This window comes from Malus sylvestris, chromosome 2 (assembly GCF_916048215.2).
Source record: "Malus sylvestris chromosome 2, drMalSylv7.2, whole genome shotgun sequence".
In the NCBI taxonomy this organism is placed as follows: Eukaryota; Viridiplantae; Streptophyta; class Magnoliopsida; order Rosales; family Rosaceae; genus Malus; species Malus sylvestris.
In genome coordinates, this window is record NC_062261.1 from 26,522,460 (window position 1) to 26,638,288 (window position 115,829).

A 115,829-nucleotide genomic window follows, 5' to 3' on the forward strand; every position below is an offset into this window, starting at 1 on the left:
GGAATTATGTTAATCTCATGAACCATTTAGGCCAAATATATGCATATATATAACAACTCATAAGACAAAGATAGCTACATACACATGTACATACATGATCAAAACTCTATTTCTTTAAAACAAGAAAAAAAACACAAAAAAACAAATAAATGCTCAAAGCACAAAAAATTAATGTATGGGACAACAGTAACTAATTGAGCACTGTACTAGTACCATTTAAACAAAAACTCAACATTTTTATTGGATGGTTTCATTCGCAAACTTAAAAATACACAATCACAAACAAAGATGCCAAAGAATCTACGAGTTACTACAGGTTACCTGCTTGAGCTGACCACGACGTTTGGATAATACAACAATCTGATCATTGAGAGTCTTCCAAGCACCCGCTTTAAAGCAGAGTTCAAGAATGTCAGTGGCTGCCTTCTTGGTTCCCGCTACATCACCAGCAAGCCTCATTTGCTTCTCTACATTCAGCAACTTCTCTATTTGGGTATCCAAATCGCCTCCTCCTCCCTGAAATTCAATAAATTCCACATAAAACATAACAATTCAGGGTCAACAAAGATAACTGTTAACAGATTAGAGTTTTAGATCTGGGAAGAAAAAATGGCTTACCATTGTAAAGTTCGAGTAGAAATGAAACCCCTAGCAATGTCCTCGTACGATGAAAGCTACCTGAAATACTACACGACGATAAGATCATGACTAATGAAGCAAACACATTACATAATCATATTAGTTTTACTGTTTTAGTTCAACATATTAAAGGGGCACAGAAAAAAACCAAAATCTGAGCCACACAACCCTCCCCCCCTTCATCCCTTTCGTTTCCAAGGATATCCCTCACACACTGGTCAGTCCGTCCCTCCTCTAGTCCAAACATATCCCCTAAGGAACTGAATTAATCTAATCTAAATTCCTTAAAAAAAATAAAAAATAAAATAAAATAAAACCCCCCCAAAAAAAAATCCTAGAAACTCATAGCCCCAAATTCAAAAGCAAACATAAAATTAAGCTAAAAACAAGCCCAGATCCATTAGAAATACAATCACAAGTAAAACCCATTACAAAAATCAACTGAAGTACCAAAACAATCACTTCAAATATAAACAATCACAGGCCTGAAACCCTAAATCTTAGTTTTCATGGGAAGATAACAAAAGAGCATCTGACTGAAGGAATCAGAGGTCACAAAATCATATTAATAAGTACAAAATTAAACACCTGAATCGTTAGCAAACAAACCCAATCTCTAATTCACGAATCTAAATTCGAAAAAAGCCCCAAATTGAAAGCCAAGCAGATTTCTCAATGTATGATATATGATACAGCAAACAGAGAACCCTAAAAGAGATAAACTTAAGCATACCTTGCGAATACTTGAGATTTTAGAGAGAGATGGAGAAACAGGCGGAGGAGAGAGAGAGAGAGCGTTCGGAGAGTGAATGATATAAGAAAGAATTTGAGAGGCCGATTTTTTTCGTCTTTTACTTGAAAATGTTGGATTGATTGAGGGATAAGTAAAAGGAATTTGGGTCGTGTATGAACCTATCTGTATAATACAATACAAGGTATTTGATCTTGGCCCTTGAAAATCATCCTATGGCCATGTAAAATTTATTTGTTTAAATACGCCAATAAGTGGTATACTATTAGCCATAGGATAGTTCTGAACGGCTAGGATTAACTTTCTGACAGTGCCTGGATTGTTCTCAACTAGTGGTGTTGGGCTCCAACTTACAAGCTCAATCATGTCTCAAATGCCGATTATTGTGGAAGGGTTACAAGTCTAGCTTAAATTCATATAAAATACGAAATGAAGAGTGTGCAAATTATGATCATATCACGCCAATAAAACAATAGTCTATTAGACATCAAGTTCATGCAAATCATGCATATTTATCATGTCAAGCTGTATTATAGTATTAATACATTAATTCGAGTCACGCTAAGCATGTGACACGCTTAAATGAGCTCAAGTCATGTAACGGGTCTTGTCGAGTGGTTCGTTCTGTGGATGGTTACAAAGTTTACTAGACTTACGTAAAATTAAACTTGTGGAAGATTTTTGAGCCGCTTGGGAGCACCAAAAGTTCCCCCTTGATTTTGGCTTCACGTGGGAAGGCTTAAGAGAAAACAAATTTATCCTTACCCCTTCCCTTGCAAACTAACTAGGATACTTAGGAAATAACTAAAACTCAAAGTCGAGCTAACAAAATCACATGTTTACCTAGAGTCACGTGCCCATTTTATTGTGCAAAAAAGAAAAATATTTCCTTTCCAAGCTCACATATGTTTCCAAAACCCAAAGTCAAGCTAACCAAATCACATGCTAACCTAAAGTCATGCACCCCTTTTATTGTGCAGAAAAATAAAATATTTCATTTCCACGCTCACATAGGAAAAAGATGAAAGAAAGCATGGAGGAGCGCTACCAAAGATAGAGTCGTGTTGTGGGACTTAGTCTAAGAAAGGTGTTGTGGACATGGTCCACGAAATGTGTTATGAGACTTGGTCTAGGAAATAAGAGACTCTGGGCAGTGTGCTCAAACAAGCTTCACGGTACTCCTAGCCTCTACAGCGTTATACCTAAAAGAAACCTGTAGCTACAGCAATGGAAAGGTGAATGGAAGACTTAGCTGATTTGGAACAGGAGAAGAAACCAAGAGATTTCCCAACTGTGGATGCAAATTTCTTCCTCCTTGATCTTGGACAATTTTGCACCTACAAAACAATTAACATCTTAGGTTAAGGCCAAGAGCCTCACGCGCCCACGATGAATGGGGGGGCTTTGGCCGAAGAACCTCCGATGCCAAAGTTAGAATTTAGAGAGAAAGAATGTTTAGAGAATTTTGGGATTTTTGCCAAAGTGTTGGAATGAATATTTGGTGAAAATATGAGCCTATTTATAGGGCTAGGTTGGTTTAGGTTTTTTTTTGGTTTAATTAGCCAATTAATTGGCTAATTAAACATAAAAGGAAATGCTTTTGTGGTTATGGAATTTATTGGCTACTTAAACATAAAAGGAAATGGTGAAAAAGGTAGAAAAGGTGATGGATGAGGTTTTGAAATGGGAATAGCCGGCCCTTTTGTGGGAGTTAGGGTAAAGTGAAAGGTCTAAATGCTAATTAACCCATTAATTAGCTATTTATCATTATTTTAGAAGGAATGTTTTAGGAATTATGGATTAAGTATAATATTTAGCTAATTGATTAGCTAAATAATGAAATAGGAAATATATGAATAAATTAGGTTTTAAGTTGATACCTATTTTGGCCACTTCTGATTTGGTTGAGGGATAACTGCCCGCTACTTGCGCGTAGGAATCCCGGTATGCCCCAAGGGTAGTTTTGTCTTCTTTTGTCAAAAATCCACATGTCGCCTTGTGAATATTTTTGGCTCCACAAATGCCCTCACACCTGTTGGGCTGCTCGCAGAAAAGGGCAGCAGGTGTAGAGATCTTCTTGCTTTAGGAAACTTATGACTGCTTCCTATTTTGATGTAGATTCTCTTTAATAGGAAATTAGATCCTTCTAGGAAAGGGAAATAAATTTCTCTCAAAGCCTATTTAAGTCCACCTTAAGTGGGTTATTAAATCAACTTTGGAGAGCGATTTATTCTACCCTACAAGAGAGAGATAGCTTAGAGGATATTTGTTCCCCCTCCTCTAGCAATTTTCTACATCTTGCCCGTGCAAAGGACCGTCTTTGGTTGCTTTCTTTGCCTTTTTTGTGCCGCACTGAGGTAAGAAAAAATTAATTTTCCTTGTCTTCTTCTTGGATGGTGCTACCTCGGGGCAGCCGTCGGGGTGGTGCGGCACGTCGGCTGGCATAGGCCAGGAGTCGGCTCGGCATGGGCCGAGGAGGTATTGTGGTAGGGACCACTGCTTTAAGCTGCGCGACTTGGCTAGAACCAAGGGCAACTTGTATGGTTGGGGCCACGGGCAATGTGGCGCAGTGCTAGGCGAGTCACATGACTCATGTCTTTTTGGGCTTTTGGACATGACGCGAGCTAGGTAGGTGATTAAGAGAAATGAAGAGGTTGCGGGCCTCATGAGCTGCTGGAATGTTGGGTTGAACTCCCCTGCTGGGTACCACGAATGGCGTTGGCTACTTTAACTTTCTTTGTCAGGAGAAACGTGGGCTGCTCCCAAAATAAGAGGTGAATAGGATAAAGGCAGATGCATTGGCTCGTCCAATCACCGTTGTGGATCCTGCTGCAAGTGAAGGTGGAAAAAATGGATCTTCCCTGCCTGCTCAAGAGATGTCGACTGAGAAAAAACCAAAGACTTTTTTCGCTGCTTATGCAAAGGATGAAAAGTTGATTGCTGCTTATAATCAAGTGATCCACTTCAAGAGAATCGTCGATAGGCTTGAACCCCAAGTGTTGGAACTTCAAGGTGTACTGAAGATCAATGAAAGTTTGAAGAAAGAAGTGGATGAGCTGCAGCGCGTCCATGTTGGTATTGGTGAAGTAGTTGGAGAAGTTGGTGCCCAGGCTGGAGCAGTCGGGGGTGATGCCGCTGCTAAAAGCTTCGCGGCTGCTGAAGGTGTGGCGACCGAATAGTCGTGGGATGTCCAAGCTGCTAAAATGTAGTCATCTAGGTAGCCTTTAAGATTTTCTTTGTTTTTCCTTGTAGCTCTTGTTTTGCTTGAACTCCTTCGGCCTTTGCTAGTTGTTTATAAACATGTTTTCCTTAGCTTTTCTTCATTTTTGCTTCTTTTGTTCATGCCGTAACCTTTAGACTTGATAGACCAGTGGCAAGCATGCTACTTTTTTTTTTTTTTATAAGCAGACAAGCTCGCGTAGCCTATGCAGCCATAGGTTGTTCCGCGCTTGGCAGAGGTGAAGCTTATTGACTACGTAGCATGTCGGCAGTGGATAAAACTTCGTATATGCGTGCTAGCTTGTTTAACCTTTCACAAGAATGTGCGGTTGTAAAAGTCTAGAACGGCTTTACTGCTCGAAGGGTAAGCCGTAGGCAGTCTTCCGGAATCCATAAGCTACCTTAGTGCATTTAGTAGCAACTTTAGGATTCCAGGGCAGCCGTCCATCGGATGTACTGCGTAATGTGCCCTCTCCGTCTCTAGGGCCCGGTTCCCCACGGATTAGGCCAAGAGACCCAAAATCCTTCAGTTAGCTAAGCCTTGAAAAAGACCATTGTGGCTACTTCTAGGAATCCCGGCGCAAGCCATCGTGCATCTAGTTATACTAGGGCAGCCCGGCTCATCCACGTCTGGATATTCGGAGTGTAGAGTTTATCCTCCCGTTCTTGGAGAGCTGACCCATATGGGTGTCGGGGAATTGGTTTACCCTTTCGCGTTGGAGAGCAATTAGTTTACCCTCTCGCACTGGAGAGCATGGTTGGTCCATCGGGGGGCGCAATTCCTGCGGTAAGTCCCTAAGAAGGGCGCGGTTTTCTTTTGAAGTGTAAGAGTGATCAGTTGTTATAAGCATGCAGCCAAGCCAAGTCGTGATTACTTCTGAATTCCTCATTGAAAAACGAGTTAAACGAACGAGAACTTAGATGTAAGGTAAGAACTGCATAACAACTGGATAATCCTCGGCTGGTGAGGTAATGCCCGTCGAGCTGCTTGAGTCTTCGGGCTTTGATGTAGCGAGAGGTCACACATGGTACTTCCTCAGATTGTAGGCGTTCCACTGTTTTTCGATCTTTTTGTCATTTTATGGTGGCGAGGGTGTAATTGTTCTTGCCACCTACTCTGCTAATCTTGTACGGACTTTCCCATATGGGATCCATATTTTTTGAGCCTTTTCTGCTGACAGTGATGAAGGTTTTTCTTATAACCAGTTCTCCAAGCTGGAACTGCCGGATCTTGGCCCTTTTGTTGTAGCTGAAGAAGAGCTGATGCTGGTAGGCTGCGATGCGAGTGATAGTCTGTGCGCGCCTCTCTTCTTCCATATCTAAGTTTGTGGCCATCTCTTTTCGGTTGCTCGTCTTTTGGTTGTGCGATATGCCCTTAGACATCCTTGGAGTTTGTCTGGCCATTTTCTTTTCTTATTGGTGAAGTAGTCGGTTACCACGATCATCATGCATTTGCCCCTGGTAGTCTGGCTGGTGATTAGTTAAGATTCAGAATGAATGGAAAGCTTTTTCACCACCAAGTCTTTTGTCATTCGAAGGCCTGCTAGTGGGGCTTCGTACTCTGCTTCGTTGTTAGATGCTTTGAAGCTTAGAGTGATCGCCTACTTGAGCATTGAAACGTCTGGGGTGGCAAGAACCACGGCTGCTCACGAACCTTCGTAGTTGGATGCGCCGTCGACATGCAAACGCCAGAAATCTCCATTGAGGGAGCAAGTGTGGCTAAAGTGTACTCGGCTGCCTTTGGGGCGTCGTTGGGCCGAGTTATTGCGTTCGTCAGAAAACTTTGCATCTGTCAGGGTCTACGCCTTTATCGTCGCCGGTTTGGATTCGGCAGAATAGTGCGTCATGATGATGATTGCTTGCGTTTGAAGGTAAAACTTAAGCTTTTGGGTTACAACAATTATCGCCAAAGTTAGCTTTTGAATTTTTCATAACATCGAGGAGAGCTTATGAACTGTAGAATACAGGTAGTCGGGCCCCCATCTCTTCTCGCATGATGGTAGAGCTTATTGCTACTTTAGATACCGTCAAACATGTGAATGAGTCGTCCGCTACTTCTAGGGAGGTGATGTCGGGTACTTCTTCAAGTCCTTGAATGTGCAGTGGCGAGCCTTATCCCAAAGTGCGTGCTTCTCTGCCAAAGTAAAAGAGTCTGCCAGAGTTAGATCTTCTTTCATGATCAATTTTTCGAATAGCGGGTGGTCTGCTGGAAGTCCTTTTTGGAAGGCTGCTCTAGCTATCAAGTCGTTGCATCCGACTATTTTTGCCTTCTCTACTTTGAACCTCCTCACATAGTCGCGAAGCGACTCCTTTGGGTTCTTCTTGACGTCGAACAAATGGTCAGACTTCTTTTTGATCGAACGATAAGATGAATATTCTTTGGTGAAAACCAAAGAAAGTTCGTAAAAATTTCGGATAGATTGTGGCGGCAGGGTGTAGAACCAATCTTGCGCCTCGCCTTGTAGAGTGGTGGCGAATATCTTGCACATGAGATCATCGTTGTTTCGATAAAGGATCATTGCGGTTCGGTAGCGCTTTAAGTGTCTCTCCGGGTCTTCATCCCCTTTGAAAGATGTGAAATGTGGTATGCTGAACTCGCGTTGAGGCTTTGCCTGCTCGATCTTATCCGTGAAGGGCGACCTGCTTATGTTGGTCATGTTCTGTCGTAGTGCCTCGTCGGTGACCTCGTTGCATTGGAAATCATGCAATCGCTTGGTCAATAATCTCTCTACTTCTTCCTGAATTTGCCTTTGTTGGGGTAGCGGAGCTCTCGGTTGCCCCCAGCCATGACTTGCTGGTCTAGGCTGCTCTTCCATGTGTTTGGCTCGTCTATGTCGCGGATGCAGTGCATGGTGTGCGTTCCTCGCAGGCGAGCGAGTTCTTCGCAGGGTGCTGGTTGAACTTGAACTGGATTGAGTGACTGCTTCTCTCCGTCCATCGTGCTGCATACTCTGATGTAAGGTGGATGATGCTCCTTGTGGGCTTAGCCACGAATGGACACTTTGCCCGGAAGGTTGCTCATGTTGACTATCGGAGTATGACCCCAAACGTGAATGTATGTTCATCTGTGGCCCTAATCGAGAGTGCATGCTCATCCGCGCGCTAAGACGGGAATGTACACTGCCTAAACGTTTGGCTCGTGGCTGGTCGAGTGGCTGCTTGCCGGGACGCTGCTGGAAAGGTCTGTCTGCCCTTGTCCTACTTCGGGATACCTCGTCCGGGGCACGTTGGATCTCGATGCGTTGCAAAAGTTGATTCACCAAGGTTGTCTGTTGTGCAAGGGCGCTCGTCAACTCTATGACTTGTCGAGACAAGTGTTGTTCGCCATTTGGATTGGAAGAGCTTGAAAGGAATGCGCCTCCTTGGGCAGTGGAATGGTGGTAGACTCCGGATGCGAGATTTGAGTTGGGAAATGTCAAATCCGCAAAAAAATGTGGTGAGAATGCCCCCGGCTCGATGCTAGGTCCAGATGGTTGAGATAGTCTTGGGCCGACTTGGGCTGCTTGGAAAGCCACGAGAGCAGGCTGGGCCATGAGAGTGGGCTGCTCGACTGGAGCTGGCTGGGCCACGGGAATGGGTTGCTCGACTGGAGTTGGCTGGACCACGGGAGTGGGCTGCTCGTCGGGAGCATGCTGGGTCACGAGAGCAGGTTGCTTCGGAGGAGCAAGTTGGGCCACGGGAGTGGGCTACTTGACAGAAGCAGGCTAGACCACGGGAGTGGGCTGCTCGTCGAGAGCAGGCTGGGTCACGAGAGCAGGTTGGGCCGCGATAGCAGGTTGCTTGGCGGGAGCAGGCTGGGCCACGGGAGTGGGCTGCTCATCGGGAGCAGGCTGGGTCACGAGAGCAGGTTGCTTGGCGGGAACAGGTTGGGCTGTGAGAGCTGGTTGCTTGGCGGGAGCAGGCTGCTTAGAATGTAATGCTAGCGAATGCGATGCTTGGGCCCGGGCCCGTGCAAACTTGGATGGCACGACTTGGGCCGTGGCCTTGGTGTCGTGAGCCTTGGATGGCACGGCTCGAGCCATGGTGAAGGCACCATGGACCTCGCCACGGGTGGCTACCGAGGTAGTCATCGTGGTGATTCCCATGATGGAAACTCGTGGTGGTGGTGCTGCTCCACTTATTGTCGCATTTAGCCTCACGGATCTCCGCAATCCCATTTCTTAAACATTAGAATTTTCACTTATGGAATTTTCTAAATTTCTAGCCATTATATTTTGCTTATACGTTTTATCAAAGAACCTTTGTAAGTAAAAAATTCTAATAATAAGAACGTATGAAAAATATTCAAATGGACTAGAAAATAAAGAAAAAACCTTTTTGTGCGAGAGTCTTCTACGAGTATGGATTTCAACTCTCAATGAAAACACCAATTTGTGGATGCAAATTTCTTCCTCCTTGATCTTGGACAATTTTGCACCTACAAAACAATTAACACCTTAGGTTAAGGCCAAGAGCCTCACGCGCCCACGATGAATGGGGGGGCTTTGGCCGAAGAACCTCCGATGCCAAAGTTAGAATTTAGAGAGAAAGAATGTTTAGAGAATTTTGGGATTTTTGCCAAAGTGTTGGAATGAATATTTGGTGAAAATATGAGCCTATTTATAGGGCTAGGTTGGTTTAGGTTTTTTTTTGGTTTAATTAGCCAATTAATTGGCTAATTAAACATAAAAGGAAATGCTTTTGTGGTTATGGAATTTATTGGCTACTTAAACATAAAAGGAAATGGTGAAAAAGGTAGAAAAGGTGATGGATGAGGTTTTGAAATGGGAATAGCCGGCCCTTTTGTGGGAGTTAGGGTAAAGTGAAAGGTCTAAATGCTAATTAACCCATTAATTAGCTATTTATCATTATTTTAGAAGGAATGTTTTAGGAATTATGGAATAAGTATAATATTTAGCTAATTGATTAGCTAAATAATGAAATAGGAAATATATGAATAAATTAGGTTTTAAGTTGATACCTATTTTGGCCACTTCTGATTTGGTTGAGGGATAACTGCCCGCTACTTGCGCGTAGGAATCCCGGTATGCCCCAAGGGTAGTTTTGTCTTCTTTTGTCAAAAATCCACATGTCGCCTTGTGAATATTTTTGGCTCCACACCAGCTATGCAAGGAATCAATATGCTCTAAAGACACAACTATGCAGAGGGAAGAAGAATGACAAGGGCAAGAAATCATTAAGCATAGCAAGCTTTGTCTAAGTGTAGAAAACCCTAGTTCTTTAGGGAAAAGCTTTCCTTTCATCCTAAGCCTTCCAATAAGCTTCCTTAGCTCATGCAAAACCACCAAACCATTAGAAACCTTAGATTAGCTACTTCAGAACTATACATCCAAGAATAATCTCTCTTTCATGCCAAATTAGTGGTTTTTAGCTTTCACACCGTACATCATTCGTGCAAGTTTAACTTATAAGATTATTCATTTGTTCCTAGTGTTTGTTAGTTTAAAAATACTCCTCAAAGCCGCCGAAAGTAGTGAGGGAAACACTTAATTAGCGCCCAAGGTAACATTTCGACATCATTGAAGAAAACACTTCACCAGCAAGGGAAACACTTCGTTAGCGAGGGAAACACTTCTTCAGCACCGAGGGAAACACTTCGTCTACTAGGGAATCATTCGACTGTCAAGAAAAACATTCACAATCATCGAAGGAACTTCAATTACCACAAGAAGCATCTCATCAGCACTAGAAGTAATTCATCAGTGTTAGAAGCACTGAACATATCACCAGACCAAACACCCAAGAGCTGCTCAAAAGAACAACAAAGCATTCCCTAGGACTTAGTTTTTCTTCGGGATGCTTTAGGCCTAATCCTCGCTAGATCAGAAACGGAGGACGTGAAGGTTTCGGCTAGCCTCCTTACAACATAAGCCCATCATAGCATTTGACACAAACCCCCTCCTCGCCCTCCCCCCAACAACCAGTAGACAGAGTTTTTCTCTTTTATGCATTGCATCCTGAATTCAATCACTGCCCCTTCTACAATTTAGACTAAATAAAAGTCACACACAATGTGCATGTTAAATATATGACAATCTAAAAAAGAAATTGGAATTAAATTAAAAAAAGGAAAAATATAGGAAGTGAGAGAGAGAAAATGGAGGAGTACTATAGTTACATGTGGGTGAGGAAAAAGAAAAACAAACAAAAAGATGTTTGTGCAAACTTACTTTAATGCCTATGGTTTTTTTCTTTTCTAATATTTCTTTTCAATTATGTATAATAGTAATTTCATTTGTTTTTGTTTGACAAACATAGTTATATATATATATATATATATATATATATATATATATATATATATATATATATATATATATCCCAAAGGCTTACACAAATAGCTCGAGTCCTAGCAACTCCGGAAATATCATTTAGAAGCAAACAAATGATTAAAGGATGAGGGTCACCTAACATAACATAGCTCAGGTCTAAAGAAAAACTTAACTTTGGCAAACCATCAGCCACCATATTCCTTTCCCTATAAATATGACTTAAATCAGATTGATCAAATTGAGAAATAAAGTGATTACAACCATATAACAAAGAGGCCAAGGGATGCAACTCATGCCTAGTACATTTTCCGAGTGACACTAAAACATCAAAGTCAGATTCCACAAGTATTCTTCTAGCAACCTTATCCAAAACCATTTTCAAACCTAAAATGAGACCCCACAACTTAGCTTCAAGGACTTTTCCTACTCCCAGATTATCTAAAAAACCCCCGATCCAAAAGCCTTTATGATCTCTAAGTACTCCCAAACCAATAGTATGGTTTTTCCCTTGGCAAGAACCATCAATATTCAATTTCAACCATTCCTCATTTGAAGAAACCAAGCCAACTTTTCAAGAATTCTGAAGGGCTTAGAATAACTAACCTTATTAGCAGCGGTCCACTCCCAAGCATACTTTAAAATAGCATTCATAAGGTTAAAGGGAGTTTAATAGGATGGATTGAAGACAATATAGTTTCTCAACTTCCAAATATGCCAGCATGCAAACCAAAAAAGATTATACCATTCCAACCCTCGGTGACTAAGAGTTTACAATGTATGTTAGCAACAATCCATCCTTCTAGGTCTAAATTGAAAGTAGACAGAATATTACTAGGAACCTTCAACAAATTTCAAAGTTCCAAACAATTTTAGCTTTAGAGCACTCCCTTTAAAGGTGAATTAAATTTTCAACAAGACCACCACATATAGGATAACTAGTATCTAAAGTCATATTCCTCTTAAATCTTTGTTGGTTGGTTAGAATATTGTTGTCAATGCAAATTTCCGCCGTCTCTTGCTTTGATGAAAATGCACTTGCAAAACAATCAACACCTTTGATAAAAAAATACCTAAGCCTCACGTGCCCATGAGGTGGGGAGGTTGGGCCAATGGATCTCTGATGCCTAATTTAGTTTCTTTGAAAATAGTGTGTTTAGGGCATTTACTGGTAGCAAAAGCTTACCAAAATTCGGTAGAGATGAAGGTGGCCGGTCATGGTGGGTTATGGAGAGAATATTTTCAAGATATTAAATCAGAAATAATATCTTGATATAATGGTGCAAATATCCCTAATTAATTTAAATAATGATTACTTACTTAAATGAAGTCAATCTTTAATTGAGAATGTATTAAATATAGGATTTGATAAATTAGTCCTTATCTTTAATGTTTTGACTTTTTCTTGCCATGGACAGGTGAGCTGTTGGCAGTCATATTCAACTGCATGAACCTTTAGGGGTCCTGAGCTGCGCGTGGGAGTATCTAAGAAGCATACCTATTTAATAAGAGCAATCTTGTCTTTCTTACTCCACAATTATCACGAGTGACCAACCAAGCAAAGACCTTTAATTTTGGTGGTATGTGCAGCTTCCAAACTAGAAGCCAAGGAGAATTAGGAAAATTCTTAGAAGGAAAGAACAAATTATAAGTAGATTTATATTAATATGTAGTTTAGATAAATTTGATGTAGATATTAATTATTTAAAATAAAAAATACAAGTAAAAGAGGAAAATGTTTTGTAGATTACAACTCTATGCAGCCTTTTTGGTATACATTAAGACATGTTGATCGAACAAGTGAAATAAATATGGCCACTCGAGGTAGGAGATAGAATATTATGAAAAAATTTATACATTCCAATCCTCCTTAAAATGGAAAGGATTACAAGGGAGAAGTTTCTTTCATGTTTAATCACTTTCTCAGAGGGGTGTGGGCAATTTAGATTTTAGAGAGTTTTAATCGACCTTTTTTTAATTGACATATTTTAAACACTTTAAAGTCTAGATGGATTTTGGCATATTTATATGGATTTTTATTATAGATTTCTACTAGAAAACTGTATGTGCACTGCTACGGGTTTTGAAACCGTAATGTAGTGCATGAAACATTTTGACAGAAAGTCACATAAATTGTTGATGATGGGACGTCTTAACAAATCATATGTAAATGGTAGCAGTCCTAAAATAATTTTTATGGTGCATTGAAGACACCATAGAAAATGGAACCATCAGGAAAATTGCACCATTCCAAAACATATATCGTGAAGTACATAAAAAAATTGACAAAAATCTCAATCCAAAGGAAGGGGAAATTCTTGTGTAAAACAACTCTAGAAAAATACCAACTCAGAATCAATTCAAGTATATTAGCAGCGCATTTGCACTTAATATAAGAAACTAATTGAAAGCAAACTTGCAGTTCTTTTAATTTATTTTGTACAAATGAGCAAACTTTGAATCAAATGACATTTTAAATCCCAACATATGATAACCAAAACAATAGCAAGCAATTCAGGTGTTCTATAAAAATTAAGACCAAAATTAATCAATAATTCCAAAAACAATAGCAAGCAATTTCAGATGTTCTAATTAAACCTTACCATATTGCCTGATCTTGAATATTTTAAGCATTCTGAGATTTACATTTAATAATATGACTTTTTCAAATCTTTGTTTTATGGTTTCAACGTTTGTACATTCAGATAGTTTTCGTTGTGATTTTTTAATTTCAAATGAGCCTTGTAAATATGGTTTTCAAAACCTTGACGTATTAATAAATACATGCAACTCATCATTGAGAAGATATGCAATTGAAGTGAAAATCCCTAGTTCCTAAAGTTTTACAAAGCCATGATGGATGAGGATGAAGAAGATGAAGTCGAAGAGGATGATGAGATATGTTTTAAAAATGAGGACGACGAAGAGGTTGGCATGTTCTATGTCTGAGCTTATGGGGCGTGAAAAGAAATCAGAGGGGGGAGTGTTGGATTTTTTATGGCATTTGGTGCTTATACCACCTACCTTTAAATCCATCATAACCCCTCACTCATTAAAATCCTAGCAAATCTTTAACATTTTCACTACGCCTAGATTTGTGTGGACTTTTCTAAAAATCTTAGTTGACTATTCTTGGATCTGGATGTATTCTTAAATCTTCTTAAATCCTAAATTGACTACATCATGATTTCAAAGTGTTTAAAAATTCTAGTTGACTAGACCTAATTTTAAAGTCTATTAAAATCCTATCATATATTAATTTGACTACACCCCCCTAAGTATCTTAAATGAGAAATCATTCTCCTCTACCTCATTCAATAACTTGAAGTTAAATGGTTATATGTTCCAATCAAATCCCTTATACCAAACGAGTAGAATTTGTTTATAATCACTTTGTGTTTTGAGGATTTGATTGTAACATATAACCATTTCCAATCAAATTCTAAAAAGCCTATTTTGTAAAACACAATTTGCAATGCCCACTAATTATTGGTTCATTGAACATCAGCCAAGATTTATTATTATATCGTCATTATTTCATCATTATGTCGTCATTAGCTCTAACTAGTTGTCATAATACTCAAAACAATTTAGAAAATTGATCATTGTGTTGTATTATATCCTCATTATCTCATCCTTAAGGCATTAAATTGATCATTATGTTGTCATGATTAACTCTAACTTCTCATAATATCCGAAAAGTTTCAAAAAAAAAATCACCCAGATTCCACAACCTCGTCCCACAATAAAAATTGCAACTTTCTAAAATTGGTGTAGGGCTTTAATAGTAGAAGTTGAGCTTGAATTCAATCATTTAAGACCATGATCCGCATACCTCATGCTCCTTGCAGAAATTGCAATGATCAAATTGATTGATTCATCACCTTTCTCTCTCTCAAATCGAATATTTTCGATGGGTTTTTCAACCCGGTTGCACCATCACCATCTTTCTAATGGGTTGATAATGATGGGGATGAAGAGGAGGTGGAAATGTAGCTGAGGAAGTGAAGTCTAGAATTTTATGTTTGGCTTTTATTGTCAAATATTGTAATTGTACCACATGCACAATCTTGCTTTAGGCTATACTCTGATTATGGGTTGTTATGCTGGGAACAAACGTTTAAGGTTGTGGCACATCTCACTTCAAAATGTTTGTTCATACATGTGCATTTCATGTCTTCATTCCTATTTCATCCTAGCTAGCTCAGTTGTCTTGTTAGTTTTACGCGCGGATTTCTAGCAAGTTGGGCATGCAATTTAAGACCTGCCCACATAGGATGATTAACACCTTTTTCTGAATGTTTGTTCCTCATCCTTGATCTTTTCATATTGTTTTATAGCCCGATACGTGTCTATGTTGGATGAAAAACAAACTAATGCTTTTGGGATTAAGATCCCTAGCTAGTTTGTTTTGTTTTTGGGGGTTTTCAGATGTATTTTCCTAGAGAGAGGGGAAAAAGATTTATGGCTTCACCTTCCTCTTTGTTCTTCATTTTAGAACATCCTAGTTGCAAAACCATTTTCATGCATCAAACACCCAATCATTGTAGAATAGGGTTGCATTGTCTTCATGATTTTGCATTAAATTTGTAGTCAAGTTATTCAAGGTTGGAGCTGCCTCCTTGTGAGACCGAAGGGATCCTCATCTCTCGCAAAGTAAGGTTGCACAAGTAAAGCTGCTCTATAGACTAGGTTTAGGAATTGAGCTTTGCGTGGTACTTTGTAGGAACCTTATTTGTACTAGTGGATTGGACTCAGTGGAGAGTCCCCGATTTTTTAACCCATATGTGGTTTTTCCAACCAAAAACTTCTTGTGTTGAAAGTCCTTTATTACTTGTCACATATCTATTTGGACCCAAAATTACATAATCGGCCCGAACGATCGAGGCTGTTGAGTGAACGAAGTTCTAAGCCGTTAGGTTACTGAGTGAGGATAATTTAATTGTTAAGGGATAATATTGTGATTTTTATCATAATAATTATCTCTTAATAAAATATTGAATTATCTAGAGCACAGCTAGGTGATAAAGTCGTGGTGATTTGTTATGATGCTGTGTGAATTAATACTGCTGCAATCTCGTGGATAGATATCATAACTATCATGAATGGACTTAGAGTATGGCAGACTATCTTCCATGCATTTATACAAACACAATGGGGATAAAGATGGGATCGTATCATCATTGGAATTTGATCAAAGTTAGCTGGTTTAGATAAAGATGATCTGATGACCATCGTTGGTTGTGTTGGAAATGTGCCCTAAAGCCAATCATGTGATGATACTTTACGGACATTTCACATGTTAAACTAATCTAGTTTTACATATAAAGGGCAAAGATTATTGTTTGAGCCGTCTCATATAAATGTTATATGCTTAAACGATAAAGTCCAAGGAACATGTGACATGGAATATGAGAACCCTTCGTTGATCGCGTTCAGTGAACTCATTCTCTATTGAGCACCTACCGTACTTGTCTTGATGTCACACACACCAATGACTCGAGACTAATCACTCTCCCTGAGAGAAGACATAGTACGTACTGATCTTAACGGACTGTCAACGCCCAATTGGCAATCCTATGATCAGGAACGTTTAGGATGTGTCTACGAAAGAATGGTCTCATGAATCTAACTTCATTAGATTACATTCTCCCAATCACATATTCCTTGGACTTTATCGTTTAAGCATATAACATTTATATGAGACGGCTCAAACAATAATCTTTGCCCTTTATATGTAAAACTAGATTAGTTTAACATGTGAAATGTCCGTAAAGTATCATCACATGATTGGCTTTAGGGCACATTTCCAACAATCTCCCACTTGCACTAGAGCCAATCAGCTTAGTCATCTTGATGATACCTCTTCTGTAGTCATTTCATAAATGGCTGAATAGTAGGCCTAGACAGTGGATATCTATATGTGTTATCCACAGAAGCAACCTTGAGAATAACGACGTCACCATTATACATGATTCTCAATCATGTGGTTCAGTCTCTCATTTGTGTTCGGATCTTGATGAGACCTTGATTCCTAGGCTTGAGCTATCGCCCCATTAGTGTCATACACTTTCTGGTTGGAACCGAATAGAGAGTTCATAAATGAACTTTCCCATCCAAACAACATTGTTGTAAACTTCTATATGGCAATATATTTTGCATTCATAATGGAACACACTAAAGTCATTACTTTTAATGTTTCCATCCAAATATCTCTTTAGTCATAATAAAGAGATATTCGTTTATCTCTTCATTCATAATGAAGAAACATCCAATGATGGATTAGATTCATAATCTAATACATTTACGCTTCCATTACGTTACTTTGATTCTTCCTCGATCTTTGAGGAATTTATCCTTTAGTATTTCTTAAATACTTAAGGACTCACTTGACAGTTGCCATGGTTCTGATCCTGGGCTTGCACTGATATCGTCTTGTACCGTTCTAGGTACAACTCATATCAATGTTTTTCATACAATATGAAATACATAAATCACCTTTATGCGTATGCATAAAGGATTCTTATTTACACATTATTTCTTTGGGAGTCAAAGGGTACGTTCCCTTTGAGAAGAGCTACCTCCTAGTCTCACTAGAGTTGTTCTTCTGATTAAAGTTTATCATCATATGAGAAACTTCCTAGCATCTTTTGTCTATTATTAGGGATTTATATAATCAAATTATATCCTAAAATCTATCAATATAGATTTCCATCCCATGTATATAGACTATGTCTCCCATATACATTCTATCTTCATATAATGTTTAAAGTCATAACTTTAACGAAGAAGTATTCTTTTCATTTCCAAAATTAATATATCATATATACATTCATATATATCACATATACATTTATATATATATATATACAAATTTAGGAATATGATTAACTCCCACTAATCTTTTGTAAACCTAGTAAACAAAAGATTCATTTACATCTTTATGAGAAATCAAACGATTTGACCTTTCTCTCATAAGACGCTTATAGCTCCCACTAGCTTGCTAAGATCCATGATGGATGGATCTCTACAACTTACATGTCTTGTGATTCATAGTTTTAGACATATATTATCAAGACTATCTTAATAATGGTTTCGGAAACCCATATTATGTCCAAACATTGAATCACCATTTAGTTGTAGCTAGCAATCTTCGAATTAATTGAAACTAAGACTACGTCAAAAATGGTTCCTTCAAAGTCAACCATTCTCTTTGATTGTAGTCACCTTAAGCTACCAATTAGCTTATGAAGGTTTCATTATTTCGGGTCAAATGGTACTTTACCATTTCCTTGAGTATATATCGTATATGCACTCAATGTAGTCATAAGGATTTTCATTCTTATTTCTTTCGAATTAAGAGGTGCAACTCTATGACATAGTCATAAAGTTCAAACCATTCAACTGAGACGGTTTATAAATCCTTCTCGACTACCTTGGAGCTTTTGGTATAGGAACTAGGTTGTTATATTTGTTGATTATTATCTTGTCTCTCAAAGAACCATTCTTTGAGTTCTATCCCTCGTTCATTTGCTCTTAGGCAAATCACATTGTAGGATTACAATGAACTACCCAACAAAACAACATTTGTTAGTTGGTTTATAGAAGCGATATCCAAAAGTTAATTTAAGGATATCCCACCAGACTGTTATCAAACAAATATTGTTTATTAGCACACAACCCCAAATCTTAACATGTTTTAAGATTTGTCTTTCTTTCCAACTACATCTTATGGAGTCATGAAAATATTGGAAGATCTTCTCATTAACAATCATATTGTTTTAGAAGTATATATCCTATATATGGGTAATAGATAACATCTAACGAACTAAATCTTATTCGAGTTCGTTCTTCTCCTAATGGAGAAATACATTATCTTATGATGCTATTTTCCTTGATATCTTTCAAGGAAACTATTCTAAAGTGTTACCTTTCCTTGGATCAAATCCAAGGAGGTAAATACTTTAGATGTCTTACTCATCAACTTACATTTCTTGAATTCTTTGAAACATTTTGCAAAGTATTCGGACTTGTGTTTATTTAAAATAAACTATAGTCCAACCGAGGGTGATCTTCGGTGAATGTCATCCAACATGAGTAGTATTATGTTTGTGGACAAGTGCCACTAACATCTAAGTGAATTAACCTCAACAACTTTGTGATTCTTTCTTCTTTCCAAAAGAATAAAGATTCAAACATTTCGCCTCTATACAATTTTAACAAGAAGGTATTGGATCCGGATCTAACAATCCAAAGCATCCATTTATTACCAACTCGTAATTTATGTTTTTAGAGGAATCACAACTTAGTTGGGATTAGTCACTACCTTGCAACCTTTTGGGTTTTAAGCATCGTTGTATTCTAAACAGTTAACACTACCATATCATCTCTACTATAGAGACAATCAATTAGATTACTATAATCCAATCATTGATTAATAAAGAACAATGTTTTGTCAAACAAAACATTCATCCATCTCTACTATAGTGACGGAATTAAATTCCTTAAAATTGGAATGAAAAGACAATCTTTGGTTTTTCCAATTTCTTTGGTAGTTCATATGAGGAAGTAAGTACCATCTGCTTTCGCAGAAATCTATATTTTATTCACTTTCCGAATGTGAAGTACTTTCTCTTCTCTCATTAATCTTCTACTTCTTATTAGCCACACTTTTACAACGATTGTAAAACATAGTTACTAATACGGAATCAAACATTCAAGTAGAAGAACCAACTGTTTTGAACTATTCAAGAACAATTTACAACACCTTCGAAAGGTGTGTTCTTGACACTTGCAAGACATTTCTTGCAAATACCCCTTCCAATGTCCATCCTTTCATAAAGAAAGTTTGTTCCCTTGGAGTTATTTCACTTTCTTCATTTGACTTCTCCTTTGACTACCATAGTCAAGGTCCCTAAACTCCCACTATCTCTCTTGAAACTTATTTCAATTGTGTTATACACATCAAACATTTTGGAGAGCATGTTTTTATTGTACACTACATAGTTTACAATAAACTTAGTGAACGATTAGGATAGGGACACAAAGGTGAAGTCCTTGCCTAGTTCCCATCTCTAGAAGTGTTCTAACACTTCAACACTCAATGATTCAAAATCATCATAAGTCCATGTTGATGCACTATTTTTGTCAACCAACCATTATGTTCTAAACATAATTACAAACTTTCAAGAGTTGTTCAAAGCAACTCTCATTTCTTCATACAACAATTTGTAAGTGAAGAATCATGGCACATTAAGTGTCCATGCCTTTGTGCTTTCTTCTTAAGTTCTTTGTTCATTTAACAAAGAAACAAGCACTAAGTGTTTGCATTGACTAAGGGTTGTTCAAAACAACTCATTATTTCTTCATACAACGATTTGTAAGTGAAGAACTAATAACACTAAAAGTGTCCTTTTCTTTATGCTAATCTTCGTAAGTTCCTTTGTTCATATAACGAAGGAATAAGCATTGGTTGTTTGTGTTGTTCTCTTCATGATAGACTTTTCTAACATGTTCTTCCAATGATACATTATCATTAGGAAGATTGTGAGGATGAGACTACTTAGGTACATATACAATCCATTTAAGACATTCTTTGGGATTGTGGTACCAAGTCCGGAAACTAAAACATTCGGTTTTATTTGTCAAGTGTTGGATAGCGTTTGCAAATATATTGGTAAACAAATACATAACGAATATAAATTGATTGATTTTAAGCCATTTGATCCGGGTCTTTAAATCAAATAGCACCACCCACTATTTTTGGCAAATTCCATATCCCTCATTGGAATTCGAGAGTTTTGGATGAAACTCTTAGTAGGTTATGGGAGGCTCACTATTACCAAGCCCACCTCACAATGATATGATATCGGCTAGCATTAATAATAATGAGAGAGTACGCTTACTCATTTGCAACTAATGCAAGTACCCATCTTATTTGGCCTCTAGAGAATGTAACCTCACAATGATATGATATTGGTTCCATTGCACTTAGTTAAGTTATTCCCACCATGCTTAGTTCATGAAGGGGTTCAAGAATAGCCTCACAATGATATGATATTGGCCATCCTCGTTGCCTACACTCACCTCATCATATGTGTATGGATTCCTCCTGAGTATAAGCATGCACTTTGTACTCCCCCATGATAGGGTGAAGCCGGTGTACAAGTCATAAACGATTGGATCCCACCACGGTGGAAGGCCTACGAAAGAGTGTTCTAAGCACTCTCACGCTTATCAACTTAATATTGGTTTGGTTGAGGGTTTTAGGTCTCATCACATATAAATATTCATTTTAATCTCTATTAAAACAATTTTGGTCCTATTACAACTATTGGTCCATCTCATTGTTTTAGTTGTACATAATACTCCCACTATGCTTTTAAAACGGTTTTTAAAGCAAGAGTATATGATACTACTAACATAAACTTTGCATTCATTTGACGGACTATATATAGTTGCCTTAGGGCCTAAGGATGATTATGAACCTTTGTTTAGATTCAACACGAGCCTTGTGTTGAATCTCGGTCTAGGGATGGTGATTAATTTTAGTTACGCGTTTAATCACATTAAGGCGTGTTGTCTTAGGGGCGTTGGACCCAACTACTTCATTTTCATGCATATCATATAAAGCAAGAAAGAAGTACTTCAAAGTAAAGGTGAGCTTATGCTCATTACAACATTTGCATTTAACAAATTACTTTAAAGTAAAGAAGAGCTTAAGCCCTTTTACAACATTTGATCAAATCAAATTACAACCAAAATCTAATCTACACATTCCCATGGTTCAAACAAATTTGAAACGCCTTTCACATAGCTCAATTATATTAGGCTTAGGTTCATAATCACCCTTTAATTAATTAACACTTTAACTAATTAAATGAATGCAACATTTTCATTTGGTTTTTGTATCCATAAGATTGATTTAAATGGAGCTAAACAAAATGAAAATCCAATTCTCATTTAAAGAGACAAAACAATTTTGTTCTCATCCTATTTGGCCCAAAAGTTTACGTTTTTACGTTTAGGTCCAAAAACGCTAAAGGACAAATTGTTTTGTTCCTTTAATGAAGTTTTTGCATTATTAAAAGTTTGGGTTCTAGTTGTATTTACATGAAGTAGTGACTTTTGTGTATTGTACAAAGTGACCCCAAAAGTTTTTGTTATTGCAATATGGCCCAAAAGTTAAGGTTAATTGCATAATGGCATGTGATTGGGAGAATGTAATCTAATGAAGTTAGATTCATGAGACCATTCTTTCGTAGACACATCCTAAACGTTCCTGATCATAGGATTGCCAATTGGGCGTTGACAGTCCGTTAAGATCAGTACGTACTATGTCTTCTCTCAGGGAGAGTGATTAGTCTCGAGTCATTGGTGTGTGTGACATCAAGACAAGTACGGTAGGTGCTCAATAGAGAATGAGTTCACTGAACGCGATCAACGAAGGGTTCTCATATTCCATGTCACATGAGAACTCATGGTTGGGATAATGCAAAGTAGTCCTTTGACCTGAGGCATCATAGTTGTCTTGTGGTTAAGTCCTTGATCTTTGATTATGTCAAAGTCACTCCATCAGGAGGGTGTCCACGGCATCGTTGGGGTCAAGCCACTTATCTATGGAGACAAGTGAATGCGCAACAAGGGATCTCTAACCTTCAAACTGTTTGAGGGAGAATACTCTCTGATATGATTTGAATCTCTGGCCAGAGTATGAATGAGATTAGGGAATGCGTTCCGAATCACATTCAAGGTAATCATATAAGCACAAGACACACATTGGATAGTAGACATGAGCAAATAAACTATCAAACCAAACAATGTGGTCAAGAGTATTAGATTAGAGAAAGACCGTATTGCATTTGTAATCCCGAACTGAATAGGTTCTCTAACCTCTTCTGATTAGCTTGGGTAACCATGATATGCTGCTAGGTGTCACTCATGGTTTGTGGAAGCCCTAAACGTGTGTAATCACTAAAGGGAGAATTGAAAATAGTTTCAATTCACAATCGATGTAAAATGGTTTTAATCGCCCACTACCTCGCTAAAAGGAACCTAATGGATCGCACACCATAAGAGGTGGAGATTGTAGATTAAACGGAAATGAGTAAGAATGATTAAATGGTTTAATCATTTATTTATGGCAAGGATTAATTAATATGTTAATTAATCAAACGAATAAGTTCGTTAAAGACTTCGGGATAGTTTTGGACCTTAAGGCCCAATGGGCTTCGAACGTCAAGCCCATTAACTTAAGTTGTATGACAATTTAATGAATAAAGATTCATTAAGGCCCAAAGGCCCAAAATTCCCTAAATGGCCGGCCATGTATGTGATGAATTAGGGTTTTGGTTGTTTAGGTCACTTAAAGAAGTGACTATATAAATGACTTTATAACCAAAATTCATTAAGGGTTTATTTTTGGGGAAAATTGGTGAGAATTGTCTCTCCATTTTTCTCTCTAAAGAGGCCAACACCTTGGAGGGTACATCTAGCAATCCTACTACTCCAAGGTCACTCATTTCTTCTACAATCTAACCTTGGTGAAGAGACTTAGAGGTTCTCAATTTTGGGAACTTGGAGAACCTATTCTTCCATCCAAATCCATGGATCTAAGAAGCAAGGAATGAAGGCCCTATCTCTTTGGGTGATTAGCCTTTGCTTATGCAAAGAGGAATCTACAAAGGTATTAATTTCAACTCACTTTGTTTTGAGTTGATTCTTGGTTCACCAATCTACTAGGCTTTGAATTTCATGGGTAATGTTTTGTATTTGAGTGCATGTAAGCATGATTCCGCCTTTAATTGTTAATTGCATGCTATATGATGTTGCTCAAATGAACATGTTTTCACAAAATAATTCCTTCAGGTTGGTCAACGAGGTGGAGGAGATTGGGTTACTCATCCAATACGAGGTAACTTACTTGGATAATTAGCCAATAAATGTGATGATTATTTTATGAATCCATGCATATGGAAATATGGGATAAAAGATGGCATATGCCATTTTATCCAGTTGTGATTTCACCTGATGGCGCGGCAATTGAGATTAGGATAAAGGATGGTTATGATTTATCATCAAAGATGGTTGGATGTTCACGGCTTGGATTTTACAACACGTCTAAGAGTTTTGATTCTATAAATATCGAGTGGCAGATGACTAAGAGGGGCCCCCTTCAACTCAACACACAAACTGCACTGCACCAACTCTCGCTCTACGCGAAACCTCTCAAATACTTTGAGTTTTTTTATTTTCTTTTCCGCCAACACATCTTCAGTTTGGATAAACAACACTGTGAAGGCAACTGGCGAACATCTTCAATTTGGATAAACAGCATTGTTGCCGTAGAATTAGCTGACTGCGAAGCACCTTCAGTTTGGATAAACAGTACTGCGACGAGGCTGATTGGTTATCTATCCAAGTCTTGGTCGAGAAGGATTTTCAAATCCTTATTGGCAGAGGTCATCTCATTAGCCTTCTCGACGAAGTGAGGTGTTACCAGGTTACTACATTCGGCACCTTGAGAGCCGAATTTGATATTGAACTTCGCAGAACTAGCAACCTTGTCTTTAGGCTCTAAAACCCGAAAGCCGAGGCGTGTTACTTCCTCGGCCGCAGTCGCGGGATTTAGAAGTCAGCAGTGCGCCCAACGCAACATCAACAAATTTTACTCACTAGCCAAGCTCGGCCGTCGAGTTGGCATGCCCCGCACACAACCGAATGACGTAGTTAGCTTATTAATTACTCGGCCTGCGCGCCACGTAAGCTTGGTAGTTTTTAGGGTCAACAATATCTCACTTATATGCACATGCTACATGTACCTCTTAACTCGTAAATAGATATGTGCACATAGTCATGCTCACTCGACACAACAATAACATAAAGTAAACCGAAGTGCTGACTAAGATAGTTATTGGTAACTTAGATTGATTATATAATCTGTGTTAGGTTGACTAACGGATTTAATAAAGTTAAGAAAATTGTTATTTGATAGATTGTGGTAGGATGATTTTTATAATAATCTAAGAGATTATTGTGTTGTGATATTGAATGTATGCTTTACCAGCTGCTTTATAATATTTCAAATTCCTCCTCCACTAATTCTTTTTGTGGTTCATTTCTAACTAGTTTAATCTAAATCCTTTGTTACATGCAAATTCCTCATCCAAGTATAGATAGGTCAAGTACCGTGCAGTCCCATCCTGCACTTTGCAAATCAACACAAAAGTGGGGAACTGAATTTTGAAGTTTTGAAGTTAGACAACCACAGAACCACTTTTTTAAGTTTATAGAGAATTAGCCAACAATGTATATACAAATATATATACATATATTTATGTAATAAGGAGGATTTGTTGATGGATATATACTGCACTTGTATTCCATGTGTGCAGAGCAATTCACTTGGAAGATGATGAGGCTTCTCGTTTTATGATGTGTGTGTATCTAGTATTTGCAACTCCAACCAATATCTGTGATTTGCTGAACTGCTGTTTCATGTTTGGCAACACCATTCTTATCTTTCACTCCTTGGAAGGCCTTTTGGTTTCCTCTTTTCCTCTTCTTGTGTCATGTGTCGTGGGATTTCTTGTACCACCTTTGTCAATGCAACAAGAAAGCCTAAAGTCCTTCTGTATGCGCAATGCTTGTTATCGATAGCTGCTCGATCTACTCTACAGAAAACAATCAGCAACAACTAAACCCCTTTTTATATGCCTCTCTGGTAGATAAATCATTAGAAATAAACACTAATTTAACAAAGCTGATCGCGTAGTATCTCGTACATGCAGGCTATTCCTTATCACAGAACCCTAATCTAATCAGTCAATTTCAAAAATATCAAACCATGTCAAACTTAATTATTATTTCATAGTATAAATGTTCCACAACTCTTTAGCTAGCAGCATGATGTGCACTATTATTATATCATCCATATTTCATCAAACCATTCATTGCAAATGTCCCGTACTTGAAAAGTGTTCTTCCAAACCCCTTTGAATGTTAAGTACCACAGCTCTTTACTATGGTAAGCAGGAGCCTTAAGGAACCACTTATTCCTTTAAAAATCTACAAATTGTTTTGTCCGGAAACATTGGCAAGGGTTTGTTTCTTGGACTTTTTCTTAGTATTTTTTACAGACTTCTTCACAAGTCGTGACATATTTTGCTGTAATTCCAGTTTTCACTTGCATATAATGTTGTTACAGCTTTCAGAAAAGGCTACATGCATGCATGGTGGTCTTGTTTGCGAGCGAACGAGTTCCGGGAAGGTCGTTCTGTGCATCCAGTCCAGCAGGCTGGCTAGCTTCCATGCATACTTGCTGTGTGATTCATCCTAGCTTGTTTACTGAAATGTGAAGCATTCATGCAACTATCCTGCACATAATCATTCTTCCTCAAGCGAATAAACACCCACAGGGCCACAGAAAAGGGTGCATGGAAATTCAACAATAACTGCCTTGGCAGGTGGTTCAATTTGCACACAGGGAAGTGATTTCCGCTCTTCCGTTAGATCATTATGCACTAGTCTGTTTAATTTTATCAATTAATCACTCTTCAATTTATTCAATTTAATTGGCTAAAAAAAGAGGGGAGTGCAAGAGGTGAAAATGGAATTGCAAAAAGGAAAAATTAGTATCCGGTCCCTAGTTTTTACTGTTCATTAACTAACACCTTATTAGTTCTCAAATTTTGATTCAAGTCCGTAGCATTAATGTGATAATGAATTTACATGTTTATTATATAATTTTTTTAATATAAAAATTAGTAATTAATTTAGGGTTTAATACTCACACCTCTATTAAACTTCTAATTAATTTTCAATTCAAACATTTCCAAAATAATAAAAAATTAAATTAAATTAAGTTTGTACCTATTAGTTTTTTTTATATATAAAAAGATTCTCAATTTTTTAATCTTAAATGTACCCATTCATATAATTTTTCAATTTTTTTAATCTTAAATGTACCCATTCTCAAATATATCAATTTGTTATATGTAAAATGTACCCTTTTTTAATATAAAATCCATTCAAATTTTTTAATCCATGTTTAAACTTATATGGGTACATTCTTTTTCGTTGATATGAGAATGTATCCATGTTTTGGTACAATAATTTTTTTTGTTAATTTTGGTTAATGTACCCATACATATATGTGTATACACACACACACACAATATAATAGAGAGAATAATTTATATTTTATTATTTTTAATCCCATAATTATGGGTTTTATTTAAAATCTCATTAATATAAACAATTACAAATTTCAATTTTTAATTTTTAATTAAAAAAATATAGTAACTTACATTATTACATTAATATCAGGAACCTCAATCAAAAACTAAAAACTAACAAGGTTTCAATAAAAGAATATTGATAGCTAGGGACCGCATCCAAAATGTCCCTTGCAAAAATTACTCCCGTTGCACATATATATTTTCGTATTCAGAGATGTAACAAAATAATATACAAGTTTTAGGTGGAAGGTTTATTGCTAATACCATCAATGCCTTTTGTTGGGCCTAAAAACTTTCTCAAATTTATATATATATCATTAAGGGGGTAGCTTTGTACACAAGGTTTTTATTTTACCTGTACAGAGGGAGATCAAAAGCTTGACTTTCAGAGACATGAAACAATTTCTAAACATATGACAGTTGCAGAAGCTTCTCGTTTGATATATATCCCCTTTAGGGCAACATCATGGTTTTGAGAAGCATGCCTTCCCATGCCAGGAGTGCCATTCAAGCAAAGATATATAGAAAGTGAAAGTAAGGACAGGACTGTTATTTCCATATCTTATTTGTGGACAGAGTTGCTATATCATATATAAATATTGGATTTAACTTTTCACCCCTTTAAGCTCATATTTTCTATTCCATGCCCAGGTCCAGATGGACAGAGCTTCTACAGCATATAAATGTTGGATTAAATGTGGTGGTTGCAGGCTTTCAATCTCCAAAACTTTAATGTTATGCTGGCCTGGAGGGTGCAATACACCAGATTTCAATTACTCTCTCTCTCTCTCTCTCAACAGCCTGAATGTTAATTGACCAGCAACGACTGAGCATAGATTTTCATTATTGCCTTTATATCCAGAATTTCATCTCCGCAATTACGGCCAATTATTGTATGTACTATAACATTGTCACACAATGTAACTAATTCGAGTATTATGATATAAGTGAACGATGAGTTTATAACTTAAATAGAGTATTCAAAGATATAATATTTATGAAGAATTTCAGTAAATTCATCTATACTACCAAAATGAGGATTCAAATTTTATTATAGAGAACAGAACGTACACACACCCTAATTTAACCAACTTAACTAAACTTAAGTCTGCACGTAGCAGCCCAAAACTATACAAGACAATCTTAGTTATTTGTGCTATAAATTTCTAACAGCCTGAGGAAATTCTCAAGACTATATGCTTTAATTTCTCTTCACACACTGCCAAAACCTGAGTTCTGCGAAGGCAATCAGATCAGTGCAGTCCCTTTTATCCTTGTTTGCTTTCAGATTAAGCTCCTTGATAGATTAATGAAACAGTGAAAGTAGGGTGGCGACCAAAAGTCTGAAACACATATTTTTTTTTTCCTTTCATAAATATAATTGTACGGTTATCTAGTTGATAAAAAAGTTATAACTTGGCATATATACTTGGAGTAAACTTTAAGTTCTCTTCTTAATTTGTAATTATTCCTAAACTTGTTAGTTATCTCAATATTTAAGAAAGTTTGCAAGTGGTCCTCCACCATAGTAGTAGAGAGAAGTGTTGCCCTTGCACTACGGCGTAAGTTTAAACCATGTCGACTCCCTAATCTAACATCTAATCTAATAAATCTATAATTTGACAAAAAAAATATAAGAAAGTTTAGTATTACATCACCACTGCCACAAAAAAGTAATTAGCTTAAGGCTACCTCAATATGTAATTACTCCGAAACTTGTTAGTCATCTCAATATGTAATGCAATATTTAAGATTGTTCACAAAATTGTTGTGCTTAAGGCTGTTGGAGTTTAAAGTTAACCCTCAATAATTTTTTACCGTCGTATATATTTGAATCCGACGACTAATATTACTAAATGTTCATTGTGTCTTAAGGCTTGTAGCTCAAATAATTAACATACTTGCATTTATCGATTCACACCCTGTCCCCTCTTCCCCCCAATTATTACTTGTATAAGGAAAAAAAAATTCTACACTCATTTGATGGTCATGGTTCGTTGACATAAATTGACTATTATTAAAAGGATAATGCTTGTGTCTTCTCATGGAGGACACACTCGTCCCTCAACTTATAATTAATGAACATTTATTGTCCGAACATTATAATCGGAATCGTTTTTTTTCCTTATCATCATCTAAAAATCATATATGTAAAAATTATTTAATTTGGAGATCTTTTAGTCATTCATATGCATAAAATAAATGGACGGTTCATCATAAGGATGCTACTTATTATCAAAATTGTTGATTGGTTTACACATATGGATAGCTAAATGATCTCCAAATTAAAAGTTTTTTTTGCAAATAGGCTTTTTAGCCAAAATGGTCCATGAGATTTGCATAACTCCTTACTTTGGTCCGTAAGATTTGAAATCAATAAAAGTGGTCATTTTTTTCATTCCTTGAAAAATCTCCATTAAATAAGGATAAAATGATAAAAAGACCCTCATTTTTTGTCAAATCATTTTGGCCCATTGGTTATTACATTGAGCGTATTTTTGTCATTTGATCCTTATTTAACATAATTTTTCAAGGAATAACCAAAATGATTGATGGTGGACAAACTCAGAGACCACTTCTATTGATTTCAAATCTCATGAACTAAAGTGATGAGTTATGCAAATCTCAATGACCATTTTGGCTAAAAAGCCTTGCAGATATGATCTTTAAATGAAGATAAAGAGAATGATTGATTTCAATTATAATGTCTGAACGGTAAAAGTTCCTTAATCGTGAGTGGTGGGATAAGTAAGTCCCCCATGGAGGACACAAGCATTATCCTTATTAAGAACCTACTTGATAATCAAAACGAACTAGTTATCAAACATGTCTTAGAAAATGTAACTTTTAAATTGAAGACTAAATTGTATCTGATTGTTGTATTTCACTTAAAGTTTGTCAGGGCATTTTGGGAGTATAGAAAACTAAAAGTGTTTTGTTGACAGAGTTTGACAGAAAAAATTAAAAGTTGAATATACTTCTAATAAAATGCTTATGATAAAATCATTTATGAGTAAACAAAAATACCCCCAAACAAATCATTGTCATGGGGAAATCACTTTGTTTTCTTCGTTAGTTAACCAAAAACCTCCTAAACACATTTATTCCTTTCCTTTCTTTTCACAAAAATAAATTTAAGAAGAATTTTTCTGTTCTATTCTTGTAACTTGAATAAGGACTTTCAAACTTCAACCTAGAATTAAATATTCATTTCAACGACATGAATTCATAACTAAAAGCCTTTGCCTTCTGCTCGAATTAGAAAGTGGGTGGAGTGAGTTAGAAGGTTGCTGAGCTATCCTTCTTGTAGCACAACACGAACTAATGAATGAGTCAGCGGATATGCGATCGTTTCGGGTAACTTTACGGATTAAATTCGAAGATTTCTCAAACCAACAAGAATCCAAATCATAAAATAATGTATAATCTCTATGAAACAAAATTGAGAAGTAGGAGTCAACACTATATATAGCTTGATCATTTTGAAATTACTAAATTGCATTACTTACTCGAAATACTACTTGAGATTCCTAAATTTTCTAGAGCTAAACAGCAGAGTTTTTCAGTGTATGATAATTTTGAGTATGTATATTATACGATTTAAAGTCGCATTGATAAAAGTCAAGTCTCTGTCACTCAAATCAAATTAAAAATCAAGACCCGAGAATGAAATATGATAACATATTATTGATTGGTTATTCCGTAAACTAAGAGATTTTCAATTTTAAAAATAAGATGAAAATAATCAATCTCGACAGTTGAATATTTGCAACACCCTTCTGCGAAATTCATCAGAAATAAATTAGAATTGAACTCTTGTAGTAGATGTGAGAAGAGGTGCTTCACTAAAAACTAAGGTCCCATCCCCCACATTAAAACCAATGTCTTTTGTATTCATACATAAGACAATACAAAGAAAACAAATATACAAGTCAAAACTAGTGTAAGGTTACAACCTCCTCACTCATAGTCTCATACAACCAACCACATATATGACAGTTAAAAGTTTCTTATTGGATCAACCGGTCAAGGAGCTTTCATTTGGACCACCCAATTTTGATAAATCCACAATAAAAAAAAACAAAAAAAAACCATAACTCTCAATAATTTAGCACAAAAGATCCAATCCCAGATGGTCCACAATCATTTGGATAGTTTCCTGTGAATAGGGTGGGGAAGATTTAAGTTTTGCACATAAAAGGATAGGAAGAAGCAAAACCAACCCAAAAAGCTTTCAAAACACTCATTGCCTATCCTTAGAATCCATGGAAATTGGACCCAAAATCTCTTTTGGCCTAGCTATTTGGTTTCACAAATTTCTTGTCAATTCATTTGTTTCTTCTTTTTCGGGTGACAAATGTGAAGCAAGTACAAAGCAAGAATTCTAAAACAAGTAAGAAACAAATGCTAAGTTTCTTTTGCTGTTTTGGTTTGCCCTTTTTTGCTTTTGTACATTCAATCCCAATAAAGTATAAACAAACAATTGGCGAAGAGGAACAAAGTCAAAATGTTAAACAAGAAGAAGAGTGAAGAGCAATGCAAGAATAATCACACAAATATCAACTCATAATTTCCGACTCAGGTTAGATCAGTGTGTCTATCCCGTTGCATTTGAATTTAAATCACCATCGTTCTTAATCATAACAATTAAAATATGCATGATATTGTCGTAACAAAAAAACATTAACTCATAATCATACTTGCATCCGAGTTCGAACCATACTTTGTTGCTCAATACTATAATCACAGGTAGAACGTGTGAAATGACATAACTCACGAGTGTTGGGTTCTTTTCATTAAAAGATGCATGACAGTATGATTTAACTCTGAAGTGCACCATTTATTACCAAGAACAGTAAAAAAAAATATTACTCCACTGCAAAAATTTGTGTAAAACTCTACTCCACCATATGCTTCTAGCTTATATACACATACGAATTTACCAATTCATACCCCTGCAAGCCACCGGAACATCTCCGATATCTCTTCTCCGACGCGCTCTGTTTCCAAGCTCCAATCGCCGGCCACGGACACCTCGCTCCGACGGCTGCTTCCGGTGAAGAATCGTCCAGAGCTCCGAAATGAGATATCTCGGGACGAGAGGGTGCTGGACAGCCGATCAATGTAGTCCTTGAGCCAGCTCGACCTCCCTGAGCCGACCTCCGCGGCGAGGAACGGAGCCGGAATCGGCGGCTCCGGCTCTGTCACCGGCAAGATGACTTCGTCTTTCTCTCGCTCAGCATTGCTCAGCCTCACTTCCGACGCCTCCTCGTCCACGATGTAATCGAAGGAGCCGACGGAGTAGGAGTGCCGATTGGACGAAGCCGCAGTCGTCGTCGTCGTCGTCTGGTTGTTGTTGCGGCGGCTGACGTTTCCGATTTCGAGGCGGAAGCTGCCACCGTTTGTGGTGGCTGCGCCTTCATTGGAGGAGGCGAGCGTCATGAGCTCGGCGTCGGAAGCGGCGATCGAGGAGCGACAGAGTGGGCAAGTCTGCTGCGACTGGAGCCACGTGTCGATGCAGACGGCGTGGAAGGCGTGGAAGCAGAGCGGGAGGAGACGGAGCTCGTCGCTGGGCTCGAATTTCGACAGGCAGACGGCGCAGTCGGCGGATATGGTGGTGGAGGATCGGCGAGTGATGGAGGAGAAGGTGAAGAGAGGGAGGGTAGGCAAGGTCACCGGATTGACTCGGCGAGTGGATATGCGGCGAGAATCGGAGGATGAGATGGCGGGGGAAGGCGCTAGGCGACGGATGCATCGGCGGTTGAGGTGGCGGAGGATGAGACAGAGGCAGATTGAGGCCACGAGTGTGGCTGTGAGGATGACAATGATGATGAAGAGGCTCGGGGTTAGGGTTTTGAAGGAGGAGGAGGATTGGCGGTGAGGTAGTATTGGCAGAGGCGGCGGCGGTGCTGCTGCTGTTTCCGACATTTTAGAGAGAGAGAGAGAGAGAGAGAGAGAGAGAGAGGGTGAATAAATCCCTTGTTTGTTTTCGGTTTTTATTTCGGAAAGAGGGAAAATAGCGGGGATTGGGAGGGAGATGGCACGTGCCTAACACGTGATGTGGAGGGAATTTGATTATGGTGGAGGTGGAGGTGCTGGCTGGTGTGGAATTGAATTCTGGCACTCGAGAGTAAATGCGCGCAGGTTTTTGAAGAGAAAGATTAGACGTAGGACGAAGGTTCTGAAATTACATAATCCCCCTCTTGTTGTCCAGGAAGTTACGATTGTGCCCCCTCTGTTTAGATGAGATGAGAATGTGGGAAATTTGACTTGACAATTTGGCTTTTTATTTTGGACAAACTTGGTGATTTAATTTGGCTTTTGTATGGGCGTTCATACTACGATCTGGTAATATTTCTCTTCATTTGTAAATGAAATATCATAGATTTAAATATTATGAATGACAAATTTGATACTAAATTAGGTTACTCAAATATGTGAGTTAGCCGAACTCGAAAAAAAAAAATTAAAAAAAAGGCTTTGTGTGCGTGTTTACTTGTTGGTTTTTTCATTGGATTATTTTAACTGGGATGGTTACCCAGAATTTTGCTCAGCCATTTTTCTCAATTCATTTCTTTCTATTTTTCTAATTAAATTTGACTTGTACTAGTGATTATTATAAATTTATAATCATTAATTAATTACCATGAAGGGTTTTAGTCAAACCCATATGGAAGTTTCACTCAAGATTAAATTTTCCACATTTAAAAGGTTTTATTACACAGCATTACATTAGATTTGGAGAGGTACACCCCCTATTATGTTTAATTATCTTCAATTTTTTTTTTTTTTTTACGAACAATAGTGTTAGTGAGAAACTGTTAGTTGTTAAAAGGAGAGAAATTAGTGAGGATCGAATCAGCCTTATGGTGCATAATCATAGTAACTTATCACGACTGCGATAAAGTGCCAGCTGCAATTAATTATCTTCAATAAATGACCCTCCTTTTGGTTTGATACACACGATTAATGAGGAGAGATTAGAACGCTAGAACTCAAATACAAGATAAGAATTGTAAGCCAAGTATTATTCTTTTTAATTTTAGAAATGAAAAAAATTCTAGCTATGAGAAAAATTAGGTGAGAGCGTGGGACCCACATCCATTTGCAAAACACCTCACGCAAAAGTCAAAAACTCCGTATTTAGCTTATTAGATCTCAATTTGATTTTGTCTAGTGTAGGAGCTGCACTGATCAAGCTAACTCGGTTGGAAATCACTCTATTGAGTAACCGGTACTCTTCGTGTGCTCATGCGCCACGTGTCTTTTTTTCTTCGTGAATTTCAACAATTGCATATTTCTTTTGTTTTCCAAATAAAGTTCACCCAAAAAGAAAAAAACCGACTAAAGCCAATTACTTCCATGTACGGAACACTGTTACATGGTACTTGGAATCTCAACCATTCGATCTGAGAGGAGCTCCTATGCAAAAAGTTGGACGAGGTAGCAACAAAACGACGCCGGATACTTTTCCAACCACTGGACACGTGTACTTGTTTAGATCAGTTTTTCTGGTACTAGTTAATCATTGATAGATCTGATGGAGCATGTTCGTATTAGTACTTTAATCACGGCGCTAATGGACTAATTAAATTAGTATTTGACATTCTTTTTGGTACCTTGTTTGTTATTATTTCCAGAAATTCTTTTGGGTACTTGAAAATTAATAAGAAAATGGAAAATGGAAAACATATCATATTAATTTATTAAATACTGAGATTTGCAGAGACATGAAGTGTTGTGCTTTCTGATATAGAATGATGCAAATACCGTTCATAAAACTATGCTACTATATTGTATTAAACAGCATAACGATAGCATTACTCATTTTAATAAAAGACTTCAGGTGAGAGATTTTTCAGATGCAAAGGGAAGATCGAACAAAAGACTTTGGGTGCGAGAGATTTTTCAAAAGTAAAAGGTAAATTTTCTTAATTAACTAAGCTATAAATACTTGTATTTGGACACTTGGTCTATCAGACCGTGTACACTAAAAAGTTTTTCTCATATACCATGGTAAATATTTTTTAACCAACTATGCTACAAGAGACCTGTATTATTCTTTTTAATAATAATAGTATACATTATACACAATTGTCCTACATCTAATTAACTATAGCACTATCCATTAACCCATTGCATATTATGGAACACCTCGAATCCATCTCTCTCTCTCTCTCTCTCTCTCTCTCTCTCTGGTATGGAATTACTTGTTTCACACTCTTGGCATGCATGTTTCTGAAATATAAAATATACAATTGTTTTTGATAAAAAAAAAAAGGGTATATAATTGTCTTCCCGATGAAATAGCATTATTCTTTGGAAAAGGAGGTGTTGGTAAACGGGGCGGGTCGGGTCCATACACTTAGAAAAATGGGGTCTTAGACCGATCCGTTTCTAATTATAATGAACAATCGAGATTGAATGATAACCTATCATCCAATCTTAACTTTTAATTAGTACCCTAGTCACAGGTTCCAGAATCAGTCTCACACTCACTCTGCCTCTCCACCATCCGTCGACTCCCTCGACTCCAACTTCTCCTCCTCAACGACAGTGCTCTCCAAACCAACCAACCTATCATCCAATACCGCCGTCGCAACCAACACAACGGCACCACTCATCAGCCATCCTCCTCGACGACATCCCAAAGAACCCAGGTTCCAGAACCACGAGTCCACGACGGCTCGATTGTCTCCTCTTCGACATAAATAAACAAAATTCTGTTTTTATTTAAATTTTTTAGATTAACGAGGGCACATTGATTGATAAAAGATGGTTCTAGTAAAATTTCGAAATTTCGGGTCGCATGAAATGAGCAACGGATGATGCAATGAATTAAAGCTATACACCATCTATCACTCGTCACACGGAGAAAATAAAACCAAGATAAGAACAGCATGGGGGATTAATATATCATTTTCTTTAATTAATCAGTCAATGATAAGAATATTAATTAAATAAAGTGGTAAATTAATCATGAAATTGCATAGAAATTTACACTAAAATTCCATGTAATGTAATGGCTGATATAGCATGGATAGATTAGGTGTTTGATTATTTGGTTACGTGGAGTGCACATCCAAATCTTTGGTTACTTGTAAGTTAAAGTAATAATATATAAGAATTGACGACCGTAATTAAGCAAAGTCAAGCTCTGATTTGTTGTCGTTTTTGGCCTCCAGGCTGATGCGTCTGCGTGCGACAGCAAATATGGCTCGACTGACCTTGACTAAAACAACCAACGGCACTACAAATCCCCAGAGTGACGACAAAACAAAACTGGATAATGTTTTTACCAAAGGTTCGGAACCACGTCCCGAGTGTGGACACTTGTACCTTTCATTCCTGTTCTTTTCGCATCCCGTCACTGGGACTCAAATTCCTACCAAATATGTGTATTTTCCAAGGTGGGAAGTTACTCGGCTTGTTTTAGCTTTTTTTTGTTTTCTGAATTGTTAAATACATTCCAAAAAGTTTAATTCGCATTTTAAATTTTTATACGCAATATATTAAAAGATTTATTTTTAGCTACGCGTCTTGCAATTCAGTTTTAATTTCATTTTATTCTCTATAACTTTAAAATCGTTATTTTACTTTTTGAAACTCAACATTTGCTCAACTTTGCCTCTTAGAACTCGATTTTAGTTTCATTTTGCCCTCTGAAACTTGAAAGGCATATCTTTAAAACTTAAAATTTGCTCAACATTGCCTTAAATTTGTTAATTTCTTATGTAGATTTGATTTGAGTGCGCCAAGCTAATCAATTTATTTTTTATTTTTTCATCTCTTCAATTTCTTTTAACGTAATATTATCTGATTGTTGATTGTGAATGCATAATGGAGATTCGTAATCAAATTTATTCCACATGTGGCATAGTCTTATTGAGTGTTGGTCCCACGTATGTTTCAGGAGGCGACATATAAGTTTTAGAGAGAAGAGAGAGTCCACAAGTCAAAGTGGAATGAATTTTGAGTTTTAGGGAGTTAAGTGGTGGTTTTTTACAGGGGATAAAGTAAGTCAACATAGAGTTCATGAGGCGTAGCTAAAAATAATCCTACTTAGAAATAAAAATACACTAAAGAGGAGGGCAAATTGACCTTTTTGAAGTGCCAATGACATTTTTTTTTTGTTTAAATAAAGAGGTAGCGATTTTAATATAATATTAACAATTGTTACATATATAAAAGAGCACATTTGAGATAACAACATGTTGGGAGAATTTTAGGTCAAAGTGGACTTGGGCTTTGTGAATGTCCTCTGGCCTTCCTTGGTTTGCTTTCCTACCAAATCCTGGAATATCTCGAAAGAAGTAGCACGTCTTAGGAAATACCCGGTTGAATAAATGACTCAAAGACAACATGATTAAGCAAATAATGGCTTGCTCAAGTGAGGCATGGTGTGGAAGCTAGAAGTTTGTTAGTTTACCATGAGAAAAAGAGTTTGCATGGTTGTGTGATATTCTAGGTTGGGTAATCTGGGCTTCGTAGGATGACAACAGGGCTTCTAAAAGTTGGGATGCTCAGAAGAAGGTTCTAAAAAACACAAGGGTTGCAGGGGTGAATCCTCCAAAGGTTTAAGGCTGTTTGCAGTTAGGGAGTCATCTTCCTAGCTTGGTGCAGCACAATCCTTCAGCCTCTCCTAATATTGTATCTCATCTCCTTCTGGGTTCCATTGTCTATCCTCCCTCTTGGATCACCTTTCTAAGGTTTTTGACCTCCCCTTTGTAGGTGAATGGTTCCTTTCTAGGCTTCCTAAGGAATCTTTAGTTGTGGCTAAATTCTCCTCATTCTTTCTCCTGGCGTAGCTGCAACCTTCTTTTTTGGTGTAAGACAGCTGAGTATTGTTGCACTCATGAAGATTGCGCTACACCTCATTCCTAAGGCGTTGCTTTCCCTAGTCAGCTTCCACAGGCGTTACTTCTAGTAACACGTTTCCTGACTTTCATGCTTGTTTTTCTGCGTGAGTTAAGAAGGGAAAGTAAGCCTTTGTCTTCATTAAATGCATGTTTGGTGGGATTATCACGTGAACTTAAGGCCTGGGACTTGGTTCCTTCATAACTAGATTGGTTAGCTTGCTCGGGAAATAAGGAAATTGGGTTTGTTCTCTCTTAAGCTTACTTACGTAGACTTCAAAGATTATGGGCTTGGATTTTTGGGCTCTAAGTAGCCAAAGGTCTTCCATAATCTTGACTTCGCACAGGCCCAAATAAACTTCTGTAACCATCAACACCACAATTCACTTGGCAAGCCCTGGCCATGCGGCTTGGGCTTACTTTAGCGTGAATAGTGGTTAGCATGACAAAACTCAACGCGATGAATATGCATGGATTCGCATGAGCGTGGCGTGATTTATACAAATGTCTGGTTTAATACCGTAGCTTGGTATGATTGTGAAAATTTTTCTTTCTAAATTTCGTACCTTTGCATGTGTTTGGACTTGGCTTGGAACTTGTATGACAATTAGGCTTCGGGACTTGATTGGGCTTACATGTGACATTTTTAGGCCTCAACACAACCAAAAGGTCCTCAACCCAAAGAAACTTTAATAAAACATAAATGACCAACTTGGTCAAACTAATTGCCACTGGACTGGTGGATTTAAGGGTGAGACATGCTTGAGAATAAGCAAATATATGCATCCAAGTCTTGAAATCAACCACACTCAAACTTGCGGGTCTAAGATGGCACTCAAAGCCTAAGAAACTTCATTCTCTTAATGAAAAGGTCAAGCACTTTGTGAATTAGCATATGAAAACTTATACGCACAAAACCTTGAATATAACGAACATGAGGACACTCATTAACATTGTGGAACCCCAACTCTAAAGAGGAACTAACAACGAACCAACTAGTGTCCAAACCAACATGAATTTGGTGTGCAACAACATCAACGAAGATACCGATTCCAACAAAGTAGACCCAAGAGGACTCAATAACAACCAACACAAAATTAAATATTCACGAATAACCTCACCATGAAGACACTTATCGATGAAAATACTAAGACGAAAAGTAGATATGCAATAATCCATGAGAAGATAAAGGAGGAATGCTAGAAATTGGTGCGAGGGGTTGCCATCGGTCCTAAGCTAGAGTAAGGGCTGACGGTTATTGAATTTGTAGATTTAGGGTTTGGTAAGAGGAAGGGGGGAGAGAGAGAGAGAGAGAGAGAGAGGCTTGTTGGGTTTGCACTGGCTTTTTGTAGCTGTGTTTGGAAAAAATCCTAAGAGTCTGTTTGGTACTCTATTTTAGTTCAATTTTTTTTATAACTCAAATACTGTTTTCAATTCCTAACTCAAATATTTGTTTGGTAAGTCTATTTTACAAAACCTGGACTAAAAAATAACTCAAAAAAAAAACCTAAAATTTGAGATTACTAGCGAATATCATCCAAAGCCCCGACCCCGCTAACATCAAGGCCTACGTTCAAGCTTAATTTGCTCTATGTCTATGAAAAAAATTTGAAAATTAGCAACTCACCGTCATATGTGAAGAATATTGAGTGATGTGTACCTAGGAGGGTTTATTGTATGAAATGATCTTGTTATGACAAGTGTCACAATCCTAGAAGGGTAGTTAGTTAGATGGTTAGCTTAGTCATTAAGCAAACTAGTAAGTATAAATAGTGAGGGGGAGCAGGATTGTAGTATCTTTTGACAGCTAATCAAATATATACTTTCTCTCTATCTTCCTCACAATCCTAGAAGGGTAGTTAGTTAGATGGTTAGCTTAGTCATTAAGCAAACTAGTAAGTATAAATAGTGAGGGGGAGCAGGATTGTAGTATCTTTCGACAGATAATCAAATATATACTTTCTCTCTATCTTCCTCTCTCTCTCTCTCTCTCTTAAATCTCTCTGTAAGCTTTTCTTCTTAGTTTCGAAGCATCCATGGCTGTACTTTCTCAGAGTTGTTATGAAACAAAACCCACTTGAAAACAACAAGATTCATAGTATGACGTGAAATTCAGAGTTACATATCAAGTATCCAAGATCTTGGGTCTTGGTGGTAATGGCGACGCAACTCTTTGAGGTTGGGATGGTTGTTCTGTTTGTGTTGGTAACAAACTAAGTTTTCAACGTTTTAAGATTTAAAATAGTTTCCAGGTTATATGATAAACAAGTTTTTGGGTTGTAATAAAAATTATTATTAAGAGAAGTCCATCCAAGTTGTTTTTAAGAATTATTAAAAAAAAAAATTAGTTGAATATCAAACAGGCCCTTATATTATAGATGTTATTGATATACTCCTGAATTATGAAAGAAAATTTTAGTTTATAAATAAACCTCAATTTAAATACTAAATGGGAAATGGAATATCAAGATATATGTGTGTGTGTGTGTATATATATATATATATATTTTTTTTTTTTTTCCTACCGAGGCTTGAGGTATCCCACATTGCGAAGGGTGATATTAATTTTTAGTGGGGTCTGAAAAGGCTAAAGACATTTCAACACACCTCTAACCACATTCAAATGATACATGTCATCCAAATGCTCTCAACCAAGGAATCACCTGTATTCTTACCAGCTTCGTGCCTTGAATCCAAAACTAAGGAGCAACCTGACTTGAAAATCTACTACATTTCCATTGGACTGGACCACTTGATGTGGTTACATTAGTTTTTAGTCTTTACTATTTTTATTACTTGTAACCTCCAAATAGAATCCGATGCGTGGCGATTGAAATTTAATTGAAGCACTATTGATGGCCAAATATGCATGTGTGTCCTAGGTGAGTGATTTAGGTCCACTATATATTGGACCGTTAGATCATATATGGCCAGACTTTGGTTGTGCCTAAGATTGTATTATTAAAGCTCTTGGTGGTTGATATCATCATAAATATGATATACTCTATGACCTGAGATTTAGTTAAGTTTGTGTACTCGTAGCCCTGAGGTGGTAGATAAGATGTTTAATGTACATTAATTAGCTCATTTTTCTAATTGGTGATTGATTTCATCATAAATATGATCACATTTTCTATATATCTTGGACTAAAAAATTGAATGATGAAGAGACATAAATAAATAGTGTAAGAAGGAAGATTAATAAAACGGCTCAAATTAGGATAAGTATTTGTAAAATACGAGTATATTGTAACTGTGACGTCTGATACTAATGAGAGTATTTTTGTCACTATTATAACTATGGTGTATGCTTATTGTTCACCTTATCAATTGATACATCTCATTCACCTAACTCTAGTTAAATTTCACTTAGTTTTTTAATTTAAAAAAAAATTAACCAAAATTAGGTGAAAGGATACGTGTAAATTAATTAGAAGTATGGTGAGCATACACCATGGTTTTTGATAGTGAGCAAAAATGCTCCCTATACTAATAGTGCAACAACATATATAAGGTTTTTTTTTTTTTTGCACATGACGATGTACTGTTGACACCGAATGACTTATTAATTGTGTACCCATATCATATAAATTCTTTTCAAAATAAAATAACTTTTTAAGTGGTTGGTTCTTGAAGGTTTGTTATATTTGTCGGCGATATATGACCAACCAATTTAGAGTGTTCTTGAATGGAATTTGAACTGCCCTTTCAAATCTATTATTTATCTACTTTTTATGCCGCTGAAATTAATTATACGCATTATGTATAACCTTTTTTTTTCTTTCCAAATTATGTATAACCTAATTTTCTTGATCAGTGAAAACAACTATCCCCAATCTGTTTCTCATCAGTTAAAATATATTTAAAAGAAAATTACCATCAAACGAACAGCTAGTTGATAACTAATAGACTTGGGGATGGGTTTGGCCTATAATAAGCAAATAATAATATGGTTCAAATTTTCTTTTAGCGATAATTGACATAAAACATCTCACTTACACAAGTGAAAAGAAATATCAGTAGACCGTAGTACTAAGTGATTATGCACAACCAGATTTGAATTTAACAATATATTTACACTGAAGGGGTGAGCAAATTTAGAATAAGTCATGCAATGAATCTGCTATCAATTGTCATAGTAATGTGGTACCGAATTCGTCACGTACTGGTTCGATAGAAAAGAAAAGGGGAGTCTATAATCTTATGTGTCGTTGTCTTTTTGGGTCCTCGGGGGGATCCTGATTCATGAACTTTCTCTATGTTGGCTTGAATTCAGAGTCATCATCCTTGTCATACATTTGCTACCATGCATATATGTTGTCATTTACAACTTTAGTGACATTCACACACACACACACACACATGCATATATAAGAGACACACACACACACACATGCACACATGCATATATAAGAGACATTTAAGGAAAGGGATTCCCATTTATTTTTTAATGGAGATTAGTTGTGGGGTTCCTACCATATCGAACTTTAACGATTTGAACCGTCTATGTTTCAAGTTCGATCTCATAGATTATCCTTGTAAAATATTAGCCAAATTGAAAGTATTGGAGACATCTAATTGAATTCAAAGAAATTGATGAACATTTTGTTCCATAACAAACAATGAAATTCATCGTGATAATTAAATAGGCAATGGTTTCAGATTAAATTGAATTTTTGCAAGGGTGGTCTATGAATCGAGACTTACAAAATAGACAATTTAGGTCATTGAAATTTAACGTGGAGTGAGCTCTACAACTAATTCATATTTTCACGAAAATTTTAAAATTTTACAATAGTCTACAGTAGGGAAAATGAGGAAGAATTTGAACAGAAGACGTACTGAGTTGAAGAAGAATGCCAATACAAGAAGAGTTTGAGTACCTATGAAATGATTGTCGGGTGCTCCTTAATGTCAAATTTCAGTTTAAACTGAGTAGTGAGTACCCACCGGAATAATAAGAGGCCCAAATTACAACCTGAGCTGAAGTCTTGTTAAGACTTTAGATGTCAGGCCCATACTCAACTTTGAACAATGCCACTCTTTTTCTGTCCAGGAAACATAATCTTGATTAAAATGAACAATACGTGGGTGAAACTAGTACTACGTTTGAGTGATATTTCTTATGTCTGACCCATTGTATAGGGTAGCTTTATCTCTCACTTTGTATCGTACAAAGGAGACGATATCAGTTTTGCAAGGTCACAATACACAGATAAAATGTGACTGTTCAATCACCAGGACAACCTATTTAGAGAGTGCCAATGTTTTGTACCAAGAAAATTCTTGAAGGAAGAACCTAACGAGAATCAAGGGAGATAAAAGCAAAGAAATAAATTGGAATCCAAAGTTTTTGGTCTGTCTGTCTGCGTATCATGCTCTTCTCAAGTCAATCAGTAACAAAATTTTCGAGCATTCCCTAGTGAAATATCTCAGAGTGGTAACGAATCATAAATTGACATTCAACTGTTGCGAAAGATAAACAGCACATAGAAAAGCGATGATCGTAACATTTCTCAACAGCGAGGAACCATTCCCTTGACCTGCACTGCATGGTAAGCTGCTTCCACTGTAGCAACCTTTCTTTTGATGGATCCCTTCACCGCGATTTTCCAGTACAAACGTGGAGTTTGTCTTCCCACTGCTGAAGAGAACACTCCAGAAGAATGGCCCTTTGTGAACCCGAACCATTCCTACTCCCACCTCGGTATGTGATTTATTTCTCAGAATTGATAAGGCCTTGTTGTCTCGAACAAGAACATGTGCAAAAGCTAGTGAGGGCTCAAGATACTTGGATTGGCAACCCACAATATGGGCAGTTATGGTGCCGAAAGTGGGTAGTTCCACACCACAATTCGGGGCAAAAACTTGGGTGAAGTCCTCTTCAGATGGTTTACAGTTCACGGTGTTGTTGCTAGTGCAGTTTCCCTTGCACAACTCAGCATATTGCAGGGCAATGCACCCGAGTCCAGGACTGTCATTAAGTTTTGGAAGTTTATGAGCTGTTCGATTGTTGTTGATTATCTCAACAAGGTCATTTGCAGGGTTTCCTGAGGGGACAAACCGCACACAATGTCATAAAATGCACAATCACTATCTTCAAAACACGATATACTCTTAACAAACAAGTACTCCAAAATGATGACCACGTTTATAAGTTATCCAATTACATTGATTTGATAGTTCAGGAATCATATGCCGGATGGGACAAAGCCACCAACTATGCCACTCTTTCCAACTCTCACCAAGAAGTCGTACAAGTTAATACATTCCGTTCAACTTCAAACTTCAGATTGTAAAGGCAAAGGGCAACGTGATGCTATGGTTCCCAGTGTAAGAAGCAAGGTATGAAACATCACAATAACCAACTGGTGTTCATTAAACGTAGAGGCCGGAATATTATGTTAATAAATGTGGAAAGGAAATCACTAAGAGTACCCTGATGAACAACGCTAAGACTGAGGCAGATGAATTGGTTTTGACATTGCGGGTTTTGGATGGATTAATGTTTATGCAAATACTCATCGAGGCAAGCTCCTTAAAAATTCAACTATAATTAGCCCTGCATCGATGGCCAAAGTGCACCAAACACTCTAATAATTACTATAATGTTACAATTCAACCGCTTTACTTTCCTGACGTGGGATTCACACTCTCAACACGCCCCCTCGCGTGCAGTTACTCACGCCAAATACGCTGACAATACTTCTCAGACACAATAGTAAAAGTACTGATTAAAAATGTGTTCATCTCTACGACCACCGTTTGAGGTAACTAGTCAACCCTAGCTAGGAAATTTCAGCACAGTTCCTACTTCCTAGCTGTAAAACGTAAAAGCTCAAACGAATTATAATTTTAGAGGAAAGATAAAAAAGAATCTGCAAGCTGAGATTATATAGTAATAGTACCGTGGATTTTGGAGCAAACAAGAGATGCTAGTAGTAGATGACTGAAGATTATGAGGCACCCCCAGCAACAAAGCTGCTTCTTCACCATAATCTCACTTGTGAGAAAAATTTGGGTTTTGCTCTACCAAGAAATAAACTAGGAAAAAGAAGAGAGAGAGAAAGGAAAGTAGGGAATAATATGAAAAGGATATTGATTATTTTTTCATGAAAAATACGGGAGAGATGTGTTTGGTTGGTGGGAAAATGCGAGTGAGAAAGCAGAGAGATTTTCCAGGAGGAGGATAGGGAAAAAAGTGTGGGGGAGGAAAGTGTTTGAATACTGATGAAGAGTTGCAGAGTTCACGGACAAAAAGATGGGTGGTGGTGGACCCTTGTAGCCGTTGTAGGTTCTGTGGGTGGATTTCTTTTGGTTTAGAAAATGCAGAGGATTTGAAAAGATTGGATGTGGGCAAGTCACATTTTACCACATAAGTTGAGTGCTTGTATGATGATGTGAACTCGAACTCTGTTGGTAATTAATCTAATATCTAATTTAACAAAATATATCGTTTGAAAAAAGAAAAATTGGAATTGGGTGATGGATTAACGAAGGGGACAATGATTGTCTGCCCTCCTTGTTCTCGTGCCCTCCTTGTTCTCGTGCCCTCCTATGCCTTCCTGTTTGTGTGGTCACGGTTAAGCCACGTCAACATTTTATAGTACTATTCATTTTTGTCTTATTATCTCTATAAAAAAAATGATATAAATTGTTGACGTGGCTTAACCGTGACCACACAAAACATGAGGGCACAGAAACAAGGAGGGCAGACAATCCTTGTCCTAACGAAGGGGAGAGAAGGTTTTTGGGCCAATTGTTGCAACACCAAACCATTTGTTAGAAATACGAGAGTCAATGATCGCGTCATCATGTAACCCAATTAGGTGACCACTCGGGTTCGGTCCGACATTATTTTGACCTAACTCGGTGACCGTCGGGTTCATCTAGGTGTCATTTAGACAAACGTGATGGCTGCCAAGCCCAAATCGTTGATGTTGAACTCCCAACATGAAGATTCTCAAATCAATTTGGCAACTGTCGAACATGTTAGTATAACCTCTGAAATTGGATAACAACTTAGATGGACCGATATTAAGCCAAAGTAACATCTCAGTACAACAAGACAATGTCATGTGTTAATCTAATTCCATATAACATTTGTTCTTAAACGGATGTCACTGTAACAATGTACCCAAATTATCTAAGTCCTATCTCTCGAAAGTGACTTCGTGATTGTCAGGTCGGGTCATCGGGTCGGACCACTTTTTGCATTGCGGAACAAAGTTTGATATGCTTCTATAGCCCACAAAAAAGTTAACTAGCCCAGCCCAAGAAAGCATAAACGGGCTTTAAACAGACCGAGAATTCTGCCGGTTCAGTGACTCTCTCCTTATCTCACACCACCAGGCACCAAGATTTAAGATATCTCCGCCACTTCTCCAACCCCAGCATTTCTTCATTGTCTGTGCAGCTCCTCGAAAACCCCTTTACCTTTGTTAGAGCTCTGCCATGGCTTCCACTTTCGTCACACTACCAACCCCTTTTCTGTACACACCCAACACTGCTTCTCTGTCCAACAGCCAGAAGCTACTCCCAGGTGTGTTGAATTTACCTCATTTCCAAACCCTTTTCTTAGTTTCTCGTATCTCTGTTAAATTTCTCTACTTTTTAAATTTTATTTATTTATGAAATGTTGTTAATTTTGATGAATTGTGAAATGGGTTTCGCTCTCAGGTCTGCGAAGGAAGTGTTTGAGAGTCAACGCAATTGCCACGAAATGGGAACCCACCAAGGTTTGTTGGGGTTCTGCACATTTTAATGTTTGATGTCTTCTTTTATTTTGGCGACGAATTGCATTATCGGAGTTTTTGATTTTTGTGGTGGTGATTTGTGGGTGGCAGGTGGTTCCACAAGCTGATAGAGTGCTTATTCGTCTCGAGGAGCTCCCTCAGGTATGCTGGTTTTTGGTCTTACCATTGTGTTTGGAAGTCTGGAGTGGCAACTTTATGCAATTATCTTTTATTAGTCAGATTCCGAAACATCTGTGTCAATGGCTATTTAGTTGAGTATTTGAGCTTTTTGAAGATCCGTGACATTATCAAATGGCTTAATTTACTGCTACCAATTGCATTCCTATGACAGTTGTGAAGACCCGTAATATTGTCAAATGGCTTAATCATTTCCTTTTAAATATAAATATGTATGTTTTTGTTGGTTCATTTCATGTTTATGTGGTGGAGATCACCCTAAAAAAAACTAAGAAAATGATTATATTTGTATATCATCTCTACAGTGTCCTCCCACTTATCATATCATTGTGATATTATACCATGATGCATTCAATAACACATTATGTTAAATAGTGTAGATATAATCGATCCTATGTTATCATGGTTGTTGTATGTTATCCTTGTGTATGTACTATGTAGAAATTTTCTATGAAGTTAAGCTATTGTATGAGGGCCTGTGAAATGGGAAGAGTGTCATTGGAGGAAACTTGACGGTGGAATGGTACCTGGTCATAGGGTTTTATATAATTCATTGGGGATACAGTGCGATAGCAGTAGAATTTTGAATGATTTTTCATGGCTTGAAGACATATTTATGGTATAATTCTTCTTTGCGGTCTCGTAGGTCTTCTTTCTAACTTTAATGAACAGATTTTCAGTTAAGCAATAGCTTTTTATGGGACAGTATCACCTAACTAGGTCCCCTGTCTTAATTTTATATTCTGGCAGGATATGTCTCGGATTGTATTAGGTTGATTCATACTAATGACACTTGAGCTGAGTGTATTCTTTTTTACGTGTGATGTTCAAATTCAAGTAGTTTGATAATAGGTGTCAAACTTGACCGAGGATCTTGAGATCGACCAGGAGTAAACCTTCAGTAGGGTTGCAAAGTGCAAACTATACTAACAATCTTGAACTCGATCAGGTTTAAAAGCCAAGTTCGCATTAGAGGCATTGTAATTAGATATAACCTTTGGAGTTTAAGGGTTGGTTGTAGGGTTTAGGTATAGTCTTCTATATCCAAGTTCGCATGAGATGCTTTCAAAATGAAAATGGTTTGTATTTTTGGTTAGCATTTAATATGTTTGTCTCATAGAATACCTCAAAACAGATTTCATGAACAGATTTCATGTTAATTGCTGGCATTTAGTTGCTTTGAAAGCAGGTGGTTTTAAAACGGACTTAATTGTTTACTTTTCCTTTGTAGTTATTATATCAAATGGAAAAATATATTTGTAGTTGTGTACATACCTTGTCTACTAGAGGACACTAGCTTACGATAAATTGCCCTATGCCGCAGAAATCAGCTGGAGGAGTTTTGCTGCCCAAGTCAGCTGTTAAATTTGAACGCTATCTTATGGGAGAAGTATGCCTACACTTTCTTTTTTGCATGGTTCTTGTTCTTTATTTTGAAATAAGTAGTTGAATCTCAGGATAATTTAACAAGCATTGTTATTCTCAGATTCTTTCTGTTGGTGCTGACGTTGGGGAAGTGAAGGCTGGAAAGAAGGTGAGTAATTATAAGGTTCCCAAATAATGATAACAATTTTCTGTTGGTTCTGACCAACTGAAGTTTTCTGTTGTTTAGAAGTACTGAGTTAGGTGCTTAACATGTCATCATAACGGAAATGCTTATTCATTTTGCAGGTTCTTTTTTCAGACATAAATGCATATGAGGTAAATAGAGTAAGTTCATGTTGAGTTATTCCACTTATCTTTTGGTTTTCCTGTGACTTTATTCCATGACAATGACGACACTGTTAACCTAATCCCGGCCGTCTAGCATTATTAGTGGTTTTCAATTTCCCGCTCCCCCTCCACACCTATGTTGCCGGGCCACCTTTCTTCCATTAGTTTTCTAGGTAAAGCTCAAGTGTCTTTAGTTTCTAGTTCTTTACATGCACAATTTTAGTGTTGAGCACAGCTGACAGAAAATTGCCACACCTTGCTGTGTAAGCCAATAACTGCCGACTGTAAAATATGGAACGGAGTAGAGACGTAATATATTCGTTGTAAACTGAAGTCTGTTGTGGAAATGTTCTGCTGTGATCCATGTAATGGCTGCATATTGATGCTTACACAACGAATTGACATTGTCTTCAAAATTTTGTTTCAGGTGGATTTGGGAGTAGATGGGAGGCATTGCTTCTGCAAAGAGAGTGAATTATTGGCCGTAGTCGAATAAAGTTTCAGCTCCGAATAGGTACAATGGTTTACATGATTGTTTCATGAGACTTTTCGTTGTCAGGATGTTTTTCCTTGTAGTGTCTCTCAATTCCCAAAACTATATATTCAACTCAAATTTGTAGACAACACTTTTTTGCATTAATTTATGTCATTTGATACTCTTCAATTTATTCGCTCCGATGACCGAAAATTGATAGGAGTGTGCTAAAGGTAAAAAGAGGTGTGTGGATAGCACTATCCGTATTTAACCTCCTTTGTGAAATGCAAGCTATGATAATCCGAACATAATGATGCAAAAATGACGTAGAGGGCATGTCGTAAAGATGGAGGCCGTATCGTAAGGATGGTGGGGAAGGAACGATTTGTGTACATTGGTTATTGTTTGTTTATAAAAGTAAGCTCCCGATTTTTCTGATGAATTTTCATCTAACTTTTAATTTACCTCCTAAACTTTTTAAATTGAAAAATCAAGGACTTAAAAACTATTTTTTTTAGCTGATTTCCCCCCTATTGGTAGTTCTTTTTATAGATTTCATCTAAATTAACGATAACTCTATGTGCACACCATGCTACTCTCTTTTGAGAACAAAAAGGTCACTTCGTTAGACCTTTGTATACAAAATTTATAGAATCACATAGATACAGGTCAACATTCAAAAAATTTAGGGTTTTTCAATTATTTTAAAGAATGAAACGATCAAATAGCTCTCACATGTTGTGCACGTATTTTCATTTAACAGAAATTTAGATGCAATGAATGAAAAACTAATGGTAGGAGAAAATTAGCCAAAAAAATTAGTTGAAGTCCTTGATTTTTCAATTTAAAAGTTTACGTGGTAAATTGAAAGTTAGGTGAAAGTTCAAAAGGAGATCGGCAATTTACTCTCGTTTATAAACACATTTGCACAAATTCCGTTACATAAAAAACCATGAAGGAAAAGGTCGTAACTTAGCTGAAGCAGATTGTTTCATGGGGTCAATCTACATATCTTCCCCTTGGTTTTGTCTTAAGAGAGTAAGTGACCAGCCAGCTCCCAAGAAGGTTTGAGAGTCTACGTTGGAGAACGAATGGCCCTAATGTGGGGTTGCAATGATCTTGGCGTGTCAAAGGTTTTAGAGAGACGTATAGCATATAATTTTCTAACTTAGGAAGTTGGGAGGGACTAGATACAGAGTCATGCTCGACAAATGCAAAGCATACCCATCTCAATTGAATTTTCCACCCACCAACAAATAATTAAAAGTTGGGAAGTTGAATGTTCCTCGGATCGTTTTTACTCACCACAAGAAAATATGTTGTACGTTCACTATATACTTAATTATTTAATACGTGTTCTTTTACGTGACTCTGGTTTACTTTCACATTAAATATTAGTTTTTTAATTTAAAAAAAAAATTAACCAAAGTTACGTGAAACGACACGTGATAGATAATTAGGTTTTGGGTGAGCATACATTATAGTTTATGATGATAAGCAAAAATGATCTCATATTCCTCCTCCTTTTCGCATCGTACGAAGTCAGTGCATTTTCCAAACTAATTCATTTTCAAAGAAAGTATAAGAGGGATTAACTGTTTTTTTTTTCTTCCATTCTAAATTCACATCAGCTTATATAACAAATAGAGAAGTTGGCTAAAATTAAGGATCATAAATCATATCCCAATTTCTTAATTGGTTGAATTAAAGATCAATAACATATTGTTTGTATTGTGATGACATAAATATCAACAGTATCACCAGCAAATATCAGCAATAGAGGTTTGAAAATGGCGTGATTGGATTATTAATTCCCGTGGTGATAGGGTAGTTGGAAGAGTAGTCATTGTGGTAAAAAAAATTAAGATTTAAGCCCTTGTGATGAAGTCTGTTTAGATTTATGGCCAAAATTGAAAATTTTGTCAACTCTTCCTTAATTATTAGCACGTGAGCCACACATATTAGGCTAAAATGGAACTCTAAGTTAATTGTGAGCACGTGATGCTTAAATGTGAGACTAACTTTATATTTTTAGTCTCATATGTTAGTCTCATGTGCTAATAATTAACGAAGAGTTGACGACATTTTCAATTTTGAGCTTAAATCCTAAAAGATTTCACCACCAAGGTTTAAATTCTAATTTTTTACCACATGGGTTATTTTCCAATTACCCTATCATCACGGAACTAGTAATCAATTAAGCCTTTGAAATATGATATTTTCGACTAACTTCTCTAACATATATTCTACTTACGAATAAAAAGTAATTATGACCATACGATATGATCAAAGTAGTGAATGTACCACTTGGAAGTTAAAATGAATGTGTACTACATTTGAATTTTTTTTTATCAGAACGAAATTCTAATTAATCTATCTAAACTATGGAGGATCGAAATTCAAACTTGAGGCCAATTAGTTATTTCAAAGACTAATAAAAACCAAAGTTAATTAAAAAGAAGCAAAAACCCCCATATCAGCCTTAATTTATTTTTTTCATTATTTCCAACGAAGAAGTACAATATGAAAACAAAACTAATTTTTGATCCCAAAAGTCCTTATTCATTTGTGCATGCATTTGTAGAACTTTGAATAAACCAGCTCGTACTCAAAGTTATGTATTCTCCATGCCTGCTGCTGCTTATAAATTGCGCTCTCCCCTCATATCTCTAGCCACCAAATTAAGTTCGCACAAACTGATACCATGAAGCTTTACAGGCATTGGCGGAGCCAGAATTCTGAATGAGGAGGGGCCTTTCACAAATATGTATATGTGTGTGTGTGTGTGTGTGTGTGTGTGTGTGTGTGTGTGTGTATATGAGTGTGTGTAAAAAGTTGTATATTACTGTTAGGTGAGAGAATCGAACCAAAAGTGGGGTTGCTTTTTCCATTTAAAATTGCACATCTCTTTTAAAACTCCCCCGCCAAACTTATCGTTTTATTAAACAGCCAAAAAGATTTAAAATCAAAACAGTTTAACGACGTCATTTGCTTCATCTTCTTCCATGAGGTTCACACCTCAGATGAAGTCAGGATGGGCCGGGGACTACCCTAGTCCCTTGGTGGCTCCGCCCCTGTTTACAGGTTCTTTCCAACTGTGTTTTTCTCACATTTTTGTATGCATGCTCTTGTTATTCACTCCTGCCTTGGTTTGAGACTGAGGGGAAACGAGACAGATCGACTGGCCTTGCTAGAGTTCAAGGCTAGCATAACCAATGACCCTTTTGGAGTCATGACTTCGTGGAACGAAACCATCCACTTCTGCCATTGGTATGGAGTTTCATGCGGTCGTCGTCACCAGAGGGTCACGAGGTTGGACCTGCGGTCCTCGAAACTTTCGGGCTCTATATCACCCCATGTCGGAAACTTGAGTTTCTTGAGACGGATTCATCTCCACAACAACAGCTTCAGCAATCAAATACCTCCAGATTTTGGCCGTCTGCGCAGATTGCAACATTTACTATTGCAGAATAATTCACTGAGTGGTGAAATACCCTCCAACCTATCCAGGTGCTCTCAACTCCTAAGATTGTCTCTTAATTTTAATGTTCTCGTAGGAAACATTCCTAAGGAGCTTGGCACCTTGTCCAAGCTAACAGATTTTGCATTTCATGACAACCAGCTCACAGGAAATTTTCCCAACTCCTTTTCCAACATATCATCACTTGAACTTATTTCTGCAGCTGCTAACAATTTATATGGGAGCATTCCTGATATATTTGGCCAAATGACCAATCTTACGTTCCTTTCTTTCGACGCAAATGACCTGTCCGGAACGATCCCCCCCTCAATCTTCAATCTCTCTTCTATCACAACCTTTTCCGTGACACTCAACAAAATCCAGGGGACTTTGCCCTCAAACTTAGGTATTGCCTTTCCAAGCCTCGAACATTTTTCTGTTGGCAACAACCAATTTAGCGGACCTATTCCTGTGTCAATTTCTAACACTTCAAATCTGTTTCATCTTGCAATGGAAAGAAACAAACTACATGGAAAAGTCCCTTCGTTAGAAAATTTACGTAGGCTTGGGTGGATAGTTCTTGCTGATAACAATCTTGGAAGTGGGGGAGTTGGCGATTTGAGCTTTCTTTGCGATTTGACTAATGCCACCGGTTTAGAAATGGTAGCAATTCATTTTAACAATTTCGGGGGTGCCTTGCCTCAATGTATAGCCAACTTATCTTCTTCTATTTTACAAATCGGCATGAGTGAAAATAAATTAGTAGGAAGTATACCGAACGGGTTTGGAAGTTTGGTTAAGTTGGAGACCCTTTGGCTGTCTGGGAACCGACTTTCAGGTCACATTCCGCCAGATGTTGGAAGGCTTCATAACTTGTATCAACTAAATATGAGTTTGAACTCTCTTTCAGGGAATGTTCCATCCTCTTTTGGAAATTTAAGTAGATTACATAAATTATATTTACATGAAAACAACCTTCAAGGCAAGATCCCTTTGAGTACTTTGGCAGAGTGAAAATTGAGGGTGTTATCTCTTGGTGCTAACAATTTCAGTGGTGTCATGTCCCCTGAAGTCGTCGGTCGTCTGTCATCTTCATTGTCTGTATTGGATTTATCTGAAAACCATTTGACTGGATTCCTACCAAAAGAAATAGGACATTTCCCAAATCTGGAGGCCTTTGATGTCTCAAATAACATGTTCTTTGGTGAAATTCCTCCAAATCTTGGGAGTTGTATTAAATTAGAGTTTCTAGACATGGAGGGGAACTTCATCCAAGGGGATATTCCATCTTCTTTGGGTTCACTAAGAGGTTTAATAGGGCTATATCTATCTCACAACAACTTGTCAGGCATGATTCCAGAATTCTTGGAGCGGTTTGAATTTATGCAATCTTTGGACCTCTCCTATAATAATTTTGAGGGCATGCTACCAATGAAAGGGATTTTCAGTAATGCAAGTGCCATATCAGTTGAAGGAAATAGTAAACTTTGCGGTGGAATACCTGACTTGCATTTGCCAGAATACAAATTACAACGTTCCAAGAAGGGAGGATTGAGTCTAACCGTCAAATGGGTAATCTCTCTTATTTTTGGTCTTCTTGGAATCACGTTTGCCATCGTGTTTTGGTACCTTTGTAGCGTAAGGAGAGAAAGAAAGGAGCACACTTCAAGTGATTCAAAAGAATTTCTCAGGCTATCTTACCGAAGTCTTCTAAATGCAACAAATGGATTCTCCATTTCCAACTTGATTGGTATGGGAAGTTTTGGGTCTGTTTATAAAGGAGTACTCGAACAAGGTGAAACAGTTGCCATCAAGGTAATCAATCTCGTTCATCGTGGCGCTTCCAAAAGTTTCATTGTTGAGTGTGAAGCTTTAAGAAATATCAGACACCGTAATCTTATGAAGGTACTCTCTGTATGTTCAGGGATTGACTATCGTGGTTGTGAGTTCAAGGCCTTAGTATATGAGTTTATGGTTAATGGGAGCTTAGAGGAATGGTTGCATCCAACTGAAGCAATTGGTGAAAACATTGAGAGACCAAGGAGCTTGAATTTTTCTCAAAGGTTGAGCATTGCAATTGATGTTGCTATGGCGTTGGATTATCTGCATCATCATTGTGAGACGCCAATAGTCCACTGTGACCTCAAACCCAGCAATGTTCTTCTCAATGATGATATGGTTGGACATGTAGGGGACTTTGGTTTGGTAAAGTTTCTTCGACAAACTACTCAGAGTAGTGATGGTAATTACTCAAGCTCCGTCGGAGTAAAAGGGACAATAGGTTATACTCCTCCAGGTGAATATATATTCTTCAAATATCTTTTTATTTAGTATTTTTGCTCATTAGTAGATCATATTGACAAATGAAATTGGGCTTTAAGAAATTTTAATTAGATTTTTTTTTTCCGATTCATGAATATTGCAGAGTATGGTATTGGACATGAAGTGTCGACACGAGGTGATGTGTACAGTTACGGCATCATGCTGTTCGAGATGTTTACAGGAAAAAGGCCAACGGATGAAATGTTTCAAGGATCTTTAAACCTTCATAACTTTGTCAAGGCAGCTTCTCCGGAGCAAATGGTAGAGATTGTGGATCCCTTTCTTGCTCATGAAGGAGTAGAAGAAAGCTTGATTGCAATATTAGCCATTGGTGTTGCTTGCTCTGCCGAGTCACCCAGAGAAAGGTTGGACATTAGTGAAGTTATCACTAAGATGTGTCGGATCAGAAACAAACTTTAGGAAAATAGCATAGGTGAATAAAAGAATACTGTTATATTCGCATAGCGTGTTTAAATATGTTTTCCTTACATGTAAGAAGTTTCCGTCTTTGTTTTATCAATAAACACAGCATAGTTATATAGAAACTTCCAATATAGGAAAGACAAGTTAACTGTGCATTGTTTCCTCAACCTTGGTTGTTTGCATTCCAATTTTATTAGCTTCCCTGGTTTTTGATTTTTTTTTAATTAGCGTGCATCTCGACTTACAAGTTAGTCCCTCTTTCATGATTTTTTTTCCCTACATCTTGTTTTTGGTGTTTCAAAACTTGGTTTGCAAGTTTATACCTTTTAGGCTTTGTTCTAGAAGAGATGGGCTCTATGTTCCCCTTCTTTATCTTCCTTTTTTTTTTCATTTTTTTTCTTCAAGAAGGGTTAAATTTATGTCCCCCTCTTTTCAAATTCTATTGATTATGAGGTAAGGTTTATGTCACTCTTACTTGGTGTAACTTTTATTTTAATTTTATTTTGGTTCAATCCCCCTCAGCCAGCCCAAAATGTTTTATATTTATTTTTTAATGTAAAGGCAAAACGAGGGCATTAGAGAATTTAGAAGAGAATGCTTTTGGAATAGTATTGTGTGTCTATTCATCTCTCAAGGAGGAATTTATAGGATGTTACAATCATATCAATAAGGAAAGAAATAATTACATGAAATCATACTATGCTAAGAATCCCAAGATTACAAGAATATACACAAAAGTCAACACTCCCCCTCAAGTTGGTGCATATATGTCACACATGCCCAACTTGTGTAAGAAACTTGAAAACTTTTGACTTGAAACAGCCTTTGTGAGGACATCTGCCAATTGATCTTCTGTTCTTATTGTCGATACCTCAATTATTTTCTCCTCCAATTTTTCTTTAATAAAGAATCGATCAACTTCAACATGCTTTGTTCTGTCATGTTGTATCGGATTATGTGCAATGTCCTAGGCAACTTTATTATCACAAAATAAATTCATGGGCTAATCATGCTTTATACCCAAATCACTTAACAGAAGCTTAAGCCACAAAATTTCACAAATCCCCAAGGCCATGCCTCTGTATTCAGCTTCTGCACTGGAATGAGCAACCACATTCTGTTTCTTACTTCTCCATGTAACCAAGTTACCTCCAACAAATGTAAAGTAACCTGATGTTGAGCGCCTATTGTCAACTGAACCTGCCCAATCTGCATCAGTATAACCTTCAACTCTAAGATAGTTATTCCTTTTAAACAAGATTCCTTTGCCCGGACTTCCCTTCAAATATTGCAAAATCCTCATGATTGCATTCATATGTTGTTCTCCAGGGTCATGCATATATTGACTTATTACACTCAAGGCATAAGCAAGGTTTGGTCTTGTGTGTGCCAAGTACATTAAACGACCTACTAACCTTTGGTATCTCCCTTTGTCAACTGGTACTTGATTAGGCTTAATAGAAAGCTTCAATTCTTTCTCTAATGGTGTAGGTACTGGCTGACAAGCTGACATGCCAGTTTCGTGCAACAAATCAATAATATACTTCCTCTGTGACCAGAAAATTCCAGAACTACTTCTTGATACCTCAATCCCTAAAAAATATTTTAGGGATCCAAGATCTTTCATCTCAAATTCTGTAGACAAGTATCTTTGCAAAGCCACATGTTCTTCTGGATCATTCCCTGTTACCACCATATCATCTACATACACAATAGTGCAGTCAACTTTCCATTTCTTCTTTTTCAGGAACAAAGTGTGATCAGAGTTACTTTGCCTGTAACCAAACGCTCTCATATATCTTATGAATCTTCCAAACCATGCTCGAGGGGACTGCTTCAAACCATATAAGGATTTCTTCCACCTACAAACCTTTCTTTTGTATTTATTTGGAGCATTACATCCTGGTGGAAGATCCATATAAATCTTTTTTGTCAAATCTCCATGCAAGAAGGCATTCTTCACATCGAACTGCTGTTAGGGTCAATAAAGATTTGCAGCCAAAGACAACAAAACACGGACCGTGTTGATTTTGGCCATAAGAGCAAAAGTATCTGTATAATCAATTCCATACTTTTGAGTGTACCCTTTTGCTACCATTCTTTCCTTGAAGCGATCCACCGTCCCATCGTTTTTATGCTTCACAGTATAAACCCATTTACATCCCATAGTTTTCTTACCAGCTGGCAAGTCTGTGATCTCCCAGGTAGCATTCTTCTTAAAAAACTTCAATTCTTCATTCATTGCTGCTTGCCAATATGGATCAGCTAAAGCCTCATGCACACTGTTAGTAATATATATAGTAGATAATTGATGCACAAATGACTTGTTTGATTTTGACAGGTAACTGGTAGACACATAATTGCTTAACGGGTATAACACATTAAACTCAGGGTTGTATTTATTCACTGAATATCTAGTATTGCATTTAGGGTCAGCTTCATAAGTAAGTTTAGGAATACCTCGGGTGACACGGTTAGGGAGACGACGTGGTGATGGTGCATCCGAGATCGAAACTGATTGGTTATGGTCATTAGGGCTCAAGAGTGGCGAGACTGACTGCGAGATAGCATGCGGCACTGGATTGTTCGGTGGTGAGGAAGGCAATAAGTTGTTTGGTGGCGTTGGCTGGTCCCTTACAAGGCTTTCAACATCATTTTCATGTGAATGGTCACCACTTATCTCTAAGACATTACCACTTAATTCCACATCATTCACATCATTATTTCCATGTGAATGATCACCACTTGTCTCCAAAACATTACCACTTAATTCCACATCATTCACAATATCTATATCTGGAATTGTATAATCAAGAGTTTGAACTTCTATTTGATTCTCCCCTTGAAGTGAATACTCGGGGTTGGCAAAATACATCTCATGCTCATGAAATGCAACATCTATAGTAATAAACAGTTTTTTTGTTGGAGGGTGATAACATCGATATCCTTTTTTACTGGAGGCATATCCTACAAACACACATCGTAAGGCCCGAGGTTCAAGCTTACTCATATGCTGTTTGTGGAGATGAACAAAGGCCACACAACCAAACACGTGAAGTGGAAGATTGGGGATTGTAGGAACATCAACATGTGAAGAGAGAGCTTGAAGTGGTGTCTAAAAATCAACTGATCGAGATGGAACACGATTAATAAGATACGCAGCTGAAGTGAGAGCTTCTCCCTAATAGGATAACGGGAGACGCGCCTCAAGCAAGAAAGCATGAACAACCTCCAGAAGTTGACTGTTCTTGAGTTCTGCAACTCCATTTTGTTGTGGAGTATATAGGCTTGTAATTTGATGAACAATACCATGATGATCAAGAAAGGCACGAAGTTCAGAGTTCACATACTCGCCACCATTATCACTCCTGAGAACCTGTATTTGTGACTTATACTGTACTTGCACCATTTTGTGAAATTGTTGAAACAAAAAAAGAACTTCACTTTTGGACTTCATTAAACAAACCCAAGTCATACGTGTGCAATCAACAATAAAAGTAATGAACCAATGAGCACCACCAAATGTAGCAGTTTTAGAGGGCCCCACATATCAGAATGAATTATCATAAATGGAACTGAACTTTTACTCAAACTGGACGGAAATGAAGTACGGTGACTTTTAGCCAATTCACAAACACCACATTTAAAGCTAGAAACATCGTTATAAACAAATAAGCTAGGAAACAACCTTCGTAGATAACTGAAAGAAGCATGTCCAAGTCGACGATGCCAGAACCAAACATCTGAAGCTTTATTCTTCTCCCCCTGAGATCCTTCCACGACAAGAGCTTGAGTCAACATTTGGGTACTATTCGATGTCAGTTCTAAGTAGTAGAGCTTCCCCTTCCTAATACCATAACCAATCGTCTTGCGAGTCTGAATGTCCTTAAAAACATAAAAGGAAGGCCAAAAAATCACAAGGCAATGTAGGGCGACAGTTATTTGAGCAACAAAGTATAAATTATGGTCAAGAGAAGGAACAACAAGTACAGAATCAAGATTAAAGGTGTCAGAAAGAGAGATAACACCTTCCTTAATGATGGGGGCAACATTACCATTAGCAACACTCACGTTAGTGTTGGTGGATGGGTTTAATGTTTGTATCTGTCCAGAATCACAAGTCATATGTTCAGTATCACTAGAATAAATTATTCATATATTATTCAGAACAGATGGATAAACTTTTAAAGCCTTACCATCATTACTTAGATGATTAAAATCTACCTTAACTTCGACAATCAATGCACACGACTCATTACAGCGGGGATGACGAGTCCAACGTGTCATTGCTTCGCGTGAGTTGAGTGCAACGTCTGAGATGATTGATAGGGCCAAGATTCCAAACCAACTAGGTTAACCAATGTGAGACCCTGGAAAAAACAAATTGTAACCCCAAATTAAAAAGACAAACTATTTTTTTCTCTTTTCTTTTTCCTTTTTCTTTTTTCCTTTTTCCTTTTTTCTTTTTTTTTTCTTTTTTTTTCTCTTCTGTGCGAACAAACAACAGCAGCAAGGTCCTTTCTATTTACTTTTTTTTTCTTTCTGGCGATGATAGTCTGCGGCAGAGTATAAGGCGAGGACGAACTCGATCCGAGTTTGGTGTTCTCGGGTCGAGCAACAATGGTGGTGTGGAGCAGTGTAGCAATGGTGGTGTGGAGCAATGGTGGCGACAAGTGGGTCGAGTGTGGAGAAGGTTCTGATCAGGCGACCTTTTGACCGTGCGTGCAGTAACATCTGTGGTACAGCGGCTGTGCGATGGTTGTCTGTGCAGCAATGTAACAAGGATGTGATGAGCAACGGGCATGCAATCCTAGGTCAGTCGGATTTGGGTGATGGTATGAATACAGATCAGTGGATTAGGTTCTAGGTTCCTGATTGCAGTGGCAACACATGTGGTGGTTCTCAATCGGGATTTGCAGTGGTAATTTCTGGGTTTTGGACCTCGGTTTGTGGCCACGTGATGCAACATCGGGTAGTGGTAGGTGGCTGCAAAGATCAGCTTGGTGAACTCGAATCAGCAACGACAGCGTCCTTTGCTGATCTAATGGTGCGCTGCACAATTGGCTGCCAACTGGTGGTTCTTGGTTCTGCGCACAGCGCAATTTCTATATAATTTTTTTATTAACCTAGGCTCTGGTGCCAAGAAGAGAATGCTTTTGGAATAGTATTGTGTGTCTATTCATCTCTCAAGGAGGAATTTATAGGATGTTACAATCATATCAATAAGGAAAGAAATAATTACATGAAATCATATTATGCTAAGAATCCCAAGATTACAGAAATATACACAAAAGTCAACAGATTTAGCCTATTAGCTGAGGCACTGAGCAGAGAACTACAAATAACACCTGAACCAGCCAAAATATAATTCCAGTAAATTTTTGCAAAGAAGAGAGCTCAAGTACTTGGTTTTCCTAGATTGTTGAAAGTGATCAGAACAAAATCTCTAGTCTATGCAAGTTTTGTAAAGAAGAGGGACTTTCCTTGTGGTTTGGTTTGATATGAGGCACTACATTTTTTTAGTGGAGCGTTAGCGTTAGTGGGTTAAATAATTAGTTGTTAGAGAAGGAGAAGTATCAGTGAAGATCGAACTAGCATCAGTGTGCATAGGCATGATTGCTTTCCACTACTGTGGTAAAACATCATCTGCATATGAGACTACATAGTAAAACACTACTAAAACAGGAATAAGTCAAGTAAATTGGTTTTGCTAAAACCCAAAGTTATGCTAGACTTTGATTTTATTTCATAAATACACAGAAAAAAGTCTACAATAATAGACTTTGAAGATTCGGGGTGTGTATGAATAGTTATGATTCAAAAGGATTTGTTCCCCAATGGATAGGAGTCAGAGTGGAGAAACAAATTAACGGCTGAGATTGCTTGCAAATGTGTGTATATATATTATATCACCCTCGATTATCAAGAAAGCAAATTAATTCGTTAAGCAAACGTGGTTCAATGCTTGGTAATGTGCCTCTCAGCCTCTATCCTCTATTTCAACTTCTGTAATCATCAAGTCTATCTTAAAACAACTTGGAGGGCAGTGTGCCTTCTTCTACACCTGTTTGCATCATTTCGTATTCGTAGTCTTGATTAGATTAGAATGTTGTTCAAATAAAAACAAAGAAAACAAATTCAGAGGACGAGCACCAATCGAAGGAGTTATCAAGCATGGGACTGCCACATTAGTCGTAGGATCAAACATCGCATAAGCAAAGAGGATCATAAACAATGTAACCAAAACATTCCATTAGATAATGCTAATAATCACATGGTTTAATAAGTCATAAAGTATCAAAATTGATTAATAGAAATGTTTTCTCTTGTGCGCACACATTGATTTATTTATGTTATTCCTTAATTAATACATGTGTTTAATAAAATTGTAAGAGACTTGTAGCTCAATTGGTTAAGAGAATTTATCATACATTCCAAGTATAAAGTAACGGTAGGCCCGTAATATTTGACCAATGTAAAAGGCTATAAATGAAGTTGAGAAAAAAAGGCTATATATGAAGTCCAAGTCCAAGTCTTGGGATCTACTTTGCCATCTTTTTACAGGGGGCAGGCGGGTTTTCGAAAGTGTTGTTTCGCTCCTTCAGATTTAACAATGGACATTTTGCATATTGTGACTTTCACTCAAAAGATAATCTCGCATAATTTAGTATTTATAATAATAATAATTAACACTGTCTCTTTGCCACCATCTATTGGGACCATAATCTGACAGTCATTAATAGAGTACTCTGTTGATGCACAAAATCAGTGAGGACTTTGGTACAACAGAAAATGTCAAGTTTGTGACCTTCGCTAGATTGCTCCGGTCACTAGTGTGGATAAGTATGTAAATGGATAGAGATAGGAAAGTAAACTCAAGATGTACGTGGTTCAACCAGATTGGTTACGTCCACGGAGTAGAGGAGTTCTCATTAATTGTGAAGAGTTTACACAAGTACATAGGTTCAAGCTCTCCTTTAGTGAGTACTAGTGAATGCTTTAGTACAAATGACATTAGGGATTATTGTGGGAGAATGATCTCCTTTTATAGAAGAGAGTTTCTAGCTTTGTTCTGACATTGACACGTGTCATGCTATGATTGGTCTTTGATGTTGACACATGTCGCGCTATGATTGGCCTCCTGTTTGGAGGGAAACTCTTCTGGGTCCTTGATGGTATAACGTTGACCGGTGCTTGGTAATTTCGAGATTGGTCAAGTATGGTATAAACAGTGCTCCCCTAAGTTCCCGAGTGAGGGAAGCTCCTCGGTAAGGGACTTGCAAGATCCAAGCCACTGAGTAATCATGAAACTTCTAAGTACTGAAGTGTGGTATCGTTTTCACTTGCCTTATCTGTCTCATAGGTAGATGTGGCATCTTCTCTGGAAGTACTTTTCCTCCATCCAGGGGTGGTATCTTTAACCGTTGGAGATGCATAAGGTAATGTATCAATTTCACTTGAAGCTTACTTGTAGTTTTGGGCTTGGTCAAGCGTGATACAAACCCTATAGTAGGAGTCCCCCAAGTCTATGAGCGAGGAGATCTGCCGAAAGAGGCGACAGACAAGGTAAACAATCAGAGTTCCAAGCAGTCAGTCTCAGATTGAAAGTTTGATCTCGTGTTCCGGCTGATTGTTTTGTAGACATCAACAAGGACAAAGAAAATGACATGGAGAAGAGATGATATGAGATACTTTTGCTTTTGAAGAAGTAAATTTCCACAAGCTTATTCTTGAATTGGGCTGGAGGGTTTTCTGGTTTCCTCCATAGTATAGGGCCTACTCAAGAATTTGAGGGTTAAAACAAGTCTATCAAATCAAGAGTTCGTTCGACCTTGATGATATGGGATACTTTTGTTGTTGACAAAGTAGTGGATGTGGTATGGTGAGGCTTTGCTCTTTGGCGATGTTGCCAGTGAAAGGTTGTTAAAGTTTATTGAGCTCTTCAGATAGGGTAGCGATGCCGAGCTTGGATTTGATTTAGACTCCTCCGTCTGGATTATGCGGTTCTATAGGAAGGGCATCGTGTTATGGTGATATGTTCCAGCACATGTTGAACCTTCTGCTTCAATCTTTTGCATAGTAGAAGTAGTGCGCAACCTTTGCATTTAAATGGTCTTTCAGAGCATTACTTCTCAGCTACTCATCCATGCTTGGTAGCTTCAATGTAAATAGCCAGTATCGTATCAACTGTTCTGAGGTATTTGCCGAAGGGATTTGTGACCTTGACAACAGTTGAGGATGAGTACTCGAGAGCAATGCTAGGTGAGCAACCATGTAAAGGTTCCGGGCAATCAGTTCCAGATCGAAAGTTTGATTTCAGGTTCCGACTAATTGCTTTCTTTCTCCTTGTTTTGCAGGTAAGAGCAAGAGCAAAGGAAAAGATAAGGAAAAAGCATGATATGGGATACTTTTGCTTTTGACCCTGATGATATGAGATACTCTTGCTCTGGTGTGGCTGGTTTGCAGAGGTATTATTAGGGGGAAGAAAGCTGAGTATTTCGAGAAGCTTCGTTGGGAGTTCCCTCTCAGATATGAGGAAGGGTTGAGCATTTTTGCAGGTCTGCCTGTTCGTAGAGGATGAAGGTCGATATATATAGGAGTTTCCCCAACAACAAGTAGTAATGCTATTCCTTTACCTTTCTTAGTCATAGCAATGTAGTGGGAGCTGCAAGCTTCATGTGTTTTAACTTTGTCAGAGCACTTTGAAAAAGTGGTCCGTGGTATCCGAAGAGCTGATGTTGCGTGTGAAGATTGCATACAAGCTTTATCCAAGGAAATTTGGCTCTCGAAGCTCAGAGAGTGGTGCCTCTTCGATTTTCGAGCAAGAAGATATGTTAAGATCTGGCTCTCGAAATTCGGAGAGCGTTGCCTCTTCGATTTTTGAACAAGCAATCCTATTGGGAATTTGGCTCTTGAGATTTGGAGAGCGGTGCCTCTTCAATTTTTGAGAAAGCAATCTTGTTGGGAGTCTAGCTTTCTAGATTCGGATAGCGATGCCTCTTCGATTTTTGAGAAAGCAATCTTGTTGGGAGCCTGGCTCTCGAGATTCGGAGAGTGGTGCCTCTTTGATTTTTGAGCAAGTAATCCTGTTGGTGGCTCTCGAGATTCGGAGAGCGGTGCCTGTGGAGCAAAAAATAATCACAAGGCGACACGTGAATCTTTGGATAAAAAAGGACAAAAATACCGTTGAGGCACATTGGGATTCCTACGCGCAAGTAGCGGAGAATCATCTTTCAACAAAATAAAAAATGCTCCAAAAGAGGTAACCAATTCAAAGTCCATCTCATCAAATCCCCTTTTGCAAGGTAACCTACAAAATAATGTTAATTGGTTAATTAATGGATTAATTACCCAATTAATCCATTAAACATCAATTAAATTACCCAATTAATCAAAAAATATATCCCATTCACCCTAAAAATAGGTAGTGGCCGGTCACCTCACATTCTTCTTAGTCTTTCTTACTTTTCCCCATTTTACTACCCCATTTATACAAATAAATAATTTTATAACCTCCCATTTACTTCTTTCATACTTAATTAGCCAATAAATTGGCTAATTAAGCCAAAATCATAAACCACAAAAACCATCAAGGCCGGCCACACCAAGGGGAAAAATGGGTAAGCTTAATCCTATAAATAGGCACCTATTCTCACCAAAGAGTCATTCCAATTCTCTTACAAAAAATCTCAAATACTCTAAACACTATTTCTCTCTAAAATTCTAACTTTGGCATCGGAGGTTCTTCGGCCAAAGCCCCCCCCATTCATCATGGGCGCGTGAAGCTTTTGGCCTTAACCTAAGGTGCTAGTTGTTTTGTAGGTGCAAAATCGTCCAAGATCGAGGAGGAGAAAATTTGCATCCACAAATTAGTGCTTTCATTGAGAGTTGAAATCCATACTCGTAGAAGACTCTCGCACAAAAAGGTTTTTTCTTTATTTTCTAGTCCATTTGAATATTTTTCTTACATTTTTATTATTAGAATTTTTTACTTGCAAAGGTTCTTTGATAAAACGTATAAGCAAAATATAATGGCTAGAAATTTAGAAAATTCCACAAGTGAAAATTCTAATATTCAAGAAATGGGATTGCGGAGATCCGTGAGGCTAAATGCGACAATAAGTGGAGCAGCACCACCACCACGAGTTTCCACCACGGGAACCACCACGGTGGCTACCTCGGTAGCCACTCGTGGCGAGGTCCATGGTGCCTTCACCACGGTTCGAGTCGTGCCATCCAAGGCTCATGGCACCAAGGCCACAACCCAAGCCATGTCACTCCAAGCCTAACGCGAACTCAACGCGTTGCCAAGCCAAGCCCAAGCCTTGCACCTATATGCATCACACTCCGAGCAGCCTGCTCTCGCCGAGTAGCCCACTCTTGCGGCCCAACCTACTCTCGTGGCCCAGCCTGCTCCCGACGGGCAGCCCACTCCTGTGGTCCAGCCTGCTTCCGCCGAGCAGCCCAGCCTGCTCTTATGGCCTAACCTGCTCTCGGGGCCCAGCCTGCTCCCGACGGGCATCCCATTCCCGTGGTCCAGCTTGCTCCCGCCGAGCAGCCCACTCTCGCAGCCCAGCCTGCTCTCATAGCCCAGCTTACTCCCGCAATCTGCTCCTGTGGATTTCCAAGCAGCCCAAGTTGGCCCAAGACTATCTCAACTATCCGGACCTACCATCGAGCCGGGGGCATTCTCACCATATTTTTTCACATATTTGACATTTCCCAACTCAAATCTCTTGCCCGGAGTCTACCACTGATCGGATCATATTTATATATATTTTTACTTCAAATTCACTCGTCTTTTCTTAGTTAGTTCCTTATATTTTTGAGCTATTTACGTTATTTTTGTGTTTATAGGATTTGTTATGCAAAGAAAATAAAAATGGCACAAACTTGTTTTTTTACTCACTAAATTTTGTCAGGTTGGAATCAGAGTTTGCACTGGGGTTTTTATTAAACTTAAAGATGTTTCAGGTGGAATGGTGAGTAACGCACAAAGAAAAGAAGCAGCAAGGCTGCCAAAAAGAAGAATAAAATAAAAGAGGAAAAACAGCACTTGGCTGCCTGGGTGGAACAAAAGAAAACAAAAGAATGAGTGGAGCACGAAGAAAAGAATAAATGAAAGCTGCTGAGTGCAGCGTGGTAGGTGGGCAACGGGCATATATGAGAAAACTGAGCGCAGAAGACAGGGAGAGGAACGCTGCCCTTTGGCAGCGAGGTCAGAGGGGAGAAGTGGAAGACACGGGGAGAGCAGTATGGTGGGGTGAGTACGGGACAGCAAAGAAAAAGAAAAAAATAAACAAAGGCAGCAAAAGGATAAATGGCAGAGTGAGAGGTCAGACCGACAGAGGCATACGGGGGGAAGCTGCCTTAGGCAGCGTGAGAAACAAAAACACAGTACAGCAACTGAGCAGAAAGCTGCCTTAGGCAGCACACGGAAAGAAGAGGAAACAAGATAAGAAAGAAAAGGAGGACATCGCAGGAAATTGCGGGCCTTGCAGCGAGAGCAGAAGCAGCCTTAGGCGTGAAAAAGAATAAAAACAGAAAGCAGAAACCGAGAGGGCAGAGGTCAGAGGACAGCTGCCTGGCAGCGTGAGAGACAGGCGCAGACCAGGAGAAGCACGGGAAGAAAAAGAGCACAGAGGCAGAGGCTTCACTCCATTCTTATTGGTGTTATCTTCTCAAACTCATGTTTTACTTTTGGTTTAATTTGATAATAATGTGTAACTAAATTTATTTTGGCTAGAGGTTAATTCAAAGCCATGAATATATTTGTAATATGAATTGATTACCTTCAGTTGTGATTTCTGAGTTGTGATTTAATTTGCTTAACTGCTTGATTGATAACTTATTTTTGTATGTCGATTAAGAATGCATACTTAATTTACATGCATGAATTTGATGCTAGAATATAAGTGAATTTCACCTAATCGTTATGAACTTATATTCACAAGTAGTGAAGGTTGCTAGTCACAATCATGTTAAGTAAATTCTTGGCATAAGTTTCATGCAAATCATAGTAACGAGTGCTTCGTCAATGCTTATGTTTTTCATAGAACTTAATGATTCTTGCTTGTATCTCTATTATGCAATTCATGTAGGGAACTTGTAGGGAATGTTTTGGGTTGTCGTATGCAATCATCCAACCCAATAACTTGTGGAAAAATTAAGGGTTAATTAGTGCAATTCACGGTTAATTTGGGGCGTTGAGATTTACAATTTATTGAAAGAACAACTGAAAATCAATTTAGGTTGCATATGTGTCATGTGTGGAGAAGAACCCTCTAGCTAGTCTGTCACCTATCCTTTCACCTTAATTTCATGTTTTTGTCAATTCTGTAATTTATTTAAGTTTAATTTACTTTTAATCAAAACCAAACCCCCCATTATTAAATTATATTATTTAGTTAGTTTTCATTGTTGTTAGTCTTTTAATTCAATTTCCGTCCATTTCAGTTCCTAGTGTCTAATTTGATTGTTTTCATTATTTTGAGTCATTCTAAGTGTGTTTCGAGTTATTAGAGTTTTTAGCCTAATTTTGTGTCCTTGAGTCTTGTTTAATATTTTTAAATTAATTTAGAATAGATTAGCAATCCCTCCTAATCCCCGGCCTAGAACGATACCCTACTTACATCTATACTACAATTGTCAAAAAGAGGGTTTAATTTGTGTGTCAAGTAATTCTCACATCAACCACCCTTCCACTGCCTAAGGAGGCGCATTCCTTCCAAGCTCTTCCAATCCAAATGGCGAACAACATTTGTCTCGACAAGTCATAGAGTTGACGAGCGCCCTTGCACAACAGACAACCTTGGTGAATCAACTTTTGCAACGCATCGGGATCCAACGTGCCCCGGACAAGGTATCCCGAAGTAGGACAAGGGCAGACGAACCTTTCCAGTAGCGTCCCGGCAAGCAGCCACTCGACCAGCCACGAATCGAGCGTTCGGGCAGTGTACATTCCCGATTGGGCCCCCAAGATGGCGTATACTCCTGTCTTAGCGCGCGGAGGAGCGTGCACTCTCGACTAGGCCCACGGATGAGCATACATTCATGGTTGGGGTCACACTTCAATAGTCAACATGAGCAACCTTCCGGGCAAAGTGTTCATTCGCGGCTAAGCCCGCAAGGAGCATCCTCCACCTCACATCGGAGTAGGCAGCACGACGGACGGAGAGAAGCAATCACTCAATCTAGCTAAAGTTCAACCAGCAGCATGCGAAGAACTCGCTCGCCTGCTAGAAATGCACCACATGCACTGCATCCGCGGTATAGACGAGCCAAACACATGGAAGAGCAGCCTAGACCAGCAAGTCATGGCTGGGGGCAGCCGAGGGCTCCGCTACCTCAACAAAGGCAAATTCAGGAAGAAGTAGAGAGATTCTTGACCAACATAAGCAGGTCACCCTTCACAAACGAGATCGAGTAGGCAGAGCCTCCACGTGAGTTTAGCATGCCACATTTCACATCTTTCAAAGGGGATGAAGACCCGGAGAGACACTTAAAGCGCTACCGAAGCGCAATGATCCTTTATCGAAACAACGATGATCTCATGTGCAAGATATTCGCCACCACTCTACAAGGCGAGGCGCAAGATTGGTTTTACACCCTGCCGCCACAATCCATTCGAAATTTCTACGAACTTTCTTTGGTTTTCACCAAAGAATATTCATCTTATCGCTCGATCAAAAAGAAGTTTGACCATTTGTTCAACGTCAAGAAGAACCCAAAGGAGTCGTTTCGCGACTATGTGAGGAGGTTCAAAGTAGAGAAGGCAAAAATAGTCGGATACAACGACTCGATAGCTAGAGTAGCCTTCCAAAAAGGACTTCCAGCAGACCACCCACTGTTCGAAAAATTGATAATGAAAGAAGATCTAACTTTGGCAGTCTTTCGCTCTGGCAAAGAAGCATGCACTTTGGGATGAAGTTTGCCGATGCCCATTTAAGGAAAATCCAAGCAATCTTGAATATGAAGTTCCCCACTACTCTAAAGGAGATTCAAAGTCTAACTGGATGAGTAGTCGCATCTGAAGCAGAAATAAGCTCTACCATCATACGAGAAGAGCTGGGGGCTCGACTACCTGTATTCCACAGTTTAAAAGCTCTCATCGATGCTATCAGTTATATTCCACAGTTTAAAAACTCTCATTGATGTTATCAGAAATTCAAAAGCTAACTTTGGCGATAGTTGTTGTAACCTAAAAGCTTAAGTTTTACCCTCAAACGTACGCAGTCATCATCATGATGCACTATTCCACCAAATCCTGACGAACACAACAACTAGGCCCAAAAGACACGCCAAGGGTAGACGAACACTGGAAGGAACATTCAAAAGCAAGTTTTGTCCTTGTCACCCCAGAAGATTCTACATAAAAGCAACATGTACCGGCAGTTGAGCACTACCTCCTGCTACGCGTCCACGGCCCTAGCCAACCTTTGCTCCATTATTCAACTCTAGAGTGGCCCAATACCAGAAATTGAGAATTTCCTGCTACATGTAACATGGGCCCAGGCCCACGGCTCCCTACCGCGCCTTCACACCTAGCCTTGACAACGCAACAGAGCTGCCCAACGGCTCACCGAAGGCAGCCGAGCACACTATAGCTGCACCTGCTCCCTCAATGGAGATTTCTGGCATTTGCATGTCGATGACGTAATACCTAGAGAAAGTACGCAAGCAGCTTGAGGCATTTCAGACTTAAACTCTCACTCAAGTTTCCCGGGCAGACGATGCCCATGCAGACGTACTAGCCGGCCTAGGCTCCGCACTCGATCACCAACTCAAAACGCTCTATTCCGGTGGAATATCTTGACAAGCCAAGCATAAAGATGGAGCCAACAACCTAAGTGTCATAGCATTCTTATCCAAAGATCTTGCACCGGATCACATATCCGCTGCCTAGCGCCTCCCGACGACTTGAAAGTTCTAAGATCAAATCCGCGAAGGTGTATGTGGAAACCACTCTGGAGGCTAATCCTTAGCATAGAAGGCTCTTAACGCAGGCTACTATTGGCCTACCATGCACCAAGATGCTAAGGATTTAGTACAAAAGTGTCTTAAGAATATGGCATCTAGCAGCATATGTCCACGCCGAGATATCCTCAAGGCAATGGGCAGGCCGAAGTATCCAACAAGATGATCCTTGATTGCCTCAAGAAATCCCTCACCAACAAGAAGGGAAAATGGCTAAAGGAACTCTTCGGATGTCTATGGGCATATCGTACCACCAAAAGACGAACAACCGAACGGTAAGGAGATGGCCACAAGTTTAGATCTGGCAGATGAGAAGCGTGAGCAGACCATCACTTGAATAGTAGCCTACCAGCAGCAACTCCTCCCCAGCTACAACAAAACCTGAAGACTCAAGAAGCTCGATCGGCACCACCTCATAAGCCGATGACTATCCAGTTGTTATGCAGTTCCTAACTTACAACTAAGTTCTCGTTCGTTTCACTCGTTTTTTTAATGAGTAATTCAGAAGTAATCACAACTTGGCTCGGCCGCATGCTTACAACAACTGATCACTCCTGCATTTCAAAAGAAGACTGCGCCCTACTTAGGGACTCATCGCAGTAATTGAGCCTTTTGAGGGACCAACCATGCTCTCCAGTGCGAGAGGGTAAACTAATTGCTCTCCAATGCGAGAGGGTAAACCAATTCCCCGACACCCATATAAGCCAGCTCTCCAAGACGGGAGGATAAACTTTACACTCCGAATATCCAAACATGGATGAGCATGGCTACCCTAGTATAACTAGATGTACGATGGCTTGCGCAGGGATTCCTAGAAGTAGCTACAATGGTTTTTTTCAAGGCTTAGCTAACTGAAGGATTTTGGGTCTCTTGGCCTAATCCGTGGGGAACTGGACCCCAGAGACGAAGGGGGCACATTATGCAGTACGCCCTACAGACGGCTGTCCTGGAACCCTAAAGCTGCTACGGAGTGCACTAAGGTAGCCTACGAATTTTGGAAGACTGCCTACGGCTTGCCCTTCGAGCAGTAAAACCGCGCTAGACTTATACAACCGTACATTCTTGTGAAAGGTTAAACAAGCTAGCACGCATATATGAAGTTTTATCCACTACCGACATGCTACGTAGTCGATAAGCTTCACCTCTGCCAAGCGCGGAACAACCTACATCAAGTCCTAAAGTGTTGTGATACTTGCTACGCAACCTACGGAATTGGAGAAAGCCAAGGTTAACAGCCTAGTGGTTACGCGGACTTGTCTGCTTCTGTAAGTAAGGCATCCGGCTGCCAACCCTATGGCTAACAACTTTGCAAAGTTCTACACCAACACCTACGGCTGCATAGGCTACGTGGGCTTGTCTGCTTATAAAAAAGTAGCATGCCTGCCACTGGTCTATTAAGTCTAAAGGTTAGGGCATGAACAAAAGAAGCGAAGATGAAGAAAAACGAAGGAAAACATGTTTATAAACAACTAGCAAAGGTGGAAGGAGTTCAAGCAAAACAAGAGCTACAAGGAAAAACAAATAAAATCCTAAAGGCTACCTAGAAGACTATAGCAGCTTGGACATCCCACGACTACTCGGTCGCCACACTTTCAGCAGCCACAACGCTCTTAGCAGTGATATCATCCGACGCTTCACCCCCGGCTGCCCTAGCCTGGGCACTAACTTCTCCAACTACTTCACTAATAGAAGCCTTAAAAGTAAAATCAAGCAAGTCTTCCGGAGAAATAGAGAAGGTTTCAAAACCCCAAGCTCAGCCTTTTCACCTTTCAGTTGCTCATCATCTTCGAGCAGACCAACGCGGATGCTCTGCATCTCATCCACTTCCTTCTTCAGACTTTCGTTGATTTTCAGTACGCCTTGAAGTTCCAACACTTGGGGTTCAAGCCTATCGACGATTCTCTTGAAGTGGATCACTTGGTTATAAGCAGCAATCAACTCTTCATCTTTTGCAGCAAAACGAAGCTCAGAAACGACATGCTTAAGATCTTGAATCAAAGGCAGGGAAGATCTCTTCTTTCCACCTTCAACAATGCCATTCACGATATTCAGCATGAGAGCTTAACCTATACTGGCTTATCCCTCAATTTTTCCTCTCGGACCAGCAAGCAGGAGGCCTTCATACCCAACATTCCAGCAGCCCATGAGACCCACAATCTCCTCATTTCTTTCAATCGCCAGCCTGGCCCGAGTTAGGTCTAAGAGCCCAAAGGACATGAGCCATACGGCTCGCCTAGCACTGCGTCCCAGCACCACAATCCGCGACCCCAGACGCACAAGCCCCCCTTGGCTCAAGCTAAGCCAAGCTGCCCAAGCAGTGGTCCCTACCACGATATCTTCTCGGCCCATGCCGAGCAAACTCCTGGCCCCTGCCAGCCGACGTGCCGCACCACCCCGACGGCTGCCCCACAATAGCACTATCCAAGAAGAAGGCAAGAAAAATTAAATTTTTCTTACATCGGTGCAGCACGGAGAAGACGAAGAAATCAACGAAAGACGGTCTTTTGCACGGGCAAGATGTAAAAGATTGCTAGAGGAAGGGGAACAAATATCCTCTAACTTTCTCTCTCTTGTGGGGTAGAATAAATTGCTCTCCAAAGTTGATTTAATAACCCACTTAAGCTGGACTTAAATAGGCTTTGAGAAAAGTTTATTTCCCTTTCCTAGAAGGACCTAATTTCCAATTAAAGAGAGAATCAACATCAAAATAGGAAGCAATCCTACGTTTCCTGAAGCAAGAAGATCTTTACACCTGCTGCCCTTTCTTATGAGCAGCCCAACAGGTGTGGGGGCATTTGTGGAGCCAAAAATAATCACAAGGTGACACATGGATCTTTGGATAAAAAAGGACAAGAATACCCTTGAGGCACATTGGGATTCCTACGCGCGAGTAGCGGAGAATCATCTTTCAACAAAATAAAAAATGCTCCAAAAGAGGTAACCAATTCAAAGTCCATCTCATCAAATCCCCTTTTGCAAGGTAACCTACAAAATAATGTTAATTGGTTAATTAATGGATTAATTACCAAATTAATCCATTAAACATCAATTAAATTACCCAATTAATCACAAAATATATGCCATTCACCCTAAAAATAGGTAGTGGCCGGTCACCTCACATTCTTCTTAGTCTTTCTTACTTTTCCCCATTTTACTACCCCATTTATACAAATAAATAATTTTATAACTTCCCATTTACTTCTTTCATACTTAATTAGCCAATAAATTGGCTAATTAAGCCAAAATCATAAACCACAAAAACCATCAAGGCCGACCACACCAAGGAGAAAAATGGGTAAGCTTAATCCTATAAATAGGCACCTATTCTCACTAAAAAGTCATTCCAATTCTCTTACAAAAAATCCCAAATAATCTAAACACTATTTCTCTCTAAAATTCTAACTTTGGCATCGGAGGTTCTTCGGCCAAAGCCCCCCCATTCATCGTGGGCGCGTGAAGCTTTTGGCCTTAACCTAAGGTGCTAGTTGTTTTGTAGGTGCAAAATCATCCAAGATCGAGGAGGAGAAAATTTGCGTCCATAGTGCCTATTCGATTTTTGAGCAAGTAATCCTGTTGGTGGCTCTCGAGATTCGGAGAGCGGTGCCTATTCGATTTTTGAGCAAGCAATCCTGTTGGGGGATCTGGCTCTAGAGATTCGGAGAGCGATGCCTCTTCCATTTTTGAGCAAGCAATCATGTTGGGAGTGTTTTCTCGAATGTGAGTAAAAGTTGGGCATTTTTGCCAGTCTGCCTTGCCACGGAGGTTGACACACATAGGGACTTTCCAGTTATCAAGCAGTGGTGCTGTTCCTTTACCCTTGTGGGTAATAGTAGGGTAGCTAAACCTTCAAATTTTATCTATCTAAACTTTGTCAGAGATCTTTGATGAAGTTATCTGTGGTACCTAAGGAGCTGATGTTGCGTGTGGAGATTGTCGACAGATTTTACTCAGGAAAATCCGCTTCTCGAAATTTGGAAAGTGGTGCCTCTTTGATTTTTGAACAAACGACCCTGTTGTCCTTTCTTTTATAAGGGCACCAATTGTGTGCAAGAAGTACGTTTAGAGAGTTATTGCTTATAGGAATTTTCCCCTTATCTTTGTACTTCAGAGATATATTGGATTCATTTTTCCTTTATCATTTCTAAAAATGTATGGCCCATCCGACCGTCGTTTTGACTTGAACTTTGGTGAAGAGGCAGCCATGTCTCCTCAAGACAACATATGGCGCCCATTCTTTTTATCCCATACTAGTCCTCTTACCATTGGGGACTCTATGTTGAAGAATGATATGACCGCTGCGGTGGTGGCCAGGAACCTTCTCACTCCCAAAGATAACAGACTACTTTCCAGATGGTCTGATGAGTTGACTGTTAAGGATTCTCTAGCTCTCAGTGTTCAGTGTGCGGATTCTGTGTCTAATATGGCCTAACACTTATTTGCTCAAACCCACCAAGTTGAATCATTGGCGGCTGAAGTGGTAAGTCTTAAACAAGAGATCAGAGGGCTCAAGCACGAGAATAAACAGTTGCACAGGCTCGCACATAGCTATGCTACAAACATGAAGAGAAAGCTTGACCAATTACAGAAATCCGAGGGTCAGATTTTAAGTGATCATCAGAGGTTTGTGAGTTTGTTCGAAAGACATTTATTGCCTTCGTCTTCTGGGGCTGTACCACGTATTGAAGCTCTAAATGATCAACCTCTGATGCCTCATCTTTCTGGGGCTCTGCCCAGTACTGAGGCTCCAAATGATCACCCTCTGGTGCCTCCTATTTCTGGGGCTCTGCCGAGTGCTGAGACTTCTCATGAGAAACCTTTGTGAAGGCCCCCTCCTGTTTGTTTATTTTGATTCATGTGTATGTACGTATCTGTAATTTATCGAAGATATCAATAAATTTACTTCATTCAACGTATTGTGTTAAATACAATAAGGCATCATTCACTAAGTTCTTTGAATTTTTTTCTTTTGTTGAAGCTTGTATGTTGGAGCTTTGTGAGTGAAGCATGTAGGTTGAGGTAGTGCTCCCTTAATTTCCAGAGTAAGGAAAATTTCTCGGTTGGAGACTTGAAAAATCCAAGTCACTGAGTGGTTGTGAGACTTCCGAGTATCAAGGTGCAGTAGCATATGGTAGGAGTCCCCCAAGTCTCCGGTTGAGGAAGTGGACGAATGAGGTGTCTTGTTAGTAGCCAATTTTCCAAAGTAACAAAACTTCACAATTTTCCTTTCTAAGTGGTAGCCCAAAACTCCTCCTTCATATATATTTGGTATGAAAGTTGTTAGGCCAAAAGAAGGGGAGGCCTAGGCCCTTTTATTTTATTTCAAATTTTAGATTTTTTTTTTAAAATTTTTGAATTTTCAAAAATATTTCTTTTTTTTTTTTTTGGGTACCTAAATTGATTTTGCTTTACTCTATCTTGATTAAAAGTGTGTGAAGCTTTTGGCATTTGTAGTTGCCCTCCATTTGTTGAAGCTTTTGTTGGTGAAGTTTAAGGTTGAAGCTTTCTAGTGGAGCTTGGTAGGTGAAGTTTTTGTGTTGAAGCTTTTTAGGTGAAGCTTTGAGGTTGAAGGTTTGTTGGGTACCATTAATTGATTTTGCTTCACACTATCTTGATCAAGAGTGTGTGAAGCTTTTGCCATTTGTAGTTGCCATCCATTTGTTGAAGCTTTTGTTGGTGAAGCTTTGTAGGTGAAGCCTTTGTGTTGAAGCTTTGTAGGTGAAGCTTTGAGGTTGAAGCTTTGTTGGGTACCATGAATTAATTTTGCTTCACACTATCTTGATCAAGAGTATGTGAAGCTTTTGGCATTTTGTAGTTGCCCTCCATTTGTTGAAACTTTTGTTGGTGAAGCTTTGTAGGAGAAGCTTTGATGTTGAAGCTTTGAGGGTTGAAGCTTTGTAGGTGAAGCTTTGATGTTGAAGCTTTGTAGGTGAAACTTTGAGGGTTGAAGCTTTGTAGGTGAAGCTTTGATGTTGAAACTTTATAGTGAAACTTAGTAGGTGAAGCTTTTGTGGTGAAGCTTTGTAGGTGAAGCTTTGAGGTTAAAGCTTTGTTGGGTACCATGAATTGATTTTGTTTCACACTATCTTGATCAAGAGTGTGTGAAGCTTTTGCCATTCGTAGTTGCCCTTCATTTGTTGAAGCTTTTGTTGGTGAAGCTTTGAGGTTGAATCTTTGTAGGTGAAGTTTTGATGTTGAAGTTTTGTAGGTGAAGCTTTTGTGTTGAAGCTTTGTAGGTGAAGGTTTAAGGTTGAAGCTTTGTTGGGTACCATGAATTGATTTTGCTTCACATTATCTTGATCAAGAGTATGTGAATCTTTTGGCATTTTGTAGTTGCCCTCCATTTGTTGAAGCTTTGTGGCGAAGCTTTTGTGTTGAAGCTTTGTAGGTGAAGCTTTGAGGTTGAAGCTTTATAGGTGAAGATTTGTAGAAGAAGCTTTGATGTTGAAGCTTTGAGGGTTGACAAGGTAGGTGAAGCTTTGATGTTGAAGCTTTGTAGGTGAAACTTTGAGGGTTGAAGCTTTGTAGGTGAAGCTTTGATGTTGAAGCTTTATAGTGAAACTTAGTAGGTGAAGCTTTTGTGGTGAAGCTTTGTAGGTGAAGCTTTGAGGTTAAAGCTTTGTTGGGTACCATGAATTGATTTTGTTTCACACTATCTTAATCAAGAGTGTGTGAAGCTTTTGCCATTCGTAGTTGCCCTCCATTTGTTGAAGCTTTTGTTGGTGAAGCTTTGAGGTTGAATCTTTGTAGGTGAAGTTTTGATGTTGAAGTTTTGTAGGTGAAGCTTTTGTGTTGAAGCTTTGTAGGTGAAGCTTTGAGGTTGAAGCTTTGTTGGGTACCATGAATTGATTTTGCTTCACATTACCTTGATCAAGAGTATGTGAATCTTTTGGCATTTTGTAGTTGCCCTCCATTTGTTGAAGCTTTGTGGCGAAGCTTTTGTGGCGAAGCTTTGTAGGTGAAGCTTTGAGGTTGAAGCTTTATAGGTGAAGATTTGTAGAAGAAGCTTTGATGTTGAAGCTTTGAGGGTTGACAAGGTAGGTGAAGCTTTGATGTTGAAGCTTTGTAGGTGAAGCTTTGTAGGTGAAACTTTGATATTGAAGCTTTGTAGGTGAAGCTTTGATGTTGAAGCTTTGTAGTGAAACTTGGTAGGTGAAGCTTTTGTGGTGAAGATTTGTAGGTGAAGCTTTGAGGTTGAAGTTTTTTTGGGTACCATGAATTGATTTTGCTTCACATTATCTTGATCAAGAGTGTATGAAGCTTTTGGCATTTGTAGTTGCCCTCAATTTGTTGAAGCTTTTGTTGGTGAAGCTTTGTGGTGAGGCTTTGTGGGTGAATCTTTTGTGTTGAAGGTTTGTAGGTGAAGTTTTGAGGTTGAAGCTTTGTGGTGAAGCTTTGTGGGTGAAGCTTTTGTGTTGAAGCTTTGTAGGTGAAGCTTTGTTGGGTACCATGAATTGATTTTGCTTCACACTATCTTGATCAAGAGCGTGTGAAGTTTTTGACATTTATAGTTGCCCTCCATTTGTTGAAACTTTTGTTGGTGAAGCTTTGTGGTGAAGCTTTGAGGTTAAAGTTTTGTTGGATACTATGAATTGATTTTGCTTCACACTATCTTGATCAAGAGTGTGTGAAGCTTTTGGCATTTGTAGTTGTCCTCTATTTTTTGAAGCTTTTTTGGCACCATAAATTGATTTTGCTTCACACTATCTTGATCAAGAGTGTGTGAGGCTTTTGAGAATTGTGGTTGAACTTGATGCGAAAATTACTTAACACACAAATTAAACCCTCTTGTTGACAATTGTAGTATGGATAAGTAGGGATTGTTCTGGACTGGGGATTAGGAGAGATTGCTAATCTATTTAAAACTGACTTTAAAACACAAAACTAGGCTTGAAAAACACTTAACTAGACTCTAATGACTCGAAACAAACTTAAAAGTCTCAAAACAGCTTAAAACAACTAAACAGACTCAAACTAGACACTAGGAATCACTTTGAACGAAAATTGATTTTAACTTGACTCAAAACACTTAAAAACACAAACTAAGATAGATTCTAACTAATTTGACACACTAAAGTAAAGGGGATTGGGTTTTGGACGAAATTAAAGTAAAAACCAAGTGAATTAAAGACTTAAAACAAAATTGGACGAATTTGGTGAATTAAATGGATGATGGGCTAGCTAGAGGGTCCTTCTCCACACATGACACACTTGCATACAAATCGATCTCCTGTTGCTTTTCCGATAAACCATGAATGACAATGCCTTAGATTAACCGTGCCATCACTAATCAACCCTCAGATTTTCCTTAAGTCATTGAATTGGATGGGATACGCATCATCAACCCAAATAATTCTTCAATAGTCCCCTACATGCACCTCATAATAGAGATAAAATCAAAGATCATTAAGCTCTATGAAAATCATAAACATTAACAAAACATTCGTAACTATGACATCATGATACTCATGCTAGGAATTTAACTTAACGCGATCGTGACCAGCGACCTTCACTACTTGTGAATATAAGTTTGTAACGATTATGTGAAACTCCCTTATATTCTAGCATCAAATTCATGCATGCAAACTAAGCGGGCCCTCTTAATCAACATACAAGAATAAGTTTTGCATCAAACAGTTAAGTAAATTGCATTTACAATTTATGAAATCACAACTGAAAGCAATCAATTCATATTGCATATATGTTCATGGATTTGAATTTCCCCCTAGCTAAAACGAGTTTAGCTCCTCATGTTCACAAAACAAAGATAATTAAACTTAAACATTGAACACAAAGAATGAAAACACCTAAAAACGCTCCAGCAATCCAATCTTGAATGGCAAGCACGTCTAAGGGTCCTCATTCTTCTTCTTTGTTGTGGCACAAGGTGTGGGATGATGGATGAGTGGTAAATTATGGTGGTGGATGGTTATAGGTGAGTTATGGTGAAGGATGGATGATGAATGGTGCGGCAGGAACATATATTTATAGGCTAGGGAGAGGACCACGACCTAATTAAATTTGGAGAAGGATTTGTACACCAAATCCTCAAGGAAAAGGGGTAATTAAATTCAAAATCCAAGGGGAAAAGGGAAGGTAGGGTGCGGCAAGGAAGAAAAGGAAAGGGAAATCCCTTGCCGTGCAAGGGAAATGGGGAAAGGAAAGGGCTTGTGCAGCAAGGAAGAGGAAAGGAGTTTTTAGGAATGTAATTAGGTCTAATTAAGTCTCCTAATTTAATTAAAGATCCTCCTTGCAGCTGGAAATTAAATGGTGAAGGATTAGGAAAGTTTAGGACAAAATAAGGTAGCTTTGGCTAATATTCCTTCTTTCTTGCTTGCATCCTTTACTTCCTTTTCTTTAATTAATTTCTTCATAACTTCAGAATAATCCTAGCCTCTTTTGGTCTTCAAATTCGTCCATCCACCTTGCTCCATGCATGTGCTATCCATTCCAAGCCCAAAACAGCTCCAAAAGGCTCCAAAATGCAATTTCTTGCTATTTTAGCCCTTTGGACCTACAAACACACGAAAATAGCTTAAAATACTAAAATAACTATGAACTAACAACATAAATGCAAGAAAACAAGCTAACTAAGTCGCATAAATATGCTTCTATCAGAACTCCTTTGATGAAGCTTTGTTGGCTCCGTAAATTGATTTTCCTTCACACTATCTTGATCAAGTGTGTGTGAGGCTTTTGAGAATTGTGGGTTAGACTCCTTTGATGAAGCTTTGTTGGCACCATAAATTAATTTTGCTTCACACTATCTTGATCAAAAATGTGTGAAGCTTTTGAGAATTGTAGTTGCCCTCCATTTGTTGAAGTTGTTGAATTTCTCGATTTCCCTTCTTTTTTTTGTTGGGAAACTCAAAATTTGAAAATGTGAGAGAGACAACATATACAAATTTTGCTTCCACGTTGAGCAAGAGATTGTGATGCAAGACATACCTTGTAGCAGTCGAAGGTTTGAATGAACCATATAAATTGAATTTGCTTCGAATAGTCTTGATCAAGAGTGTGTGAAGCTTTCTACGAGTTGTAGTATTTGCATTGTTACAGAAGATAAATGTCTGAAGCAGATGCAAGAGGGTTGAAGAGCTTGATCTTCGTATACCATGCACTGAAGCCGTTGTTGGCTTGCAATAAGACTTTGTTGGTGACTATAAATCTTGTTGGGCATAAGTGCTTCCCTAGTTGAGTTGTAAAGCTTGAGGGTTTTTTATTATTTGTGAATGCTAGGAGTTCACATGTACAAGTTGTACCACTCGTCTTTTAGTTGGTGGAATGAATGGTAAATTGCTTTCATCACTTGGTTGGTGGTACGAAAGATGAGTTCCTTCTTCATCTGGTTGGTGATAAGAGTGGCAAGTTGCCAAATAATATTAGAGTACGGGTTGTACATTTCATCACCTAATTGGTGGCATGAAGGAGAGTACGAGTTGTACATTTCATCACCTAGTTGGTGGCATGAAGATGAGTTCCTTCTTCACCTGGTTGGTGATAAAAGTGGCAAGTTACCAAATAATATTAGAGTACGGGTTGTACATTTCATCACCTGGTTGGTGGCACGAAGTGAGTTCCTTCATCATCTAGTTGGTGAGAATAAGGGCAAGGTGCCGATGCACATTGTAGCAAGTGTCGAATGACACAAAGTATGTTGAACCCTTTCGAAGTATAGTTGGCTTATGTATAAATGTGTTGGAATGTATGATGTTTATGTATGAATGTATTGGAATGTATGATGTTTATGTTGATTGATATGAGTTATGCTTATGAATGTTTTGCTATGCATGAAGGAATCCATGCTTTCGATATGTGAACCATGTTGGTTGTAACACTTAGTATCACTTACTTTGTGTCAAAGTACGCATGTTGGAGCTCTGACTTGGAGTATAAAGGTAGGTCAGCGTAGAACAAGTGTTCCAATGCTAGGAATGCAAAGACTCAGAAGAAGTTGTCTGAATTCCCTCCCAGTATAAGATTGCAAGCCAAGCTTCTGTTTCGTTTCTCTTTGTAGAGGAGTGCTAATGATTCTCTTTGTTAGAGGGCCGGGCCTTGGTTGATCCCATCCAGGGATTTGGGCATGACACTTGGCATTTAGCCTGTTTACCTCTTCGAGGAAATGTAGGATAAGAGGGTCCTGAGTGGAGTCAGGGATCATTAGAACTCTCATTCGCAAGTTTTCCTCATCCCTTGGAAGTATGGAAGTTTGGTCAAAGGCATGTGGCTTTTTTTTTAGATTCACTGTACTGCCTTTCGAGATGTGCCGTTTGGAAGTCCCTCGAGTCTTCTTCACCTTTTTGTCCCTCCAAGGCATGTGGTTCATTTCTTGGATTAGGCATTGGCCTACGTTGTGGTAGAGGATCGAGCTTTTCGATGACTCTTGGGTTTTTGATCCTTAAGCCTATGTGGATAGAATTTTTTCGACACTGTCTTAGGAAGTCTCGACAATCATAGTAAACAGCTCATGATCCTTCAATTTATTCTGCAAAAAGGTGCCTTCCTCCACTTCTTCTACTTTGGGTCGAAGGTAGCTGGGTTGAGAGAAATCTCATGTTGATCGACATTTCGATAAGTAGCTCGCTCCTCGTCAGGAATACCCATGTTGAAGGTAGGTGACTCTCCGTGTTGGGGGGCACCCAGTTGATGGTTGACTTCCACGGGGGTGATGAGCTCGTGTGTTTGAGTATGCCTAGCCTCATTGAGCATCTTGAAGAACTTCTCATACTTCTCCTGGAAGACCTCGTTCTTCATTGTTATCTTGTTGTTCTTAGCCTCCAGCTATTCGACTTCAGCTGGAAGAGCGAACTTCTTTTGTTCCTTCTTTCGCTGCCTCATGCTAGGCGCAATGAGGGTGTCGTTCTATGTGTTGTTGCTTCCTTCGCTCCCCATGTTGGAGTAAGATGTCCGGTCAAAAGAGAGTGTACGAATGGTGGAAACTAGCTTGACAAAGCTGAAGAGAGTAGGAATAAGTGCAATTCCCACAGACGGCGCCAAATGTTGATGCACAAAATCAGTGAGGACTTTGGTACAACAGAAAGTGTCAAGTTTGTGACCTTCGCTATATTGCTCCGGTCACTAGTATGGATAAGTATGTAAATGGATAGAGACAAGGAAGCAAACACGATGTACGTGGTTCACCCAGATTGGCTACGTCTACGGAGTAGAGGAGTTCTCATTAATTGTGAAGGGTTTACACAAGTACATAGGTTCAAGCTCTCCTTTAGTGAGTACTAGTGAATGATTTAGTACAAATGACATTATGGATTATTGTGGGAGAATGATCTCCTTTTATAAAAGAGAGTTTCTAGCTTTGTTCTGACATTGACACGTGTCGTGCTATGATTGGCCTCCTGGTTGGAGGGAAACTCTTCTGGGTCCTTGACGGTATAACGTTGACCGGTGCTTGGTAGTTTCAGGATTGGTCAAGTATGGTACAAATATACTCAATTGTTATTCTCGCTTGGCAAAAGGGCATAAGTGCCTAACTATCCATATAAAAAACAATAAAAAATTTGTCCAACCGGCCGTATACGGCATAAGAGAGAATGAGGTCAAACCAACTCTGGATTGGTGGGGGAGAAGCACTCATATACTCCCATCTCCATCAACACATGAGGAGAGATATAGGAAAGTGTATGTAATCAAATTCACATGACAAATTCATAACTTATAGAGCGATGGCACTACATACATATAGTACTATCTTAATAGTAATCAAATTCATAACACATCGCTCATCATATCAAAGAAAGTAATCTCAATCACATCATCAAAGTAATCTCAATTACATATTTATTGGGTTTATGGTTTAAGTGTATAACATTTAATGAGATGACTTTAAATAATAATATTTGCCCTTAGCTTTTAGATTAGTTTAATATGTGAAATTTCGTCAAGTATCATCTCATGATTGGTTTTAGGGTACATTTCCAACTAAAACACCTCACTACACCGAGAAGGTTGATGAGATGACCTCTTGTAGCAAACAAATCATAGACACTTCGCCGCCTGAGACTTGGTATAAGTAACCAGCCACAGAATTAATGAGAATTTTTGTTTATCTAGTCGGTAGAGACTTCTAAGGAAAATTGACTCTACAGCTCCAACCCCGTTTGTCCAATCGGTCTCCTTCACTGGCTGCTTATGAAAACCCTGTTTATCTAACTGGTCGTCATCCGCCGGCTGCTAAACCAAACCCGTCTATCTAGTCCAAATTTGTGCCGACGGTTAGTAAGAAAGTCAGTTTTCACTAAAAAAATGTGTGAAATGGCTTTCGCATAGACCGTTAACTTGTGTGTTGAGTTGAAGATCATTTTCATGTTGCCAATGCTCTTATTTACACAATTCTCCTTCAAAATCATGTTCCCACCAAAACTCTATCACCGCAACTCGAACTAGGAATTTGAAAATAGACTTATTTTGTAATCAATTCAAATCTCACCCAAAACCAATTATGATCGTCAACGATCTTGATCATTCACGCTGATCACCCAGACTCCAATCCAAACATAATCTTGATCTTTCAAGCAATCCTTCTTCAACTAGGACTCGACCATTGTCCCAGTCTAGCATTACCAGATCCAAACCCACATCACTCTCATCTCTAGGCGATTTCTAACAACTTGGTCCAGATCACTATTCTAGGCCCAAACAACGTTTCATAAAAATTATCATGCTAGGTGCAGTTTCTTGAATCTTTTTTGAATGAGAAAAAAACATATTTCATTCATAAAAGGCTTCTTAGCCAAAATAGTCCCTAAGATTTGCATAACACATCACTTTGGTCCCTGAGATTGAAAATCAATAGAAATGGTCACTGAGATTGTCCACCATCCATTATTTTGGTCATTCCGTTAAAAACTCCGTTAAGTGTCCCGGAGCTCTTGGCCGAAAGTTTGGACAATGTTCAAAGCTTTGTAACTCAATCATTTTTTAACCAAATTCCACCCATAATATAAAAATGAATATTGGAAAGTATAAAACAAGATTATACCTATTGGAAGCCCAATGGTTGCCAGAGATGACCGGAAAATAGCCTGAAAGGCGATTGGTCCATGGGAAAACTAGAAAATTCGCTGGAAACTAGGTAAACTTTAAATGTTCATAACTTCTTCAATACTCAATGAAATCGAGTGATTAAAAAATGAAAATCATACTTATCAACCAGACAAAGATAATGGTATGTTTTTTGACGGCTAATTCGCTGTGATTTGGCTGGAAAACGGCTCGACAGTGGCTAACTCGAGACTAAGACAACCATTTTCGAGTTGTTTTTCGGCCAAACCACTACGATTTAGCCATCAAGAAAGGTACCATTCTCTTCGTCTCGTCATGAAGTATGATTTTCATTTTTGAATCACTCAATTTTGTTCAGTATTGAAGAAATTATGAACGTTTATAGTTTACCCAGTTTTCGGCGAGTTTTCCAGTTTCCCCCCGGACCAATCACTTTTGAGGCTATTTTCCCATCATTTTCGGCAACCATTGGGCTTCCAAATAGATATAATCTTGTTCTACACTTTCTTATCTTCATTTTGATATATTATGGGTTAAATTTGGTTAAGAAATAATTGAGTTACAAAGCTTTGAAAATTGCCTAAAGTTTCAGCCAAGAGCTCTGGGACACTTAACAGAGTTTTTAATAGAAGGACCAAAATAATGGATGGTGGACACTCTCAAGAACCATTTCTATTGATTTTCAATCTCAGGAACCAAAGTGATGTGTTATGCAAATCTCATGGACCATTTTGGCTAAAAAGCATTCATAAAAAAGGGGAATGCAAGATGTAATATAAATGAAAAACATGAGCCTAATAGGAGGGTACTTGCAAATAAAGAAAGGAAAATAGACAAAAAAAAGACCCATTTTCTTAATATTGGGACATAAATAAGATTTTTTGAATATGCACACGACATGCACACACCATGCACAACAATAGGACAATAATATGATTTTTCCTACACCTTAAAATGACGTAATTGTCCTCGTATATAAATGGGTTATTTCCTCCCATTTTTTGATTTCTCTCTCTCTCTAGTCTCTCTACTCTCTCCCTCCTTCCCCCTCTCTCTCTAAAATTGATATTTGTTGGCTATTCTTAGATTAGTGAAAGATAATGGAAACCCAATTGAAAGATTTGATTTTGATTATACATGCCTTGTCTAGAAGTGATAATTTTGCAATAAAAATTTGTTGAAATTAGTATGAATGCAAGAAAGAAGAAGGTCCCCTTAACGATTTATTTGGAGATTATTTGTGTTTGCTGTTGACCCTTTTGGGAAACAAACACATTACTGTGCTTGCAGTTGCTGATTGGGGATTTCTTCCTCAAATCATCATCTTCTTCCCCAAATTCGAAATCCCATTCAAAACCCGTCTGGGTCAAAACCAATATGTAGCCTAAAAATTTTTTAGATGTTGAAGAAAATCCATTATGAAAAACTAAAAACACCATTTTTTATGCTGCAATCTCTCTCTCTCTCTCTCTCTCTCTCTCTCTCTCTCTCTCTCTCTCTCTCTCTCTCTTTTTCTTCCTCCAATGAACGCCTTCTCCCTCTAAGTTCGAAGCAAATCCCAAATTTGTTATCTGTATCAATACGTGCAACGACGTCAGTTTTGTTGTGGACGTGCATCGTGCAATTAACAGCGTTGTGGGATATGTGGAAGCCTAGATTATGGAAATCCCTTAAAGATATGTATACAAATCTTTGGCCTAAACATAGATTCTGGAAATCCCATTAAAAATCATCTATTTCTAGTGACATGCACACAATATACACACGACATGCACATAACATGCTAACAGATATGAGTCAACCCAAAAACCCAGAGCTCACATCTTCCTCTTCGAATTCAGAAAAATGACGTTGTCACATGTGACATCCCCACCATATACACTATATACACACCACATGCACATCATATGTACAGTTAGGCCTGGCAAACAGGTCTGGTCTGTCGTGTTCGTGTCGTTTTCGTGTAACACTTGTTATCTTAACGGGTCGTATCGTGTCACACCCGTTATCTTAACGGGTCCTTAACAGGTCGGGTCACTTTACCCAACAGGTAAAGTGACCTGACCCGTTATGACCCGTTAAGAAAAATATTTTTTTTCTTAAATTTGCACATACCACACATTGCCACATAAATATTACTTCAAAACATTAAAACACATTTGTCGTTTAAGTACTACATCTGACACACCCCGTCCCGAAGGAGGGCATGCTGGCCGTCACGTGAGAGTGACGTAACCATTTGCACAGTACGGAAGCTTTAATTAAACAATTTATAAGTTGATACACCCGAAGGTGAGTCCTAATTTTGTCCAATCTGTCAGAACACCGTCGAATTCCTCGTAGTCACCACACCTTTGTGATTCCTGAACCTGGAGGGGCGCAAAACCAAAATTGAGTGGGTCAGTAAAACAATTTTTTTCCAAATCCAAACATTTCTCAAAACGTTGTAACCCCTCTCCGTAAAACCTGTATACTTTCCCAGAAATGTAAAATATAAATATACATATATATTCTCAAAACTTCATTTTTACTATCTCAACATTATCTCTTTATCAATCATGCCATGCCATGTCATCTCAACATTTCTCATATTAATTATGCCATGCCACATCATCTCAACAGTAATAAGGTATGAATGCATCAACATAATCATATCAGGTGCAAGAAAGTAATCAACCGTAGGCCCTCTAATAGCCCTATACGGTTGAACCTAGAGCTCAAAATCTATCATTATCACTCTACCGGAGTCACCTCTGTGACCCGTCCGGCCTTCTGCACACAAGTTACGCTCTAGTGCTTCTCATAAATCATCTGTGCACATAATCTAAGGTCACCCACCAGTCGGAATCTCACTAACACTCTCGCGACTGGTCTGTCGTACCCACTCCGCGTGGACTGTACGACTAGCATCTACTTGGATCCAAGGCGAGCGTGCGATGCGGTGAATACTATAAGCACTAAACCATGGTGCAGGATTTGAGCTCAATATATATCATCATCATCATAACAGTAATTAAATACTCATCTGTGCGTCCACCGCACCATTTCATACATATGCATCATAAATCAATTCTTACCTGTGCGTCCACCGCACCAATTCATACATATGCATCATATATTAATTCATGCATGGCATTTCAACTCACATTTCTATATACTTTTCATATCAATTCTATGCATGGTATTTCACTTCCCGTTTTTCCACATAACTCATATGCATTTCATTTTAAACATATTTTCATGCATTTTCAATTTCTGGGAAAACGTTAAGTATATATATATATACGGAAAACAAAACTGCCCACTCACCTGGAGTTCATCCAACAACTCCCTAGCACCACACATCAAGGCGTCACGACGATCGCCGCCTAGAATAGTAATCAAATCCAACCTCAGAATTCATATCGATAGAATATATAACTTATATAAAATACGTCACTACGTAGTTCGATCCGGAAGATCTGCCACTCAGATTTTAAATCCATAACTTCCAGAGGTCCACAATATATCTCTAGGATAACATCCTAAAATTTCATTACCATCCAACGGTCGGATCTCCGTCAATTTCCAAAACTAAGTGACGGTTAACATTTTATATTATGGACTTACAATTCCAATTCCGGAAGATCCGTAACTCGGATTCCCAATCCGTAAGTTCCAATAATCCTCAAATATTACGTATTACAACGTATCAAATTTTGGTGACGATCCAACGGTCGGATCATCAATTCACATTTTCACCTAAATGTGAAAATTATAAAACGTTATTTGAACACCTAACCAACAATCTTCAATAACTTTCTCATACGGTGTTCAATTTAGGTATATGAATATACCACAGTGATCTACTCGACGTCACGGACGTCGACATATTTTTAAAATAATTTTATTTTTATTTTTTATTTTTACTGTAGCACCTTCTTCTTCCTTGGGTCGCCGGACTGGTTTTTCCGGCGGCCGTTTTCTGAACAGTTTTTCAAATTGCCATAACTTTGTCATTTCTCAACGAAATCAAGTGATTCAAAAACGAAAGTTGTAGCCCTTGAAGAGACAAAGATAATGGTACCTTGCACAACACCTAGTTCGCCGTGGTTTGGCCGGAAACTGCCTCGAAAGCCTCGGAGGTCGCCGGAAACTGGGTATTTTTCAAATGAGTATAACTTCTTCAATACTCAACGAAATTGAGTGAAACAAAAAGGAAAGTTGTAGTACTTGACGAGACGAAGAGATTGATACCTACCTTGACTCCTAAATCGCCGGGGATTCGCCGGAAAACGCCTCGAAAGCTCCGGCCAAACTTTGAACTTGTCGATCTCCGTGTTCTTACGTCCAAAAACTTCCAACGAAGCACTCCGAGCTTCCTTGGGACCTCACTAAGCTCACTATGAGCTTGGATTGTCCTAAAAATCAACCAATTCAAAGCTCATGAACAGTACACTTTCATGGGTTTGTTTAGAATCTAGGTTTTCCGAAGTAAAACTTACCTGAAATGGATACCAACGTGATCGTGAAGTCCTCAGGATTCCAATGGTGGTCTCAAACTTGACGTTGGTATAGATTTAGGGTGGTTTTGGTGGTGGTCCGTGTGAGTTCGAAGGAGAGAGACAGAGAGAGTGAGAAATCGTGAAGGAGGAGAGAGAAAGACAGTGAACGGGAAATGAGGAGGGTTTTGAGGGATGTGGGGATCCCACGTGGTCCTTATTCCAATCTCCAAACACCAAACTTTAACATTTTAACCTAAAAATCTAAGTTCCATCCTTATTAAATTCCATTTTATTTTCAAACTTAGGAACCTAGATAATTAGCAACCTGAGCTTCACAAATTTAGTATTTCTTAAGGGCAATTTCGTCCATTCACAGCCACGAATATAATAATTTGGAACGGGCTGTGACAACATCTATACTCGAAAATAAGTGCCTAATAAAAAAATAATACATACACTACTAATCTATTACAAATATTAAATGTGCAAGGATATGCAAAATGAAAAAGTTTTTGTTTTCAAGGTTATGAAGTCTTTCTCAAAAGTTTAAACCTCAATTTACAAAATCCTCGATTTACATCGATCATCATGAAATTGTATTGGGCTTGATCTCAGCCGATCCAATGGTCATCAATTTTTTAAATTTAATTTAATATATATATATATATATATATAATTATATTATATAATTATTATAGTTTTTAGGGGTATAAAATTGTTAAATTAATATATATAATTATTATAGTTTATTCATACTTTTATTAAGTATAACATAAGATTTTGTGAGTGTAAATATTTTAAATTGAAGATCGAGTTCATTCTTTGTATTCATATAGGGTCAAGGAGTGTAGCTACAAAAAATCATCAAAAATATGAGTTAAAATAACCGTTAAATCGTGATTTTTCGTTTTATAACCGTTGAAAAGTTTTGTCCCATTACTTGATCTCTGAATGTTTGTTTTTTGCAATTTTTGGCGTATGCGATCTCGAAGTATATACAAACATGTTTGACGGTCAGATCGTTGAAACTAATTTCGTAGAATGCGTGTATCTCATCAAAACAATAGATTCACTAACACTTAAAAGTTTATTCATACTTTCATTAAGTATAACATAAGATTTTTTTGTATCCAATAGTGTAAATATTTTAAATTGAAGATCGAATTCAATCATTGTATTTATATAGGGTCAAGGAGTGTAGCTACAAAAAATCATCAAAATCAGAGTTAAAATGACCGTTAAATCGTGATTTTTCTTTTTATAATCTTCGAAAAGTTTTGTCCCGTTCCTTGATCTCTGAATGTTTTTTTTTGCAATTTTTGGCGTATGCGATCTTGAAGTATATACAAACATGTTTGACGGTTGGATCATTGAAACTAGTTTTGTAGAATGAGTATCCCATCAAAACAATAGATTCACTAATAATTAAGAGTTTATTCATACTTTCATTAAGTATAACATAAGATTTTGTGGTATCCACTAGTGTAAATATTTTAAATTGAAGATCGAATTCATTGTATTCATATAGGGTCAAGGAGTGTAGCTGTAAAAAATCATCAAAATCGGAGTTAAAATAACCGTTAAATCGTGATTTTTCGTTTATAACCGTCAAAAAGTTTTGTCCCGTTACTTTATCTCTGAATTTTTTTTTTTTTTGCAATTTTTGGCTTATGCGATCTCAAAGTATGTTTGACGGTTGGATCATTGAAACTAGTTTTGTAGAATGAGTATCCCATCAAAACAATAGATTCACTAATACTTAAGAGTTTATTCATACTTACATTAAGTATAACATAAGATTTTGTGGTATCCACTAGTGTAAATATTTTAAATTGAAGATCGAATTCATTCATTGTATTCATATAGGGTCAAGGAGTGTAGCTGTAAAAAATAATCAAAATCGGAGCTAAAATAACCGTTAAATCATGATTTTTCGTTTTATAACCATCGAAAAGTTTTGATCGGTTACTTGATCTATGAATGTTTGTTTTTTGTGATTTTTTGCTGATACGATCTCAAAGCATATACAAACAAGTTTGACGGTTGGATTGTTGAAATTAGTTTCGTATAATTCGTATCCCATCAAGTTCAATGGTATATATATATATATATATATATATATATATATATATTTATTAAGTAGATTTAAATCTGTTTATTTTGTACGTATAATTGACCGGTACACAGAGTAGTACATCACGTGTCATTATAAAAATAGTGGGATATGTCATATGTGTGATAAAAAGTTAATAACTTTAAAAAAAATAAAATTTCTCACCACTTTTATTAATTTTCATTTTTCCCTCTCTTTTTTGTTTCCTTTTCAGCTTTTCTTATCATTTTCATTTTTCCCTCCCTTCTTTTTCTTCAAAGGGCAGCAGCCTACCCATCTTTTCCTCTCTTTTTTTGTTTCCTTTTCAGCTTTTCTCATAATTTTCATTTTCCCTCCCTTTTTCTTCAAAGGGTGTGGCAAGAATGGAATGGAATTATGGAATCAATGGATGCATATTAATCAATAATTATTATAGTTTTTATAAAATTTAATTTAAAATTTAATATATATATATATATATATATATATAATTATTATAGTTAATATTTTGGGGGTATAATTATTATAATTATTATAGTTAATATATATATATATATATTTATTATAGTTTTTAGGGGTATAAAATTGTTAAATTAATATATATATATATATAATTATTATAGTATTTATTTAGGGTTATAAAATTATAAAATTAATATTCTGCTTATCGTGTATCGTGTTACTCACGTGTATACCCGAATCAACCCGTTATCTTAATAGGTGCTTACCCAATAACGACCCGATTCATTATCGTGTCGACCCAAACATCTGTTAATTTCATGTCGGGTTATCGGGTTGTGTCAGGAATTGCCAGGCCTATGTACAATACATGCACAAGATATGCACAGAAATGGAGATCGAGCAACGAGATGCTTTTCGCATTAATAAAAAACTTTAACGGCAACCTATTGGTATAGTGGATACAATTAAAACATAATTGTTACATATATAAGGTTACAGTGGCAGTTTGAAAAGTCTTGTTATGTATACCAACCATCGCTTAACTATGCACATGGAAAACGTGATACTCGTTGTCGTTATTTCATGGACACACATGACCCTTAACGTTCTCTAAGCTTTTTTTTTTTTTTTTTAATATTTTTTTTCGCCAAGGCCAACTAGGTTGTGATCATACTCGCTAAATTTCGGGGCACAACATACGTGCATTATAACTAGTGAACATTCCTACTTCTCATATTAAGACGTAGCCATGCACACCATATGCACATTACGAAAAAAAATTCACAAATTTCTGCATTGAACACTCGAACCATAAATTGTTCCATCCCAGTTTTGTAGCACGTCAAAAAGTAAAGTTTATTCCACAACCCATAGGCCCCAACATGAAACACAAACCCTAATTTAACTTCTAAGTATTAATTCATCTTACAAACAACCCATTTATTCTATAAATCATTGATGTAGAAACTTGGAACTAAACACCCTACCTTACTATGCCTGCCAAAGAGTTGTCGAAAAAAATGGAACTTTCCGGTCAAAACAGAAAATATAGGATAAACATCCTATCTTTAAGGATGGAAGAATTTGTTGTGTTTGGTTGAATAACACACATAGCTCACAGGTCTGAGCTCAAAACCCAGCTCAGACTTCTCACCTCTATTTGGACTTCCCTCTCTTTGAAATCCGAACTCAGAGATCTGAGCTCAACCCAAAAACCAAGAGCTCACAGAGCTCTCTCAACATCCCTCTTCCAAATGAGAAAAGTGGTGCAATGAGTTGAGGGTTTTTAGTATTTATATGTGGGTATTTTAGTAATTTTGATGGTGTGCATGGTGTGCATGGTGTGCATGGCGTGCATGGCTTGTGGATGGCCAATTTGTCCTATTTCTGTCCCAAGATTAAGAAAATGGGTCATTTTTGTCTATTTGCCTAAAAAAAAAAATTATAACATATAGTTCCAAATGTTGTAAGAAATTGAAAGAGACGAAGGATAATTAGAAGCAAGGGCGGATGCACTATGGGACAAAGGTGGTCCCAGAACCACCTAGAGCCCGGGAAATAAGCATGTAAAGGTTGGTTTTCAAGGATCCTCCGAATATTTTTTATGGGGACCTTTTGTTCCAACTAAGTGTTTGATTTAATGCATGCTAGCACATCCTGGTAGTACTTGGCAGGTTGTGTAGACAACACTCGACAAATGCTCTCAATAGCTCTCATCAGATTGTTTCGACAAATGTCGATATCCATTGACATATGCGCAATATGGTTCGCTTGATGAGAACAAGCTCACCAAGTGTTCGAATAAATGTCTTCGTGAATAAACTAAAATTTGTTTACAGCTTCAAGCTATGTTTTTTATCTAAAAATCTTGGACCTTTAACAGTGGGACTCCCAAAATTTAAATTCTGAATATGCCAGAGTAGAGGCCAATGAATCCAATACTACAAGATCATGTGATAGATCAAAGCTCTCAAAACCAATTAATTGTGGGACATGAAAACACCATGCTTCTATGTAGACTCTATAGGGAAGGACATCGCGGCTCCAAATCACCTTATGACCCCGAAGAACCATTTAATAGTAGATCCAACAAACCTCTGCCAGATTACACCAAATGAATCCCAAAACTACTAAACTCGCCTATGGCAAGGTCAGGCGACTCACTGAGTTTCTGGAATAAGTACATGCACAAAACTAAAATAAAACAAAATGGAAAAAGAATGCTCAATTTTACTCGAGAAGATCCTCCCATTGATGTCTCAGTTGAATTTAAATTATTTAATCGTATAAATTTTGGAAAATTAAGCAGATATTTGGTACACCGATGCTTCACTGATGCAAAGGTCCAGTGGCTGTTACTTTCCATCCTGGTCAGTCCGAAGCTACACCCCCAACTTTCGCATTGATTATGATATTTTTCATTTTTTTCCTTTTTGGTCAATTGGTTATATTTTTCAAGGATGGAGAAAGTAGAGGCTTAGACTTCATTTTCTTGGATCAAGTACTGTTAATTGTCTCTCCTAGTGTTGGAAAGTTCCTTACATGCATAGCTTCTCATCGGTTTAGTATCACTGGCCTACCAGTGTTGCTTAAACGTACAAGCTTGGAATACACGTCCAAGCAAGATTCAACCAACAATCTAATTTCCCCACTATTTAAAAAGCTTCAGAAAGTTTCAAAAGAAAAGGGCTCATCAAATCAAATGCGATTTATAATAGTGCCCCTTTTTAGGGGTTTGCTTTTCTTTCCCATTGTTTGGGTGTATTTTTATCCTTTTTATAGAGGGGCAGGCGGGGTTTCGAAAGTGTTGGTTTGCTCATTCAGATTTAACGGTGGACGCTTTGCACATTGTGACTTTCACTGAAAAGTTAGTCTTGCATAATTTAGTATTTATATCATAATAATTAACGCTGTCTCTTTGCCACCATATATTAGCATGATAATTTGACAGTCATTATCAGAGTACTCTATAGTTATTCTCGCTATCCATAAAAAAGAATAAAAAATTTGTCCAACCTGCCTGCCCTATACGGCATAAGAGAGAACGAGGTCGAACCAACTCTGGATTGGTGGGGAGAAGCACTCCTATACGGCATAATATTTGTCGTCCACTGGCTACCAAACCAAACCCGTCTATCCAGTCGGAATTTATGTTGACGGTTAGTAAGAAAGTCAGTTTTCACAAAAAAAGTGTGAAAGGACTTTGCGTAGACCATTGATTTGTGTGTTGAGTTGAAGATCATTTTCATGTTGGCAATGCTCTCATTTACACACTTCTCCTTCACAAATCATGTTCCCACCAAAACCAATTATGATCGTCAACAATCATGATCATTCACGCCGATCACCCAAACTCCAATCCAAAAATAATCTTGATCTTTCAAGCAATTCTTATTCGACTAGGACTCGACCATTCTACCGGTCTAGCATTATTGGGTCAAAACCCACGTCGCGAACTTTTAACAACTTGGCCCAAACCACTATTCTAGGCCCAAACAACGTTCATAAAAATTATCATGCTAAGTGCAGTTTCTCTAATTTTTTTGAATGAGAATAAAACATATTTCATTCATAAAAAAGGGGAAATGCAAGATTTAATATAGATGAAAAACATGACCCATTTTTTAAATCTTAGGAGGGTACCTGCAAATAAAAAAGAAAAGAAAGGGAAATAGACAAAAATGACCTATTTTTTTAATTTTGGGACGGAAATAGGATTTTTCGAATATGCACACGTCATTAGGGGTGGGCATAAAAACCGTCAAACCGTCAAACCGAATCAAACCGTGACAAAAAAAAAACCGTAAAAAACCGCGTTGACCAAAAAAGTCAAAACCGGAACAAAAACCGAACCAAACTGTTTCAAATAGTTTCGATTCCGGTTTGGAAATATTAAGAACCGGAGGAACCAGACCAAACCAGTTTTAATATAAATTATTGTTTTATTATTATTTTTATATAAATAAGACATTTTTCCAAGAAGACCATGTGCATAAGCCCAATATTTTTCTTCACTTCTCTACCCCTCCTTTGTTGTTTTATCACTTTTCTCCCCCTACATTATTTTTCTCCATTCTCTTCCAGTATATTATGCATTATGTATATTTTAGTTTTAGTTTAAGATCTACACTTTGGTCTTGATATGAGCCTTTCTATCTTTTGATTTATATGTATATGCACACTTTCTATCATCCGGTCACAAATCTTGTAGATCTAATAGTGGAAACTCAAATTTACTTGAATTTGTGATTGAAATACATGTTTGGTATTAGAAGTAGAAATTTAGAAAAAAAATATATATATATAATTTTGATTAGAACCGAACCGGAACAATCATGAACCGAACCGTACGATTTTAGTAATAAATTTAAGCGAAACCGCACCGAACTGAACCGGACCATGCCCACCCCTACACGTCATGCACACGCCAGGCATAACAATAGGACAAAAATAGTATTTTTCCTACACCTCGAAATGACTTAATTTCCCTCGTATATAAATGGGTTATTTCCTCCAATTTTCTAATTTCTCTATGTTTCTCTCGCTCTTTCCCTCCCTCCCTCTCTCTAAAATTGATATTTATTGGTTGTTCTTAAATTAATGAAAAATAATGAAAAGCCCAATTGGAAGATTTGATTTTGATTATATATGCTTTGGCTGGAAGTGATAATTTTGCAATAGAAATTTGTTGAAACTTGTATAGGGGGTCCCTTTAATGATCTATTTGGAGATTGTTTGTGTTTGCTGATTGGCCTTTTTGGGAAATGAACTCATTTATGTGCTTGTAGTTGCAGATTACATAGTGGGGATTTCTTCCTCAAATCATCATCTTCTTCCCCAAATTCGAAATCCCATTCCAAACCAATTTGGGTCAAAACCAATCTTTAGTCTAAAAGATTTTCAGATGTTGAAGAAAATCCATTATGAAAAACCAAAGACACCATTTTTTCTGCTGCAATCTCTCTCTTTCTCTCTCTCTCCTCTGCTAATGAACGCCTTCTCCCTCTAAGTTCGAAGAAAATCCCAAATTTGTTATTTGTATCAATACGTGCAATGACGTCAATTTTGTTGTGGACATGCATCGTGCAATTAACGACATTGGGGGATATGTGGGGTATAGATTCTGAAAATCACTTAAAAATATGTAGTTTGCAAATCTTTGACCTGAACCTAGATTTTGGAAATCCCATTAAAAATCATTTCTTTCCAGTGATATGCATACAACATGCACAGGACACGCATATGATATGCTCACAGATCTGAGCAACCCAAAAACCTAGAGCTCACAACTCTCTCTTCGTAATCAGAAAAGTGACGTAATCACCTGTGACGTCACCACCATATACACTATATGCACACCACATGCACTTCATATGTACAGTACATGCACATGATATGCACAGAACTGGAGATCAAGCAATGAGCTGCTTTTCGCATTAATAAGAAACTTTAACGGCAACCTATTGATATAGTGGATTAGGGGTGGTTCGGTATGGGATCCCATACCGAAACCCTTGTCCCGATTCCCATACCGAAATTTTCGGGAATCCCAATTTCAATACCGATCCCAAACCAAATTTTCGGGAATCCCAATTTTCGGGAATCCCGAAATGATTTCGGGATTTCGGGACAAATCGGGAATCCCAAAAATAATTTTGGGCTTTTGGGCTTTTGGACAAAAAAAAGCTAATATTGGTCCAATTGGACAAAAACCTAATATTGGGCCTGCCCACTTAATGTAACAGCCCCCACATATGGGCTTAACTTTTATTCAACCAAATAAAAAAAATATTGGGCAAACCTGCAATGTTTATAAGAGCAGTTCAGCTGCATTTTCCACTTGTATGGTAGCCAAGGTTTTAAAATAAATAAAGTAACAAACCCAAAAGCAAAAAAATTAGTTACAATCTAAAGTTTTAATAATTAAGTTACAAACCAAAAGCAAAAAAATTAGTTACAATCCAAAGTTTTAATAATTAAGTTACAATCCAAAGTTTTAATAATTAAGTTACAAACCAAAAGCAAAAAAATTAGTTACAAAAGAGTGTGCAATACAGAGATAGCATTACAAAAGAGAAGCAAGATGGAATTGTATTTGCAGTATGATTAAAAACCCATATTTCCACATTCGATCTTCCCACTGCAAATCGAGAAAATTCATATAAATCAATGACAGAAATCTACAAGTAGCAACATTATAATTCACAATGCTCCATACCTGAGCAAGAACAATAGAATCTAATACACTCTCTTCTTCTTCTCCTTCTAGCACGCACGAAATGCGTCCAGCACAACCATCATCCAATATTGGCTCGCTCTTTTGAGATGCTGCCAAGATCTCAAAAAAAATCTGTCCACTTTTGGGTAGCTTTTCTAAAAGACAGGTATTTGGGCAGAGTAAGTCATAAACATTGAATTGATTTATGTCAAGGATAAAATATTCAAGGAAAACAGAGGAACTAAGAATACTAGTCCAAATGAAATCACATAGCCACATATACCAATCAATGAACATTTTCGGAAAAAAACATGCAAGCCCAAGCTAGAGACATTCACAACCATCAAGTTTAAATCATAGCTTCAAGATGTAATCTTTAGTTTCAGTAGGCTGGATGTGTTAATATGGTTGCAAATGTTTGTGGCTGTAGTGGAAAAGAAAGGTGGTACAGAGGTGGGGAGTTGATCGACTAAACTAGTTTCAAGAGGAAAACAAACTAAAAAGAAAAATAAATAAAACATACCCTGCACGAATTGCACGACTGAAAACAATTACATCAGCACCTAGCCGCATAGTGCTTGTCTTGAATATGTACCATCTGAAAAGGTACACGCTTGTCAGATATCAAGATGAACAAAAACATGCAAAGATCTAGGATTTCACTGACACAGAAAACTACAAAACTCAGCATGTATCATACAGTGAGCTACAAGTGCAGACATACAAAAATTTCAATGAGCATTCGACTGCTCAATATATACACTGAGCCACAACAAATGAAATAACTATAGATTAAATCTAAAACGAGTGCAGACAAAATCTTCAATCTCTTTGTTACTTCCTGGTTCCTGACTACCAAACTGGTTGCACGGAAATGCCAGAATTTCAAAGCCTGCATCAACCTCCCAATATATCATACAAAGCTGAATCTCCAACATGGGTTCAACACAAATTAACATTTCTTCTGTTCCCAAGCTTTTAACCTTTCAGATATGCTTTTTTTTCTTGGCATCCAAACAGGACAAGGAAAATTCTCAAAACATGCCAAAAATGAAAACCCAAAATTCCCATATGCTCGTTATTTTAATTTTGAACACATTCAACAAAATCACGGTACTCAAGAAACTACTCATCTTCTGCAAGTGGTGGATTGAATACCCCAAGCTCATGCATTTGCGCATACCTTCGGGATCCATTCCACCGCCATCATCTGCACAGAAAGCATCACAACCATTTCCAATTTTTCTTTTCTTTTCATGAAACGTATATAAACATATGAAACCAGTAAGGGAAGATTCAAGATTGAAATTAGATTCCAAACCCTAAATTAAATTTCAAAAGGAAGACAGAAATTAGATTTCAAAACACTAAATTAATTACCGAGAGAGAGATCGCGGTGGTGGAGAGTCAGAGACGAGGGCTCGGTGTGGTGGTACGCGGTGGCTGGCCGGAATTCAACACAGACAGTCCGATGAGAGATGAGGGCTCGGTGAGGGAGGGCTGCGCTTCGAGTTCGATTGGATGGAACAAATGAACGGAAGTGAAATCTGAAATGGGATCTGACCTAGAAACAAATGAACAGCACAGATTAAATCTAAAACAATGAACGGTTGGAAATAATTCTCTTATAATTAAAAAATAATATATATATATATATAATTTTTTTTTCGGTTCGGTATGGGAATACCGAAAAATAGAAATGCAAAACCGAATCCCATACCGAAAATTTCGGTTTGGTTCGGGATTACATACCGAAATTTTCGGGAATTTTGGTTTGGGATTTTTTTGGTTTGGGATCGGGATTTTTTTGGTTTGGTTTGGGATTTTTGGGATTTTTTTCCAGCCCTATAGTGGATACAATTAAAACATAATTGTTACGTATATAAGGTTACAGTGACAGTTTGAAAAGTCTTGTTACGTATATCAACCACTGCTTAACCGTGCACATGGAAAACAAGATACTCATTATCGTTATTTCATGAACACGCATGAAGCTTAACGTCCTCTAAGCTTTTTCTTAATTTTGTTTTTTCGCCGAGGCCAACTAGCCTTTTTTATTTTTTGGGTCAAATTGGAAGTTAAGCTAAAAAGTAGCATTTTTTATACAACAGCTAGAGCCGAAAGACGAAAAAAGTAAGATAAAAGAAAAAGAAAAAGAAAAAAGGTAGCAAATCTACAACGAGCAAAGAAGCTAAAGTATAATATAATCTCTCAATAGCATTTTCAACACTATAGCATAAAAGGATATGAATTGAATTGCACAAAGTTATACAGAAGCCATTACCAGTCGCTATAAGACCGTCGCCAGGTTTCGGTGCAGTTGTTTGGAACTAAAGCAAGAAAACTCGTTAGAAAAAAACTATCAGGATAAGAAATTCTAACAATGTCAACGTCATTATTCTTCACCAGACATTATCAAATTACAAAAATTCTGAGAAACCGCAGAACATAAGTAAAACCATATACATCTGACGGTCCCTTGAAAGCTACAAAAGTCTTGCTGGTGTTTTTAATTCTAATGGCACTCCAAACCGAAATTTTCGGAAATCCCGAAATAGTTTCAGTATTTCGAGACAATGGGAATCCCGAAATATTTTTGGGCTATAATAACTTGGTTGTGGCTGTGCAGTGTGCAGAATAGCAAATCTGCACTGCATAACTTGGCTGTGCAGTGATCATCAAAATAAATTAACAATCTGCCTATTCAATTGGGGACGTGTTTGGGAAATGGAACTGCACCGAGTAGAACAAACTGAAAGAACAGCACCACCTATCCATTAAACACCACGAAATGAGCAAGAACATTTATGAATTTGAAACATAATATCAACACATGAGTCATGACTAATAAGTTTTCAGATTAACTATCAATTCTAAGTTTTAACTACTTATTTCAACTACTTAACAAATACACACATTGCCCACAATTATATTCCAAAAAGGATGTTGTGTAAAGCAAACCCAAGTATACTACAGAAAGTGTTCACCTTTAGCTAACATTTGAAGCCAGAGTACCCTAATCGGTATCTAGACTATATCCGTAAATAGGTTTTGTCAATCGGAAGAACGGAGCATTTACTAAATAGAAAGTAAATACTTGATTGCCATAATTTCAAGCAGTGTTCTAAAAAACGCTCTAGGCGGCCGCCTAGGCGTTCGGCGTTGGTCTCCCGATGCGATTTGAGGGAAATCGTTACAAAAGTCGGTGGGTATTTAGGTGGCCGCCCAAGCGCTTGCTAGGCGCTCTAGGAGCTCTAGGCGGTGCTCAAGGCGGTGCTAGGCGAAGCTCTAGCCAGCGTTGAAGGCTCTGCAACTTTTGCCGTCTTGAACTCTCATCGGATTTGCAACTCTAACTCTCGCATCTGCATCGAAACTCCCATCTGCGTCCGCATCTGAATATAGCCATTGCTTTGCTAGAGGTTTCTGGAAAAATAACGAGAGAGAGAGAGAGAGAGAGAGAGAGAGAGAGATTTCTGGGATTTTGTGATATGGTTCACGGGTTGATAAGAAATAAAGTGGGAAGAGAGTTGTGGGAAGAGAGATGTGGCTGTTTGCCACGTCTATGTCTTTTTTATTTTGTTATTTTTTGTCTATGTCATTAAATGAGAAGCATGGTTGTTTATTAAAGAAATTTATTTTTATATAAAGAAACAAGGTTGTTTATTAAATGAGAAGCAAAGCCCAATGATAATTAAAATATATAGGCTGAGTAAATGTTATAAAACTAACATAAAAAGTCCTAAAATTTTACAAATATACTCATACTTTATAATATATATAATAAATATACAAATTCACCTAGGCCGCCTAGGCGTCCGCCTAGAACCCACCTAGCCGCCTAAGCGCCCGATCCCTACCCGTCGCCAGACTAACGCCTAACATTTTTTAGAACCTTGATTTCAAGTAAAATTCGAAAAAAAATTGTACTTTCAATGCTAGTCTCCTTTTTAGACATGAAAAATATTATTGCCCAAGTGATCTAATATACTAATTAAAAGCAGGTAAACTATCAACCGCACTGCAGATATGATTATCAATATCAAATGCACTGGCAAACAGTAAGCAACTTCATATATATATTGCCATAAAACAAGATCCCATCTTTGGCAGAAGAAAGATATCCAGCACCTCAACCTCCAATTACACCATTTTAATTACAAATTTATGAGAGCAAATCTGCTCTAATGACTATTCAAAATCCCGTCGATTCAAAATCCCTAATTCCAAAAGCCCTAATTTTAGAATTCCTAATTCAGAAACCCAAATTCAAAATCCCTAATCAAATTTGGAATCAAACAATTTGTATGAACTTTGGTTGAGTTTATTGTAGGAATTTCTTACCTTTTGCAGTGAGGAGGTGTGCGGACTGAGACCGAGAGCTCGATTTAGAGCCGAATTTGGGTGGTATGGACAGTGGGTGAAGTCCAAGGACGGAGCTAGAAATGTTTTTGACTGGGGGCGTCCTAAAACAACCAAGTAAAATAATGGGTGTTAAGTTGTTGAGAGTCAGGTACAATAAAAAATCTCTAAATTAAAAAGTTAAATTTTAAATTGTAATGCCACAAACGAATGGATGAAGTAAATTCATATAAAATACTTTGCAGAGTAAATTTTTTATATCAAGTTATGATACTTCATCAGTTGAATCCAATCTATTTATGAAACCCCCAATTCAATTGAGTTTGATTTAACGTGGAATATTCGGAACCAAAATCAAAAATTTAATTGTTGTTTTAATTGTCATGACAATTTTTTTCATCGCCCAAAAATCTGAGTGGGGGAGGATGCCCCCTCTGGGCCTTAGGTAGCTCCGCCCTTGGTGAAGTCGCGATTCAGGTTTAGAGTGAGGACTGAGAAGAATGAGGACTAGTGTGGGTAGATTTTAGATTCAGGCGACGGATGTGGGAGGAGAGACAAATCTGCGAGGAGAGTGGTGAGGTTCCATTCAGACATTGAGGTGAGGTGAGGTTGAGTATGAGGTGAGAGAGAGTGAGTGTCTGTGAGTGTCGAGAGACGAAGAGAGAGAGTCAGAGACTGGGTTTGATCTATATTCAACGGTTGATATTAAATTTCAACAGAATCTGACGGCTATTAAAATTCTAAATATATATTTAAAAATTAAATTATATATATATATATATATATATATATATATATATATATAATTTGGTTCGGTTCGGGATTACCGAAATCCTAAAAACTTGAGATTGATTTCCGTACCGAAATTTCAAGATCGGTTCGGTATTGGGTACCGAAATTTTCGGGATTTTCTGTTTGGTTTCGGGTATTTTTCGGTTCGATTTGGGATTTTTGGTTTTTTTTTTTTTTTTTTCCCCAGCCCTACCTGCTATCCGGGTTCACCTTCAAGAAAGTAACCCAATACCAAAATAAATCGACAAACTAATTTAATTTCCCTTTAGCCACCGACTCATTTGGAAAATCGTGACTGCAAACACAAAAATCATTAATTGGATCCAATTGCACACAAAACCATAGTCAACTGGTTACTACCGTACAAGTTCGAACTATAAACAAAAACAAAAACAAAAATCACAACCATGTTCGGTCCGCACATAAGATCCGTAATTAGCTGTCCGCACTTTAGAAATGGCCGCTTTTTGCATTACGGAACAAACTTTGACATGCTTCTATTGTCCACAAAAAAGTTTAACTAGCCAGGCCATGAAATCATATACAGGCTTTAAACAAACGTTGCAGCAGACCCAACCAATCTCAGTTTTGCTAGCACACACAACGCAACAACAGAAAACGTCGGGGAGCCGAACCATCTAGAACTCTGCCGGTTCTGCGACTCTCTCCTTATCTCACACCACCAGGCACCAGGGTTTAAGATATCTCCGCCACTTCTTCCAACCCCAACATTTCTTCACTCTCTCTCTCTGCCGCTCCTCTAAAACCCCTTTACCTTTGTTAGAGCTCTGCCATAGCTTCCACTTTCGTCACACTACCAACCCCTTTGCCGTACAAACCCAACACTTCTTCTCTGTCCAACAGCCAGAAGCTACTCCCCCAGGTGTGTTGAATTTACCTCCTTTCCAAACCCTTTTCTTTGTTTCTTGTATCTTTCTTAAATTTCTGTACTTTTTTTTAAAAATCTTTTTATGGAATGTGGTTAATTTTAATGAATTGTGAAATGGGTTGCGCTCAAGTCTGCGAAGGAACAATTGAGAGTCAACGCAATTGCCACGAAATGGGAACCCACCAAGGTTTTTCGGGGGCTCTGCACATTTTAATGTTTGATGTCTTCTTTTATTTTGGTGACGAATTGCATTATCGGAGTTTTTTATTTTTGTGGTGGTGATTTGTGGGTGTCAGTTGGTTCCGCAAGCTGACAGAGTGCTTATTCGTCTCGAGGAGCTCCCTCTGGTTTTTGGTCTTACCATTGTGTTTGAAAGTCTGGAGTGGCAACTTTATGCGATTATTTTTTATTAGTCCGAATCCAAAGTATCTGTGGCAATGGTTATTTAGTTAAGCATTTGAGCTTTTGGACTGTGATAGTTGTGAAGATCCGTAACATTGTGAAATGGCTTAATGTACTGCTACTAATCGCATAATTCCTATGACAGTTTCTGACCATTTGGATTTTTTTTTTCTTTCAAATATAACATAAATGAATCATTTCCTTTTAAATATAAATATGTATGTTTTGTTAGTTCATTTCATTTTTATGTGGTGAAGATCACCCTAAAAAACCTAAAAAGCTGATTATATTTTTATATCCTCCCACTTATCATATCGTTGTGATGTTATACCATGATGCATTCAATAACACATTATGTTATATAATGTAGATATAATCGATCCCATGTTATCATGGTTGTTGTATGTTAACCTTTTGTATGTTCTATGTAGAAATTTTCTATGAAGTTAAGCTATTGTATGAGGGCCTGGGAAATGGAAAGAGTGCCATTGGAGGAAACTTGACAGTGGAATGGTACCTGGTCATAGGGGTTTTTATAATTCATTGGGAATACAGTGCGATAGCAGTAGAGTTTTGAATGGTTTTTCATGGCTTGAAGACATATTTGTAGTATAATTCTTCTTTGCGGTCTCGTAGTTCTTCTTTCTAACTTTAATCAAAAGATTTTTCAGTGAAGCAATAATTTTTTATGGTATGGTATTTCCTAATTAGGCCCTGTCTTAATTTTATATTCTGGCAGGACTTGTCTCGGATTGTGTTAGGTTGATTCATACTAGTGACAATTGGGCTCATTGTATTTTTTTTACGTGTGACTCCTCAATGTTCAAATTCAAGTAGTTTGATAATAGGTGTCGAACTTGACCGAGGATCTTGAGATCGACCGGGAGTAAACCTTCAGTAGGGTTACAAAGTGCAAACTATACTAACAATCTTGAACTCGATCAGGTTTAAAAGCCAAGTTCGCATGAGGCATTGTAATTAGGTACAACCTTGGAATTTAAGGGTTGGTTGAAAGGTTTATGTATAGTCCTCTATATCCAAGTTCGCATGAGATGCTTTCAAAATGAAAATGGTATGTATTGCCTGATTTTTTTTCCTTCACTTTTTGGTTAGCATTTAGTATGTTTGTCTCATAGAATACCTCAAACAGATTTCATGTTAATTGCTGACATTTCGTTGCTTTGAAAGCAGTTGGTTTTAAAACGGACTTCATTGTTTTACTTTTCCATTTTTGTTATCATATCAAATGGAAAAATGTATGTGTAGTTGTGTACATACCTTGTGTGCGAGAGGACACTGGCTTACGATAAAACGCTATGCCACAGAAATCAGCTGGAGGAGTTTTGCTGCCCAGGTCAGCTGTTAAATTTGAACGCTATCTTATGGGAGAAGTGTGCCTACTCTTTCTTTTTTGCATGGTTCTAGTTCTTTATTTTGATGTAAGAAGTTGAACCTAAGGATAATTGAACAAGCATTGTTATTCTCAGATTCTTTCTGTTGGTGCTGACGTTGGGGAAGTGAAGGCTGGAAAGAAGGTGAGTAATTAAAACGTTCCCAAATAATGATCACACTTTTTCTGGTGTGAATTAATGTTGATTTTTTAAACTAAGCAATAAGTTTCTGACCAACTGAAGTTGTCTATTGTTTAAAACTTTTTAAAACTTTTATCCCGAAGTAGCGGGTTAGGTGCTTAACATGTCATCATAACGGAAATGCTTGTTCATTTTGCAGGTTCTTTTTTCGGACATAAATGCATATGAGGTAAATAGAATAAGTTCATGTTGAAAGTTATCATACAGTCCTGATCTTAATATTCTAAAAGAAACATTAGGGAATGGACTTCCTCTATTTTGTATGAGTTATTCTGCTTATCTTTTGGTTTTCCTCTGACTTTATTCCATGACACTGTTAACCTAATCCTGGCTGTCCTAGCATTATTAGTGGTTTTGATTTCCCGCTCCCCCTCCACACCTATGTCGCCGGGCCACCTTTCTTTCATTAGTTTTCTAGGTAAAGCTCAAGTGTCTTTAGTTTCTAGTTCTAATGGAAAACCATTTCAATCCAGAGGGTCTGTGATACAGTCACAACCTATCTTGTGACCGGTCTTGAACATGCACAGTTTTAGTGTTGAGAACAGCTGACACAAAATCGCCACACTTTGCTGTGTACGCCAATAACGACCGACTGTAAGTATGGAAGGGAGTAGAGACAGAATATATTCCATATAAACTGTAGTCTGTTGTGGAAATGTTCTGCTGTGATCCATGTAATGGCTGCATATTCATGCTTACACAATGAATTGACATTTTCTTCAAAATTTGGTTTCGGGTGGATTTGGGAGTAGATGGGAGGCATTGCTTCTGCAAAGAGAGTGAATTATTGGCCATAGTCGAATAAAGTTTCAGCTCCGAGTAGGTACAATGGTTTACATGATTGTTTCATGAGACTTTTCGTTGCCAGGATGTTTTTCCTTGTAGCGTCTCCCAACTCCCAAAACTATATATTCAACTCAAATTTGTAAACAACACTTTTCTGCATTAATTTTTATACTTTGATCTTCAATTCATTCGCTCCTATGACCGGAAATTGAGAGGAGTGTGGATAGCACCACCTGTATTTAACCTCCTTTGTGAAATGCAAGCTAAGATCATCCGAAAATAATGGTGGAAAATTGGAAGTAGAGGGCATATCGTAAGGATAGTGGGGAAGGAACGATATGTGTGCATGGGTTATTGTTTGTTTATAAACGTAAACTGCTGATTTTCCCCTTAAACTTTCATCTAACGTTTAATTTGCCCCCTAAACTTTTAAATTGGAAAATCAAGGACTTAAATTTTTTATTTTTTTTTGCCGATTTCCCCCTTACCGCTAGTTTTTTTTATAGATTTCATCCAAATTAACGTTAACTCTACATTCATACCACGTGACTTTCCCTTGAGAACATAAACGTCACTTCGCTAGATCTTTAGACACAAAAGCTATAAAATCACACTGATTTGTACAGTTCAACATTTTAGAAATCTAGAGTTTTCAATTATTTTAAAGAATGAAGTGACCGAACTACCTTCACATGTTGTGCATATGTTTTCATTTAACAGAAATTTAGATGGAATGAATGAAAAACTAATGGTTGGGGGAAATTTGCCAAAAAAATTAGTTTAAGTCCTTGATTTTTCAATTTAAAAGTTTAGGGGGTAAATCGAAAGTTAGATGAAAGTCCAAAGAGAGATTCGTAGTTTACTCTTGTTTATAAACACATTTACACAAATTCTGTCGTCCATTTATTTCAAAAACCATGAAGGAAAAGGTCGCAACTTAGCTGAAGCATATTGTTTCTTGGGTTCAATCTACATATCTTCCCCTTGGTTTTGTCTACGAGAGAAAGTGACCACCCAGCTCCCAAGAAGTATTGAGAGTCTACGTTGGAGTATGAATGCCCCTAATGTGTGGTTGCAATGATCTTGGCTTGTCAAAGGTTTTAGAGAAGACGAGTAGCATATACTTTTCTAACTTTGAAAGTTGGGACTAGATACAGAGTTATGCTTGACAAATGCAAAGCATACCCATCTCAGTTAAATTTTCCGCCCACCAACAAATAATTCAAAGTTGGGAAGGTGCTCGGGAGTGTTTTTGCTCACCACCATAAATTATGTTGTATGCTCATCATACACTTAATCATTTGACATGTGTCATTTTACTTAACTTTAGTACATTTTTACATTAAATATTACTTTTTCAATTATAAAAAAATTAACCAAAGTTACGTGAAAGGACACGTGAAAGATGATTAGGTTTATGATGAGCATACATAATAGTTTATGGTGGTGAGCAAAAATGCTACCATGTTCCTCCTCCTTTTCGCATCGTACGATTTCGGTGCATTTCCCAAACTAATTCATTTTCAAAGAAAAGTATAAGAGGAATTAACTGTTTTTTTTTTCCTTCCTAAATTGAGAAAATTGTAGCGTTGAGCCTTCAACTTTAATCCAGTTAGAGCAATTGTCCATTGACTAAAAATCCATTACCATTGATCCCTTAATTTTATCAAAACATGCATTTATGATCATTTTCGTTAACTCCGTTACAATTCTGTCAAAATGAGTTAGATTGAAAGAACCATTGCTCCAATTGGGTTAAAGGGACCATTGCTATAATTTTTCTTAATTGGTTTTTCATATTTGCCCCTCGATTCAGCCTCATGTGCACGTGACTCATTTTGAAGGAATTTCTAACAGAGTTGAAGAAAATGACCATAACTGCACATTTTTAAGAGTTAAGGGAATGTTGGTTATTATGGATTTTTAGTTGAGGGATCATTATTCCAATTGAGTTAAAGTTGAGAGACTAATGCTACAATTTCCTCTTCTAAATTCACATTAGCTTATACAACAAATCGAGAAGCTGGCTAAAATTAAGGATCATAAATCATATTCCAATTTCTTAATTGGTTGAATTAAAGATCAATAACATATCGTCTGTATAGTGATGACATAAATATCAACAGTATAATGGCCAAATGTCAGCAATAAAGATTTGAAAAATGATAACTTCAACTAACTTCTCTAACATATATTCTACTTACGAATGAAAAGTAATTATAACCATACGATCAAAGCACGAATGTACCACTGAGAAGTTAAAATGAATGTGTACTACATTTGAATTTATTTTTATTCAGAACGAAATTTTAATTAATCTATCTAAACTATGGAGGATGGAAATTCAAACTTGAGGCCAATTAGTTAATTGAAAGACTAATAAAAACCAAATTAATTAAAAAGAAGCAAAAACCCCCATATCAGCCTAAAAGTTTTTTTTTTTCATTATTTCCAACGAAGAAGTACAATATGAAAACAAAACTAATTTTGATCCCAAAAGTCCTTATTCATATGTGCACGCATTTTTAGAATTTCGAATAAACCAGCTCGTACTCAAAGTTATGTGTTCTCCATGCCTGCTGCTTATAAACTGCGCTCTCCCCTCTTATCTCTAGCCGCCCAATTAAGTTCGCACAAACTGATACCATGGAGCTTTACAAGTTCTTTCCAACTGTGTTTTTCTCATATTTTTGTATGCATGCTCTTGTTCTTCACTCGTGCCTTGGTTTGAGACCAAGGGGAAACGAGACAGATCAACTGGCCTTGCTAGAGTTCAAGGCTAGCATAACCAATGACCCCTTTGGAGTCATGACTTCGTGGAACAAAACTATCCACTTCTGCCATTGGTATGGAGTTTCATGCGGTCGTCGTCACCAGAGGGTCACCAGGTTGGACCTGCGGTCCTCGAAACTTTCGGGCTCTATATCACCCCATGTTGGAAACTTGAGTTTTTTGAGACGGATTCATCTACACAACAACAGCTTCAGCAATCAAATACCTCCAGATTTTGGCCGTCTGCGCAGATTGCAACATTTACTATTGCAGAATAATTCACTGAGTGGTGAAATACCCTCCAACTTATCCAGGTGCTCTCAACTCCTAAGAATTTCTCTTGCTTTCAATATTCTCGTAGGAAAAATTCCTAAGGAGCTTGGCACCTTGTCCAAGCTAACAGATTTTGCATTTCATGACAACCAGCTCACAGGAAATTTCCCCAACTCCTTTTCCAACATATCATCACTTGAAATTATTTCTGCAACTAATAACAAATTGTATGGGAGTATTCCAGATATATTTGGCCACATGACCAATCTTACATTTCTTTCTTTCGACGCAAATGACCTGTCAGGTACGATTCCCCCCTCAATCTTCAATCTCTCTTCTATCACAGCCTTTGGCGTGACACTTAACAAAATCCAGGGGACTTTGCCCTCAAACTTAGGTATTGCCTTTCCAAGCCTTGAATATTTTTCTGTTGGCAGCAACCAATTTAGCGGACCTATTCCTGTTTCAATTTCCAATGCTTCAAATCTGTATCATCTTGATATGGGAGGAAACAAACTACATGGAAATGTCCCTTCTTTAGAAAATTTACCTAGGCTTGTGAGGATAGATCTTTCTGGGAGCAATCTTGGAAGTGGGGGAGATGGCGATTTGAGCTTTCTTTGCGATTTGACTAATGCCACTGGTTTAGAACGGGTAGAAATTCAAACTAACAATTTGGGCGGTGCCTTGCCGCAATGTATAGCCAACTTATCTTCTTCTCTTTTACAATTCCACGCGAGTGGAAACAAATTAGTAGGAAGTATACCAAACGGGTTTGGATATTTGGTTAACTTGGAGAGCTTTTGGCTGTCTGCGAACCGACTTTCAGGTCACATTCCACCGGACGTTGGAAAGCTTCATAACTTATATCAACTAAATATGGGCTTGAACTCTCTTTCAGGGAATGTTCCATCCTCTTTTGGAAATTTAAGTCAATTAACTATATTATATTTACATGAAAACAACCTTCAAGGGAATATCCCTTTGAGTACTTTGGCAGAGTGTGAGAATTTGAGAATGTTATCTCTTCGTGTTAACAATTTCAGTGGTGTCATGTCTCCTGAAGTCATCAGTCGTCTGTCATCTTCATTCTCTCTTTTGGATTTATCTGAAAACCATTTGACTGGATTCCTACCAAAAGAAATAGGACATTTCCTAAATCTGGAGGCTTTTGATATCTCAAATAACATGTTATTTGGTGAGATTCCTCCAAATCTTGGGAGTTGTATTAAATTAGAGTTTCTAGACATGGAGGGGAACTTCATCCAAGGGGATATTCCATCTTCTTTGGGTTCACTAAGAGGTTTAATAGGGCTATATCTATCTCACAACAACTTGTCAGGCATGATTCCAGAATTCTTGGAGCGGTTTGAATTTATGCAATCTTTGGACCTCTCCTATAATAATTTTGAGGGCATGCTACCAATGAAAGGGATTTTCAGTAATGCAAGTGCCATATCAGTTGAAGGAAATAGTAAACTTTGCGGTGGAATACCTGACTTGCATTTGCCAGAATGCAAATTACAACGTTCCAAGAAGGGAGGATTGAGTCTAACCGTCAAATGGGTAATCTCTCTTATTTGTGGTCTTCTTGGAATCACGTTTGCCATCGTGTTTTGGTACCTTTGTAGCGTAAGGAGACAAAGAAAGGAGCACACTTCAAGTGATTCAGAAGAATTTCTCAGGCTATCTTACCGAAGTCTTCTAAATGCAACAAATGGATTCTCCATTTCCAACTTGATTGGTATGGGAAGTTTTGGGTCTGTTTATAAAGGAGTACTCGAACAAGGTGAAACAGTTGCCATCAAGGTAATCAATCTCGTTCATCGTGGCGCTTCCAAAAGTTTCATTGCTGAGTGTGAAGCTTTGAGAAATATCAGACACCGTAATCTTATGAAGGTACTCTCTGTATGTTCGGGGATTGATTATCGTGGTTGTGAGTTCAAGGCCTTAGTTTACGAGTTTATGGTTAATGGGAGCTTAGAGGAATGGTTGCATCCAACTGAAGCAATTGGTGAAAACATTGAGAGACCAAGGAGCTTGAATTTTTCTCGAAGGTTGAGTATTGCAATTGATGTTGCTATGGCGTTGGATTATCTTAATCATCATTGTGAGACGCCAATAGTCCATTGTGACCTCAAACCCAACAATGTTCTTCTCAATGATGATATGGTTGGACATGTAGGGGACTTTGGTTTGATAAAGTTTCTTCGAAAAACTACTCAGAGTAGAGATGGTAATTACTCAAGCTCCGTCGGAGTAAAAGGGACAATAGGTTATGCTCCTCCAGGTGAATATATATTCTTCAAATATCTTTTTATTAATATTTTTTCTCATTAGTAGATCATATTGACAAATGAAAGTTGGGGTTTAAGAAATTCTATTTACAATTTTTCTTTTCCAATTCATGAGTATTGCAGAGTATGGTATTGGACATGAAGTGTCGACACGAGGTGACGTGTATAGTTACGGCATCATGCTGTTGGAAATGTTTACAGGAAAAAGACCAACGGATGAAATGTTTCAAGGAACTTTAAACCTTCATAACTTTGTCAAGGCAGCTTCTCCGGAGCAAATGGTAGAGATTGTGGATCCCCTTCTTGCTTATGAAGGAGTAGAAGAAAGCTTGATTGCAATATTAGCAATTGGTGTTGCTTGCTCTGCAGAGTCACCCAGAGAAAGGTTAGACATTAGTGAAGTTATCACGAAGATGTGTCGGATCAGAAACAAACTTCAGGAAAATAGCATAGGTGAATAGAAGCATACATTACTGTTATATTCGCATAGCGTGTTTAAATATGTTTTCCTTACATGTAAGAAGTTTCCATCTTTGTTTTATCAATAAACATAGTATAGTTATATAGAAACTTCCAAGATACGAAAGACAAGTTAAATGTGCATTGTTTCCTCAACCTTGGTTGTTTGCATTCCAATTTTATTGGCTTCACTGGTTTTTGATTTTGTTAATTAGTGTGCATCTCAGCTTATAAGTTAGTCCATCTTTCATGATTTTTTTTCCCTACATCTTGTTTTTGGTGTTTCAAAACTTGTTTTGTAAGTTTATACCTTTTAGGCGTTGTAATAGAAGAGATAGGCTCTATGTTCCCCTTCTTTTATCTTTGTTTTTTATTTTTTTATTTTTTGTATTTTTTTATCATTCATGTCCCCCTCTTTTCAAATTCTATTGATTAAGAGATAAGGTTTACGTCCCTCTTACTTGGTGTAACTTTTATTTTAATTTTATTTTGGTTCAATTCTCCTCAGACAGCCCAAAATGTTTTATATTTATTTTTTAATGTAAAGGCAAAACGAGGGCATTAGAAGATTTAGCCTATCAGTTGAGGCACTGAGCAGAGAACTACAACTAACACCTGAACTAGCCAAAATATAGTTCCCAGTAAATTTTTGTAAAGAAGAGAGCTCAAGTACTTGGTGTTCCAAGATTGTTGAAAGTGATCCGAACAAAATCTCAAGTCTATGCAAGTTTTTTGCAAAGAAGATGGACTTTCCTTGTAGTTTGGTTTGATATGAGGCACTACATTTTTTTTTTCAGTGGAGTGTTAGGGTAAGTGGGTTAAATAATTAGTTGTTAGAGAAGGAGAGGTATCAGTGAAGATCGAACTTGCATCTGTGTGCATAGGCATGATTGCTTTCCACTACTGCGGTAAAACGTCATCTGCATATGAGGCATTACATAGTAAAACATAGGAATAAGTCAAGTAAATTGGTTTTGCTATATACATACTAACTTCATATATATATATATATATTTTTTTTTTCTTTTTTTTTCTTTTTTTTTTCTTTTGATTTTTCGAATTTTTTTCTTCTTGCCATATATTTTTTTTCCTTCAGTAATAGTGGTGGTCGTGCAATGTTAGTTCCCTTAAGCTTTCTATCCAACCCATGTAACGAGTTTTAGGTCAAGGACTCCCAAACCACAAAGGCTATAGGGCACTAGGCATAGAACACCCCTAAGGACTTATTAACTCGAGCTGAAAAAGCTACGAAACCAACTAACCATCCTGCCCCATGCCAAGACTTTACCATTTGACGTGAGAATAACTATTGATCAGGCAGGACTGGCCTGGTTACTAAGTAAAGCCTCGGGTTGAACAATTATTACTTTATTTGTAACACATACTAAACTTTACATTACTTAGAACAAAAATTAAAATACACTTAGAAGAAAAGTAAGTGTTTCAATCTCACTCCCCGTAAACCATGTTGGTGTGAACGTGCAAATTTTCAAAGTATAACTCATGAATTAGTGTCTAAGTAACGATAAATGGAAGAGACTCTACTATGGGATTAACCTTCACCATGTCCATTTGTTCTAACGTTTAAAATAATCTATAGATATTAACTTAAAAACGAAACAAATTTAAAAGGACTCAAAAATTAAAAACATATAATTTCTTATTTCCCACCCCCAAACTTAAATCACACATTGTCCCCAAGGTGTGGAAAATAAAATAAACATGACAACTTAAACTAAAATATAGGGTAAATTACATAAAACTACCTCAATTCTTGGGCCAGTCGTAGTTTCATACTTCATCTTTAAAAAATGTTAATGTCATACCTCATCTTACGAATTTATTACAATTTCATACTTTCCGTTAGTTTGCATGTCAAATTGACCGTTAAATGCTGCATGGCTTGAAGCGTGGCCCACTTTATACTAAAAAATTAATTAAATATTAAAAACTAAAATAAAATCATTTAACAATTTTTTTTAAATGGGGGATCAACCCCTACAACCCATCCTCCCTTCTTCTTCATCCACCCGTGTCCCCGACCCCCAACCTTCCTTCACCACCAAAACCAGAGGGTGGATTGATAGCCCGAACGTCCATTTCTTCATCGCCGCCTTCCTTTTCTTGGTCCTTGCTATCTCCGTCGCTCTCTTTGTCTCTAACACTATCATAAGAAAATGTTGAATTTCTTGGCCTTGCACGTGAGGCTAGAGCGCATCGTCTCAGAAATCCTAGTCTCGTAAGTTCCATTAAACCCTAATTTGGAGGTGGACTGAGAGGAGGAGGAGGAGAAAATGAGGATGGGGGCGATTTGATTAGGGCCAAAGAGGGAGCGGGCGTCGTCATCATCATCGGATAAGAAATCCTCGTTCAAGGTTCCGAACCGGGTGATGTGGAGATATGGGCGGTGTCGACGGCGGAGAGTGGTTGGAGAAGGGGACTCGGCCGGAGATCGGGGAGACCAGTGGTTGGGATTTCCGGTGCCAGTGAGGACGAGGCGGGAGAGAAGGGTTGCGGTCGACGAAGGATATGAGGAGGTAGGTCCCATTTTCGACGAACGTAGGGAAGAAGAAGATGAGGAGGGAGAGGAAGACGAAGGTGAAGAGGTTGCTGGCGAACTACGTCGTGGCTTGTCGGAGGAGCTGGAAGGTGTTGTGGAGGTGGTTCACGGGTGGGTGGGGAAGAAGGGGGATGGGTTTGTAGGGGTGGGTCCCCATTTAAAAAAATTATTAAATAATTTTAGTTTTTAGTTTTTAATATTTAATTAATATTTTAATAGAAAGTGGACCTTGTCTCAAGCCACGTCAGCATTTAACGGTCAATTTGACAGACAAACTAATGGAAGGTATGAAATTGTAACAAATTCGTAAGATGAGGTATGACATTAACATTTTTTAAAGATGGGGTATGAAATTGTGACTGGCCAATAGTTGAGGTAGTTTTGTGTAATTTACCCTAAAATATAATATAATTATAAAAGTGAAAATGATCAACAAAACCAAAGAAAAATAAAGATATTACCTGGGCTTGAAAATGAAGCTGTTGCACAGCTGGACTAGGAGCAAATGTGGCCTAAATTTGAGCCTGAGATGATTGGGGGCCACCCCCCATGATGGGGCTCATTCAAGCAAAAGATGAAACAACCCATGTGATTACCAAGCCCAAATCCAAAACATCCCAGCCAGCTGCTCATCTAGCTATTTCTCTCTCAAGCTGCTTCAGAGAGCTTCTCTCTCTCTAGATTCTTCTTTTCTCATTCTGCGATGTCCTCCTTCATCATCTTGCTGCCTTCGAACCTCAGAAATCCAGCACCCTCAAGCAGCAATACCTACAGCCGCAAAGATGACGCCGCAGATCACATCCCTATCTGATTCTGACACATTCACAGGTAATTTTTATCCCCATCTCCCTTGGATTTTTGTCTCAAATGCATGTGTGTTTCCTGTGTGTAGACTTGGGGATCCGAGTGAGGCCAAGGGGAAAATAGTAACTGCGTAAAATTAAGCATGGTGTGATGTCTCTGAAAATCATGCGGATCTCCGTAATGTTTTTGTTATGCATTCTAAGACTTCAATTTCTTCAATGCTCGTGTAATTTTCTGCGTGCTTGCATGCCGATCTGTGACATGGCTTGATGAATGTCCGCCTTTGTGCTGTCTGGTTC

The 115,829-nt window shown here is 37.9% G+C and overlaps 8 protein-coding genes and 2 long non-coding RNA genes across 15 annotated transcripts in view; 5 read left to right on the forward strand and 5 right to left on the reverse strand.

Annotated features, from left to right (window-relative positions):
• The window catches only part of LOC126604168 (26S proteasome non-ATPase regulatory subunit 12 homolog A-like), a 7,030-nt gene extending 5,496 nt beyond the window's left edge, over window positions 1–1,534 (reverse strand). For 2 of the 3 annotated variants that reach the window (XM_050271331.1, XM_050271315.1), the window contains exons 1-3: window positions 1,373–1,534; window positions 619–686; window positions 322–516 (exon numbers count right to left, since the gene is read on the reverse strand). In XM_050271331.1, the coding sequence (XP_050127288.1) occupies window positions 322–516; window positions 619–621 (198 nt within the window). In that variant the 5' untranslated portion in view covers window positions 622–686; window positions 1,373–1,534. The remainder of the gene's footprint in view (window positions 1–321; window positions 517–618; window positions 687–1,372) is intronic. The other variant, XM_050271323.1, reaches the window with a different exon arrangement.
• A 30,293-nt stretch (window positions 1,535–31,827) lies between these two features.
• Window positions 31,828–33,322, reverse strand: LOC126584695 (E3 ubiquitin-protein ligase ATL4). The gene has a single exon (XM_050249031.1). The coding sequence runs from the start codon at window positions 33,042–33,044 to the stop codon at window positions 32,064–32,066; it is 981 nt and encodes a 326-aa protein (XP_050104988.1). The 5' UTR covers window positions 33,045–33,322; the 3' UTR covers window positions 31,828–32,063.
• A 9,969-nt stretch (window positions 33,323–43,291) lies between these two features.
• LOC126585815 (uncharacterized) lies at window positions 43,292–45,286 on the reverse strand. The gene is made up of 2 exons (XM_050250365.1): window positions 44,881–45,286; window positions 43,292–44,022 (listed from the first exon to the last, which is right to left on the reverse strand). The coding sequence occupies exons 1-2, from the start codon at window positions 44,966–44,968 to the stop codon at window positions 43,421–43,423; spliced, it is 690 nt and encodes a 229-aa protein (XP_050106322.1). The 5' UTR covers window positions 44,969–45,286; the 3' UTR covers window positions 43,292–43,420.
• A 1,007-nt stretch (window positions 45,287–46,293) lies between these two features.
• Window positions 46,294–49,286, forward strand: LOC126585745 (10 kDa chaperonin 1, chloroplastic-like). Of its 3 annotated transcripts, none has more exons than XM_050250249.1 (7): window positions 46,294–46,514; window positions 46,652–46,710; window positions 46,819–46,869; window positions 48,230–48,295; window positions 48,392–48,439; window positions 48,577–48,615; window positions 49,046–49,286. In XM_050250249.1, exons 1-7 carry the CDS (start codon window positions 46,427–46,429, stop codon window positions 49,112–49,114), a joined length of 420 nt encoding a protein of 139 aa, XP_050106206.1. In that variant the 5' UTR covers window positions 46,294–46,426; the 3' UTR covers window positions 49,115–49,286. The 3 variants fall into 3 exon arrangements, with proteins under 3 accessions (XP_050106206.1, XP_050106210.1, XP_050106214.1); XM_050250253.1 differs by having other exon boundaries at window positions 48,577–48,606; XM_050250257.1 differs by having other exon boundaries at window positions 48,577–48,606; window positions 48,713–49,084.
• Window positions 49,287–52,325: 3,039 nt separating this feature from the next.
• Window positions 52,326–54,372, forward strand: LOC126602451 (LRR receptor-like serine/threonine-protein kinase EFR). The gene is made up of 3 exons (XM_050269320.1): window positions 52,326–53,428; window positions 53,606–54,125; window positions 54,334–54,372. Exons 1-3 carry the CDS (start codon window positions 52,326–52,328, stop codon window positions 54,370–54,372), a joined length of 1,662 nt encoding a protein of 553 aa, XP_050125277.1.
• Window positions 54,373–54,421: 49 nt separating this feature from the next.
• Window positions 54,422–55,295, forward strand: LOC126602456 (probable LRR receptor-like serine/threonine-protein kinase At3g47570). Its single transcript, XM_050269334.1, has 2 exons — window positions 54,422–54,849; window positions 54,979–55,295. Exons 1-2 carry the CDS (start codon window positions 54,453–54,455, stop codon window positions 55,293–55,295), a joined length of 714 nt encoding a protein of 237 aa, XP_050125291.1. The 5' UTR covers window positions 54,422–54,452.
• Window positions 55,296–86,450: 31,155 nt separating this feature from the next.
• Window positions 86,451–89,181, reverse strand: LOC126585765 (uncharacterized). 2 transcript variants are annotated; one of them, XR_007610644.1, is made up of 5 exons: window positions 88,775–89,181; window positions 88,527–88,690; window positions 88,357–88,425; window positions 87,600–87,658; window positions 86,451–86,659 (listed from the first exon to the last, which is right to left on the reverse strand). It is a non-coding gene; the product is annotated as an uncharacterized LOC126585765 (long non-coding RNA). The 2 variants fall into 2 exon arrangements; XR_007610643.1 differs by having other exon boundaries at window positions 86,452–86,659; window positions 88,531–88,690.
• A 10,598-nt stretch (window positions 89,182–99,779) lies between these two features.
• On the reverse strand, window positions 99,780–101,061 carry LOC126585768 (uncharacterized). The gene is made up of 2 exons (XR_007610646.1): window positions 100,533–101,061; window positions 99,780–100,315 (listed from the first exon to the last, which is right to left on the reverse strand). It is a non-coding gene; the product is annotated as an uncharacterized LOC126585768 (long non-coding RNA).
• Window positions 101,062–103,103: 2,042 nt separating this feature from the next.
• Window positions 103,104–106,549, forward strand: LOC126602464 (10 kDa chaperonin 1, chloroplastic-like). Its single transcript, XM_050269346.1, has 8 exons — window positions 103,104–103,127; window positions 103,481–103,579; window positions 103,716–103,772; window positions 103,882–103,932; window positions 105,313–105,378; window positions 105,475–105,522; window positions 105,719–105,747; window positions 106,315–106,549. Exons 1-8 carry the CDS (start codon window positions 103,104–103,106, stop codon window positions 106,382–106,384), a joined length of 444 nt encoding a protein of 147 aa, XP_050125303.1. The 3' UTR covers window positions 106,385–106,549.
• A 2,462-nt stretch (window positions 106,550–109,011) lies between these two features.
• LOC126602472 (probable LRR receptor-like serine/threonine-protein kinase At3g47570) lies at window positions 109,012–112,308 on the forward strand. The gene is made up of 2 exons (XM_050269358.1): window positions 109,012–111,700; window positions 111,831–112,308. Exons 1-2 carry the CDS (start codon window positions 109,012–109,014, stop codon window positions 112,166–112,168), a joined length of 3,027 nt encoding a protein of 1,008 aa, XP_050125315.1. The 3' UTR covers window positions 112,169–112,308.
• The last annotated feature ends 3,521 nt before the right edge of the window (window positions 112,309–115,829 follow it).

Coding starts and splice junctions, on each gene's coding strand:
- LOC126584695 (XM_050249031.1), bottom strand. CDS start 33,044: ATGTCGGAAACAGCAGCAGCACCGCCGCCGCCTCTGCCAATACTACCT.
- LOC126585815 (XM_050250365.1), bottom strand. CDS start 44,968: ATGGTGAAGAAGCAGCTTTGTTGCTGGGGGTGCCTCATAATCTTCAGT. Junction 44,023..44,880: donor TGTTTGCTCCAAAATCCACG/GTACTATTACTA, acceptor TTGTCCCCTCAG/GAAACCCTGCAAATGACCTT.
- LOC126585745 (XM_050250249.1), top strand. CDS start 46,427: ATGGCTTCCACTTTCGTCACACTACCAACCCCTTTTCTGTACACACCC. Junction 46,515..46,651: donor CAGCCAGAAGCTACTCCCAG/GTGTGTTGAATT, acceptor TTTCGCTCTCAG/GTCTGCGAAGGAAGTGTTTG. Junction 48,296..48,391: donor AACGCTATCTTATGGGAGAA/GTATGCCTACAC, acceptor TGTTATTCTCAG/ATTCTTTCTGTTGGTGCTGA.
- LOC126602451 (XM_050269320.1), top strand. CDS start 52,326: ATGACTTCGTGGAACGAAACCATCCACTTCTGCCATTGGTATGGAGTT. Junction 53,429..53,605: donor GTTGGAAGGCTTCATAACTT/GTATCAACTAAA, acceptor TAACAATTTCAG/TGGTGTCATGTCCCCTGAAG. Junction 54,126..54,333: donor TGAGTCTAACCGTCAAATGG/GTAATCTCTCTT, acceptor CTGTTTATAAAG/GAGTACTCGAACAAGGTGAA.
- LOC126602456 (XM_050269334.1), top strand. CDS start 54,453: ATGAAGGTACTCTCTGTATGTTCAGGGATTGACTATCGTGGTTGTGAG. Junction 54,850..54,978: donor AATAGGTTATACTCCTCCAG/GTGAATATATAT, acceptor TGAATATTGCAG/AGTATGGTATTGGACATGAA.
- LOC126602464 (XM_050269346.1), top strand. CDS start 103,104: ATGTTCGGTCCGCACATAAGATCC. Junction 105,523..105,718: donor AAGTGAAGGCTGGAAAGAAG/GTGAGTAATTAA, acceptor TTCATTTTGCAG/GTTCTTTTTTCGGACATAAA. Junction 105,748..106,314: donor TCGGACATAAATGCATATGA/GGTAAATAGAAT, acceptor AATTTGGTTTCG/GGTGGATTTGGGAGTAGATG.
- LOC126602472 (XM_050269358.1), top strand. CDS start 109,012: ATGGAGCTTTACAAGTTCTTTCCAACTGTGTTTTTCTCATATTTTTGT. Junction 111,701..111,830: donor AATAGGTTATGCTCCTCCAG/GTGAATATATAT, acceptor TGAGTATTGCAG/AGTATGGTATTGGACATGAA.